The 138,037-nt window shown below is 46.5% G+C and overlaps 14 protein-coding genes and 1 long non-coding RNA gene across 22 annotated transcripts; 3 read left to right on the top strand and 12 right to left on the bottom strand.

Moving 5' to 3' along the window:
* Positions 1-11,215: 11,215 nt before the first annotated feature.
* Positions 11,216-12,583, bottom strand: LOC120677395. Its single transcript, XM_039958547.1, has 3 exons — positions 12,027-12,583; positions 11,811-11,918; positions 11,216-11,525 (listed from the first exon to the last, which is right to left on the bottom strand). The coding sequence occupies exons 1-3, from the start codon at positions 12,208-12,210 to the stop codon at positions 11,500-11,502; spliced, it is 318 nt and encodes a 105-aa protein (XP_039814481.1). The 5' UTR covers positions 12,211-12,583; the 3' UTR covers positions 11,216-11,499.
* Positions 12,584-32,819: 20,236 nt separating this feature from the next.
* Positions 32,820-34,996, bottom strand: LOC120679723 (probable auxin efflux carrier component 9). Its single transcript, XM_039961380.1, has 4 exons — positions 34,053-34,996; positions 33,866-33,951; positions 33,556-33,713; positions 32,820-32,948 (listed from the first exon to the last, which is right to left on the bottom strand). Exons 1-4 carry the CDS (start codon positions 34,994-34,996, stop codon positions 32,820-32,822), a joined length of 1,317 nt encoding a protein of 438 aa, XP_039817314.1.
* Positions 34,997-39,818: 4,822 nt separating this feature from the next.
* On the bottom strand, positions 39,819-41,906 carry LOC120679722 (probable methyltransferase At1g29790). The gene is made up of 3 exons (XM_039961379.1): positions 41,569-41,906; positions 40,236-41,515; positions 39,819-40,110 (listed from the first exon to the last, which is right to left on the bottom strand). Exons 1-2 carry the CDS (start codon positions 41,904-41,906, stop codon positions 40,447-40,449), a joined length of 1,407 nt encoding a protein of 468 aa, XP_039817313.1. The 3' UTR covers positions 39,819-40,110; positions 40,236-40,446.
* Positions 41,907-43,163: 1,257 nt separating this feature from the next.
* Positions 43,164-47,506, bottom strand: LOC120679327 (E3 ubiquitin-protein ligase CHIP-like). The gene is made up of 8 exons (XM_039960897.1): positions 47,239-47,506; positions 46,143-46,210; positions 45,975-46,038; positions 44,744-44,815; positions 44,011-44,144; positions 43,803-43,932; positions 43,620-43,730; positions 43,164-43,513 (listed from the first exon to the last, which is right to left on the bottom strand). Exons 1-8 carry the CDS (start codon positions 47,359-47,361, stop codon positions 43,388-43,390), a joined length of 828 nt encoding a protein of 275 aa, XP_039816831.1. The 5' UTR covers positions 47,362-47,506; the 3' UTR covers positions 43,164-43,387.
* Positions 47,507-48,296: 790 nt separating this feature from the next.
* Positions 48,297-57,640, top strand: LOC120680272 (squamous cell carcinoma antigen recognized by T-cells 3-like). Of its 3 annotated transcripts, none has more exons than XM_039961893.1 (16): positions 48,298-48,628; positions 48,972-49,105; positions 49,231-49,288; positions 49,385-49,873; positions 50,510-50,644; positions 50,735-50,860; positions 51,328-51,372; positions 51,534-51,623; positions 51,707-51,846; positions 51,930-52,053; positions 52,285-52,359; positions 52,883-53,284; positions 53,359-53,451; positions 54,190-54,346; positions 56,959-57,190; positions 57,310-57,616. In XM_039961893.1, the coding sequence occupies exons 1-15, from the start codon at positions 48,398-48,400 to the stop codon at positions 57,183-57,185; spliced, it is 2,526 nt and encodes an 841-aa protein (XP_039817827.1). In that variant the 5' UTR covers positions 48,298-48,397; the 3' UTR covers positions 57,186-57,190; positions 57,310-57,616. The 3 variants fall into 3 exon arrangements, with proteins under 3 accessions (XP_039817825.1, XP_039817827.1, XP_039817826.1); XM_039961892.1 differs by having other exon boundaries at positions 48,336-48,628; positions 57,322-57,640; XM_039961891.1 differs by having other exon boundaries at positions 48,297-48,628; positions 56,959-57,638.
* Positions 57,641-58,392: 752 nt separating this feature from the next.
* LOC120680273 (fructokinase-2) lies at positions 58,393-62,145 on the bottom strand. The gene is made up of 4 exons (XM_039961894.1): positions 61,749-62,145; positions 59,122-59,667; positions 58,867-58,983; positions 58,393-58,775 (listed from the first exon to the last, which is right to left on the bottom strand). Exons 1-4 carry the CDS (start codon positions 61,953-61,955, stop codon positions 58,644-58,646), a joined length of 1,002 nt encoding a protein of 333 aa, XP_039817828.1. The 5' UTR covers positions 61,956-62,145; the 3' UTR covers positions 58,393-58,643.
* Positions 62,146-69,503: 7,358 nt separating this feature from the next.
* LOC120679893 lies at positions 69,504-70,708 on the bottom strand. The gene is made up of 5 exons (XR_005677375.1): positions 70,608-70,708; positions 70,477-70,524; positions 70,291-70,377; positions 69,859-70,207; positions 69,504-69,755 (listed from the first exon to the last, which is right to left on the bottom strand). It is a non-coding gene; the product is annotated as an uncharacterized LOC120679893 (long non-coding RNA).
* A 4,466-nt stretch (positions 70,709-75,174) lies between these two features.
* Positions 75,175-80,138, bottom strand: LOC120679916 (protein FAR1-RELATED SEQUENCE 9-like). 5 transcript variants are annotated; one of them, XM_039961577.1, is made up of 11 exons: positions 79,515-80,138; positions 79,258-79,371; positions 79,065-79,127; positions 78,928-78,984; positions 78,622-78,837; positions 77,974-78,070; positions 77,316-77,813; positions 77,120-77,234; positions 76,550-77,007; positions 76,162-76,449; positions 75,175-76,036 (listed from the first exon to the last, which is right to left on the bottom strand). In XM_039961577.1, exons 1-11 carry the CDS (start codon positions 79,724-79,726, stop codon positions 75,719-75,721), a joined length of 2,436 nt encoding a protein of 811 aa, XP_039817511.1. In that variant the 5' UTR covers positions 79,727-80,138; the 3' UTR covers positions 75,175-75,718. The 5 variants fall into 5 exon arrangements, with proteins under 5 accessions (XP_039817511.1, XP_039817514.1, XP_039817510.1 ...); XM_039961580.1 differs by having other exon boundaries at positions 76,131-76,449; positions 77,120-77,813; XM_039961576.1 differs by having other exon boundaries at positions 77,120-77,813.
* A 14,357-nt stretch (positions 80,139-94,495) lies between these two features.
* Positions 94,496-95,854, bottom strand: LOC120679630 (peroxidase 47-like). Its single transcript, XM_039961267.1, has one exon. It carries the CDS (start codon positions 95,739-95,741, stop codon positions 94,776-94,778), a length of 966 nt encoding a protein of 321 aa, XP_039817201.1. The 5' UTR covers positions 95,742-95,854; the 3' UTR covers positions 94,496-94,775.
* A 3,214-nt stretch (positions 95,855-99,068) lies between these two features.
* On the bottom strand, positions 99,069-102,060 carry LOC120677439 (GDSL esterase/lipase At1g71691-like). The gene is made up of 5 exons (XM_039958593.1): positions 101,717-102,060; positions 100,148-100,272; positions 99,832-100,071; positions 99,489-99,738; positions 99,069-99,392 (listed from the first exon to the last, which is right to left on the bottom strand). The coding sequence occupies exons 1-5, from the start codon at positions 101,964-101,966 to the stop codon at positions 99,172-99,174; spliced, it is 1,086 nt and encodes a 361-aa protein (XP_039814527.1). The 5' UTR covers positions 101,967-102,060; the 3' UTR covers positions 99,069-99,171.
* A 6,234-nt stretch (positions 102,061-108,294) lies between these two features.
* LOC120678912 (succinate dehydrogenase subunit 6, mitochondrial-like) lies at positions 108,295-111,291 on the top strand. The gene is made up of 4 exons (XM_039960357.1): positions 108,295-108,646; positions 108,723-108,825; positions 108,963-109,106; positions 110,987-111,291. Exons 1-4 carry the CDS (start codon positions 108,335-108,337, stop codon positions 110,998-111,000), a joined length of 573 nt encoding a protein of 190 aa, XP_039816291.1. The 5' UTR covers positions 108,295-108,334; the 3' UTR covers positions 111,001-111,291.
* A 534-nt stretch (positions 111,292-111,825) lies between these two features.
* LOC120678910 (MADS-box transcription factor 26-like) lies at positions 111,826-114,331 on the bottom strand. The gene is made up of 7 exons (XM_039960356.1): positions 113,901-114,331; positions 113,699-113,783; positions 113,129-113,190; positions 112,572-112,674; positions 112,455-112,496; positions 112,331-112,372; positions 111,826-112,234 (listed from the first exon to the last, which is right to left on the bottom strand). Exons 1-7 carry the CDS (start codon positions 114,080-114,082, stop codon positions 112,076-112,078), a joined length of 675 nt encoding a protein of 224 aa, XP_039816290.1. The 5' UTR covers positions 114,083-114,331; the 3' UTR covers positions 111,826-112,075.
* Positions 114,332-118,541: 4,210 nt separating this feature from the next.
* On the bottom strand, positions 118,542-127,808 carry LOC120677493. Its single transcript, XM_039958645.1, has 3 exons — positions 127,444-127,808; positions 126,094-126,208; positions 118,542-118,908 (listed from the first exon to the last, which is right to left on the bottom strand). The coding sequence occupies exons 1-3, from the start codon at positions 127,684-127,686 to the stop codon at positions 118,835-118,837; spliced, it is 432 nt and encodes a 143-aa protein (XP_039814579.1). The 5' UTR covers positions 127,687-127,808; the 3' UTR covers positions 118,542-118,834.
* Positions 127,809-127,961: 153 nt separating this feature from the next.
* On the top strand, positions 127,962-131,723 carry LOC120677492 (ribosome-recycling factor, chloroplastic-like). Its single transcript, XM_039958644.1, has 12 exons — positions 127,962-128,125; positions 128,758-128,872; positions 128,966-129,032; positions 129,124-129,219; positions 129,466-129,563; positions 129,649-129,760; positions 130,421-130,462; positions 130,650-130,706; positions 130,798-130,848; positions 130,980-131,036; positions 131,306-131,346; positions 131,442-131,723. The coding sequence occupies exons 1-11, from the start codon at positions 128,047-128,049 to the stop codon at positions 131,321-131,323; spliced, it is 792 nt and encodes a 263-aa protein (XP_039814578.1). The 5' UTR covers positions 127,962-128,046; the 3' UTR covers positions 131,324-131,346; positions 131,442-131,723.
* Positions 131,724-133,595: 1,872 nt separating this feature from the next.
* On the bottom strand, positions 133,596-136,610 carry LOC120677516. Of its 2 annotated transcripts, XM_039958664.1 has the most exons (3): positions 135,796-136,581; positions 134,239-134,357; positions 133,596-134,155 (listed from the first exon to the last, which is right to left on the bottom strand). In XM_039958664.1, exons 1-3 carry the CDS (start codon positions 135,980-135,982, stop codon positions 133,835-133,837), a joined length of 627 nt encoding a protein of 208 aa, XP_039814598.1. In that variant the 5' UTR covers positions 135,983-136,581; the 3' UTR covers positions 133,596-133,834. The 2 variants fall into 2 exon arrangements, with proteins under 2 accessions (XP_039814598.1, XP_039814597.1); XM_039958663.1 differs by lacking the exons at positions 133,596-134,155; positions 134,239-134,357 and adding an exon at positions 134,367-135,695 and having other exon boundaries at positions 135,796-136,610.
* Positions 136,611-138,037: the final 1,427 nt, after the last annotated feature.

Here is a 138,037-nt window from a genome sequence, read left to right as displayed (position 1 = left end):
TCGGGCTGAACCGGCGGCGCGTGCGCGTGCGCATGCGCATGTGCTACTAACCGAGCCGCGGCTCGGGACCCAAAGGTCACCGGGGCACCACCAGCGGCGAGCAGTGCGGCGGCCAGGGGCAGGCAAACGCGGCCGAGCCGATTCGGCCAAGCCCAAGCCCAGGCAAGTTGCCGAGAAAGGGAAAGGGAAAGGGGAAATACCGCGGAGGAAGGAAGTGGGGAGCGGCTCAGGCTGCAGTGCAGGTAGGAGCAGCCTGTGGCGTTGAAGAGAGGGGAGGGGTGTGGGCGGCCATGGCGGGGCCCGACGGCGGGCGCTAGCTTGACCGGAAACAGAGAGGGGGAAAGAGGAAGGGAGAGAGGTGGCCGGTGAGCTGGACGGGGAGGAGCAGTGCGTGGATGGCTTCCGGCGCTGAGGCATCTCCCGGCCTTGAATGCGCTCATGTCCAGCGCACGTCCTTGCTCCAGGCGGCGCGGTTGGACGACGCGGCGCTAGCGGATTCCCGCCACGGCACAGGGGAAGGGGGAGGTCCGAGGCGGCGCACAGGGGCGGTGGAGGTGCTGTGCTGCGCTGTGCCCCGGGGTGACGAAGCTCAGGGGAGCAGCGCCGGTCACTGGCGCTCGCGGCTGTACGCGGGCGGCGCGGGGCGTAGCGACGGGTGGCGCGGGGAAGACGACGAGGTGGAGCCGTTGACGCGTGGGCCCGAGCATGCAGGTGCTGCGGGGGAGGAGAGGCCGTTGGGCCGTCGCGGCGAGTTGGGCCGGCCCAGCGAGGAGGGAAAAAAAAGGAAGGTCTGGAGGCCGAACGAGTTGAAAGATAAAGGAAGGAGGGTGGACTGGTTTGGGAGCTGAGAGAGAGTTCTTTTCCTTTTTATTTTTTTTCAAGGATTTATTCCATGAGATTTTTATGCACAAAAAACATGAGAAGATCCAAATAAAAACCAAATGATTTTCATTCATTTTATTTGGGTACTTTTTATTTGTATTTAGTACTTTTGGGCTGTTACAGGGACCGGAGAGGTAGCGTCATCACTGCATCTGGGCTCTGGCCCCGCTTTCCTTTTCGTTATTCAGAGTACCCTTAAAGTGTCTTATGTTATTATAAAAAAAAGTTGATGAAGAAGCATGAGCAATAAACTTATATATTTGACACTTCCGTCACACTTCCAACTGCCACGTCCATTTGTCTAGAAGTCTCTACACTGTACATAGTCAGCTCACTCCCTTTACCCAGCGTGTTCTTCTGCAGAGAAGTACTATAAACCTGTTCCTAGTCCAACTTAATTTCGTCCATTAGTTTACCCAAGGACGCAATCTAGATTTCGCACATCCACTAGATGAAATTAAGATTTCGTATATGCCGAGATATTTGGGATTTTCGTCTGCTGGGTAGAAGAAAATTGGTTTTCATCTACTGGGTGGATGATTGGGTCCTGTTTTTGTAATTTTATTAAATTAGAGCTTTAATCTGTAATTTAGTTACTTTTTAATAATAATAAAAAATCGATGATGTGATGGGTAGGCAGGTAGCAAGTGATGCGTGCGTGGTGCGGAGAACTGGGCCGCCGCCACCGCTGATGGCTCTGATTAAAAATTCTCAGCACTCAGCAGCAGAGGTGACGTGCATGCACCTGCTGACTGAGACCCTGTTTGGTTGGTCTGTGCTAAAGTTTCGCACAGCATTTGATTGCTAATTGGCAAGACAAATTTAATAAAAATTTTGACTGTATGATTATAAAACAATTACTGTAGTGTTATTATAGTCAATTATCAATTAATTATTATCATTAAATTTTTTACGAAAAATTATACTCACTCTTAAAAAAATTTACAAATAAATTTCATTTAATACTCTGTACATATCAATTTCCCTTCTAGCGCTGAGTCCCAGCGCAAACCAAACAGTCGCTCACCTACCTGCGCGCCGCCGCCCCCCTTCCCGCCCATGGGATTTGCTTGCAGCGGTTTTTGGCTGAATGGACCCCGACATGCCTAGTGGGCCATCGGAAGGGGACGCCGCCGCGGGCCCCAGACGGAATTGCATGAGGGCAGTCCCAACAGTGGCTGTGTTTGGTTGAGAGCACGAAATTTTTTTCAAAAAAAAAACCAAATGTATGTATGGATTACTAAACGAAGTTTATTTGCGAAATTTTTTCACAGATGGGTGTAATTTTTCGAGACGAATCTAATGATGGTAATTAATCTATGATTTGCTACAGTGATGCTATAGTAAACATCCTCTAATCATGCGGTCAAATATCTCATTAGATTGGTCTCGCGAATTTACCAGAAGTCCTGCAGGTGGTTTTGTAATTAGACTTTATTTAATACTCTAAATTAGTGGTCAAAGTGAAAAAAAGTTTCAACCCAAACCAAACACGAACAGTGTGTTAAGCGGTGTCTAGAGGAGAGATGGAGCATTTTAGACACCACCTTCCCGGTGTCTTTAGAACAAGGCTAAGAAGACGAGTCTCAACCCTCGTACTAAAATGCTGGGTTAGATAAACCGACCGGTCCGGTCAAATTCAAAATCGCATGTTCAACCGGTTCCGACAGGTTTACCGGCCGGTTTGACCGATTTACCGATTGGTTTAACTGGTAACCCGCCAAATTCAATTTTTTTTCTTTTTTGGTTTAAATTCAAATGCCCGCAAAGTATACTAAATGAATATTTGTATAACATATTTTAGCCTAAATGAACCCTCCAACTCTTTTTTACTACTTTTACATTGTATTTGTATACTTTTGTATGCACGTTTTTCTTGTTTAACTTCAAATCCCCGTAAACTATACTAAATGAACGAATTTTTGAGAAAATTTGACAACATTAGATTCGTCGCACCTTGAAGTATTTTTAGGATTTTTTTTTGAGAATTTTTCATTTTTTTGAATTCAAATTTAAATTTTGAATTTGGGCCAGTTTGATACCGGTCCAAACCGAAACCGGGTCGGACCGGTTTGGTTAACCATGCTAAAATGGTCTTCATAGCATTAATAAGAATGTTACATAAGTAATTTGATGATATAGCAAGTGAGTTAATGAGAAAAAAAAATAGACATAGTTTCTCATGCAAAACACCATATCTACCCAAGAATTAAGAAAGGAAGAAGAGTGCTTGGATGAGATAAGAAAATAGAGGATTGGATGAAATTTATTTTTTTTATTTATCATAAAAACTATGTATTGAGAAGGTAGTGTCTATGAGTAGTTTTTTATTTTATTTTTCTATAGACATTAGTATTGGGGACGGCCTAACCCAGCCTGCTGCCGGAGGTAAGAAGCGCCATGTCACCTAGCCGCGTGAGGAGTGGTGGGGGGCCCTGCAACTTTTAATGCAGTCTGAGCGAGCAAGCAGCGAATGGGAGTTCAGGAACCCGCGGGAAGCTATGCGCCCGCTTTTCGCCGGCGCATGGTGACTTGGTGAGTCGCCGGCTTCTCTTTTCTACTCTCTCTCTCCCCTGCTTCAGGCCGTCAGATTTCATCGGCTCTTCACCATCCATTATACTTGCTCTTAGATGGTGTTCTATGAACATGTCCCTCTGTTCGGCTTGGCTTCTTTCGATTTATTTCATTTCATAGAACACTATTGAACTAGCCGAAATCAGCCCAAATTCAGTCTGCCGAATACTACGGTACTGAGATTTTCCAAGGATTATATATGACAATGGAATTGTAGCCCCAGCAGCCCCACCTTTGTCCCCATCTCCTCCCTCCCTGCTCTCCCTCACTCCCCGACGCCGGCCACACGTCGGCGCCGTCGGCACTTCCTTGGCCGCGTGGGCGACCTCCATCGCCGTGCCTCCTTCCCTGTCCCTGCCGCACCTCGGCGCCACCGGCCCTTCCCTGGCCGCGCGGGCGACCTTCGCCGCCGCGGCGCCGGGACTAGGTGGTCCGCCTCGGCGGCGCTGGGGGCGGGTGGCCCGCCTCCGCCTCGCCAATGCGCCGGGCGAGCCGCCCGCCGCCGCGGCGGGGGAGCACTTGATCCAGCGACACCGCGAGTCGCAGCGTTATCCTACGCCTCGGATGGTGCATAGACCCGGTGTGCAAACAGCACACCGTGTGCATCGATGGACTCCCTAATCATCTTCCAAACCACAATTCTACCCTTATTGATTGCTTAATTGCTTAAGACACTACCCTAAGACATCCATTGCGAGTGCCCTGAGGCATGCTGCGTCCGCCCCCGCCCGTCTCCATCCGCCGCCGATGATTAGGAGTGTAAATGGATGATCCTTAGGTGCACCTTCAACTCTTTTTAGTTCAAAATTTTATACTAATTTTTCAAGTTGAGATATGTTTTGGAGATTTAGTACAAAATTTTGAACTAGAGATGGTTGGAGGAGCACCTAATGGATACCAATTGTCACCCCAAATGATGACCCGTGCGTGTTTGATGCCACGCTCCTGGGCCCTGAGACCCCGGATCAACAGCGTAGATCAACCCCAAGGATTCCGTCTTCTTTTTGGATCCAGCGATAATAGTGGACTGGTGGTCAATCTTCGGATGGAAATGATCCACAGCGGCGGCGCCGATTATCTGGAATGGAACTAATGCCACTTGGGATAACAAGCCAGCCTCTGGAATACTACTACACTACTTCCTTCTAGTACATGCATAAATTTCAGTTTCAGTAGTCCCCCCCCCCCCCCCCCTCTGTTTTGCAGTGTACTCGCTACCAAGAAACAGCACAAACGGCACAATCACCGTGTTCGGCTGGAGCCTCCAGTGCTACAGTGAATTTCTCTCCTATCTCTCCAGCTCCAGCCTCTAGCCACCAGCCAGTTAACAGTATTTTTCTCTCACACCACTCCAGCACCAGCCTGCCGAACACGGTAAATGTTTCGGCTGCCGTTGATCCAGACACTGTCCAGGTGTCCTTCACGTGTCACGGACTCACGGTCCATGTGGCCAACAGCCTATAAGAATCCATGTATGGTTTGCAGTTCTAGGCCATTACAGGAAAAGAATCTCATGTACTGCTAAATGAAGTTTATTTACAAAATCTATTCACGAATGAGTGTAATTTTTCGCAACGAATCTAATGACAGTAATTAATTGATAATTGGCTATAGTGATGCTACAGTAACCATCTTCTAATTCAGGGTCCCTAGCGCAGGGGTTCTGGAGTTAGTTTTATAAACTGACTTTATTTAATACCTCTAATTAGCGGTCAAAATATGTTATAGCTCATTTCAGAGAAGAACCAAACACGGCCAATATGTGGCGAACCCTGCCTGCCACTTCCACCCCCGCTGCCAGTGGGCCCCACCTTCAACCTAGCTGTGCTGCCCCGGCTCCAATGTATATATAAAACGAATGGAAACCAGAGGCAGCTAGCTCTCAACTCCCGACCAACAAACCGCTAACTGGCTCCCTCCAATTCAATCCGCCATTCCCCACAAGAACAGGACACCGCCGGCGACCACGAGGGAGCGCACTAGCTCTCTTGTTTCCTCGTGTCCCCACCAGAACAAGAACTACCAAGAGCAGGCTCAGAGAGATCCATCGATCCGGCCGTCGGCGAGGCCATTTTTAGTTGCTCCGGCTTAACTAATTAGATGCGAGCCGGCGCCCTTCTGATCCATCATCTCCGCCACGTCGCCATGGCCAGCCAAAGCCAGTACACCGGTCCCAAGCCCACAACAGCTTTCGGCGCCGCGAGGGGGCAGAACACGGCGTTCCCGGCTTCGGTGGCGATGAAGCGCCGCGGCCGCGGCGGCGGCATCGGGGGTAGCTACTTGGGCGCGGAGGCGGCGGCGCTGCTGGCCTGTTTCACGGCGACGCTGCTGGTGCTGCCGCTGCTGCTGCCCCCTCTGCCCCCGCCGCCGCCAATGTTCCTGTTCGTGCCCGTCGGCATCTTCGCCGTCCTGCTCCTGCTCGTGTTCGTCCCCTTCGACGCCAGGGGCGCCGTCACTGTCGGGCCCCCATCCTCCTGCTCCTCCCCTAGTCCCCCTACGGTCCTACTTGTAGTTGTACTAGCTTAATTAGTCGACTAGGTCAGGTGATCGACCTCGTCGTCGCCGGCATGTGATGTAATTAAACGCGCGCGGATGAGATGTGCTCGCTCCTCGTCTTCTCTTCTGGAGATTAATTACTTAGGGCAACGCAGGAATTTCACAGAATTATCATAGGAGTTTCAAAAAATTAGTTTAGTTTCGCAGAAATTTTACAGGATTCAGAAAAAAAAATCCTCCAATCCGATGGATGAGACGGTAATATGAAACGATCAGTGCTGATTTCGTTTCTATTTATTTGCTTGCATTTGCTTCTGCAACCCTGCATACTGGTTGCCAAATTGGGTTGGGAACTTGGTCCAATCCAACGTTCTTCTATCTCCAGCAATTTGACTGATTTTCTTAAAAAGAAAAAAGAAGCTAGTATTTGACTGAGATACAAGGACAGCTGGTGGCGATCTTTCGTCTCCCCGGCGGGGTGCAGAGAACTGAGCTTTCGCCGCTGATGGTTCTCAGCAGCACAGATGAGGTGCATGCAATTGCGAACGAGCCGTAGCTCGAGTGCCAAGTGCGCGAGCGCGCCCGCCCGTGTTCGATTCCGATCGGGAGCAACGCGGGTGTCGCACCGGGACCGAGCATATGGTGTGCGCGTGAGTTTACTCGGTAGGCGTGTTCCGAGATTGGTCGGGCAGTTGAGTCTGCGTTGAGTCCGGTCAGCGTGAACGTCCAACCTTTTATATGACTCCCCAGTGCTTCTGAATGTTTAATTAAAAAAAAACGTGCAATTTTTTTTTCTTTTTAGAGGGTACAACTTAGGACGCACATGACACACTGCACGTACACACACGTGCTTGCCCTATGCACCCACCACATGAGAAAATACGTATAACTCTCAGTGTGCGGAAAAATGTCCAGTACTACTGAACCCGTACGTACGTGTGCGTAGCCTAAGTCTAACCTAGTAAATCCTAGACGCTACAAGGGGAAAAAAACCCCAGGTGAGGCGCTGGTGCATGCACCTGGTGGTGGTACTAGCTCCAATCCGAAACCAGATTGATGGGCACGATCGGTCGCGTGCCTTGCGAAACCCGGCAGCGGTTTTGGCCTGAATGGACCCGACCCTGCCTGCTGGGCCACCGGAAGGGGATGCCGCCGCGGACCTGGAATTGCACGGACGGAGCATGCTCGGCCGCGCTCGGTTGTGGATCGCCATCGAAACAGGCTACTCCACCGGGTATGGAGGCATAAGCATCGAAGCACCAGATGCAACTGATTTGTGGCCCGTAGATAAGACAGAGTCTATATTCAGCTGCACCGCGTAGCGTAGAGAGATACGTGTCACTACCGGAGAGCCCGAGGCCTTAGAATGTGTTTGGTTGGTGGGATGAGAGTGGATGGAGCCGCTCCATCCCAATTTTCTATAGCGTTTGGTTCATGGACATCAAGAACGGAGCCATCCCCAAGTAGGAATATTCCTGATAGATGCTGCACCGCGCGCTTCCATTTTTTCGGTCGAACGCAGCCGCTCGCGGTGCGTCTCGCTCCTCCTTATCGCTTCGGTCACCGCTTGGTCCACTCATTCTCACCGCCCCACCTCTTGCACGCCATCCTGTCCTCCTCTCGCGCGGGAAAAGGGCGGTCCTCCTGCCGCCGTCGCCTGGTGCTGTCGGCAGCCAGCGCCGCGGCCGCCCGTCACTCCTCTTCGGCTCTTCCCCCGACCCGGCCAACACTGCAGCACCGTCCGTCACTCCTCTTCGCGAGATTCCATCAAGCACCGCCCGTCAGGCCGTCACTCCTGTTCCCGCGCAGGCAGCAGGGCGCCGCCACCTGACATTGCCACCCTCGCCCCTCCCAGCTCGTCCGCCAACCCAATCGACAGGTTCAGTTGAGAACAGGTCACGTTGCTTCCTCCTCCAATATCCCCTTTGCTCAATTGATAATGCTAATTTTTTTTTCTAGCTGATCGAGAGAACTGCAGCATCCCCGCTTCTCCATTGTCCAAGATCTGCAGCACGACAGGTAATCGATCTGGTCTGAAAATATATATGCATCTAGGGTTAGGGTACAGCTTATTGGTGAAGGGATTGGAGATGGTGCAGGTGTAAAATTGGGTGTTACTACTATAATGATTGCTTACAAATTGTTTATGTAATTTTTTTGCTTTGTTATTTAGATGGATAAAAGGAAGAAGCGATGCAATGGTGGTGTGTGTGTCTATATATATATAGGTTTATGTACTGGTGATAAACTCACCCGATGAGAGAATTGGGTGATCATAAACATGTCCCCATTCTTGTTCTCCAATCAAACAAGAGACAGAATGGCTCCGGTCCCTCCAACCAAACGCAAAATGGAATCGCTCCGTCCCTCCAACTAAACGCTACCTGGAGCCATTTCACTCTAAAAACAAAGGATGGAGCCAATCCATTCCATCCCGCTCCCCAACCAAACGCACCCTGAGAGCTGAGAGATTTTTTTGGTACTATTAAATATTCTCCATTTCCCATCTGCCGCCGATCGCGTGGTTGATGCCACGCTCCTGGGCCCTGTGATCCTGGATTAACGACATGGATCAACCCCTAAGATTCCGTCTTCTTTTCGGATCCAGCGATAGTGGTGGACTGGTGGTCAATCTTCGAATGGGAAATGATCCACGGCGGCGACGCCGATTATCTGGACTGGAAATAATGCCACTTGGGATAATAACAAGCAAGCCTCTGGAATACTACTGCACTACTTTTTATTTTCTATCTATTACATCGAGTCCGAGAGTGGTTTCGGATACAGATGAGTCTCCTCTACAGTAATTGCCGGTCACTGACGTGTGGACCCGACCCCACACGTCAGTGACCGAGTCCCTCTGCAGTTACTGCAGAGGAACCGGTTCCTTTCGTATACAACCCTATGTACTTTCTTGTCTTGTCCGCCAATTCCTTATGTATCTCCGAGTAAACTTCTATCTTCTAGAATCTTTCTTAGTGGATCCGTCCTAAGAGCAACTCCAACAAACTAGCAAAACCGATCTAAATCGGTAAACAAGCAAAAACGTCCGTGAAACAGGCATCCAACATCCTCTCCATCCTCCTCGCTAATCCATCTTGCTCGCCATCCCCTCCCGCTCGCTAGGCATCTTAGCTGAGCCGCGGGACTCGCCATCTCCCAAATCCCGCGCCGCTCCCGCCCTCCCGCGCGCCCTCCTCGTCCTGCTCGTCCTCCTCATTCCGCTCGTGGAGGCTGTCCTCATCACGGGCGGCCTTCCTCGCCGGCCATCCCCGACCGGGCGCACATCGTCGCCGCCCCCTTCCGTCCCCACTCGGTCCAGCGGCCGTCCCTGCCCGCCGCCGGTGGGCCTGCGCTCTCGTGGCCATCCGCCCACCCCTCCCCACCCACAGCGATGGAGGCGTGCGCGGCCACCCCCGCCACGGCGCCGCCAACCTGCGATCTGTCGGTGGCTGCCCAGGCAGCCATCCATGCCGCGACGCCACCCGTCCCTGGTGCAGCGCACGGCCGCCAGGTGCCGGAGGAGAGGGAGGGACTTGGAGCTCCTCGTGCCGCCGATGGACGCCGTCGCCGCTCCTCACCACAGGCATGAGGTCGCCGTCGCCGGGGGGCGGAGAGGAGAGAGAGAGGGAGAGCATGTGGGGCCGAGGCGGAAGGGAGCGGAGAGGAGAGCCAGAGAGGAGAGGGTGAGGTCGGGGTGGATAAAGACGGGAAAGGAAGGGGATGACACATGAGACCCACGCATCAGTGTGTATGGAGCGGGAGAGTTGAAGGAGCCGTTGGAATTTGGAGAGTGAAAAATGGAGAGTCTGTTGGAGTAAACTACTCAGTATGGAGAGGAATCTTTTTAGAGAGTCAAATTAAGAGTCAAATAGAGAGTCAAAAATAGCTGCTTTTTTGGAGATGCTCTGACATAGGGTGGTTATGGGCTACCTCTGACTGGGTAGCATGGGTGGCCCATCCCAGGGACTCGGATAAGGACTCAGCTAACGTACGGTAATGTACGGCCGCTTCTTTTTAGGAAAGTAGACAAACTTTGCAAACTTAGCTTTCCCTTTATGGCAAAACTCTGCACAGCGGTTAACGGGCACAGGAAGCAACACAAAATAAAATATGCAAATCTTGTTTCTGCTCTTCGTTATCCAAGTGGGCCCACATAGGCTTACTGCCCTCAGAAATATACAAATTTTCCCAGCTGCACAACGGTGACGACAACCCAGGTTCTCACTGATCAAATGGAGAAATCGATAGAAATGCAGAAAAGTTACTCATGGTACATATGTATCACAAATCCACTATTTTCTCTATAATCTGATGATCTAATTTACAATTTGAGTCAGGATTTCCCAAATAGATCCATTATTGCCTCATCTATAGCACACATTGGTTTCAGCAAAAATCACTCGGACGGATAGATGCAGGTCAATTGTTGTTCTTAAAAAACTGTATAAACAGATATCTAGCTGTTCGGGTTGCACACATCAGACTTACGCATGGGATTGGTTGTTGCGCTTTGCAAAAACTGCATGAACTAGGCAATATGTACGGCCGCGCAGACTGCACATAGCATTTCCTTCCCCCTTTTTAATGGGTTGAAGTGCCTAATATCTACTACCATATAACCTGATCTGGGTCCCCCTTCTCACTGCTAAATAATTTGGTTACCTGCAATGTAACAAGGAAAATGAAGATGATTAGAGAACCTATAGTACGAAAAAAGATGGAAAAATCACCTACTGAGTTACATTGTTTTGCTTCGATGTAACCATGTTATTGCCTGATGAAAAAGTAAACAAAATACCTACTAAATTGCATTTTTAGCATAGTTCTAAGTCAACCTGCTAATGGTCTGGGATCCGGACCATAACCAAATCAAACCCACGTGGCCTCCTGCCAAAACCCACTCCAGCCTGCTCTACTTTTTCTTCCATCAGAACCGAACCCCACCAAACCACACACATTATTAAATCCAAACCAGACCAAACCAGAACCTCAAACCATGGTTTGAAAAAGGTCCGGTAGCTTGGTTTGAGACCACGGCGCTGCTGGCCCTGCTGCCTGCGTGCTCTGCTTCTCCAGTCCGGTAGCTTTCTATGCAGCCTACTGTGTACACTGCAAGTTGCCTCGTTGGCTGCTGGAGTGCTGGCTGCCTGCTCTGCTGTTCACCTGTAGGCAACACAAGTATACATATTTCCATTTCAAAAATAACACCTGTAGGCAACACTAGTATGACAAGTATGAATACCTGTAGGCAACACAGAAATAACACCCATACCCATGGTCGAAACTACAATGAGGCTTTTTCATAGTTGTACTACAGATTATGCAAACATGCCATCAAGTCCAGTCTACACTTAGTTTCTAAGCTTGATCAGAAAAAAGGATCCCACATGATAATTCACAATCTGGTAATTTCTACAGAACTGCCATACATTTACAACCATATGGGCTGCCACAGGATGGTCACAATGCAATGATATTTGCTTCCAAGTCCAGGCTTGCGCTAGCATAACAAAAGAGAAAATAATATGACATTTGCTTCCAGCTTCAGGCTTGTGGTAGTTGTGACCAACCTGGTAAAACAAGAAGCAAACCCATTACTTTCACTGTGATACTTGCAGACCTATTTCACAACCAAAAGCAAGAGGAAAATATTGGCAAGTACCGAAAGAACAAGCTTGGCCACATAATCAAGAAACAGAATAGTTGAATCAAAGGAAGTATAAATATAATGATTTCTTTGGATCCAAACTGCAGTTACTAAAGAAAAATATATATCTTGCGTGGCTCATATGCCACATTGTTCAGATGTCATCGCCAAAAACAGTTGTTATTTAGACTATTGTGTCATGTCTTACTAGGAAGTGAGTCTTGGAGTGAGCCAGGGAGAGAATCTTCATGTAGCATGCTTAGAAAATGTGGCACATTCTGCCCTACACCAACCCCAACAACTTCACTTAAGATCCCTGCATCCAAAAAAGACAGGAACTTGCCTTAAGAACAACAACTTCTCATCTATGCAGATTTCAAATAAGAATTTGGTGACAATTGAAGGTAAAAGAAACAGTGGGTACCTTCATCGTCCTTATCCTTATCTTTATCTTGGACTATAGTGAGCCAATCTTTTGCACTAACTAAAGCCTCCAACATCTGTGGCGTTAGCGAGCCTCTTGTGTCCCCTAGAATCCTATTGCCACAACTAAAAGCCGATTCAGATGATACGGTGCTAAGTGGGATAGCAAGAAAGTCCCTAGCCATCTTTGATAAGATAGGAAACTGATCAGCACGAGCCTTCCACCAACCCAACACATCAAATCTTTTACTATCCTCGGCAGGATCCTCTTCCAAATATGTGTCAATCTCAGATTTTGGCCTACGAACAACTCGACGACGAGATTTGAAATCAGCAAATTCTTCTTCTAGTACCCTTTTCCCAAGCACAGGTGAACCAACAGTACAGGTGCTTCCACTTGAACTTGACACAAATGCTGAGCCATCACTCCTTGCAAGTCGTTCATACTCATTGAAGTACTACTTCAGCCAATCTTGTGCTGATTTCGTACATTTATCAGCTTGATCGAAACTGCTGCATACTTTCTCATAAAATAATTCCACATAATCAAACTTTCTTCTTGGATCTAAGATAGTGGCAATGACAATTACAATGTTAAAATCGTACTCTTTCCTTCTCCGGAGGCTAGACTCATTAGGCACTGGTTAGGCTCCCAATATTTCGCAAATTTAACCTTCATTGCAGCAGCCAAATCTACCAAAACTTCACTATTTTTCCAAGCTGGATCATTCAAAGCATATCGAATAGAAAGCACTAATGGTAAGAATTTGTGTGAAGTTGGTTTTCGGTCAGCCGATACAAGATTTGTGGCTTCTTCAAAAGCCTTGAGAAATACACATATCGCTTCGGCTTTTGACCATTCTTCTTCATTTGGTGCAACCTCAAGATATTGTTCAGCATAAGTACTAAGTACAGACTTGTAATCTAATGCTTCTCGTACCATTTTAAATGTAGAATTCCATCTGTTTGGTATATCCAGATAAATGCCACATTTTGCTTTAAGGCCCTTATTAGTTGCAATTGAGTTGAAATTCTAAATTCGTGACGGTGAAGATTCTATGCTCTTCAACAACTCACGAATCTTGTCTATTGCAGCATGAATAAGTTCCATTCCATCTTGAAATAGAATATTCAAAATATGTGCAGAACATCTAACATGCAGATGTGCTCCCTCACATAACAACTCATGCTTGTGATGCTGTACTATTAGTTCACATGCCTTGGTATTGTTGCCTGCATTATCTAAGGTTAAAGTAAGCATTTTCTCTCTTAAACCCCACTCAGTTAAGCTGCTTACAATAGCCTCTTTTGAAGCATAGCCGGTATGAGGATACTTGACTTCCTTCAAACTAATGATTTTCTTCTTAAGCTTGAAATCAGCATCCACATAATATGCAGTTATGACCATATATCCTAAGTTCTGAAGGGAAGTCCACATATCAGATGTGAAGCACACACGAGAGTCTAAGACTGAAAACTCATTGTGAAGATCTTGCTTCATCTTCTCATACATCTTGAGGCAATCATTACGAACGGTTTGGCGCCCTACACATTTCATTATTGGTTGTAGAGTTTCCATCCATGGCTCAAAGTAAGGGTCTTCAAATTTATTGAATTCGATTTCAGCATGTATGACAAACTGAACCATGCGCTCACGACTTAAGACGGGTCAAACACAAAGGTATCTGAAGATTTTTTCTTTATGGTGGCTAAAAAAATGTTTCTATCATCATCCCTAATAGCCGAGCAAGTTGTAGCAATATGACTTCTAAGACTACTAGTGCCCGATTGATCCCCAAGTCTCAGCCCACAATACTTGCAAACTGCCTTCCAAACGTCATCTACCATCACCAAATTCTGGTCAAAGTATTGCCATACCTTTGATCTCCTAACACGTGGTTGAGATGAATCATGCTCATCATCGGTTCCAGAGCTATCAGTTGTGTGGGGTGTGCTTGCAGACATTTTTGAGGTAGTAACAATGAATCTGCACAAGCAAGCAATGGCTAGATCAGTTAAAATTGTGTATAAAGAATATTGTTGTTACAGTACATATAAAGCAAAAAAAAAGTATGTATGAAGAAGATTTCCATTTTTGGGGAACAAAATAATTACAGTATGCAGTACAAATAATTGCTGCCAGCAGAAGTTTATTAAGATCAAAGAAAAATACCGACTAAGATTTCTCTATGGATAAAGACTGTTGCTGGAAAGGGCATCCTTATAATTATGTCTACACTCAGTGTCGCGCAGACGCGCAATCTAATGGATAAACCAAAATAATGGTAGTTCCAGTCAGAACATCAAAAGTGAACATATGTCATCGAGAAATCTTAGTTTTGAATGGGCAACAACACAACTGATGCTCCAACTATATTCTAGAATAAAAGATGTATAATGGCTCAAATGTGGAAAAGGGATGGGGAACCTAAAAAATGCTCAAGACAAGGCACACGAAAACAGTAGCCAGTAGGTAACGCATAAGCCAAGATTAATATTAAGCACTTGATAGAAATGTCCAGTGCACAACATGTGGTTGAGCATAGGAACCAGCCAAAGCAATCAACTAACCATACGGTAACCCTGACAAGAGCACTGGAACGACCTCGTAGAAATTTGTTTAGCGATCCGAACACATTTGTCAAGGGCCGGCCCCCTTTGTATTTTTGAGTGCATCTACCTTGATTGGTGGGCTTGCCAAGAACGAGAAGGCACAGTAAAACAGGTAATGGAGAATAATTAATTCAACCCGATCTGAAGCAGAAATTTAGAATTTTTTTGTTAAACTAAAATTGCTTAGCTGCGGCCAACCTCAGTCTTTGTCAACAAGTTGTACTGATAAGCTGCTTACAGGCTCAAGCAATTAAGCAATAAGTAGTAATAGCAAGCCGGACCAAAGTCTTGGCAAAGCAGAGTAAACAATCATGTAAGTTTCTGTTTAACAAGCACAAAGGCATGTCTTTCACAAACTTAGGCTAGGCAGTTTGCCGAGACAGAAATTCTGCCCTTCAGAAGAAATGTTTGAATGCTAACAAGTAAAGGTGAATTCTACAACACTGAGGTAATTTTGACAGTCCCTGTTGCAGCAGAAGACAACTAGAAATAATGCTTGCAAGCCACACTGCAAGCTTTAAATGACTATAATCTTTTTCTTCGAACGAACCTAAATGACTGTAATTTAGTCTTTGGAAAACATAACACTACTGTATTCAAACGGATGTACTAATGGTAACCTAATCCGACCCAAAACGATTGAAGTTAGCCACTGCCTGTTCACTGTTCAGAATGCACAGGGAAAGGAAAGCAGAGCAGTGATTCAACATTGCAAACACTGATTTGAAGCACAGATCGAGCAAGACTGCAAGAGCATGAGTCAGTCACCTGTCTGGCGGTGAGTTCCTCACTCTGTAGATGAGCGCCGACAGCACCTTGGCCTAATCTTGACCCAACAGAGAACCGGCGACCGCGAGGCATGACGGCGGTGGCGGGGACCAGCGATGCGTGGCGACGGCGGCTCCGCGTCCACGAGGGTGGTGGCGGCCAGCGGGTGCTGGGAGGCGTGGCGGTGGCGGCGGCCGATGAATGCGTGGCTGTGGCGGGCCGGCGAGGCGTGGCGGCAGCGGGCCGGCAAGGCTTGCCGACGGCGATGGTGGCCGGTGGAGGCGTGGCGCCGGCGAGGACCTGCGACCGCCTGGCGCCGAGGCGGCCGATGGGCCGAGGGTGGCAGATGGGTGCCGGGGTCCGGAGCAGGATAGGGTTTACCGTGGATGTGTATCCGTTTCCAATTCATGGGCTCGATCCATTTAGAACCAAATCATTGAGGCTCAATCCAAATCAGGCCGAACTATTCATTTCAGCTTCCAACTTAAACCAAACCAATTAATATGATGAACCCATTTACAACCAACCAAAACAAGCCCAGAGCAAATCCAATCCACTAAAACCACTTTGGCCCAAACCACATTTTTTTTACAACAACAACAACATAGCCTTTTGTTCCAAGCAAGTTGGGGTAGGCTTGATATGAAACCCAAAAGAAACAAAGATCACGGTTGTGACATCCCGACCCAGGGCTTAATAGGATTGATAGAATACTCATGTCAATAAGTTGCAACTTCTTTTCTGGAAGCCGATCTCGAAAGAACTCCAAAGTTAAGCGTGCTTGGCCTGGAGCAATTTCGTGATGTGTGACCGACCGGGAACTTCTTCTCGGGTGCGCATGAGTGAGGACAAAGTGCGCAGAAAAGACTTGTGTTGGTCTGTGAGGGTAGTCTATGTCCTAGAAAGCTGCCAGATGTAAGCGGGCCCGGTCCCGGAGAGGCGGGACGTTACAGAATGGTATCAGAGCTAACTCTCACGGTTTCACGGGTACGTACGGGCGTAAGTGCACGGGCATGTGGATGGGCGCGTGCGGGCGCAGATGCCACCGGTATGTGCACGGGCGCGTGGCGGGTCAGTGCGCGGGCATCTGGGATGTGCCGTTGGCATTGGATGCACGGACGTCGCACAGGGACCGTTGGCACTGGACGCAAGGACGTCGCACATGGGTCGTTGGCACTGGACGTACGGGACGTGGCCAAGAGAGGACGTTCCTGGCTTGGGATTGACCGACGAGAACGTCGGTCTCTTAAGGGGGTGAGTATGTGACATCCCGACCCAGGGCTTAATAGGATTGATAGAATACTCATGTCAACAAGTTGCAATTTCTTTTTCGAAATCCGATCTCGAAAGAACTCTAAAGTTAAGCGTGCTTGGCCTGGAGCAATTTCGTGATGGGTGACTGACCGGGAACTTCTTCCCGGGTGCGCATGAGTGAGGACAAAATGTGCAGAGAAGACTTGTGTTGGTCTCGGGGAGGCGGGACGTTACAACGGTTCAGGCACGTTGATAGCTAGTCTCCAAGCGCTCCTATCCAAAGCTATCTCTTTAGAGATATTCCACTCCTTAAGGTCTCTCTTAACCAACTCGTCCCAAGTTAGTTTAGGTCTACCTCTACCCCTCTTTACATTATCAACCCGCTTTAGAACCCCACTACGCATCGGCGCCTCAGGAGGTCTCCATTGGACATGTTCAAACCATCTCAACCGATGTTGGATAAGTTTCTCCTCAATTGGTGCCACCCCGACCCTATCCCGAATAACTTCGTTCCGGACTCTATCCCTTCTTGTGTGCCCGCAAAACCACTGCAACATCTGCATCTCTGCTATACTCAGTTGCTAGACATGTCGTCTTTTTCTGGCTAATATTCAGCACCGTATAACATCGCCGAACGAATTGCTGTTCTATAGAACTTACCTTTTAGCTTTTGTGTCACCCTCATCCGCATCTCTGCTATACTCAGTTGCTGGACATGTCGTCTTTTTCTGGCTAATATTCAGCACCGTATAACATCGCCGAACGAATCGCTGTTCTATAAAACTTACCTTTTAGCTTTTGTGTCACCCTCCTGTCACAGAGGACGCCAGAAGCTTGACATCATTTCAACTAGCCAGCTGAGATTCTATGCCTAACATCTTCATCAATGTCACCATCCTCTTGTAGCATCGATCCTAAATATCAAAAAGTATCCTTCTAGACCACCACTTTCCCATCGAGACTAACGTCTCCATCCTCATGCCTAGTCGCGCCGAAATCGCACATTATATACTCGGTCTTGGTCCTACTAAGTCTTAACCCTTTTCGACTCTAACGTGCGTCTCCACAGCTCTAACTTCCTATTAACCACTATCCTACTCTCGTCATCTAGCACCACATCATCAGCAAAGAGCATACATAAAGGGATATCACCTTGTATGTCCCTTGTGACCTCATCCATCACCAAAGCAAATAAATAAGGGCTCAATGTTCGTCGGTGTTTAACCGCCAAGCTCTCCGAGGTATACCCCGAGGAGATTGATTGTAGGCAGGGACTCGCCAAGATCAGAATACGATGGTGCAAGGAACACAAAGATTTAGACAGGTTCATGCCATCGGAGCGTAATACCCTACGTCTTGTGTGGTTGTTTGTATTGCCTTAGGTGTTGATCTGGGGATCGTTCCATATTTTTGGAGGGGTCCCTGCCCGCCCTTATATAGTCTGGGGGGACAGGGTTACATGGAAAGTCCTAACCGAGTACTACTAGAGTCCTACTCCAACTTAGTCGGGTAGTTTCCTTGTACATCAACTAGTTCTACTGCTATCCGAGTAGTTACAGTAGAGGTAAGGTACATCCATGCGCTATCCCTTACTCTAGAATATTCCATGCCTGTGAGCAGTCCCGCTGCCCCGGGTCTGACAAGCCCCCGAGCTCTTCATAGTTGAGTCCTGCAGGCGTCGAGTGCTTCTGAAGGCGTCTTCGAATGCTTCGACTGCTTCCGGAGTTCATCGGCTAGTTTTGAAGTCCGTCGAGTGCTTCGAGTAGTCTTCCGAGTACTTTGTTGGCTGCATCGAGGCTATGAGGTGCTCACGCCCCGAATCTTCTTTCATATATGGTGCGCGAAGTACTCGCGCTCCATATGGAGTAGCCCCCGAGCCTTAGGTTGAATCACAAAATCAGGATGAGGGTCAAATCAGTCTTCAAAACTCTTTTAAATCTTCATTTGAAATTCAAATTGCCTTTGAAAAATATGCCATTTATGACACATATCCAGTAGTCTCCGAGCCTTGAATCTAAATCCCATGATTTGGAATTAAGGGTCCAAAGTCGTGGCATACTTTTTATCTTTACATCGAAAGTACCTGATGTGATATTTCGAATAAAGTCACTTTTGAGATAAAGTGAATCTGTGTGAGAGTCACATGCTGCATACTATAGATGGAATCTGTACTGTTCCTCCCGTGAACGCTTTGTCTCATAGTGTCACGAGTTGAACTCGAGTGCTCTGGTTTCTCTATAAATCAATGGGTGAGGCTTCTTCCAGAGTCATTCCCCCTTAGCAAGCATGGCTCTTAGTTGGAGTTTCTCGCTGGAAAGCTTTCGACCTCCTGATAGGAGTAGTTTTTTTTGCTTAGAAACTGGTGCTAGAAGAGTACTTGCGAGCTACAAGAATACTTGCGTATTACTAGCCGTCGGTCTTGCTTCATTCATCTGAACCATCCTAGGCATCTTGTACCTGGGCGGTCAGAGGTAGATGGAGTTTCAGAGGTTGCGGCAGACTGGTGGTGTCATACTCGTGGGAATCCTCTGAATTGTTTCCCACTCAATGGCATATCCGGAGATGGCATTGTTTTTGTTGTAGGAACGTATCAGGGAGAAGGAGAAATTCCTTTTCAAGATGCAAGAAGAGGACTTGCGAGGTTTTCAAGATTGCATGTCTTTCTTGCTTCCAATTTCTTCTTCCTGAATGTTCTGAGTTTATTCCCTCTTGGGAATAACAAGATTTGAAGCTTTGTAACAGCCATGTATCTTGTGTAAGCTATCTCGAGTAGAATCAAGTAGTTTTAGTAATTTAGATCTATGTATTTGTTTGTTTCAGGATGTAATCCCAGAAAAAGTGCTAATACTTGTGGAAAAATTCTGATTTTCCGAGATAGATTGATTTCTGTTTCAAAATCCCTGAATTATCGCCTAAGATAACTCTTTAACTGGTGCGTGGCCCTTTGGCTTCCAGGTATTCACGAAATTACCCTTGCCTAGGTTATTTAACCTCCCGGTTAAACCTAGGTTAAGCACGCTTTCAAGTTCACTTAGTTCATTCTGTCGCCGCCGTCTTTCGTTCTTGCCTCCTTTTGCTATGAGAAACTAGCCACCTCTAGCCCCCGAGCGTGAAGCAAGAAGATTTTCTCCCCTCGTCCTCATGGCGCCCAAGAGGACTCAAGGAAAGGGGAAAGCGGGCGATGCAGTTGACCAGGTGGAGACCTAGGGGTGGAAAGCGAGTAAGTGCTCCGACTTCCATCTCTTAGGTCTTGTAGAGGCGAACCTTCTCCAGCCACGAGAAGTGGTTCACTGGCGAAAATTTGTCAGAGATTCAGTTCCGCATGAGGGACCGAATGAAACCGTGATTTTTCAATCTCATGTTCTTCGTGGACTCGGAATCCTCACTTCTGATTTCTTCCGAGGTCTTTTGCATCACTGGGGGATTCAAGCGCATCATTTGACCCCGAATTCTATCCTTCACATTTTGATTTTTGTCCATCTATGTGAAGCTTTTCTGGGGATCAAACCCCATTTTGACCTTTTCCAACACCTTTTCCATTTGAAACCCCACCCGAGCGAATCCGAAGTAGATGTAGTGGGGGGTGCGGGTTTGCAATTACGTCAGGGTGTAGGTCCAAAATACATCCCTTATAAGATGTCCGACAAGGTTATCGACTGCAAGGACCTTTGGTTCTATGTCGAGAACCAGTTGCCTTCCCTGCCCCGTAGATCCGCTAGTCTTCCATTTAAGAAGGCTAGTTGGAATTCCAGGGGAGGGAATATATATCAAGTTAACTTTCTTCTCGGGGAGATTGACCTGCTGAAGAAGAAGAATAAAATTAGCGGAGCTTCGGTGGTGGCGCATTGGTCGCTCGGAGGATTCAGCCGCTCCAACAGCGAGTGCATCTGGGATTCCAATTCACCGGTGAAGAGGACCCCACTTGCTATACTAGATTCAAGATCTCTCACGCTGATCTCAAGCATCAAGTGGATCAACTGCTGAAAGGTGTTACTGGAGAGGCCAGTATCAAAGGGACATTCAAAGCAGGAAGGCGTCCTCAGGAGGTACTTCTCGAGTGGTTGTCTTGTAGTGAGTAGTGAGTACTTTTGTTTTCCGTTAGTCGTGTTAATATGTAACTTTTCATGCAGATTAACCCCGAAAATTATCAGAGTAGGCCTCCTCTTCCTGAAGTTGTGCCTGGCGCACAAGCTGACTCAAGTGTGCATCTGAAAGCCTTGTTTTTTGTTTCCCTTTGATTCGAGTCCTTAAACCGAATCTGATCAATATGTTGTTGACGTATGGATAGGTCCTTCGGGTGGCGGTAACGATAACGGGAGCCGAACTCTATCTGCCCAACATGATGTGGCGGATAGTGAGCCCCAAGTCGAGTCACCGGGGACACGGAAGCGGAAGGTGCCGTCGACTGGCGGTGATGGAGATGACAAGTAAGTACATATTCCGGCTTCTAATACCAGAGAGTATTCTTTGATATCTGATCATACTATGCTTGACAGGTCCCGCTCTCCGTCGGAAAAGTGGATGCGCAGCTCGGCTTCCAGTCCTGCTGTCTCTGCCCAGTCCGGCCCTAGGGGTAGTGCGGCGACTGACTCTGTTCAGATGCCAAAAGAGCAGAGTCAGTCGGGGACGACCGTTGTCCCCAAGTTACTGAGGACGAGGAAGTTGACCGCCAAGAAATCCACTCAGTAAGTGATTCCGTGCATACTATGTCACCCCTAGTTGGATTCTTATCTGCTGATGCTTGTTATCTGTCTAGCAAACCCGCCAACTTTGGGGTTGTGGATTTGGGGGATCCCCAAACCACCAAACCAGTCGACAAGGTCTCCCCGGTTCTGTTGGACCCTCAGATTACTGTAGTCCAGTTGGAGTCAAAGACCAGGGATACTCCTGCTGGCCATTCAGAGGAGATTCCTGCGGGTGTACAGAAGGAAGTTGCGGCAGAGAAGACTTCTTCTGCTGATGCTGGTAAGAACTTGGAGTCAATGTCTTGTAGTGGTTGACTTGTTTTGAACATTGTGCTTTAACTCCTTTAGTCTTGCAGATGTGCAGTCGATGGATCTGCCAAAGTCTACTGAAGCTATCCCAGACGTCGACCAATCCAAGCTGCAAGAAGAAACAAACAGTCGATGGAAGGGGCAGATTTCTGTATAAAAGAAATCTCAGAAAGTCAAAAGTTCTTGGCTGTAAGTACTTAGATTATCGAGTACTTATCTTTTTATCTGATGACTAGTGGTCGTGACGAGTTCCTTGTGGCAGGAACTAGCCAAACAAACTGCTTCCTACGCCCAGAAGCTTCAAGAAGTTGAAGAAGGTCTGCGGCTCTCAATGGATCAGAAGTGTCAGATCCAAGAGGTCGCCGTTCTTCGCGAAGCATTTGAGAAGCTGAAGGCGGAGCACCAAAAGCAAGTAGATCTCCTGCAGTCTAGAGTGGATACTCTAGGGAAAGACAAAGGCGTCCTCGAGGAGAGGAGCAACAAACTGCAGGAAAAGAAACAGAAATCTAGTGAAAGAAAATAAAGGTAACTCTCTTGTATATTCCTTTCTTGTAGCCACGTAGTAGTCGATATCTCCTTGTATTCTGTGTATTGATACTTATAGTCATCTTGTATTCGCACAGAACTCCAAAAATTGTTAGTAACAAAAGAGGAACTGGTGACTGATCTGACGAATATTATGTACCGTCACATAGATGCTGTGGAGAAGCTAACCAAGATCAAGGCTGACTCGGACAAGCAACTTGTCGAGAGTATGCAGCAAATCAAAGACTTGGCGGCTGATTGGGATCTTAAGACTAAGCAACTAGCCGATCTTGAGGCAGCAGCTCAGGCCATTGTGGAGATGGTTGAAGAGGGTGAAGCAGGCGACAAGACTTTGGTGGAGCGTCTTCGTGAAGCTCCCCAGAAGATCACAAGCTTCCTATCTGACTCCTCGAAGCAATATCTGGCTCATGCCTTAGGATTAGTGAAATCATTTTGGCCTGCAGCGAACTTGGCACTTATTGGCGACGGGTTAGCTGAGGGATGTTCAGACGATAAATTTGCTGAATATGTCGAGGAGGTAAAACCTGTTGCTGATAAGATTATCAGCGGTTTAGATCAGCCCTCAGATGGAGAGGCGTGAACAATTGTGACGTAATATTACGTTTGTTGTCCAGAACATGTTTTTCCTGCATGTAATTTGAGAAATTTGGCAAGAACATGACATGTATAATATGAATGTAAGAAGTACTCGACTTATCTATGTAGTATGTTCCCTTGTAAGAAAAGGTCATAAATAGTCGAGTAGTCGCCCGGCTTGAGTTGGTACCATTATATGTTGACGCATGCCTTTCTTGGCTATCTGTCGAGTACCGAAGTAGTCGAATGGTACAAAATTGCCGATGTCAGACGAGTAGTATAAGGCTGCCTAACTTGATTTCACTAAGTCTTGAAAAGATCCAGCGCTCTGTTAGTGCAGTCGAGTAATATGCGATTGCCTACTTGATTTCACTAAGCCCCAAAGGGTTTAGTGCTCCCGTAGTACAATTAAGTAGTAGAAGATTGCCTGGCCTGATTTCACTAAGCCCTGAAGGGTTTAGCGCTCCCGTAGTACAATCGAGTCGCCGTAGAGATTGCCTACTTGATTTCACTAAGCCCCAAAGGGTTTAGCGCTCCCATAGTACAATCGAGTAGTATAAGATTGCCTGGCCTGATTTCACTAAGCCCTGAAGGGTTTAGCGCTCCGCCTCGTGCAATCGAGTAGTATAAGATTGCTTGGCCCAATTTCACTAAGCCCTGAAGGGTTTAGCACTCTGCCTCGTGCAATCGAGTAGTATAAGATTTCCTGGCCCGATTTCACTAAGCCCTGAAGGGTTTAGCGCTCTGCCTCGTGCAATCGAGTAGTATAAGATTGCCTGGCCCGATTTCACCAAGCCCTTAAGGGTTTAGCGCTCTGCCTCGTGCAATTGAGAAGTATAAGATTGCCTGGCCCGATTTCACTAAGCCCTGAAGGGTTTAGCGCTCTGCCTCATGCAATCAAGTAGTATAAGATTGCCTGGCCCGATTTCACAAAGCCCTGAAGGGTTTAGCGCTCTGCCTCGTGCAATCAAGTAGTATAAGATTGTCTGGCCCGATTTATTTAAGCCCTGAAAGGTTTAGCGCTCTGTCTCGTGCAATCGAGTAGTATAAGACTCAGTCCTCTTATGATTGTAACCTCCACTTTTTGAGTATAAAGCATTTGATGATCCTCCTAAAAACTTCTCATGATTCTGATAATAGTTCGGGGGTTAAACCTAACTCGGGTTGACCCATCCTAGTCTTTTCTTCGGAAAGACCAGGGGTTGGCCCTGAGTTGGTTTGACCCAACCGACTACTACTCATATACTTGGATAAAGTACTCGATCACATCTTGAAATAGATTCGATATAGGTGTTTCATAACCCAACCAATCAATTTATGGGTAGTGAAATACGTCCCTTGTATTCGATAAGGAATTTGTAGACACCTGACTCGATACAGGTGTTTCATAACCCAACCAATCAATTTGGGGGTAGTGAAATACGTCCCTTGTATACGATACAAGAAAAAAGCAACTAGTCGTTGATAAAAACTTATGATAACTTGGAACATGAGTTCCATCTTCACTGTGCGCTTGCGCCCTCGTCGGCAGGAGGCGGAGGTGCTCCTAGGGCTTTGCGCAAATTGATGCACTGGAATCTCGAGTGCTTTGCCTTGGGGTGTAGAAAGCACTTAGCATGGAGCCTGCGGTGAATAGCGTCAATCTTCAGTTGCTTTGGTGGTGGAGGAGGTATAGGACTGATCTGGCGGCGTTTGCGCGAGTTGCACTCGCAAGTGTCGAGTAGTCGAAAGTTGGAGGTTGGGCTGTATGCTTCTGCTTCTTCATGTTCTTTCCTTCTGTTGATGATGACTATACGAGCATCGCGCCCAATGTTGATGACGTTGCGGAGATCACTGTTAAAATAATCAAAGGAGTCGCCAAGTTGTTGATGACGCTCTGTTGCGAGGCGACGCCTCATGCATCTCTTCTGATTGCGGATCTTCTTCAATTCGTTCTGCTCATCATCCAAGTGCACGATAACTGTGACACCTGCAGGTGGTGGTGGAATCTCATGGTTTACGACTTCTGTCTCAGTAGCCTCTGCAACAGAGGCGAATTCATCGTAGTCGCTGGAATTGTAATCGACGAGGTCGACTCGTTCCATGGGGTCGCCGTTGTGTTCCTGGATCTCTCAGATTATTGCCATGAAAATCTCGTGATCCGGGAAGTGGGTCTTCTGGTCATCGTCTTCTTCTTGCAGCGGAACACCTTGTTGGAACGGTAGTTCCGCGTCTTCTGAAAGCTGACGATCTTGTATCCTCTTCTCCCTTTTTGGTCCGCGGAGGGATCCTTTTAAGGGGCTGTGGAGACTAGAGCTCTGACCGGACTCTGTTTTCTTCTCCGAATTGGATGCGGGAGTTTTGGAAATCCGAACCCCCTGATTTTTATCCGTATCAGGATAGAAATCGATGTTTGAGCCTAGATGGGGTGATAATCCGAGGGTGTGGCGAAGAAGGTCTTCATCATACAGGGGAGTGTGTGGAGGAAGCCATCCTCCCTCTACTCGGATGGAAAGGTCGTTCATGAAGCCGTTGTATTTTTTCAAGTTTTCGAGTTCTTCTGGAGAAAATAGTGTTGGTGATGGCGGGTCTTGGCTGTCACTCGTTGTTTGGTGAATAGCGTTGCACCATCGCCTCATGTACTCTTCGACTGGAACAGAGTCATCAATGGGATGTGTGGTTGCCAGATGTTTATCCAGTCGACTTGGCAATCTGGATTGAGACTCATCCCAAAGCTTCTTGGCCTTTGACTGTTCCCAGAGTTCTTCGAGTTTGTCGGGATTTGACAATCCTTCCATGAAAATATCTATATCGTCTGACCACTTGGCGAGCTCATAGTCGGAGATTGGGCCGTCAAGTTCATCGAGGTAGTCGATGAACGCTTGATCGCGATCAATGTCTGATAATTCTGGAAAGATGTCTTCACTGGAGAGTCCCTGCGAGTGGATAGTGTTAGGCTTAAAAGAAATAGTACCCGAACGAGCGGTTCGTGGGTTATATTCCTCTGTGGCCCATGGGTTGATGAACCCTGGTTCTTCCTGCTCGCTGAAACATCTTGAGTTGAACGTATTCTCCGCTAATTTGATGCAGTAGGCAATTTTGTCATCAATGCGATCAAGGCCTGAGAAGATGTCGCCCGTTTTTGGTGATTGGGGACTAGTTTCATTGTGCTTGATTCCTGATTTTCTTTTGCGGAGAGTTGACTCTGCTAGATTGATGCAATCTGAGAGGCTAGCGGAGACACGATCAATGCCATCGAGTAGTTCAGAGTTGTTTACTCGCGGGCGAGGGATTGCCATTAGATCCTTGAGGTAATTCTCGATCGTAATGGGCAAAACCGTGTTAGCTGGGAGCTCTATGCTGTCTTGGACAGGGTCATGTTGGGTTTCAGACATGGGGGCCTCTCGGTCAACGATGGCGTCCTGTCTGGTAATTTCCAAAAGGTTGTCCAAGTCCTCTTCCATCTCGGAAAGAGTTTTAGGTGTGGCTACATCGAAATCGGGTTGATTCTAGACTTACTTGATGTGAAATGGAGTGGAATCTCGTCGAGTTGGTCAACAAAGTTGTCGACTTCCTGACGTCGTGCGGCTTCTGATGTTTTCGGCGCGCTGGGGTCGATCAGGTGACTGTCAAAGCCACCCGAGCCATCAGTGACAAAAACCCAAGAGCCGATGTAAAAAGTGGTGCCTTTGGCAGGCACCGCGTTGTCGTCGAGAGGTGCCATCGAATTCTTTCGATGATCGTTGGCGAAGTCCCCTACCTAGTGTGCCAACTGTCGGTGTTTAACCGCCAAGCTCTCCGAGGTATACCTCGAGGAGATTGATTGTAGGCAGGGACTCGCCAAGAGTAGAATGCGATGGTGCAAGGAACACAAAGATTTAGACAGGTTCAGGCCGCCAGAGCGTAATACCCTACGTCCTGTGTGGTTGTTTGTATTGCCTTATGTGTTGATCTGGGGATCGTTCCATGTTTTTGGAGGGGTCCCTGCCTGCCCTTATATAGTCTGGGGGGACAGGGTTACATGGAAAGTCCTAGCCGTGTACTGCTAGAGTCCTACTCCAACGTAGTCGGGTAGTTTCCTTGTACATCAACTAGTTCTACTGCTATCCAAGTAGTTAGAGTAGAGGTAAGGTACATCCATGCGCTATCCCTTACTCTAGAATATTCCACACTTGTGAGCAGTCCCGCTGCCCCGGGTCTGACAATATTGACCCCTGATGTAGGCCTATGTTAATAGAAAAGTCAATGGTGTCGCCATCACATGTCCGGACAAACGTCATCGCACCCTTGTACATATCCTTGATGAGGGTAATATACTGAGTTGGGACTTTGTGCTTCTCCAAGGCCCACCACATGACATTTCTCCGTACTTTGTCATACGCCTTCTCGAGGTCAATAAAGACCATGTGCAAGTCCTTCTTCTGCTCTCTATATCTCTCCATCAATTGTCGTATTAAGAAAATCGCCTCCATGGTCGACCTTCCAGGCATGAAACCAAACTGGTTTTGGGTCACACTTGTCACTCTTCTTAGGCGATGCTCGATAACCCTATCCCAGAGCTTCATCGTATGGCTCATCAGCTTAATCCCATGGTAGTTAGTACAACTTTGAACATCTCCCTTGTTTTTGAAGATCTGTACTAATATACTTCTCCTCTATTCTTCAGGCATCTTTTTTGACCGAAAAATAAGGTTAAAAAGCTTAGTTAACCATACTATCGCTCTGGCACCTAGGCATCTCCACACCTCAATGGGGACACCATCAGGACCCATCGCTTTACCTCCCTTCATCCTCGTCAAAGCCTCCCCGATCTCTGCCTCCTAAATTCTCCTTACAAAGCGTCTGTTGGTATCGTCAAAAGAGTCATCTAACTCAAGGGTAGAGCCCTCATTCTTCCTATTAAATAACGTGTCGAACTACTCTCGCCATCTGTCCTTGATCTCCTCATCCTTCACCAGAAGTCGATCTGTCCCATCCTTGATGCATTTGATTTGGTTGATGTCCTTTGTCTTCTGCTCACAGATCCTAGTCATCCTATAAATGTCCTTCTCCCCTTCCTTTATGCCTAGCCGCTCATACAGGTCATCATATGTCTTACCCTTTGCTACACTCACAGCTCTCTTTGCAACTCTCTTCGCTAATTTATAGCCCTCGATGTTGGCTGCACTCTTGTCAAGGTGGAGGAGCTTGAAACACTCCTTTTTCTCCTTAATAGCCCTTTGCATCTCATCATTCCACCACCAGGTGTCTTTCCTTTCCTGTTTGCCTCCCCTACTCACGCCAAACACCTCTGAGGCCACCTTCCGAACACATCTTGCCATCTTTAGCCACATATCGTCTGCATCTCTTCTTCTTCCCAAGGCCCCTCACCTAGCATCCTCTCCTTAAACATTTGCGTCGCTTCCCCTCTAAGCTTCCACCACTTTGTTCTCGCAATATTAGCACGTTTGTCCTTGTGGACACGTACCCGAAAATGAAAGTTCGCCACCACAAGTTTGTGTTGAGGGACAATACACTCCCCAGGTATCACCTTACAATATAAGCAATCACGTCTATCCTCCCTCCTAGCAAGGATAAAGTCGATCTGGCTCGAGTGTTGTCCACTATGAAAGGTCACAAGATGGGATTCTCTCTTCCTAAAAAGGGTATTTGCTATCAACAAGTCGTAGACCAATGCGAAATTCAAAACATCCTCCCCGTCTTGACTCCTGCTACCATACCCGAAACCCCCGTGCACTCACTTGAACCCTACATTAGTCGCACCCACATGGCCGTTGAGATCTCCTCCTATGAAGAGTTTCTCGTTGATAGGCACGGTACTAACCATGCTATCCAGATCTTCCCAGAACTGCCTCTTGGTGCTCTCACTAAGGCCTACCTGAGGGGCATAGGCACTGATCACATTCAGGGCTGAATCTCCAACTACCATCCGGACCAGGATAATCCGGTCGCCTTGCCTCCTAACCTCTACGACTTCATCCTTAAGGCTCCTATCGATCAAGATACATACACCATTCCTACCCGGTGTTACCCCCGTGTACCAAAGCTTGAAGTCATCCTCAACCTCCTTCACCTTCTGGCTCTTCCATTTAGTCTCCTAAACACATAGAATATTTACACGCCTCCTAATTGCCGCATCAACTAGCTCTCGCAACTTACCCGATAAGGACCCTACATTCCAGTTTCCTATACGAATCCTAGTTGACTCGGCTAACTACCTTACCCTTCGGACCCGTCGAGGGAAGTGCGAAGACCCTTGCTCATTTTTCACTACACCCGGGCGTAGATGTAGCGCGACACTCAGGCTGCGACGACCCGACCCTTGCTCACTTTTCATCGTACCCAGGTCACGATACGACGTGCCATTGGGGGATGGCGACCCAGCCCTTGACCATTTAACACCACACCGGGTTCGGATGTAGCGCGTCGCTAAGATGGTTACACCCCAACGAGTTTCTTATGGGCTTCCTATCTATTAGAGTGGCTGATTTTTTAGGCTGGTTCGCCAAACCTAACACAACCCTTCTTTTTTATCCGGATGTGAGACCGGCTATGTTGAGACGACTCAAGAAAGTCTTCCGGTCTAACCACATTTTTCTACAGATGGAAAAATAAAAAAATGACGGTTGGATTGCGTTGTTTTGCTTGGTTCTAACCACATTTTTGCCTAATAAAAAATTCAAAACTGCTGATATAGAACGGATGTAGGACACACCTATATTATTGATAATTCAGAACCATATTATTGCCTACTAAAATATATTTGTTTGCCTAATTTAGTAGCATATCTTTAAAGACTGAAACCGCGTCGCGGTACAGAAAAATTATTGCACCACGTCATCATAGCTTTGACAGCCGTCGGATTGGGACTGCATATTACTAGAAACGTCGGATCAAGATCCCGTGACGTCAACTGCTGCTGACCTGGTCCGGACTCGTCTGGATTCTTCGTTAGCTAGCTCAACACCGGTACCGCACTCCAAGGAAGACTGCACGCCCGAGCACCTTGCCTATCTTCTCCGTTCCATCCCAACCGGCCAGATGAGTCCGACCGAGCAACTTGCGGCGCCACTGCTCGCCCTCCGTTCCATCCCAACCGGCCAGCCCTGCCACCGAGCTTCTTCGCCTGCCTTGTCATTGCTCGTACATCGGCGACTCCCGCACCCTCCAATCCGCCCTCGTCTTTCAGCTAACCGACCTGATTGACCAAGAAGCAAGAATGATAGTTTCTCAGACGCAAAGATGCTGTAAGATGAAATGCAGACATGTAATGTCGCTTGATTGCTTCAATATTACCCGGCCTCAATTCTTTTAATGGCTTACCTCTGCAGTTCACCAAAATCAAAACATCCGATTGCGTAGAGAACAGTACGAAAGTACCCTTCCTTGAATCTTTGTATTAAGAGGAACCCATCCTTGATTGTTAAACGTCGATCAGAAATTTTGGCCTTAAAGCGATCATAGCAACGTACTCATCCATTCTGACCAGTGATCCCTGCTGCTGTTTTGTCACAAAAATGATCTTGATATATAACTATTGTTCCTCAAATGAGCATGTAGTGCCCCAACCAAAACCGACTCCCTGTGAATGAGCACGTAGAGGCTTCAAAAGACAATAGTCAGTGAATATGCGGGACTTGAACAAGTGTGAAATACTTGAATGATTAGACACATCAAGATGAGTGGCGTCCACTCAGCAGTGCTGACACATCATCGTTTCGTTCATGCTGCACATCAGCGTGCGGATCCAGTGGTGGCCGTAGCTAATTCAAGCTTAGGTATACCACTGTCTATGTAGTACCGTCAGATTTGCCAAATATTTTATATATATATATTGCTCTATCTTACTATTACTAATTGGAGGCTCATTTTGAAGCATCCAGGTGAAGCTACCTAGGATCCTAGTTGGACAGTCTAAAAAAATAGAGAAATCCTACAAATTCTCACAAAAATCAGAAACATCCGGCCATCAATTCGGCAACTCTAATCATAATAGCCATCGGATCTGTTATTTTTTTAATAAACTACCCACCTTTGCCATTATAAAAATAGACTAAAGTAACCCCCTAAATATGTATCTAAATTACCCACCTCTGCCATTATAAAGAACTAATCTAAAGTAACCCTCTAATCTTCATATAAATTACCCACTTATCCCATTATAAAATAATATCAAATAACCCCCTAAATATCCAATAATAACATAATAAAAAGTTAAGATGAACCCCAAATCTGAATCAAAATTATGTTATTATAATAAAATATTAAAGCGCATCAATATAAATTCTAAATTGTTATTCCTATCATTATTAATATATTATTTCGATATGTTTGGACATCATTTGATTATTACCTAACAAGTTACCTTTTGTTTGTGGATCCACAACAGGCCTTATTTAACACATAACCAAATGAACTGCATCCAATATTTAGCAGGTTATTATTGCAATATAATTGTGGTACCAAGAAAAACGCCCAGTCGTTGGCCTTGCTTGTGTCTAAGAAAATATCTAAGGTTCCAGCATATTGGTCATATTTGTACTATTAACAGGTATATACTAGAACATTGCGCGGAAGTTGCCGCGCAGAAATATACCCTCAAGTTCAGGTTAATTTTAAAAAATTGAACTGCAAAAAGTCGGGGGGGGGGGATTTCGTAAAATTGGTCGAATGCGGGGATTATTTGGTAAATTTGGCGTCGACGGAGTACCGGTCGTTTACTGAAAAGTTCAAGGGCTTTTTCATAAAATTGATGGACTTCAGAATCAATTTTTACAAAGTCCATGGTTTTTCTTACAAAATTCACGGAGTACGACACGATTACTAAAAGTTCAGGGTTTTTTTGGTAAAGTAAGACTCCACAAAGTCCGAGGGGTTTTCCATTAAATTGATGGACTCCGTATTCATTTTAACAAAGCACGGGTTTTTTTTTGGAAAATTTATGTCCCTATCTATTACTGACAGTCGGATCACTGCGCAGAAATATGCCCTCAAATTCAGGTTTATTTTAAAAAATTGTACTACAAAAAGTTTGGGGGGATTTTCGTAAAATTGGTAGACTGCTGGGGTTATTTGGTAAATTGCTGCGCATAAATATGCCCTCAAGTTCAGGTTTATTTTAAAAAATTGAACTGCAAAAAGTCTGGTGGGATTTTCGTAAAATTGGTAGATTGCGGGGGTTATTTGGTAAATTTGGCGTCGACGGAGTACCAATCCATTACTGAAAAGTTCAAGGGGTTTCTCATAAAATTGATGGACTTCAGAATCATTTTAACAAAGTCCAGGGTTTTTTTTACAAAATTCATGGATTACGGCACGATTACTAAAAAGTTCAGGGTTTTTTTGTAAAGTAAGGTTCCACAAAGTCCGAGGGGTTTTTTAAAAAAATTGAACTACAAAAAGTCCGGGGGGATTTTCATAAAATTGGTAGACTGCGGGGGTTATTTAGTAAATTTGGCGTCGACGGAGTACCGGTCGATTACTGAAAAGTTCAAGGGGTTTCTCATAAAAATTTTTACTTCAGAATCAATTTTTACAAAGTCCAGGGTTTTTTTTACAAAATTCATGGAGTACGACACGATTACTAAAAGTTCAGGGTTTTTTTTTGGTAAAATAAGGCTCCACTAAGTCCGAGGGGTTTTCTATTAAATTGATGGACTCCGTATTCTATTAAATTGATGGACTCCGTATTCATTTTAACAAAGTATAGATTTTTTTTGCAAAATTTACGTCCCTACCTATTCCTGACCGTCGGATCGCGATCCGACGGCCAATATTTTGGGAGCTGACGTGGACGCGCTCCCTGGCCGCGAGCGCGACCAGCTTTCAGTTCAACTCAATATGGTCTATAACTAAGTAGTCAGGCTACTATCTATTTTTGCATGGCTATTTATAACTTCCAGTTTCACTGAAAATTTTGAGATTTCCTTATATGACATTGATGGTTCCTATGATATATGTTTGGACATCATTTGATTATTACCTAACAAGTTACCTTTTGTTTCTTTTTTTCATTCAGAGTTGGATTTCAGGAAAATAAGTGAAATTATTATAAGCTTCACGTGTTAAATTAGCCTACAAAGTTGACAGCAGTAAGTGGTAACAAGAGGCACGAACCCAGTGCTCATGATGTCGGCGTGGACCTTGTACTCCTCCGCGTACACGAACGAGGTCACGGCCAGGGGGAGCGCCGCCTGCAGCAGTAGCACAAAATTGTGAGCTCCGGTAATTAAACCATTCGTGTTTTCTTTTCCATGTACAGTTGCTATATTGGTCTTGTTTTGCTCTCCGTTTTCTTGTTTTTATTTATTATATTAACTTACTAGCACAAATAATTAGTACACAAATTTGATGGCAACCAGCTAGCCATCTTCTTCCGTCCCAAAATAGACTATACACGTCAAATCGTTCAGAAAATGGGGTTCAGGTCAACTGTGCACGCCCGTAATCAAATGAGGACACGACGCTACTTGGAGCTAACTTTGCCTGTGTGCCGCTCGATCAGCGTTACGTGCCAACACCTGATCGACTTAGAAGCGTGTGCCGCTCAGCGTCCTGTTCATTATGAACGAACGCCTTTTCTGTTATGCCACAACTGAAAGTTGCGGCTGGCTAGGCAAACGCCACCGTCTTACGTACTGTGAGGATGCGCGTTTTGGTTTCAAAGATTTATCTTAGTCCGGAGATGGCGTCGAATTTGCTTTCGTCCTTCTTTTTAATAAGTTTTAAGTTTGTGTAAAACAAATACTCTCATCAGTAAAGAAATTAATAAAGGGAGGGCCGTTCATGTGCTGGCCTTACCTGTACAACAGCAATGTGCAGAAGGGTGCCGTGCATCCCGATGGCGAGCGAGACGAGCAGCATGATCACCGGGCCGATCAGGAACTTGAGGACCATGGACAACGACGCGATGGTGTACCCGCACGGCACGAACCGTGACTGCCGCGCAATGAACGTACCTGGAAATGATTCGTACGTACATGTTTGCATCATTATCAGAAGAAATCAACAAGTGTAAGTTTAGCAAAGCGTTCTAAAAAAATGGTTTGATTATTAGCAAGTACAAAATAAAGCATTCTCGCAAATGCATTCAGGGTCGTCAGACTAAGACCTGAAGCGAACATGCTCAACCCAACGGCGGTTGTGTAGATGACGAACAGAGAGTCGTCAACAATTTTCGGCATCGAGAATCCAATCCTGCAGAGGAAACGAATTATTAGGGCAATCATTTTAGGAAACAAAAATTAACAAGGGCCAGCAAGTTGCTAATTAAAAAAAATGAAAGAAAAGGGACGCACTTGAATGCCATGAGAGACCAGATGAGGCCAAGGAAGCTCGCGTAGGTGTTGGGAATCTGGAGAAGCTTCTTCACCGCCATCCATACGACGTGCATAACCGGCGGTACCTGCTGGGCCGGCGCTGGCGGCGGGACAGCCGGCACCTCCTCGGCGGCCTTAGCATTATTAGCATCTGCATCCGCGGTCAGCTCCTTCGCGACCGCCGCCGCCGCCGCCGTCTCTTCGGCCGCGCGGCTGTCTGGTGCCGCGGGCGACGCAGCCGCCGCCGCCGCCGCCGCCACCTCGGTGATCTCAATGTTGACGACCACCTGGTGCCGACTACCCTCGGCATGAATGCTTCCGCCGTTCTCGCCGATGCGGTCGCGGTTCCCGGCCGCCGCCGCCGCCGCCACTGACACGGGGCTGATCTTGGCGCTGCTGTCCCGCGCCGCCATGAACTCGTAGAGGAAGATGACGACGTTGTACCAGATGCAGAACTGCATGACGACGATCTGCTTCATGAGGCCCCCGGACACGGACCCGTACATGCCGTCGAGCAGCGGCACGCCCATGATGATAGTGTTGGGCAGCGACGCGACGGAGAAGTTGGTGACCACCCACTTGATCGGCGACGGCGGCGCCGCCCCGTCGTCCTTGGCGCCGCCGCCGCGGCGGCCGCGGTAGTGGGACCAGAAGGCCCAGGCCGTGAGGGCGAGCAGCATGATGGCCTTCTGCAGCGTGTCGGCGGCGATGAGGCGCTCGTTCATGTGGTAGGGGTCGTTGGTGGAGACCATGTGGAAGATGAGGACCGGCACAGCGTAGAGCGCGACGAAGTGGTTGATCCCCGCGCACTGCTCGTCGGAGAAGGCCTTGAGCCACCGCACGGACGCGTAGCCCAGCACCGCCGCCGTGTACAGCGGCGCCATCGCCTCCACGACGTGGTACACGGCCGACCCCGGGATCATGGAGCCGGCTAGACCACCACCTGTAAACGATCTGACGACAGGCTGTGTAGCTAGCTAGACGACAATCGGGAACCTCGCTCGATCGTCGATCTAGCTAGAATCTAGATCTCGATCAGCAATCTGGTGCTAAAAATAAAGATGGAGGCAGTTCGTGCTTGTGCTTGCTCTCTCGATTGTCGATCTGTGAGCGATCGATAATGGAATGCAAGCTGCGAAGTGTTGTAGTGTGGGAGCTTAGGTTTTTGGGTTCGACGTGTATATATAGTGTCAGATTGGGGGGATGTGTCCGGGGTGTGTGGTGTGGCTCGTCGCCAGTTGAAAGCTATATATGTAATATTTTCCAATATTCTTGATTGGAAACTTCAAAAATTATCTCATGGATTTCAAGGTTGTTTGTCTGTCAGGCTAGTATATACTATTTCGGGCCAAGACCAAACCAGAAGCCAGCACCATCCCAAACTAAGCATGCAATCACAGATAATACTATTTGGCATTGAAATCTTGGCTATCCTGGAAATGTATTCTTGAAACCGTCAAATTGTATCCATACCAAAACACATTGTCGACTACAAATGTCCACTGGCAGAATAAGGACACGAAAGACCTGAAATATTTGCAGAATCAATCTTTAAACATGATGCATCCTGTAAAAAATTACATAAATCAGTATGATAGGTGCCAACTAACCCTTACCTGTCTGCAAACTCACTTACAAAGAACTGACTCACGGCACTTCGCACTTATTTTAAGAAATTCACGCCAACTAACCCTTGAACATTCTGCCAGCCGACTAAACACTCGACCTCGACGTGCTCGACAGTCGCCACTCAGCAGTCAGCACTGCGCCACTGCCGTCCACTCGAGCCGAAGCCAGACCCGCCGCAATGGCATCCCCCGCCGCGCGCACGGCCGTCCCCCCGGCGCTCCTCGCGCTCGCCGCGCTTGTGCTCGTTCTCGTCCCGGCCGCGGCGGCGGCGGCGTGCTCGGCGGCGGACCGCGACGCGCTGCTGTCGATCCGCGCGGCGCTGACGGAGGCGCGCCTGGGCGTGTTCTCGTCGTGGGCGGGCACCGACTGCTGCGCCGGCTGGTACGGCGTGGGCTGCGACCCCACCGACGGCCGCGTCGCGGACCTCTCCCTCCGCGGCGAGGCCGAGGACGCCGTGATGGCCCCCGCGGGGCGCCCGGCGTCGGGCGTCATGTCCGGGTAGTTGGCACCTATCATTGCAAACTCACTCACGGCACCTTTGATTCTTTTAAGGATGCCTAACCCATAATAAATTCCTGAAGTGTTAAATGACGATGAAGTTGAATACTGAAATGAAGATCAAATTTCTGCATTAGTAGGCAGCTATGCACAATGATGAAGCCTATCAAGAAAAGTGAGTAGAAATAGATTAGATTTCTTGATTTATACCAACTAATGAAAACAGAGTCAGATTAATCTGTTGTTGCACTGTCCTGGTCAAATCTGATTGTGCAACAAGCATGTTGTTGAGATTTCCTTAGTTATGTGTGCGGTTCTTCAATCATGTATTTACATTTACTGTGTCAAGGTTAACATCACAACAGACGATGCTCTTAGCATAGTATCACATGCTTTGCACAACTAATTTGCTAATATGCCATTATTGCCTGCCTATTTTGGGCCCATGATGACTCCTGCTTGGTTTGGCAGCCCCATTGTAACTTAATTATTGCCGTATTTCTTATCCTCATTTTGTCCATGAAAGATGACAAATTAACTGAAATTTGTCGTAGTTCTTATCCTGTCTATGAGAGATGACCAAGTAGCTGAAATGACTATCAAGTTGGATAGTAATAATGATAGAAGCTTCAGACATATCTTGAACCAGCACTTGTGAGTTGTGACCTTTTCTTGTTAGAGTGTATGCATAGTCACAGAAATCGGGGTCGAAGGTACCGTTCCTCGACCCGGAAACACCGATCTTGTCCTGGAAGGGTCATTTTCATCTCCGCCTTGTAAAAACCTCTCACAAGGACCGTATCCCGTTCCTCGACCCCATCATCGACCCCGAATCTTTGTGACTATGTGTATGATGACTAATATTAACCGTTAATTGAGCTGTGACTTATGTTAGGTAGTTTAGTGCAAATGACATCAAGCAGTCCTATGGGTCACCGCACATTTGATTCTCTTAGGGATTTCTAACCTGTAATAAGTTCCTGAAGTTTTAAATGATGTTGAAGATCAAATTTCTGTATCAGTAGGCAGCTATGCACAATGATGAAACCTATCAAGAAAAGCAAGGAGAAATAGATTACATTTCTTGGTGTAATGATACAGTGCACAAAAGAATCAATGCATAGGTGTCAATTTGGCTGAGAAAGGAGGTTTTCTCAATCCCCTCTGCATTTCTTCCAGCATTTTGGACCACTGCTGCTAAGACACCTTGTAATGGAGTAGGACATATCCTAGAAGCAAGCAGCAACTTCACATGACACATGTTCTTTTCACATGACACATGTTCTTGTGGGGGACTCTTGATCTGAACGATCACAGGGAATTTTCACCCAAAGAGGCACACTCTTTTGATTGAGGTGGGCACAGAATTAAAGCGCAGTGTACTGATCATGACACCCCTTTACAACCCACTGAGCTCCATCCCTCCCCATTGAGCCCTCCCGGAAAGATGCCATTAAACGCCAACGACGTGAGTTTTGGTAACATTAGCAAATGGCAAGTGAGCCCAGGACCATCTGGGATGAGTTTTTTTCAGTTTTAAGAACTGAAAGCTCCTTTGAACTTGTTGACAATGTTTTGTTGATGGCAGAAAGTGCAAGGCAATCTCTCAGGAGATACGATACTCCATCTTTGTGTAAATAAACAAATGCTTAGGCGTGAACCATTTATAAATGCAGATTACAGATTATCCTGTACAAGCTGGAGCTGGAACCATTGAAGAACTTCAAGGAAATCTGCATACACAGGTTTGCCCATCCTACTGCATAACCGGAAACTTTTTTGTGTGTCAGTAGCCTTTGAATTGAGTCTGAATGTAGTGAATAGTCATTTGAGAGGAACAAACAGTTGTCGAGTGGCACGACCACAAGACTCATAAATAGTTTCCCATTTCGTGCTTGGTCTGAAACGTCCTTGCTGTTGAGCTTCCGAGGAAATCTTGTGCTTTCTGGGAGGACAGCCTTGCGGATGACCCTAGCGCCCTCCCCCTCGCTTTAGGCAGTGCCAGTGGAGCTGAAACGCTGAATGGTATTGATTCGATGGCAGCCCCACCATGTGATCTCTTCATGTAGTAGGGGCCGCCGGTTAACTTGTTTAATCACGGCTGCATATTTTTTTTTCCCTCTCCTCCAGTGCAGGTTTAGTTTAGCGCCGAGGAATGATGGCCGTGCATGAACGCACGCTGCCGGTTGATAGCACTTGCCGGATTTAAGAACGGAAAAGTGATTGCATGCTTAGTTTGGGATGGTGCTGGCTTCTGGTTTGGTCTTGGCCCGAAATAGTATATACTAGCCTGACAGACAAACAACCTTGAAATCCATGAGATAATTTTTGAAGTTTCCAATCAAGAATATTGGAAAATATTACATATATAGCTTTCAACTGGCAGCAGCTTGCAATTAACTGAATGGTATCCTTTGCTTTCTAGTTTCTGCCCGTGGTATGTGCGTGCTAGTTGGATGGATGCCCGCCAGGGCGCCGTGTTGCGTGCTGCGGACGCGGCGGCGGCATGGTCAAGCCCAGCGGGTGGCGCACGGCGGGCGAGGCCGGAAGGGATGCGGCAACTCGGGGTGACATTTATTCTACGCGGGGAAGAGGCGAGGCGAACCGGCCCACTCTTCTTCGGCTGCACACGCGCTTTCCAACCGAACTAAACAATGCGCGGCGTTGCCGCGCAGAAATAGACCCGCAGCAAGCTAGTGAAAGTACACTCATATTTATTAGAGATAGGAGCATAAACAGAATATATTATATATGCGCATAAATTAAGTCGTGGAGATTTCAAGTATGTTCATGTAGCTACGTAGTGCCACTCTGTTACATAGTTCACAAAGTCTGTATATTGAAGAGCTTTTGATTTATTTTTTATTTCATTTTTTACATACCAATTAATCACATCAAGAAAAAAACGGAGAAGGGACAATGTTAGGATGTGAAGACAAAAAAAAAGGAATGGGCAGAGTCAAGAAAAACTACAGTATTTATATAAATAGTCTAAAGTTCAATTTTTATTGTGCGCGCCGAAAGAAGACATAGGTGACTCGGTGGTCATCGTGGTGACACACGTCTGGGCGCTGATCCCTTCCCCCGCCGCGAGTGATCAGGCCTCGTCCATCCGCCGCCTAGCTCTGTCTATCTGCAGACCGCGGCCACGACCGGCCTGCCCTTGGCTGGCAGTGGCCGCAGCCGCCTAATCCCCACCCGTATCTGGCCGTGGCCTAGCGCCGCCCTAGGCAGTCCCCAGCTGCGGTCAGTGAGGCGCCACCCTCGGTCTGTTGGTGTGTGCACGGCTTGGTAAAAGAGAGGGAGCGGAGTTGGATGCGGATCGCGTGTGGTAGCTGGAGGAGGAAGCTGCGGGAGAAGGGGGCCTGCTGAGCTCTGCTCAAGTAGAGTCCACAGGCAAAGCAGATGACCGGCGTGAGGAGAAATAGAGACGAGCTTCCAGGAGCTCGCGACGTCGAAGCTCGCGGTTGCTTTGGAGAAACTTTCAACCCGCGCTTGTTCTCTCCAGGGGAAGAAAAAGACCGAGAAGAAGAAACGAATTGCACCACGTCATCATAGCTTTGACAGCCGTCGGATTGGGACTGCATATTACTAGAAACGTCGGATCAAGATCCTGTGACGTCAACTGCTGCTGGCCTGGTCCGGACTCGTCTGGATTCTTCGTTAGCTAGCTCAACACCGGTACCGCACTCCAAGGAAGACTGCACGCCCGAGCACCTTGCCTATCTTCTCCGTTCCATCCCAACCGGCCAGATGAGTCCGACCGAGCAACTTGCGGCGCCACTGCTCGCCCTCCGTTCCATCCCAACCGGCCAGCCCTGCCACCGAGCTTCTTCGCCTGCCTTGTCATTGCTCGTACATCGGCGACTCCCGCACCCTCCAATCCGCCCTCGTCTTTCAGCTAACCGACCTGATTGACCAAGAAGCAAGAATGATAGTTTCTCAGACGCAAAGATGCTGTAAGATGAAATGCAGACATGTAATGTCGCTTGATTGCTTCAATATTACCCGGCCTCAATTCTTTTAATGGCTTACCTCTGCAGTTCACCAAAATCAAAACATCCGATTGCGTAGAGAACAGTACGAAAGTACCCTTCCTTGAATCTTTGTATTAAGAGGAACCCATCCTTGATTGTTAAACGTCGATCAGAAATTTTGGCCTTAAAGCGATCATAGCAACGTACTCATCCATTCTGACCAGTGATCCCTGCTGCTGTTTTGTCACAAAAATGATCTTGATATATAACTATTGTTCCTCAAATGAGCATGTAGTGCCCCAACCAAAACCGACTCCCTGTGAATGAGCACGTAGAGGCTTCAAAAGACAATAGTCAGTGAATATGCGGGACTTGAACAAGTGTGAAATACTTGAAGCTGCTTGGCACCAACAAGCGTTCCACCGGAGCTTCTCGAAGCCGATGCGCTCGAACATGGGCAGGTAGGTGGCGTCCAGCTGCGCCCCCAGGCAGAAGAAGTGGTCCAGCCAGAACACGCCGCCGGGCCGGAGCACTCGGTACACGTCGAACAGCGCCAGCTCCAGCACCGCGTCGGGGATCCAGCTGCTGAGCACGTGCATCGAGTGCACCAGGTCCAGCGTCCCGTCAAAGAACGGCAGCCGCGCCGCCACGCTGACGTGCATCGGCACCAGCCCCCGCGACGCCACGAAGCTGTTGAACGGCCCGTCGAAGTTCATCGTCGTCGTCACCACCGTCACGCCGCGCTCCCGCATCCGCGCCGCGAACGTGCCCGACCCGCCGCCGATGTCCAGCCCGATCCGTACGGTTCCCCTTGGCACGGCGGCGAGCACGCCGTCGATGGTGTAGTCGAGGGAGCCGCGGTCGTCGCCGTCGTCCTTGCCGCCGCGGCGCATCCACCGGTCCTTCTCCCGGCCGCCGAGGCCGAGGTCGAAGCAGTCCTTGCAGTCGTAGCTGCCCTTGGCCCTGCCGCGGCTCACGAGGCACGAGTAGTTCTTGCACGTGTACGCGTCCCACACGATGCTGGTGTCCGGCGGGATCGCCCACAGGCTCGCCGGCAGCGGTGTCGGCTCGACGTACCCTGCGGGGGTGCGCGGCCGGCACCGGCGCCGGGGCAGCGGCTCGCACCCCTTGAGCATCAGCCGCTGCGCGAACGCCTCGTCGGAGGGGCACTCCCCGCCCGCCGTGTAGTTCATGTACTGCTCCAGCTCGCCGCGGTGCCGGTGGCACGCCTGCCCCAGCGCCGGGAACATCTCGCTCTCGGCGCCGAGCCGCTGGGAGGGCCCCAGCGGGAGCCGGTGCGGGCCAGCCGCAGCTCGCCGCCGGGAGGGAGCTCCTGCCGCCACAGCCCGTTCGCCGCCGCCTCCCACTGCTCCTCCCGGGCGGCCTCCATGTCGCGCTTGGCGGCCGAGCCGCCCAGGATGGCCTCGAGCTGCTTGTTGGCCGCGCTCAGGCGGCTGGACAGGTCCACCACCTCCGCGTGGCTCGCCGCGAGCGCCAGCCCCGTCGCGTTCAGCTCGCGGAGCAGCTTGGACGAGCCCCACGCGTGGAGGGCCGGGTAGCGCCGGCCGACGTGCGCGTGGAGCGCGGCGCCGGCGCCGGAGAAGACGAGGATGGAGGCCAAGTTGGTGAGGACGAGGAGCAGCACCACAGCCCTGGACCTCCGCTGCTGCTGCTGCTGCTGATCTGATCTGGGCTTCTTGGCGTTGTCGTAGTCCATGCTCCTCCCCATTCTCATGATGCAACACCAAAGGTTGTGCTTCGACGCAGTGACATGCCATGAGGCTGGCGGTGTTTATAGGTGCGTAAGCCTAGGTGACGACCAGGGGAGGAACAATTGGGCGAGAGGTTTCCGGACTTGGATGCTTAGAGCCGATCGAGCTGTTGCTTGAGGAGTGATCAAAGCAGAGGGGGTGTATTCATTTGCAACATGGAGTGCCAGTCAACACCTCTGATGGAGTGAGTGTACACAGAATGCAACATACAACCATGAAGCCACTCTTGGTAGATCATACAGAACTCTTGGTAGTCAGGAATATACTATGATGCAACATGGAGTGATCATATTATAGTATATAATGAAGCAACTCTTGGTAGAGCTACATGAAGCCACGCTTAGTACAACAATGCACACAGGCCAGTAGATCATATATTATGATGCAACATGGAGTGATCATGTATACACAGTAAGCTAGTCAACTCTTGGTAGAGCTACTAGAAGCAATTGCAGGACCCTACGTTCCCACCGCAATTCGTCACTAGTCAGGAAGAAAGAAAAAAAGGTCTACCAGAACTGAAGATGCAGTCAGGAGCCCCAGAATCATGCATTTGAGCTCAAAATTGTGTACCAGGGAATCCTGACATGGCAAAGCTGCTCAGGCAGATTACAAGTCTAGGCTCATGCCTACCAGCTCACCATGAAACCTCTGATGAAGCCGACAAATAACAAAGACAAAACAATACAACAATGGAGTAGGTTTGTAATCAAACAACATTAGCAACAAGATCATTTTGATGTAAGACCGCAACAGTGGCCATGAGGTGGGTGAGTACACAAATTATGCCTGTAATCTGAGGTTGATGCCATCCCACTTCCCATCCGGCGACCTCATTGACCCTTCTAAACTAAGCTACAACAACTGCTGCGTGCCCCTGTTGCAGTGACCTGTGGTCTATGGACTAAACACACTTGCAGACCTATGCATATGGTTCACTATGATATTGACACAGGGAAACCAACTCGTGCATTCGCTTGCAATATGGATTGCTTGGCAACCCCGACTGCAAGAGCCACCTTTTAGCCACTGAGTCATAACCTTCACCTATCATGATTCCTAAGAAAGTAAGCCAGCTGTACTGCCTATAGATCAATATAGCTCGAATCACAATTTTTCCCTCCCTCTTGGCTCTTAGCGGGCAAGCCCTTCTAGATCTGGTAAATCCTAGAAGTCTGATGATTTCTAAAGAAACAGCAGTCAGGACTCAGGAATTCAGACATTCTGCTTCGCCACCATTGTGTACAGTTGAAAATTCATATCATAACAAGCATCTCATATGTACAGACAGATGGACTGGAGAAGAGGAATCTGTACACAGCCATCCCAGGTTAAAATTTCTCCCCCAACAGTAAAATTTTGTTTCCACCAATTGTCAAAGCCAAAATAGCAAAAATCTCTATTGCTAATATTACCTCCAACCCCATATGTAAAGCGATCATCTTATCTTGTAAGCCCAACCATGCTCGCTCAAAAATGCATGTACAGCTTCCTTGATGGCAAGATTTGGAACTAGTTGGTGTGGTTCAAGCGCCTCACGGGTCAAGGGGTCGAACTTCCCCACCTAAAATTTTGGAAACTTCATAATTTCAATACTTAAAAAGTTAAAACACTAGTGCACTGCAAACACACACACACACACACAAAATGCCAACGCTTGTGTCAGTTACCGTTTGAAGATGGTCAAGAAGTACAGCCCTCTCATAAGTAACTCCACTTGGGGTGATCACTGGATCTCTGAAGATATCAAGTGTGATTTTGCAACAGAGATGGTCAGGAACCTGAAAATAAATAAATTGAATGATTGGACCAGTCAAGGCAACCAAGCAAATTTGTATCAGGCAGTTTTGTACTTCAGCTGGAGTATCAGTCTTTGCAGCTTTCTTGAAAACTTCCTCAAGCTCATTTAGCTGTTCTTCAGGTGCATCAGCAGCGGGATTACTAAGGCTGTTGTAATTCCTAAGAGCTTCTTTACATACTACCCTGTAAAATGATGAACATTAGGGTACCAGAGTACACCCCTGCAAAACTAATTGTGCAACACAGAAAATCTTCACACACTTCAGCTTTTGCAATTGAGAGGTTCTCTCTCTTGATAAGCCTTCCCATTCGATGTACTTTGCTTTAGAAAGCTCTTGCCAGATCTCCTCAACCATGTAGCTTGCAGGATGTGCACCCCTTCCAAGCTCCAAGGACTAGTTTTGAATAAGTTTGGTTCATCAGTAAAAAGGATAAACAGACTTAAAATTCCAACTGAAATAACACAATCGTCTGCAATAAACAAGACCTTCATAATTAAGGTTTTCCTGTTTCTATTGGTGTTGCACCAATTCTTTATTCTGGCTGGATGTTATTATTTTGTTAAGTGGGGTGCGCTATGCTCTTTGCCAATCCTGTGTTTATACAGCTTATATTGTAGGCGACAGGATGGAGCAGGAATGGATGTTATATGTGGGACCCACGCTACTTTTTTACCCAGGAGTCGACCTCTCCTTTTTGCTTGCGTGGCTGTGCTTCTCTGCGATGCACATGCACCAACTCGCTACTGCGGATGCTCTTATGGTGAAGTTGGACCATGAGTCCATGACCCCACGACGAGAACATTTTTATTTATACAGTTAAGTAACTGAGGAATGTCAGCTTAATAAAGGAACAGAAGAGGTAAGCTTAATATTGATCATTGGTAAAAGTGAATTTAAAAAGGATTGTGGTAGCAAACGAGCAAAATAATACAAGAAAAAATGTGTGTACACACACAGACACACGCTAGGGCATGAGGGAGGGAGGGAGAGACCTTCTCCAGTGCTTTGATTCCTTCAGATAATCTTTGGCTGTTGACAAGTGCTAGGCCAAGCATGTAATGTCCCTACCAACAAAGTAAATAAGTTATCATCTAAAACAAATAGAATAAGAGATGAGGAGTGTAAAGATGATGTTTTACTTATCCATAAAAACAAAAGAACACTTATGCTGCACTGCAGTGCCACTACAATTTCAACAGTGAATCAAAGAGCAATGTCAAAATGGTAAAACCCAGTTATCCGCAGTTAGCAAACAAGTAACAAACAGAGTCTGTAGTATTTGAATTTAGTTCTGTTCCTTCCTCTTGACTCCAGAATAGTGCATACCAAGACTTAATTACAAACGTATCTTACAAGCTCTATTGAAGTCAGAGTGTACACATTTGAAGCATATCTTACACATGATCAGTTCATCAGTAAAGGTTGTCGTATGGACTCATATAGCAAATCTAGATCATTCTGCTAAAGTCAGAATTGTAGCCCCCATTTCGCAACTACTTTAACACAGAATCAATAACAAAGGACGAGACTTTTTACCCATTGCAAAATCAGAATTATGGGAAGTTCAATTCAAGCGGCATGAGGCAAACAAAAACAAGCTCAACAATTGAGTTGATCTAGCACATCCTGTTCTCAAGTGGATCCTCCATTTAAGCGACAGCAGGCGCCTTAGCTAGTTCATGTGAAATCAAAGGCCACGGGCCAGTTTCACATTGTGCTAAGCTGCATAATCCAGCTAGCAAATGGAATCTTCCCAGCTCCATTGACGTAGCTTTGTTTTGGCTCTAAAGTAGAGATGTCTACTTATCTCTAGGCATGGAGTGAGCCAAGAAGTGGATTTAAACAGGTCATAACAAGTGCAATACAAACGACAAATCCATGCATCATATTTCTCAATGTTATCACTTCTCTTTTGTGATTTTGAGCTGATTTATTATGTCCTTGCCTCCCTCTTTTTGAAAATTAGCCCATCTCCGCAAGACCAAATGAAACCTAACTCAACTAGCATGTCCTTGTGTGCAGCAGGTGCCATACTAACATGAGATATACTAAATCTGTTACATATTTGATTGAGAAAAATTTGTTATGGAAAATGCAATTTGTTTTCCCAATGAGAAAACCATGTCCCTATAATGCACAATACATCTCTCAATAAGCACGCATAGTCAGCTTTGAACAAAAATACACACAGAATAGTGAAGGCAGATCAAGGCATCCACTCACCTTAACAGATTGGCTGTCAAGCTGGATAGCCCTTCTACAATCTTCCTCAACCTTAGCCCACTCACTGATAAATTCAATAGGAACATAGTATGATACAAACTCTTGGATTGAGCACCAAAACTGATAAACAAAATGCACCAATCAAAAGGGACTAGCAATTTTACAGACCTCCGCTTCTTATAGCAAAGTGCTCGGTTGGTCCAATATACTGCAACATTTGGGCAGAGAGTGATGGCCTGTTAACAAGGATAGACACTGAAGTTAGCAAGGAATGTGCAAGCTATACAGGGCTTTACAACTGTCATCATAGTTGCTAATATACAGTTCATGTTCATCATTGATTCGTATAAGCTTTCACTACAACTACCATCATTTTACGAAAAGCCAGACAAATGGATCTATTAGGTACAGAGGTAAGCTTTAGTCTTAGTTGAAAGAAGGCTAAAACCAACTAATCGAATGCCATATTCCTTAATGTAAAATTAATATTTGATGATCCTGTGATCCACAAGCATAATGATTCTAGAGGCTTTTGATATTTGTACAGTATATGATTGGAACATTTCTCTGCCCAGTCTCCATCAATTCCTCCCCCTCCCAGCAACCCTCTCGCAACCACTTTTGCTGCCTAGTGCTAAATGTCTAGCAGATTACAAATACAACAACAGTGCATTAGCATTTACCACAATGTCTTAAAAGGTAAAATGCTCTTCAACTTGCATTGTTGTGCAGCGACTCTTAACTAGATAGCAGACAAATCTGTTTCTCTGTTTTAAACAAATGAACTGATCCAGATAGCCTTATAGCAAGGAGTAATATGCGTAATCAGTAAACAAACCACCCAACTGCGCAGTGCAAACAAGCTTACATCAATGGTGACTGTGACTTGAAACCAGAGCCGCAAGTTACCACGTTAACCATCCTGATGGGCAATGCCAACACCGCAAATTCAACTTACCTAGCCATGGTTACTAACTAGTAGTACGGGAAGCAAATTCAAAGAATTTAGTAAAAAAAATAATCACAGTTTTGCAAACATCCGGAGATTTTTATCAACTGTGACTTGCCAAACACGCTGCTGCTGTCTGCAGAATGCACTAGCCTCACTGATACCTCACAGTAAAGCGCATCGATTGAACAGGAGAGGGGAAAAAAACGACGCCTAACAAATGCAAACGGCAAGCGTAACTGGCGAATCAGGCGGCGAAATCCGGCGCGGGAGAGCTCGCCCCGGCGGTAGCGGGGAGCGGCGGGCTACGCTTACCCCTGTGTAGGCGTCGATGGCGGCGCTGAGGCGCTCCTTCCTGAACAAGGCGTTGCCCTCCTGCTTGAGCCGGTCCGCCTGCCGCTGCGACTCCGCCCCGCCGTCCGCCGGCGCCGGCGCCATCTCCGGCGGCCCCTCCTCGCCTGCTGCTCGCCCGGCGGTGGAAGGGGGGCGGGGAGGAGGCGCGATTTGCTCGCGTGGGATTGTGGCGTGCGCCTGGAGGCTTCGAGTTGGTGGGGAGCGGCGGAATGGAGGGGAAGAACAATTGGAAGGGACCCGAGGCCGAGGGAGGCCGAGGGCCGGGTTGGGATGGGTGTTTTTGCGCTGAGGCCCCCGGATTTGACTATATGGGGGCTTAATTGCAAAACGTAATAAGAGACCCTACGTATATGTGAGTTAATCAATTTGACTATCAAACATCACCTCCTAGAAATACACAAGTTCTACGTGGAATCCATACTTTTTAGATAGTGAACCAGCAAGAGATGCCACAAAAAGGTTTTTGATGTAGCGTGAAAGGCATGATATTTTGATGCGTATAATCTTATCGTTTAGTGATATCGTCAAGGATGTAACCTAACATTACTAAAATTGAATGACACCACCTGTTATTCGCTCTTTGAAATAGTCATCCCCTTGAGATATAACTTCAAAAAGTTGCCGTGTACCTTACCTCCTCTTCTCGCTACTTTGCCCCCTTTGCGGTTCTTGTTTTATTGCGTAAAAGGTTGTGGCTGCTTGTTATCTTTCATCATTGCTTAGATTGTTTTTTATCCAAACCAATTTATATGTCATATTTTATTTTCTCCTTGTCTCGGATTATTGCCAATATAGAAGTCACTACATTTCATATATTATTATTTAATTTTGCTAAAAATCCAAATATATAAATATCTTTTTCCAAAAGCATTGACCATCACTCTGTCATGTAATTCTTCTATAGCACCCTAAATCGCCTTTTCAATTAGCAATTCCAAATAAACTGGCGGTAACAAATTCCAAGAAGCACAAGGTGCTTTCGGGACAAAACACAATCTGAATTTTTTTTTCCCTGCGAATTTTCATTGCCTGCAATCAGCAGCGCAAGGGGCAAACCGGGAAACGAATCGACCTCTCTCCACCCGAGCTTGCACACCCAGCTGCCCACGCGGGGGGAGACATGGCGACGGAAGAGGAGATGCCGGAGGAGGCCACGGCGGCGGCGGCGCCCGCGCCAGCTGGTGGAGGCGGGGACGACGCGGAGATGCGCGACGCCGCCGCGCCCTCGGAATCCGACTCGGACTCGTCGGACTCCGACGACGAGGGGGCGGCCGGCGCCGACGAGCTCCGCATCCAGGCCCTAGAGCAGGCCCTCCAGGAGCAGCCACTCGACTACGAGACCCACGTGCAGGTATCCTTCGCGCTCCCCTTCCCCTCCGCTGCCATGGCGCGCTAGGGTTTTGAGTGGGTTTAGTCACTTGTTGGCTCGGGCATCTGATGGTAGCTACGCTACTAGGTTGGAATTTGTAAGTGCTCTTACGCATCCGATCCCATTTGTTAGGCTAGTTCTGCCATTAGGCTGTCAATTTAGGTGCGTGTCAGTTGCAATGCAGAAATGGACTGTGAATTCTTTTTCACTGCTTTTATTATTAGCTTAGTTGTGGAGTAAGTGGGGATGCTTCCTCGTGTAGCTGTTCTTACTTTACCTTAGTTGGGTGGGCTGCTTGTGAATGTTGTACATCTGTTGCTTGCAGTATATTCAGTGCTTGAGGAAGTCAGGCAACATCGAGAAGCTTCGTGCGGCGAGGGAAGAGATGAACAAGTACTATCCTCTTACCCCGAAGATGTGGCTGGAGTGGGCGAAGGATGAGATCTCATTGAGCACAAGGTTTGTGATGTTTTCTCCTGAATTATTCATGTCATGTGGGCATGTGGCAGTCTGCACTTCAGATTTGTCGGAAAATGAATTTCATTCTGTTGTTTTGTCTGTCTGTCTTGGTTGTTATGTCACAGTGAGGAATCTTTTCGGGATGTTGAAAAGCTCTACGAGCGTGGGGTGCAAGAATACCTGGTACTTTGTTATTCGTATCATTTTGTGTTTAAACTATCGAGCTTGAGCATGTGGGTTGTGGAGTGCTAACTTTTTGTGGTGATAATTCCACTGCAGTCCATTAAGTTATGGAGGGATTACCTTGACTATGTTGAAGAGCATGATCCATCAGTGTCCCAGTGTACACCCGCAGGCCTCTCCAAAATGAGAGATTTGTTTGAGCGTGCTATCACTGCTGGGGGGCTGCATGTTACTGAAGGCAGCAAACTGTGGGCCGCTTATAGAGAATATGAGATGGCGATCTTGATCACCATCAGTGATGGCAATGATGAGGAAAAGGCAAAGCAAGTTCAACGTATACGCACGCTATTCCACCGCCAGTTATCTGTTCCTTTAGCTGAGATGGAATCTACACTTGTTGAGTATAAGAGCTGGGAAGCAGAGCAAGCGAATGCAAATGACCCAGGGTCCACTTTTGATGGTGTCCCCTCAAATGTCACATCTGCATACAAAAAGGCCAATGATATGTACAATGAAAGGAAACAATACGAGGATCAACTAAGCAATGCAGGCGCATCTGAAGCTGATAAACTGCAGGAGTTTCTGGTATGCTAAACACAATTTATGATCTTACAGTTATTAACTTAATCTTGTTAAATTCATCCTGTAAGCTGCTACCATTTACTTGAGAATTGGGATGCCCTCCTATTATCATGTCACCTTTTAGGATATTTTTTCAGTTCAGGTTTGTCTGTGACTCTGAGTAGCACTCCTGTTTCAAGTTTGTGGTGAAAATTTACATATTTGTTGAACAAATCTCTTTATTTGAATTTCTCCTTTTTTACACAGTTTTTTGTGTGTGTGTGTGTGGGGGGGGGGGGGGGTTGCTTAACTACTGAAAGTTATAGAATTACAGTTCCATTTGATGACCTTGCTGGGAAAAAAAAACATTTTGTTCATCAATTCTGTCCTCTCAGCAGTTTTGTCCATGGCCCTGCTCAATTAGTATTTTTAAAGGAATATCGTATTTGGAAACCAAAATTTTCCCCTCATATTCTTTATGTCATAACGTGAGTTCATAGGTTGTTTGCCACCTTTCAGTCTTCCCAAGCTTATGTTTATGTGGTGCTTACTCTTTTTCTTTACTAACAAAAGGGTGCCATTTCACCATATTAATTACCTTTAACTAACAACATTCTTGTTCTTGGCAAACTCAATATAACTCAACTGTGGATGAAACAGAAATACCTCAAATTTGAAGAGTCTTCTGGTGACCCTGCTCGTGTTCAAGTTCTTTACGAGCGAGCTGTTTCAGAGCTTCCTGTGTCAAGTGATCTATGGATAGGATATACAAGCTACCTGGATAGAAGCTTGAAGGTTCTTATAGAAACTTCTTTGGCAATACATGTAGATTCAATCATGATGATATTCTATCTTTGTAATATCAAGAGATGCTTTTCTCTGCAGGTGCCTTCTGTACTCAGAAGTGTTTATTACAGAGCCACAAGAAACTGTACATGGGTTGCTGAGCTATGGGTCCATTATTTGCTATCTTTGGAGCGAATTCATTCTTCTGAAGAAGAGCTACGTCATGTAAGTTTCTTAGTTTTCTCTGTTGACACGTAGTTGGAGATTTTGCATATTAGATTCTTTAGATCTTATATGTGTGTGAAATAGATGACACAGTTAGTTCTGGCACCATTGTTCAAAAGCTAAACTGATTATAATTCTGTATAGTTTTTTAGGTAGCTGTAGATGTCTACTGCTGTTATGTAATGGTAGCCCCGTTATAAAGTTGCCAGATAGCATATAGTCATTGATACAATGATATGATTCTCTTATCATAAGATTATCTAATAGCTGCTAAATGTCCTAAAGCATCCTGGCAATCATCCAGCAGAGTACATTGTGACAAAACTGAATGTCTAATGTTTTCACTGCAGTTTATTTTTTCTGTTTTCCTTACTATTTTAGTAGTTTTGGAAGATTGTTATTCAGCTTCATCTATTTATTTTATGTATATTGTGAGCTAATGATATATATGTGCCTGTACATTTCAGGTGTTTGAACGGGCAGTACAGTGCTCTTTTCCAACCATACAAGAGGTGAGAATGAATCGTGTTGTTTTATTTTTGTTACTTTCAAGATAAAAACCAGAGCATTCATTTTTAAGAGTTTCTTCTGATCAGTGTCCGTTGCGTGTTAACTGTTCTGGTGGGATGTGGATTCTCATTTATTTTTTGATTGGATGGCTAAACCTCTGCAGTATCTCAATGTTTATCTTACTCGAGTTCATAGTCTAAGGCGGAGGATTTCAGATGGGTTGGATTTCCAGCTGATTAGGAAGACAATCATGGTACATTGCCTCTGTCACGTCGCCATTCACGTGCATTTTCTTAATTTAATTTTGCTATAATTAATAGTGGCATATAATATCAGGATGCTGCAGAATTTCTCTCACCTCAACTGGGAACCAAGGAATTACTGCACTTGAATGCGTATTGGGCCAAATTAGAGCGTAATCTTGGCAAAGATCTTGCTGCAGCTCGTGGAGTTTGGGAAAACACTATAAAAAAAAGGTATAATTTTTGCTCTGTGCAAATAAATAAATTGTTGTTTTCCTGGCTATCTGCCGTCCTTAAATCTGTAATTATTCTTCCAGCGGGTCTGTTTTGGAAGTATGGCAGCAGTACATTTCAATGGAGATGGAAATGGGAAATATACATGAGGCACGATCACTTTATAAGCGCTGTTATAGCAAAAGATTTGCTGGATCTGGATCAGAGGTAAGCTCTTCTCAAACAAGCATTAGAACATCTCTTTCTTCCTGCTTTCATGGCCTGAAAACTTGCTGATATACTCTTGTTGCTACGTATGAACCGCTCTTAAATAGTAGCTTAATTAGTTAGTTACCTCAGTTTTTTTTGTAAAATATCATCATTGTTGGTGCTTTGACATGACAAATCTCATGAATACTGATGATTTAATTTTCAACATTATGATCTGAAACTTATTAGGATATATGTCATGCATGGATAAGATTTGAAGAGGAGAATGGCACCTTGGATGATTATGACCTTGCTGTAAAAAAGGTATGCTGCTGTCTGAATGTTTTTATGTCTCATCTGTTCATTTGGCTTTCTGCTGAATGTGAATAAGGAATTACCTCTTTTTCCGATTGTGCATTATCGACCTGTTTATGTGAGTGAATGCTCCTTCAATTGTTCATATACTCATATCCAGATGAATAACTTCTTTTGGTGAACTCCATCGAAAAGAGAAAGTCATAATATATGCCATGCCAATTATACATTAATAACCATGAGAACACCATAAGTTTCTGGGCATTCCTTGTTTCTTTCTACATAAAATTGATAACTCATGAAAGCTTTTGACATCATATTTTCATGTGATGAAATCCTCTGTATAATCATCAGATGTTGACCCCCTTTCGTGTTATTAAATTTTTCAGGAGTTAAGGTATTAGAAATGATGCGTGATATCTATTCAACTGATTACAGTATTTCTATCTAAACTGTATGAGTTTGGTGATAGCATGGGTTACCAACTTATCATGTTAACTATTATTTTGAACTTATTCTCCTATTTAACCAGGTCACACCTCGGCTAAAGGAGTTTATGATGTTCAGGTCTCAAGAGGAGGCTAAAGACGAGGCTTACTCTGTGCTCAATGATAATCCTAATGCAGATGATTCCTATCAGAAAAGAAAAGCAAGTAAGATGACCAATAAGCAGCAGCCTCCTGCTAAGAAAAGGAAAGAGAATCCACCAAAAAGTGCCAAATCATCAGATGACCAAGGGTCAAAGACACAAAGTAGACATAGTGCTGCTATCACTGCTGTAGAAGTTGGAGATGTCACCAGGGAGAAGGTTGAGGCATCTACAGAAATGAATGTGGACACTGACAGCCGAACAGGGAATATAGGTTCAAATGAACCAAAGCCATCCTTCTACAATGACAAGTGCACAATATTTGTCTCAAATATAGACTTGAAGGTATGTCATGTTCCATTTTTTATCCACTTAGCTCCTGAAATTCAATAAAATAAATTGTTACCCTCTCTCTATAGGCAAATGAGGATGACCTGCGACGGTTCTTCTCTGACATCGGTGGCGTCACAGCAATAAGATTGCTGAGGGACAAATTCACCAAAAAATCAAGGGTATGTGTTGCTGTGGGAATCCTACAGTGTAATGTATTGTTTGTTTCTTGAATTCTATACAGATCATCTTTACAGTATAAAACAAGCCTAGATTATGCTTCCCCGGATTAGTTCACTAGGTGTTCTTGTAGTTTGTATTTCATAGGCTGAAACTACAATGTTAGTTTGAAGAGGCATGCATGACATCTCCAAGTGCATTTTTAATATTCTTCCACTCTGCCCGAAAACTGCTTCCATCCTTCTCCAGTTTCATAATTCTCCACTACTAAGTTGTCCAACCTGCCCAAGGACCAACCAGATCTTCTGACGAGCCACCCAGACCCAGGTAGAGCCCCTTTCCTGCCAATGATGGGTAAGGCATGGGGCTGTGGCTTACTAAGAAACACACTACGTGCTCTAGTAGTGCCTTGATATGATGTGCAGCATGAGTTTTGTGTGTATGTGTGTTCAATGAAACTAGTGACTCTAGTGGACCTTTATGTTTTCACCATTTTTGCACTTATTTCCCAATTGAGTGTTAGGAAGAAATGTCTTTTTTTTTTCCAAATAGTCCTCAGGCGCAGTGCTTGTGCAATCTAAAGTGCTGCATCAGTTCTATCATCCTATTGCTTTCAGTGTTATTCAAATTGGTATTATTTTTAAGTGTGGAGAATCTTAGTCTTTGTGTTTTATGATGGTTGCTAGAGAATTTGGATTACATTTTTCGTTGATTTGTTTTTCTTTATATTTTTTTTGCAGGGATTGGCCTATGTGGACTTTTCAGACAACAAGCATCTTGAGGCAGCCCTTAAGAAAAACAAGCAGAAGTTGCTGGGAAAGAAAGTGAGTATCGCTCGGTCAGATCCAAGCAAGGGTAAGAAGAGCCGTGAGGCAGGTCCTTCCTCCAAAGGCCATGGTACGTTCTTTGACCAGTTGAAGACATTTAGTTTTGACTTTTGTCCTATTTTAGAATTATGGATCAACCTAAAGAAAATAACTACTTTTACACACCAATAAGGGGCAAGAATTTCAGAGCTGCATATTGCACCTGGACAGTTGAGGCTTGCACCCGCTTGTTAATAAATGGAACACCTGATCTTTTGCCGCTTTGCACTAAAATATAGTTTGTAAGATGCTGGGTGGAAGAACCGTGGTGGAATCTTGGAGGCTACTCCATAAAATATATGCTGAAGTTTTGAAAAACTCGCACTTTGTGAAAAAATCACAAAGTTTCAAGATTAAACAACAACAACAACAACAACATAGTTTTTTTTCCCAAGCAAGTTGGGGTAGGCTAGAGATGAAACCCGAAAGAAATAAGTTCAAGGTTCAGGCACATTGATAGCTAGTCTCCAAGCGCTCCTATCCAAAGCTATCTCTTTAGAGATATTCCAATCCTTAAGGTCTCTCTTAACCAACTCATCCCACGTCAGTTTAGGTCTACCTCTACCCCTCTTTATATTATCGACCCGCTCAAGAACCCCAATACGCACCGGCGCCTCAGGGGGCCTTCGTTGGACATGTCCAAACCATCTCAGCCGATGTTGAGTAAGTTTCTCCTCAATTGGTGCCACCCCGACCCTATCCCGAATAACTTCGTTCCGGACTCTATCCCTCCTTGTGTGCCCGCAAAACCACCGCAACATCCGCATCTTTGCTACCCTCAGTTGCTGCACATGTCGCCTTTTTGTAGGCCAACATTCAGCACCGTATAACATCGCCAGACGAATTGCTGTCCTATAGAATTTGCCTTTTAGCTTTTGTGGCACCCTCTTGTCACAAAGGATGCCAGAAGCTTGCCGCCATTTCAACCAGCCAGCTGAAATTCTATGCCTAACATCTTCATCAATGTCGCCATCCTTTTGTAGCACCGATCCTAAATACCGAAAAGTATCCTTCTACACCACCACTTGCCCATCTAGACTAACGTCTCACCCCTCATGCCTAGTCGCGCTGAAATCGCACATCATGTACTCGGTCTTGGTCCTACTAAGTCTGAACCCTTTCGACTCTAACGTGCGTCTCCACAGCTCTAACTTCCTATTAACCCCTGCCCTACTCTCGTCAACTAGCACCACATCATCAGCAAAGAGCATATACCAAGGGATCTCACCTTGTATATCCCTTGTGACCTCATCCATCACTAAAGCAAATAAATAAGGGCTCAATGCTGACCCCTGGTGTAGGTCTATGTTAATAGGAAAGTCAGTGGTGTTGCCATCACATGTCCGGACAAACGTCGTCGCATCCTTGTACATATCCTTAATGAGGGTAATGTACTTAGTTGGGACTTTGTGCTTCTCCAAAGCCCACCGCATGACATGTCTCGGTACTTTGTCATATGCCTTCTCAATGTCAATGAAGACCATGTGCAAGTCCTTCTTCTGCTTCCTATATCTCTCCATCAATTGTCGTATTAAGAAAATCGCCTCCATGGTTGACCTTCCAGGCATGAACCCAAATTGGTTTTGGGTCACACTTGTCACTCTTCTTAGGCGATGCTCGATAACTCTCTCCCAAAGCTTCATCGTATGGCTCATCAGCTTAATCTCACGGTAGTTAGTACAACTTTGAACATCGCCCTTGTTTTTGAAGATAGGTACTAATATACTTCTCCTCCATTCTTCCGGCATCTTGTTTGACTGAAAAATGAGATTAAAAAGCTTAGTTAACCATACTATTGCTCTATCTCCTAGGCATCTCCACACCTCAATGGGAATACCATCAGGGCCCATCGCTTTACCTCTCTTCACTCTTCAAAGCCTCCCCGATCTCTACCTCCTGAATTCTCCTCACAAAACGTCTGTTTGTATCGTCAAAAGAGTCATCTAAGTCAAGGGTAGGGCTCTCACTCTCCTCATTAAACAACTTGTCAAAGTACTCTCTCCATCTATCCATAATCTCCTCATCCTTCACTAGCAGTCGATCTGTCCCATCCTTAATGCATTTGATTTGGTTGATGTCCCTTGTCTTCCGCTCGCGGATCCTAGCCATCCTATAAATGTCCTTCTCCCCTTCTTTCGTGCCTAGCCGCTGATACAGGTCATCATATGCCTTACCCTTTGCTACACTCACAGCTCGCTTTGCAACCCTCTTCGCTAATTTATAGCCCTCGATGTTGGCTGCACTCTTGTCAAGGTAGAGGCGCTTGAAACACTCCTTCTTCTCCTTAATAGCCCTTTGCACCTCGTCGTTCCACCACCAGGTGTCTTTCCCCTCCTGTTTGCCTCCCCTACTCACGCCAAACACCTCTGAGGCCACCTTCCGAACACATGTTGCCATCTTTAGCCACATGTCATCTGCGTCTTCTCCTTCTTCCCAAGGCCCCAGAGTTTCAAGATTAAACAATATACATATTTTTTTAGTAGAGTGGTGAATCTTATGTGCATTGTATAAGACTGAAATTGGAGCTAGAGAGCATCACTTTTGTGTATTAATCATGAGTCATGGCACTGATGTTATGAGGTACATCTATGTAGCTTCAGATTGTGACCTATCTGAATTTTGAAAATATTTTCTTTTCTTCAGATAACTTGCCTCAGAGTGGTGATGATGGTGCAAAAGCACCCGGATCCAATAGACCAGACAAGGAAGTACCCAAAGGTGATGTGAAAATCACAGGGAAGAACACCCATTTTGCACCTCGGTCTGTGGTTAAACCTCTTGGGTGGACTAGCAAGGATGAGAAGCCAGATGTTGGCCCAGGAGAGTTGAAATCAAACGAGGAGTTCAGAAATCTGTTGCTTAAGAAGTGATCTTGGTAGGCAGATTAGTTCCTTAGCATCTTTACAGAACATGTTCACCTGAATGCTACAGCTACCTTGTAATATCCACCACTGTGTGTTGCTGATTTTCTTTTGGATCTGAGTCAACTCATAGCTATGTGTGCAGGTGCTTGGACCTCCGTGTCCCATCCAGCTTGTTCTGTTTATACTCCAGTGGACTCATGCTCTTTTTAGATGGACCTCTACCACTTTCAGCTAGGGATCCACAATTTTTCTTGAACCAAATGAAGGATAATAGCATCTTGAATTCAGAATCATTGGCCAGGAGCAATGGATAATTCTGTTAACCGAGGGAGGTTATACGCCATGTAGAAACTAGTCGTTTGCAGGGAATGATGTATGTGACGTTGCGGAGCAGAAAAGCCCTGGCCATGTAAAGCAAAAACAATGATCTTATGATATTACTGTTTTGTTCTTACTGTTTCTGTACAATGTTTTGACTACTGTTTACTTACTGCTAGGAAATCTTTTGGCAGAACGTGCAAACTTAAATTATTTAGAGCATCTTCAAGAGCTTTTCTAAAATCTAGCAAGAAGACGCATTCAAGTCGATCTATGTACTCTTTAGATCATCATTTAGAGTTATTTGAGTAAAAAAAATGTTTGTAATATTATTGTACTCTCAAATAGTTTTTTTTTCATATCATTCCGTAGTCTAAAGAACCATTCTCGCTCTCCTTTGGCTAGCGAGATTCGCAATAGAGAAGGTCTATACTAAGATATCCAATTTATACTAAGATATCCAATTTAAGAGGCTGTTGGAGAGTAAATTTTAACCAAAATCTCTATTACTTATTGTTAAGCATATTCTTTTCAGCTCTCGCCTGCTTATTAGTAATGATTGAGCCGAAACAGGTTGCTAGACAAAGGGCAACCCAATGATTGAAGAAGAGAACGGGAAATTAACGTGGTAAAAATAAAATAGTTGAAGGACGTCAATTGAATTTTCGAAAATAGATTTAAAAAAGTTTAGGGTAGGCTATGAAATGAAACAATGCACGTTTTAAGATGCTGCTGACTTCTGGTGAATCGTGAATAAAGATGCTACTAATAATATGAAAATAATTTTGGAATGGAACCACACAGAAACAAATTTCCACCGGAAAATCGTTGATTTGAAATTCAGACAAAAGTAAATTTCAACGATGGCTGAATTACAGCGGCCTTCCCAATCACATGACACCAATTCAGATCAATTGCTAAAAAAATCCACCACGCATGCCAACTTTTATTAATGCCCCGGGCGAAAACCATGTTCATCTCTCACACCGCACACCACACTGAGCTAAATTAACCCGCACGAGAACACACCACCAGCCATCTAATAATTAAGAAGAGCAGCTAACAACCTCCTAATAATACGAATTCAAAGGATGACGACGTCGAGGGGCGACCAAGGCGGCGCGGTGGTGGCCGCAGCGGCGGCGTCTAGTTGCCCTTGGCGATGAGCTCCTGCGCGGCGGCGACGGTGGGCAGCGCCGGGATGGCGCCCTTCTGGGTGGTGCAGATGGCGCCGCAGGCGTTGGAGAACTTGAGCGCCTCGCGGAGCTTCTCCTCGTTCTGAACAATGGGCACCAACGGCACTTAGTTATACAGAGATAGATGCTATTATAAAAAATTTGCTGCTTGGATTAATGAGAGATCATCATACGTGGAAGATGGAGTCGTCCTTGGCGACGTTGACGAGCAGGGAGCCGACGAAGGCGTCACCGGCGCCGGTGGTGTCGATGGTGTTCACCTTGTAGCCGGGCACGCTGCCCTTGAAATCCTGCACGTGATCGAGCAACTTGTCAGTTAGCAGCCGATCACCAGCCGTCGGTTCATCCAGGAATCGCCTCGCCTCGCAAATAATAATAAGTAATAAATAATACGAGAAGTAGTAAGTAAATAAACGAGGGCGGCGGACCTTGGTGAAGTATCTGCACCCCTTGTCGCCGTCGGTGACGATGAGGAGCTTGAGCCCGTCGAACCAGAGCGAGAGCACGTTCTTCTCGTCGGTGGCGTCGCCCTGGGTGAGGAAGGCGACCTCGTCGTCGCTGACCTTGATGAAGTCGGCCTCCTTCCAGATGCTGAGGATGCCGGCCCTGGCGGCCTCCTCCGAGGGCCAGAGCGGGAGGCGCACGTTGGGGTCGTAGGAGCAGAGGATGCCGGCGGCCTTGGCGGCGCGCATGGCGGCGAGGTGGGCGCCGCGGCAGGGCTCGGAGATGAGCGAGATGGAGCCGTAGTGGAAGATCTTGGCGCGGCGGATGAGGTCGAGGTTGAGCTCGGCCTCGGTGAGCAGCATGTCGGCGCTGGGGTTGCGGTAGAACATGAACTCGCGCTCGCCGTTCTTCTTGAGGGTGACGAAGGCCAGGGCGGTGCGCGCGTGCTGGTCGAAGAGGCAGCCCTCCGCGTTGACGCCGTTCTGCTTCAGGATGTTCACCAGCATGTGCCCGAACTCGTCGTCGCCGAACTGCAAGGGGCAGTAGGATCGATCAGCGAATGCATGCATGCAGCTCGAGACAGAGCACAAATCAACAAATGTCAGATGAGTAGTCAACATTTCAGCAGCAGCACGACACATTTTTACCGCATTACTATCCTGTGCAACAAGTTCATCAAGTTGCTGGCGGTGTTAATCAAATGTTTATTTTTTTCATTGACCAATTAGGAGGAGCTTCTTAGTCTTAATTGCAGAGGACTTGTCCATATCTGGCAGATGTACGCACACAGGTAGTAACGCACTAACGCTTGAGCTTGAAACATTAATTAATAAATGATGAAACGAAGGAGAACATGGTATTTGCTGTGCTTAAACAATTGCAACTTTGGGTTCTTGGAGGATCCGATCGATCCGGTCCGATCCATCGATGGCAAGGCAAGGCGACCCCAACTGGCAGTAACGGACGAGCCGGTGTCAGATCCGAGTCAGCCGGGTCCCACTGGCACAGAATGACTTAACCGGGCGGGACCCACAATGACACCTCCTAAACCCAGAGGTCAATAACGAAAATGCATGTGCAACAGTGCCCCCGTGCGTGTACAGTAGTGAGCAGGCACGAGTGGGCAGGCCGGGCCGGCAGCAGCGCGCGCAGAGTGTGTGTACGTACGGCCCACGCGTGACCCCAAAGGGCGCCAAACACAGCTATAGCTCCGTGAGGCAAAACCACTTTCCGCGCCGCACGTATAGGTGGTCAAACGGGCGGCCCGGCCCGGCACGGGCCCGATTAGGCATGGCCCGTTTAGTCACGGCCCGATTAGACACGAAATTATTAATGGGCCGTACCGTGTCTGTTCATGGGCTGAATTGCCGGCCCAGGCACGGCCTGAAAATGATTTAATCGGGCCGGGCCAGCCCGTTTGGCCCGGTAGTCCGGCGGTCCGAAAATGTCTAAATAGGGTTTGATAATGGGAGACATAGTATTTAAACGGGCTGATCATGCTACCCATCGGGCCGTGTCTGAACGCGTCCACGGGCCGGCAGTGAGGCCCAGGCACGGCCCGAGTATCGGGCCCGTGCCACCCGGAGCCCAATAATAATTAGGCCCGGGTCGGGCTAAATTGGGCTGGGTCACGAGCCCCATGGGCATCGGGCCAAATGGCCAACTATAACCGCACGGCTACCACGTGCTGGACCCCACCTGCGGCCGCCTAAAATCCTACCGCTAGATTACCTTTTGGCTTTTGCAATTTGTTAGCATAAATATGAATATAAACAAACAAGCAATACTACGCCTAGTAAATAAAACAAATTAGCATCAAATTGGTAGGCCGTAGGCGTCTAATATTTTTCTCTAAGAGGACCAAACGCATGCTATGCATCTAATACTGCGCCAGGAATTCGAATAAGATACAGCAGCAGCTATGCATCATCAGTAAAGTTTTTTTTTCTTTTTTTGAAAGAAGGCATCATCAGTAAAGTAAAGTAGAGCTCGGCGGCGGAAATAGCAAGATGCGCGGGGTCAGGTGAGGTCACGCGGCGACAAGAACAAACACCTCGTTTGTCCTCCAACAGTAGCCTCCGTCCGTCGAATGATGCGAGGACACGCACGCAAAGATTTTCCTACCCAAAAATAGCGTCGCCCAGAAATAAAAAAAATCGCGCGCTTCAAAGTGGCATCCCATCATCCATCATCATGTCATCCGCGGGAGTAGCGCAATGCAACAACAGTCGCAGCGCGCCGGGTCAACGCCCGGCGATCGCCGCCAGATCTCGCCGGATCCGGCGGCGCGATGCCCGGCGGGGGCTCGAGCAGATCCGCACCCCCCGGCGACCCCGCCGCGCGGATCGCGAGATCGCCCACCCACCAGATCCGCCGCCAGATCACCCAAGCTGCCCACCAACCGTCCCCCCGGTGGCGCCGGATCTAGGCGCGGGCCGGCACGAGGCCGGCCGGCCCGCCGGCGGGATTCATACGGAACCGTGCAACGACTAGTAACTGCCCCTAGCTAGAAGCAGAGCAATCACGATCCGGCAGAATGCGCGCGAGGCGAGACAATTCCAGCAAGCGGGCGCGAGCTGATGAAGTGTGATGGATGGATATGGCGCGTTACCTTGCCGAGGAAGGCGGAGGAGCCGCCGAGCTTGGAGATGGCGCAGGCGACGTTGGCGGGCGCGCCGCCGGGGGCCTTGACGAAGCCGCCCGACTCGGCGAGCGAGAGGCCCGCCACGTCGGGCACGAAGTCGATGAGCATCTCGCCGAACGACACCACCAGGTTGGGCGACGCGCCGGAAGCTGATCCGTCTCCGAGGGGCGCCATTGATTGGTTCTTCTCCTGAGGCGAGCGGACGGAAGCGAACGCGACGGTGGATTGATTCTTCTTCGGCTACACGGAAAGCAATCAATCAAGCAAGCAAGCAAGGCCGTCTGCCTCTGCCTCTGCCTGGGTTTTATAGAGGGGAGAGGAGCCTGGCCTTGGCCCTTGGCTTGCGAGAGGGATTAGGATTAGGATTATTAACCGTGCGTGATTATCCGATCCGATTAACCCCCGTAAACCCCGCGCGCGGTGGATCAGGTTTACCTTACCCGCCTGGGTCTCAGCCTCCGCGTCGGATAACAATGGAGGTGCACGGCGCGGTGGCTGACGCGTGGGGCGTGTCCGGCCGTGGACCCGCTCGGCAGTGGGCTGGGATCCGCTCGTTGGATGATTGGATTGGATTCGTTGTGGCAGAGGCTGGAGCTGAACGGATAATTTCCCGGCGATGTGGGGCCACCTGTCGGTGGTGGTGGATCTTGATCGGCCTCCGCGAGGAGTTGCGATCCTACCCTATCCCGGACCAGTAATTATTCGCTGGATCCGAGTAATGTAATAATTACCGGAGTGGAAGAGGATTTTATCCCTTGTTTTTAATCCATCCAGATTTTTTACACGGCCGGCTGTTCTTGCGGCTTAAGACTAGCTAGAGGCGCGCGTGCACCGTGCACAGCTAGAAACATGACGTGTGCTGCTGCTGCTGCTTCAGCTGAGTTGGGTTTCTAGCGTAGATTCATCTGCAGAACAGAAGCAATGCGCAACTGAAAACCACGCACGCGTTTCGCAGCCATCGTCCATTTTCCTTTCCAAGGCAGCTGGAGCGAATAAACCATTTTGTACCGCACCACTGCGGTCCGTTCTATAGTGGACGCTGATTGTGTACCGAGATTTGTGAAACTTTGTCTTTTGTGGATGTATTCACATGTATTGATTTTTTTTTCACTCCGTATATCTGCTCTTTGCCTGGCGCGGGTACAGATGGATTGACATAAAGTTCTCGTGGGCCAACACCGCGCCCCACTTATGACTTCTTATTTTATAGGTTCTCAGGTTGGTGGGGTGGTAATGTGTGGTCGTGGCTTCGCCGGGAGCATGTGGCCATCGTTTTTTCCTTTTTTCATTTTTTATTAGTCTCGATAATTCAATTGGAAGGTGGTGAGACGGTAGTTACCACCGGGTACAAGATGTCGGTTAAGTAGTACTTTCTTGTACCGGATGGAATATTTTCATCGGATGTGGTGGCGCCATTGGAAAACAGTATATTGCCGTACACTGGTACTGTTTAGTACATGACTTCGGCTTTTTCACGTTTTTTCTTTTTGGTAAGCTGGTGGCTGTTATGTTCATTTCCTCAGTGTTCTTTGGCCTGTTCGTTGTGTCCGCTCAAGTTGGAGGATGGTGATCGTGAGGGATGAGAAGTGGGTTCCTTAGTTCCCATCCAACCCTAGGCGCATCGTTGGACCCTCATCTTCGGCTCCAGCGGGAAGGGCTCGCGGGGGTGGTTCCGTCACTCCGTCGTCCTCCTATTCCAGTGGTGATGAAGCTTCGTTTGCATCTAACATCACCAGCTGGTGCTCCCCAAAGTCAGTTTTCTCAGTTGTCTCTAAGTTTAGTGAATTCAAAAAGCAAATTATCCGGGACTCTGGATTTGGGGGGATTCTGGAAATTCCTTGCATTAGCAAGTTGAATCTCAAGCTTTCTGCGTGGCTGCTTAGTAAACTGGACAGTGAGGAGAGTTGTTTGGTTTTTTGCCCATCTAGGCGGATTTATATCCACGAGGATGATGTTGGTATTGTTCTCGGGATCCCTAATGGTGAAATTGATGTGTCATCAACGTCAGTTACTGATGAACAACTAGATTTGCTGCGTTCTAGCATCGGTTTAGCTGGCTCAGAGCCACGGAGTATAAAGAGAATTGAGTATGTTCTAGAAAAGCCTCTTGATGACAAGTCTTCAAGCCAAGAGATAGATGGCTTCAAAGTAGCTTTTGTTGTATTTGTTATCTGCCATCTTTTAGCACCATGTGTGAAGCACGATCAGGTGAATCTTGATTTTTGGGGTGCTCCGAAGAACCCCGGGTCGCTTGACAGATATAATTGGTGCTGCTACATATATGGACACGTGCTTGAAGCCGCGCAGAAAGTCCGAGCTGAAATTATTAGTAAGGGTCGAGCCACATCACTACTGTGTTCCAAGATGCCAGATGGTGAGTGTTGTTTGCGCGTTTCATTTAGGTTTACTTATGGTACCAACAATTGAGTCACCAAACTTGAAGTCTTAGGTGTACCTTTTCTATGTTTTCTGCAGATAATAGTACATGTACTTGTTGACAATGTGTGGTGTTCCTATATGTTTAACATGCATGGGGCTGAGCTTTATGTTCTGGACCCTTTGTACGATGTCAATCGGTTAGAGGCACATAAGTTGATTCACAAGCTTCTGCATGATGCGTTCCTGTAAGGATCACTGGAGTGTCCGACCCTAGAGGGGGAGGGGGTGAATAGGGTCGCTAATCGCTTTCTATCCTAGGGCTCAATCTATTTGCATGAGATAAACCTAACACGTCCTACACATGCTAGTTATGACTAAGGTTTATCTATGCTACTCTCTACTTACCCCTAAAAGACTTGCAACCTATAGCCAATCCTAATCAAACTAACTAGGAAAGTAAAGGCACGCAAGATAGAGTAAATGCGGAAACGTAATATGGTAAGTAAAGAGGTAAGGGAGAGAATATGCAAACTCCCGTGAAGACACCAAGACACACGATTTAACGTGGTTCGGTTAGGACACCAAGTCCCTCCCTACGTCCACGGCCACTTGTCCAACAAGAAGAAGTGTGATGCCGAGTCTCTTCGCTTGATCACCGTCTTGCGTTCGCCACCAAGGCTTCCGGCAAGCAAAGACTAAGTGGCACCAATTCACCAAGACAAGGCCACCGCCACCGTCTCTCTCGAAGTGTCACCAACGGCACCGTCTTCACTATCGGAGCTTCTCACCAAGAGGGGTCTCCTTCCCCGCACAAAGTGTCGTTGCCGCTCCACACCAAGTCGGAGGGTCACATGACGAGTACACGGTTGCTTGCCGCAGCAAGACTTTGCTCAAGGGAGCTCTCGCAAGAACTAATCCCTATACAAGTGCACAAAGCACACTCTCAAAGCTTCTCACAAGCTAGATATGACACTAAGCTTTGCTACGATGGTTGGAGATGTTAGTTTGCTTGGGCAACACTTCCTTCAACTTTTCTGCCGTCCAACCTTATGCAGCAACCGGCCTTGGGGGTATATATAGCCCACACACCCCAAAAGAACCGTTGGAAAAGTGGCTGACAAAAAGCGCTATCACCGGTTAAACCGATGATCCACTTTGTGTCATCACCGGTTTAATCGGTGAGCACCTTTTTCCAACTAGCTGTTATACTTCAATGGCTACCTTAATCAACCGACGTAATCAACCGGTGAATGTATCTTCATCGCCGGTTTAACCGGTGCTTGTTACTGTCCCAGAGTTCCCGAAAACCAACTCTCTGGACAACTACACCGACGTTCACTTTGCCTTGATCGCCGGTTTAACCGGTGCCTGTAAAACTCCTGCTGCTTCTTCGGCCTCCAAGTCCATTACACTGGTGAGTGTAAAACATCCAACGCCGGTTAATCCGGTGCCAAACCCTAGCTCGCAACTTCTGTGTTCATTGCACCGATGAGTGCAATTTGCTCATCATCGGTTTAACCGGTGATAGCAAATTGTCTGCGTTTTGATCTTTTCGACTTGGATTTCTTCACGGTCTCTTCAAGCGGAACCACCGTAGGTGCGGCCCTTCGGGCCTAGTTACGCTATCTTCTCTTTGTCATCACTTGAACCTAAAAGCCTGAGAATGATCATCTTAACAATCATATTAATCCAAGTGTTGTGTTGTTTATATCAATCACCAAAACATTATATTGAAATATGGTATGAGAGGCCATTTTCGCTACAATTCCGCAGTTGCTTGGAATATTTTTTTGAAGGATGGTATTGGAAGCCAATCGATAAATGAAAATTGCAGTACCCCCTACTAGGTTCTTTTGATGACGCGCGGTGTGTGCAACCATTTTATCCCATGTTTTACTGATGGTTTTTCCTTATGTGAAGACCTTTTATGTGCAGCCATCATTATATTCAATCTCTAATGCTGTTTTGCCCTTGACATTTTTTTCCTTTAGAGATCAATCTGCCTTTGTTATGTTACATTATGCTCGCTATTTTAATGGAGTTCAATTTTTAGGAACCACTCAATAAGGTACGTTTCAATCCAGTGGACAAAACCCAGGCGCAAGTTCTTTTTTGCATTAATATGGTCCATTTTTGCATTACCACCACGTTTTTGGGCCTTTTATTTTCCCCTTGGTTGCCATGCAGGAAAAGATTCCAAGTCTCTGGCACTCTCTATTATTTGACATGCTTGGTATGGAAGGCAATGTTGCAGCCCCCCCTCCTCCCGAGTCAGTGATGCATTGCCTGGTTAAGTGAATGAATCCTTTTTCTAGAGTAAAAGTACTTGGTGATGCTCATTTTGGTTTTTGATTCTCTCAGTTGCAAAACACAAGTCAGGCTGGAACTGATCAGTGTTTGTACATATGATGTACATTGTTCGGGTTTGCAACTATTTAGTTGTCCCAAATGTGTTGGATATCTCTGTTGCGGCAATGTAATTTGCAACTTATTTGTGTTATGTATTTTATGACTGTATTTGTATGAAAAGTTTGATTTTTAATCACTGTCTGCAATCTTGGAGCAATACTGTGATACAAATACTCTATTCCGCACCGGCATTTGGAACTTGGCTTGCTTAGTACTAATATTTGATTATTTTTCAACAGCCTGTGCGCCATTTTTTTTTTCATCTACCTTGATATGCTTCCACATAGCTCTGAAAGTCACAAAGCAGTTGGTCTGCCCGCTTGGTTTACCTTTTTTTTGTTCATATGTATTTGCCTTATAACTACATGGTCAAGTTATTTGTGTTTGAAATGGCTCTCTGTGATCTCGGTTGCGTCGTTTGGTTATTTTACTATGCTAATATGGCGGAGGTATGAAGGCGAACTGGTACATCCAACTCTTGGGAAAAAAATAATAGAAATTTTTCCGCAGACAAATTAAGCTGAAGCTGCTCATGATAGAAACCATAAGGTTTTGCATGAATCAACTGGTTTACATTACCATCTGGCACTAGAAGGTACCAGTACAAAGGCTGCTGATACTACTAACTCTAACACTTGCATCATACTTGCTAACATCTTTTCTAATATTGTTACTACCTTCCAGTCTTACATAGCTGGCAGGAAATACCACCGAACACTAACACAAACCAAGGTGGTCTACAACTACATGCTACTCTGCTTATATTACTCCCTACATTCTTCAAACGCAAGTCGTCTTCAGCAAAAGCAACCGAGCACAACATCTCTGCTAGTTCAAGATGTACCCAATCAGAGCCATAATAATGGCCACTAAAATGATCACCACGGGAAGCATATCAGTCCCTGCCGCTGCTGGGCCGTGCTCCCATTCAAGTCTGTACCCGGCTCCCGGAGCGTGTACTGGACCAAGGTAGGGTGTTGCTTCAAGTGCTGCTTGTACATCACGGACCGGTGCTGCCGCTGCTATGATCTGTGGGGGCTGTTGATTTGGCGCCGCAGTCATTTCTCCAGTTGCGAAAAAGGAAATGTAGTCCGCCACTGCCTCCTCCCGCGGCTGATATCCACGGAACAAGCAGTTGCTGAAGCCGCAGACCTGCTGGTTGCAAGTCTGCCAGTCCCTGTAAACTCCAGGCTTCCTCCCGCGGAAAACGACGTACCACGTCATGTTCCTATTTCACAGATTAATTTATATAAGAAAATACACGATTAGCAAGACTGGTGCACTTGAATTTTCAGATCCAAAGATGATGAACAAGTATTAAAGAAACCAACAAACGAATTATTCATGGATCTTAACAGTTGTTTTGTAAATCCTTACGGGTTCAAAGTAACAGCCAAAATATGAGATTTAAAGGCAGAGAGCCAAATCCGTGCTCAGGATAAATAGTATTCTTGAGTAACGGCGAGACAGAGCAGGGATTGATTGGTACAGTTCTTACCTTCTTTGGAACTGTTTCTTTGTTCTACTAATTGTGTTCTTCTTGGAAACAGGAGAGGGAGTGCTCCAGGAGGTGAGAGGGGGCTTCGACCTCTGTCCTGCTCTGCTACGTGTGTGCTGCTAGTAGGGGTGGGGGGGGGGGGGTGGGGTGCGATAGGGGCGGGTGGGGTTGGTAGTGGGGGTAGTGTCGGTGCTGACATGTATATTTATTGCCATTTTTTGTAGAGGACTCCTAGCCGCGCATTCTTGGACGTGGTGACGCGTGAGTGACATTGTACTATTTTTGCAAGGGGAGCAGGGGGAATTGATTCATGAAGCATAAGCATCTTAATGGTTTGGTTCTTTGTACTCATGTTCTGTTGCTGTTCGAGCCACATCGTTTCTCCAGATGGAGTTGATAATGATATTTTTAAAATTTCCAAATAAATAGTAAGTCAGGCATAAAGTGCATACCAACAGAGTTTAATAAATTTGTTAAAGATAAATGCCACTACAAGGCGACGCAGAGTACCTCCCACAAATACCAGTTATCCTGTACTCGGTACATTTGTTGTTTTCATTAGGTACAGCAAAGAACCAAATGTTTACATCAAGAATCCTGCACCATACTACTCCACATCTGGTCCATCTGCCAGGTACCACGGCACCCACCCTTTGTTGCTGACCATCCTCATGAGGTTGTAGAATGTAAACATCCTTGTGTTCTTAGCTTTGAGCTGTTAGTCGAATCATTATATTAATGAATGATTTTTTGTTTAGAATTGGCACAAGCTCTATAGGGTTTTCACATACCTCATCAATTGCAAAGGTGAGCCGCTCCCCATCAAATCACTTGATGTAGTGCGTAACATAAAAAGCAGAATCCACTCTGTGAATTAAAGTCTGTATTATTAGTAACCAATTATGCTCAATAGTCAGTACCAAAGGAGTTGAAACACAGAACAAGTTTTTCTTACTGTAATGCTGCAGGATGTGCAAGATTGTAGAATACAATCTTGTACCGCTGTCTGTCGTCATCCCAACCTGAGAAGTGCTCAACTATGCAGTAAAAAATTTTATCATGCAAAGCAGCAATTATGTGCATGTGCACTGCACTCTGATCTGCACACTTCTTTTGTGCCAGCACTGGATCGAGCACGTGTACTCTTTTCTTCTCCATATCCCAGGCGTACAAGCACCAGTGTCCAGTCAGACATGACGGTAGCATTATCTGTTAGTATTTTTTTAAGAAGTTACAATAGTTATTATTTACAATACATTTTGCTGTGTCCGTATATTGAACTAGAAAGACACTTACCAAGCGACAATGCTTGGCATTACTTCCCAGGTTTGGTCCAAGGAACAACTCTTTAAGGCGATCAGCATAAATTGAAATGTCAATTGCCATCACAAAATCCTGCTCAAGCTCAGAATTGCACAAGTTAATTTCTCTAGAGATATTGCCTGGTACATTAATGATGTTGTAATTGTTGTGCGGGTACACACACAGAGAAACTTGGAGGCAACAGGTGCCGCCATTGTTGTTGATCACACCCGCGGAGCTTATACATGGTTGTGTCTTCTTCTTGAAGTAGTCTAATAATTGCATCAAATATATTTGTGCTTATATTCCCAGGTTTTACAAATGCACTCTTTAGCTCCACCCCTGTGAGTCTGACTGCCCAAGGATCTTCATGGTGAAACCAAGTTCTACAAAGTACCATCATTTCAACAATCCATTGCAACCGTTAGTCGAATATACTGCGTAAACATAACCATTAAAACAGTTTGTACTCTAGCGCTAAATTCTTACCTGCTTAGGTCCTCAGAAACATCTTCCTGAAAGTACTCGTATCTTTTTTCAATCAGAGAAATGCTAATGGTCCTTTGTGTCAAGTTAAGATCAAAAGGAGAAGGAGGGATTTGCCGTTGGTAAACGTTCCTTTTGATTGGCGTCACTGCCTCAGTATGTAGAGGGATAATAGACTGCAAGTTCTCCTCGACTGAATCACAGTGTTTAGAGTTCTCACTTGAGTCAATGCGTATCTTATGTACTATTTTCTTGGATATTACTCTCCTCTTGCTCCCAGTAATAGAATCTGAGATATTTTTCCTCTTGTTCATACTTGTTTTGCTTGCACCTTTCTTAAGTCTTGTTCCTTCTATTATTATTGTTTCAATATATGAGCTCACATTGTGCGCGGACTAAATAAATTCTAATGAATACAGAAATACAGTTACTTACTTGTCAATGTTCCTCCAAGTTGGACGGCATCCCTTACTCCAGGAATTACATCTGGACAGCATGTTGCTGGCGTCCGTCGGGAAGAGCCTAAACCATATTCCGTCAGACATCATTTTATTTTTTACATAAACTCATCTGTGAAGATTTATGATTTATTCCACACCAGAAACAATCCGTTTTACATACCACTTGTGCCTGGTGTTGCATCATAAACTGGGATTTGGTCTGCCACACCTGGGCCAAATGTAGTATCATTATAAATGTATACGCGTTAGCTTATTGGAACTTTATCAGATATCCTATTTTTTGGCAACTACCTTTCTCTTCAACACTTCCAACAGTCAGATTCCCACTATGCAGTTTACATGCATCAACCCCGCTAGAGCTTGGTGCAGTCCCCGCAGAACGGGCGCCTGATACACAAGAATAGAATTTTTATTTATTCTACTAAGCACATAAAATTGCTTTATTAACGCGACAAAACTTTACTTCCTGGTTGTACTGGTGTAGTATCAAAAGCTGGTGCATGCTCTACACATTTGGCTTTCTCTTCAATATTTTCTTCATCTTGTAATGGGTTGTCAATAATGTTATCATCTAATATTGATTGGCCACCTAGGTATTTATCAGACAATTAAGAACACAAACTCAGATACACAAGGATACAGCAGTGTACTGCAATTGATACTTCATACTTGCGCAACCTTCCACACCATGCCACCTTTTCTCATGTTCTGGAACTTCAGTATGAATATGCTTGGGTGTATCTTGTACATCATCCTCCCTTTTGGGCTGCTCATCCTTGTTGACATTTCCCTTTTCTACATTCCCGCTGTCTGCTCCTTTCGACAGGTTTGCTGCAATGAATTGGCAAACATTGTGGATTACAGATCGTACAACTATGTACATAGAAGTACGGTGATGGACCTCATACCTTTTTGGTTCCAGCTTGTACCTTCCTTAGCATCAGCAACTGCTGTGTACCCCCTTATACATTAAACCAGTGTTTCACTAAGATTTGTCACAACTATCTCCATATCTCCAAACAGATTGTTGATCCTTTGCTTATGTTCCTCGAAGTTCCTTTTGTTCTCATCGTGGGCTGCCTGGCCAACAGTCTTCAGCTGCTGTTTAACTTTTTCAAGACCTATTTGGACTTTATCAGCAATTTCTTGTGTAAAAAAATCAGAATGCTGATTAGTTTTTTGAACAAACGCAATGTGATATAGTCCTGTTACTTGTATTTTAGCACCATCTAACATGGGTACACTGACTAACCTCAAGGGTACTAAGCGGCTGTAAGTTTTGTGTTGCTCTACTTGGGTCTCCCTCCGGGGCCCCCTGGGATTGCTACCTGCCACTATTTCCACTGCTCTGAGGACTTTCATGTGTCCAATGGCGTGAGGTCTCCCCCATCGCATCATGCTCACATGTAGCGCGCCTCTAGACAGTAAAACAGTAGCACAAAAAAAGAGTAGAAAATACAAAGTTAGTTATATTACTGGTTTTTCAATTTATAGAATTGTTATGGTTTGCCTAGTTTACCAAATAAAACAATGAAATTACCTTCCTATTGAGGAAGGCTTCCTTCTCCTTCATGCCTTTGCATTTCTCATAAAGATTGGTGAAGTCCAGAAGCATGCGTGGCTCATACCAGCGAATCCTTGGTATCCATCCCAAAGGAATGTTGCTCTCACCAAGGTCAATGCTGTCCATGTATAGTATCTGTGAATCGTTTGCCACAAAGCAAAGGGAACTGTAATTAATTAAATATCAGACATATATTCCATACACCAGAAGAACACTTCCCCAGCTCAAGAACATACCTCCAAATATAACCAGCAACCACCTAGCTTTATAGAGGTTGGGTTACTCCTGATATTCATCTGCACTGTCCGTGCACAAGCCTGCAAAACACTTAACACATAGCCACCCCAATTGCACGGCAATAGATTCTTAGGATTTGCAATGAATTCCCAGATGTCTCGGGGCACTGCTGCGGTATGGCTAGGTGGTCCAAACATGTATGCAGAGCACAAACCAACTAAAGCTATCATAAACGTCTCTTCCTCATATTCGGACATTCCAGATACATAATGGCGACATAAAACATTTCTCAAATCCGCCAAGTCCAGGAATTCCTTGCTTTCACAAGTTCCAAATCTTTCACGCAGTCTTTGTTTCACATACTCTATCCCTTTTGTGCTATTACAGTTTATGTTCCTACCAGTACAACGAATTCCTAGTATTCTCTCAACAGAGTTAAGGGTCATGTCCACTCTCAAACCATCTGCAAGTTTTGCCTGCATTCTTTGCACATCCAATCTCTTGAGCAACCAAAAAACCAGGTGGCGGCTGTTATGCAAACCACGTTTAAGGTGTTGCAATCCACTGAGTCCTACTTTACCCAGAATCTCTAATTTCTTTGCGTCAAAACTAGATATTATATCTTGAACCGCATCAGATGAAAAACATCCATGGAATTTTAGTGGGCAGAAATCAGCTAGCCCATCTTTGTCAGAATCAGTGTATAAACAAGACTTACTCGCGCTGTTATGCTGATGTTCTGTCGGCTTCTTGCTTTTCAATCGATCCAATAATCTAGCTCTTGCACTTTTCTTCTCCTCATTTGCTTCTTTCACTGATTCCCCCTCCGACGCCTGGGCGTTACCTCGCGTGACGCTTCTGGTCACAGTGCGATGCTGGACGCCGCGCGGACTTGCTTGCTTCGATCGTATACTTGAATCACGGTTTTTTCCTTCCATCTTCTGAAGAATGCCTACACATTCATCTGTTCATTTCATAATGCAGACAAAAATGGACACTAGGATGCCATGGATTCAGCCCCTAATCGATGAAATGTGAAACAAGCGAAGACGGGTGGGGTGGGGGGGGATGCGATTCTTACCTTCCCGCACGCATCGATCTGTTTCTAGGGTTGATGGATCGGAAGGGAAATTGCCTCGACGTTCCGCGTGGCACTTCTTGTAACGACAGAGCCGGAGCTTTTACTCCAGCTAACACAACCCCGTGGTTTCCATAGGGCCGCCCCCAACTAAGCAGTCAACAGCTTCTGACTAAGATATGCAATATTATCCAATTTATGTGGTAATCACTGTTAATTGCCAGTCGCATCAGGTACTCAGTTCTACGGCTACAATAAAATATAATGGCAAATAATTTATTTATTTATACTACATTGAACATCATTACACCGCTGTGACAGCTCATACTACAATTACAATTAGCTCTACTAGCCCCTCCCTGAAGCTGATACATACACCACCAAAATAAAGTCTTCTATCTACAGGCACCCGATTCTGACAGTGAAACCACTACAGTAATCAATGTACTAGCTGTGATTAGTACTGACTACAGTAATCAATGGGCGACTACCAAAGTGTGCACCCAGATCAGAATCACAAAAGCAGCCACAAAATAAGAACTGTCTAAATCGAATACCAAAATCTAAGCAGTCCTAGCCTTTTTTGTTGCAACGCTACAAGCGTCATCCTCCTCCTCGTCGTCAGTACCATCTTGTGATCTGTACCTAATGGTGCGAGATGCAGCTCCGGACTCCTCGCAGCCTAGGGTCTCACTTGAACTCACGCCCACGCCTGACTCGCCCTGCCCTTCCTGTAACGTCCCGCCTCCCCGAGGCCGGGCCCGCTTACATCTGACAGCTTTCTAGGACATAGACTGCCCTCACAGACCAACACATGTCTTTTCTACACACTTTGTCCTCACTCGTGCGCACCCGAGAATAACTTCCCGGTCGGTTACCCATCCCCAAATTGCTCCGGGCCAAGCACGCTTAACCTCGGAGTTTTTTAGAGACCGGCTTCGAGAAAAAAAAGTTGCAACTTATTTGTATGAGTATCCTATTAATCCTATTAAGCCCTGGGTCGGGGTGTCACACTTCCTTCCCATCGCCTACTCCAATCTTGTCCCCCTAAAAAATCGAACTGATAGTAATGATCAGCTTCAGTAAGTCGATGAGAACAATCAAAATATTGACGCACCTCCAAGAACTGAGCCCCACTTCCCTTCCCACAGCATCCTGATGTTCCTAATTGTGCATGCACCGACCCCTTAGTCATAAAAGCAGGAACAAGCAAAATTAAATTTTGAGTTCTTCACATAACACATAACAGAAGAAAAGAACACGGCTAAATACTCACCGGATCAGAAGCTGATACAACACCTGAGCTGCTGTTTTCCGTGGATTTGGTCGCCATTACATGGATCTGCACTGGTCCAGCTGTACTCTGTACACCAATCTGGATATCGGATCCCTTTCCCCAAGAGTACAGATTAGCATACTAGCTATATCGGTTGAGATCGTAAAAAATTCTCGACTCCTGCTTATACTTACCACGGAAGAGATGCTACCAGAGTGACTATGCGCCATAGCTAATTGTTCTTCCTTGCCTGAGAGCGAGACCGGTTTAAACAAACGCTCCCTAACCACAGTAAGAGGACCCCTTCCTATTATATAGTGTGCTGCGTGCGCGGTTTACATCATCTTATTCAAATTTTGAATCATCGAGTGGCAACCAATGGTTGCACCAGTCCCAAAAAATGGAGGCACACGATCATGCATCGAGGGGCGGGGCAACTTGATTAGGTACAAGCCGGGATCTTAAATGGCTCTGCCAGGTACATAGGTGTTCATGACTGTACATTTTTTTCTTATAGTCAGCTGCTGCTAAATTTTCCATTTCATACTTAACATACTATGTCATGTATCATTTTTTAACCCTAGTGTTCCTAAATTATTTGCATTTATATGGAGCCTCCCTAACTTTCTCCCCATTTTAGTATGGCTTAGTAACGGAAAAAATTATATATACCTCCATATCAAAATTTATCAGTACATCATGATAGCTGCCTAATATTAGAAAGCTGCATCACAAGAGGCGGTGGATATCAAATTGCCATGGTACATCAAGAACACAATAGAGGGATCAAACAAAATAGTTGAACCACAATGGCACTGTGGTTCATAGAGGTACATCAACACTCCTAATCTAGAGAACAAGTTCGTGCTACATCATTCAGCACATTAGTCAACATAGAGCCATGATCTCTGATTCCACAACTACACTAAAATACTAAAAGGTAGGTTATAAGAACATATAGCCAGATGCTACTTGCTGGTCCGGATAACCAATACATCGATCTACCGTATGGCCCGTGAGTCGGCAGCCACTGCATGTAGGCGGTCTTCTCGCCTTCTTTGTTGCTGGATCACGACTGGGGCAGCTCTGCAAAGTGTGTTTGTCACTACGACATTGGCTACAGAATCGTGGTCGTTTCGAAAGCTTTTCATGTCCTGCTTTCTGTCGCTTGTTTGTTGGCCGCCCATGCTCATTTTTTTTTCTTCGGTGCACGCTGAGGAAATTGATCAAATTGGTCTTCAGGGGAATCAGGTATATTGATTTTTTGTTTGAGTGTGTCCTAGGCCCATTCCGTCCTTTTGTTTGGAAATCTCAGTCAAAGACTCTATTCCATCATCTAGCACTTTCATGGCGACTGTGTGGCTCTCTGCATTGCTGTCCCCCATTTCAATGAACTGAAGAGCTTTGAGCAGAAGTGAGGAGTGCCTGTATGTCTGAGCTAAAAGTGCCAGGTTGTCCTTTTTGTATTGTGATAGTTCTTCAGGCAGTACATGACGCGCTTTCTTGGTCCAGCGCTGCACTACCATACACTCTGGTAGTTGCTGCGCACCACAACTGATCATTACCTGCAACATTTAGCAAAAAATTAGATTTTCCAAGATCAGTACTGCTAAGGTAATTAGTCACAATATTAATGGTAAGTGGTAAGGTAGTAATCACATTATTCTTGGTGAACACTGATTTTGCTCACCCTTAACACGTGGCTGCATGGCAGGCCGAAATGCTCAAACAAGCCACACTCACAGCTGTACTTCCTCCCATTGTCTACAATGTCAATTGTATACCTCCCTTTGCACCAATGCTGAACTCGATCTAGATTGTAGTGCTCCACCAAATACTGTTGCCCTTGTATAAGTTCCACTGTCCGGTATAATTCTGAATCTTCTTTCAGCTCACAGAATAGTGCAAAAACTTTAAGTGTGTAAATCTTATGGGCATGTACTACCAGAGGGCCTCCAGTAGTTACTCTTTTTGAATTCTGTGCCAACAAACAAACCTCTTACATTAATGGTTTTGCATGCGTATCACAACAAGGATACATGAGAAAAATGGTCGGATGGAATTTGTACAAAACTCACCAGCTTGTTTCGTCTTTCCTCATAGTTTTCATCCTCATCCCTAATGTATTGCAGCTTCATATACTGATCTATAAACTTGTGTAGTGTGCGTCCAGGTGAAAGTATATTTTTCAACATATGATTTGCACTCTCACTTCTTTGGGTGCTAGTCATTCCTGCATAGAAGACCCCCTTGAAATAACTTTTCACCCATTTCTCCCTTGTTTCATAAATTTGCTTCAAAAAATCATTATCTTGCAAACCATATTGCTTCCACAACGTGGCCCAACTGTTCTCAAACTCCTCTATTGTTAGCATCTCATTTAGCATGAAATGGAACTTATCTCGAAACTCCTTAATGCTGGTATATTTTGTTCTGACACATTCTTTGACTCTTTTTAGAACAGGCCACTTGCACCATTGGTGAATTGTGTTCTTCCATTCTTCAGCGATTGCAACTTCCATGGCTCGGCATTGATCTACATCATGATTGTATTTAGGCATGATTAGATAAAAATCAAGATTCAAGAATAGCACGATGTAATAGAATGTATTTAAAAGCAGATTGCAACAATAGACTGGGGATTGTACCAGTTAATATGGTCTTCGGTTCTTTGCCACCCATCATTGAAGCAAACTCCTTGAATACCCACCTGAAGCTTTCAATCTTCTCATCAGTCATTAACACACCTCCAAGCAATACAGTCTGGAAATGATTATTTACCCCAACGAATAAACCAAATGGCATATCATAAAGATCCGTTTGGAATGTGGTATCAAAACTAACCACATCTCCAAAATGATCATACTGCATTCTGCTATGGCTATTGGTCCACATGAAAGTTTTAATTCTGCCATCATCGTCTGTGTCAACACTAAACATAAAACCAGGATCAGATTTACAGAGTTCTCGTACCAGGGCTAAGGTTTTCTTGATGTCATCTTCAGCTTGTTCTCTGTTAATTTTCTGACAAAACAATTTCAAACATATTTTTGTAGCTGGCACATTTTGCATTGACCCCAAGAAATCACCGAGAATGGTATAAAGCTTTGTAATACCTATGTTGTTGTTCCGTAACAGGCGGATCAAGTCCTTTGTGTACTTATCTAGATGATGGTGTGAAGGCCAATGTTTTTTCTCACGATAAGTTTCAGACAATGGATGATTATGCTCAGAAATATGCTCCACCACCACCCACGCATCATCGCTTGTTCGATGCAGATGCAACATTGCTTTGCAATTGGTCTTTGATGAGCTTGTCTTCACATTAGCTCCTGGATTGTCTTGCATTCAAATAAAACATACATCACATACTCTTAATTCGGTCAACCCAAAAAATTAGATTCCATGTTTATTTTATGACATACAGCACAATGCAGCAAGAAAAAAATGACTGTAAATTCATTGCTTTTTCTAGCGGCAGTGTTTGTGATCAAACACTTATACGGCAGCTGCAGTAGAAATCTTGTCCAAGCTGGTATCGATCAGTATCTGCTCCATTTTTCTTCCTCTTCTTCAGAGAGCACCTTTTCGTTCCCCACCTTATACCAAAACCACACTCCCAAGAATAAAGGTTGTAATATTGATAAGCTTCATCACAACTGTAAAATTATGTTCCTATAGTTGGATTCAAAATGTGCCCATTTATGTTGTCCGCAAACTTCATGAATGCTAGCTGTAACGCACTGGCTTTCCCCGGAATAGCAAGCCTAGAGTCTGCGCCTTCGCTTCTTGTGTTTCTGACCCAACAAAATGTTAGACAGTGCATGCGAGTATTCTGGTAAGACTAACAGTTTATATGGACAATGCATGCTTCACATACCGTTTCTTCCATGCTGTCTGGTTCACTGGTACATGACCTTCAGTTGTGGTTGCAAGAGCATTTGCACCAATCATAGATGAGTTTTGGACAGAACAGTCAAGTAACAAATTATCAGACGGAACGATATTCAAATCAATATTTCCACAGTCAGACATCCTGCAAAAAACAAAATGCCAGCACAACCTAACATCACAACACCCCTTTTTGATCTCAAACATCTGGATTGCCTACTATGTACTGATCATTGTACAAGATTTCAGTATTATTTACCTGCACACTGCCGCTGGTTGCAGACCAATATCTTCCATCGTCGCCTCACCAAGTTTAATACTGAATGATTCAATTCCAGAATAATTATCGTTTAAGGTACCAGCTTCACTTGCAGCGCAGTTGAAGACAAAATTATCATCATCATCACCATTATTGAAATCTAGTTTCTTAATTACTTGTGCAATATCAGTTGGTATGGAATGCCCATCTCCCAACCTAATTACAGTGTCCAATACAACATAATCAGTACCTATCGAGTGTACTACACTGAATATCACAGAACAAAATAACATCCAACGTTGCTACCTGATACTATTCTTCGTAGTCGAATAGAATTCCCTAGATAACTCAAATGAATCATCTCTGTTCAATAAAGCATAGTCATATTTCAGTTAAGCTAAGCACAACACATGGCATTGACTAGCTCCATGCTGATTAAGTACCTGCTAGTAGTTCTTCCTGGGGTCGATGTATTATACAACCCTACTTCCGTATCAGGACATGTGCTTTTTTGGGAAAGGAACAAATAATTTTGGTAGATGCCAGAAAACGAATTGTGAGAATTGTCTAGCTTAAAAAAGGCACTTCTTCCTTATTTAACACTCCATACCAGGCAAAAAGTCTGAGAATTCATACCTAGAGTAGGAGATATTCAAATCTGGGAGCCCCACAATACTAGGCATGCAATTGTTTCGATCAGCTGACGCAAACATGCCATCAATCCACGCATTTGTGTCATCTAACCGTCCACTGCAACAAACGAACAAAAAACCTGGAACTTGGAGTCGCTTAAAAAATTATCTGAACTAACGCTAATATCGGCGGTACCAATTTCCCCCCCATACTGCACAGCTTATCGAAGCGACCACAGATTTCAGAGATAGGAACCTAACCTCTGAAGGAATGAAGCGATCTGATCGCTTCCTCGTACCGACGACGGAAGCAAGCAAGTCCCTCCTTGATCAACCCCCAAGACAGGCGGAGCTGCAAGTTCAGAACCAATGCTTCCATCCCACAGGGAGAAACTCGCCTCGGCACCTCCGTGTACCGCTGCCGTCCCAAATCCTCCTTCCAGACTCAGAGGCTCCCTTCCTGTACGGGACATCGCCGGCGCCCTCCCCCCACCCAGGAGCTTCCGAGACTGCGGACTGGAGCAACACGAATGGGGACAGGTTTGGCCTCTGGTTAATGTAATATATCTGTACGACCATTGATTTCGAATTTTGAATGCACAAGCCGCGTGCTATTAAACTAATACATCTTATGTGGGGGCCGTGATGTACACAATCCGTGTTCTGATTGGCCTCACGTCACACCGTATAAAAATACATATCCGTTCTCGGCCAGACGCTCGTGCAGACGAAGGACAGAAAAAGCTGGTTAGCCCTTGATGGTGGCACAAATATCAAAGGTTCCTTCAACGGTACAGATAACCCCTACCCTGTACTGCGGTTCTAGAAATCTTCATTCCAGCTGGAGCCGTTATGTTAACCCCTTTTGGCCTCTCTACTATACTCTGCCCCAGCAACAACACCTACTTTTTATTCACGTTTTAGACCCTTTTAGCGTCTGCTAGTGGTAGGTATACCCGTATACGTACGTACGTGCGTGTGTGCCTGATGAATGAAGCCAAGCCACCAGAGGTTGTTTTCATCAGTATGTTGCTTTCATCACGTATGGTATGGTATGGTACATTGCAGCAGCTACCTATTCGTGTGTGTGTGTGTTGGTGGTGCATCGAGATCTGGGATGATGGGCGCGTCTGAGCTGGCGCTGGCGGGGCGTCTCTGTTTGTTTGAGTCCGCAGCAAGCAAAGTGGACGCACGCTAGCAGCTGATGCTGCTGCGTTGATTATTATTATTATTATTAGTGGTTTGGACCAAACCACCAATCAATACCGTCGGCTCCTGCTGTTTGTTGCAGGCAGGCACTATTTGTTTATTCATTCCGAGACCAAAAAAAAAAAGATCAGATATCTCACCTCATCTGGCAAAAACGAGCGATTCGATACGACGGGGCAACCTGCGACCTGCAGCAGAGGGCGATCGAACCGCGCACATGCTTATCCTGTACATAGGGTGTGATTATTACTCCATCCGTTCCAAATTATAAGTCATTATAAAAATTTTGGAGAGTCAAACCATTTCAACCTTTGACCAAAATTATAGAGAAAAACAAAAAAATTTATGACATCAAATAGATATAATATGAAAATATAGCTAACAAATAATCTAATGATATTTAATTGGTATCATAAATATTATTATCTTGTTATATATATTTCGTCAAACTTTAAAATTTTTGACTCTCCAAAATTCTTGGAATGACTTATAATTGGAACGGAGGGAGTAGTTACTTACTCTATTTCTAATAATCTAGCCAGAAGTTATGCAGGTCAGTCTAAAACTAGTCTTAGTGAGAAATGTTATCGCATAATTATTAAAACTATGAATTAAGTAACCGAGGATGAGGAATACTATAGTGATGACACCCCTCGCATCCTATAAAAACCCCTATCATTTATTTCCAAAATACTATCATATCATCAAATTTAATACTCATGATACTTATATGAAATTCTCATCTTACTAAGATTGGTTTAAGCTGGACTTACTTACGTAGTACTTGCTGAATGCTCGTGCATTGCTTCACGTAATAAAATATTTTCATAGCGATCCCAGTCTCCATCGGCACCTGCCAATGTAAAATTAACTGATTAGTCCCTTTTTTGAGTGCGCAAATAAATAGTTAAACAAGCGAGGTTTGCGTGGGTATAATTATTCGATCTCCACAAGGACCATGAGCTAGCGCTCCTATATATTCCGGAATGGGGTTCGGCTCCACACAGAATATCAGCAAGTGCTGCTGTACGAGAACATTTTCTAATCTATACTATAAAAATTGAAATAATTAAAAACATTTCTCACCAAGATTAGACCCACCGTACCCCCACGGAGGCCCCATTTGTCATGCCAAAATGGTTGACGAAAGGGAGGGGGAGATTGGTTTCGTCCATATTTTCCACCAAAATCCTATTACTTTTTACACCAGCAATTTTCTATATTCACATCTTGTACCCACGTATTACTTTCCTTTAGCATACACATACTTTCCTTTGCACATATATTGGCCACATAATTCACATCATTTTTTTTTGGAAGGACAATAATTGACATCATTATTTATGAAAGGAAAAGAAAGACGTGTATTATTTAAAAGAAAAATAAATGACATTGTTGCTTGATGATTTTGGAATGATATTAATTGACATCATCGTTTTATAGAAGGAAAAGAAAGATGTGTATCATTTTTGAAAAGAAAATAAATAACATCATTGTTTGATGGAAGAAAAATTAAATACATGTATGTGGCGGTATATCTTTCCTATTTTTTTTTTTAAAAAAAGTTGGTGCACGTCAATTCCGTCACGAGGCATGATGTGTGTGCGCCTTTTCATCATCATCCATCCATAGCACCCGGCCATCCACAACACCCGGAGTCTAAGCTCTCCGTCTCTTTGGAAGGCGGAAAAACAATAAGGAAACTTCTCCAGTTCATCCCTTTTAGAGGCCGTTTAGTTCTCAAAAATTTTCACGCGCTACAATAACTTACAACATTTGACCACTAATTTGAAGTATTAAATGTGGATAACTGACAAAACCCATTCCATAACCCCCGGGTGAAATCGCGAGACGAATCTAATGAATCAAATTATACAATAATTAGACAATGTTGTGCTACAGTAACCGACCTCTAATGACAGATTCATTAGCCTTAGTAGATTCGCCTCGCGATTTCCCGTCCATCCGTGTAATTAGTTTTATAATTAATCTATATTTAATACTCCTTACTAATGGTCAAACGGCCCCAAAACTTTTTACCCCAAATTTTTTTTGGAACTAAACGGCCCCTTATTTTCGTTTCTTTGTGTTCTCGAGTTTTTTTTCTTGAGAGAGAGGGCGTCCGTCATGATTTTAGTACTTTGTCTTTTCCATAATTTCGCGGCCACTGAGCAGTGGCTCCACCCACCAAGCCCAACCCAATTTGGAACCTAATTAGACCTGCCCTTGGGCCCGTATTTTTTTGCAATTTGGCCCTTTTTTGAAAGATTTTCACATTTAGGCCCTTTTAGAAACGATTTGCGTTTCTGGACCCTGAACCTCGGCGCCACAGATCGTGGCGCCGACGTAACACAGCTCGGCGCCACAGGTCGTGGTGCCGAGGTGCCGGCACCGCTCCAGCGTGGAAACCAGCTGGCACCCACGTGGCGGGGGCTCAGCGCCACGGATCTCGGCGCCGAGCTCGGCGCCGAGCGTGCTTCTTTTACCCTGCGCCCTCTTCCCTTTTCCGAGCGTGCCTGCATTGTTGTTCCTTCCTTGTCGGGTTTTCTCTCCCCCTCAAGTCGCCCAACCCTTGGATTCGTCGTATTTGACCGTGAAAACTTTAATTTCATCCGTTGATCGTCAAGAGCAAGGTATTCTCTCTCACCTCCTAAATTTGTGCGTTTTCATTTGGTGTATTGTACGCGTATTTTCGAAATTTAGAAACTTAGGGTTTAGGTTGTAATTGTTGTAACGTGTATTATGCAACTAGGATGCCTAGGCGGGGGAAATCAAAGAAATCCCCGGTTCGGACTGGTGATGCTTATGTCCGGTTCCTACTGCCAAGTGGAGTTCCTGTACCGATATGCTTCTGCGGTGATACTTGCAAGGTAGATGTGTCCGTTGAAGAGGAACAGAGATATTGGATGTGTGCCAACTATGCCTTCGATCCAACACCTCGTCAGATCCGCATTGGGTTGCTAGTTAGTATTTATGTTTTGTCTACATTAACTTTGATATTATTTGAAATCGTGTGTGAATATTGTGTAACAATAGATTGTTTTGTAGACCCCTCCCCCGCTCTGTGACTTTGAGCAGTGGATTGATACTGAGATCAAGGAGGAGGACAAGAGGTATATGGAGATGTGCAAGAAGTGGGAAGCAGAGCGGCTGGAGAGGGTGGAGAAGAGACGCCAGGAGGAGGCATCAGAAAAGGAGCGGCATGAAGAACAGCAGAGGAGGCTGGCAGCTGAGCGTAGGGAGGAGAGGGAGTGGAAGCTTGAGCGTGCTCGTCGTGCCAAAGCCGCAATGGAGGAGAATCCAGATGCTTTGAGGAAGGGGAAGTGGCCTCGTTGCATGCAGTAGAATGCGTGTTTTCATTGGGCAAGTCTTGCTAGTAATGAACTATTCTGGTCGACTGATGTTGTGCTATCATGTAATGAACTATTAGGTGTGTGCTATCTTTTATTTATGTCTGTTCTTGTGTTGTCATGTACTGAACTTTTCGGTGAGCTATCATGTACTCTAGTTTTAATATGTTGTCATCATTCCATGTTTCAGTAAACTTTTGGAACTTAATATGATCATAGTATGCGTGTTAATTAGTCAACATAATCTTATAGAATTAAAGACATTGAACAGGGGACATTACATAATTAAACAGAGACAACACAGGAAGTGACATGTCTGGTGGTGTAGAATACTAGAATGATAAGGTTCTGGACATAACCTGACATGCCTTATTGCACTAAACGGGAGAAGTAACATTGCATGTAGCATCGGAATGTTACTAGGGTACTCTAGTAGTGCGGCCACCTAGCATATTGTGTTGCACCTTCTCCATAGTATGCTTCCGTTGCATGTGGTGCTGGTGGCGGTGACGGCGACGATGTAGGACCCTAGTTCTTGTGACAGGGGTAGCTGCAATTAGGAATAGTGCACATTTGCTGTGGGGAGACGCCATCATCTTCCTCTTGGGCAGCAGCGCTCACTTCAGCTTCTAACTCGAAGATACGATTCTGTAAGTGTTTGATGTACTCCTGATGTGGATCAATTGGCGCGGGATCAACCCACCTAGTGAACCCACAGTTCTCGGGAGCATCTGAAGACTACAACATAAATCTTATGTATGTTACAATGGCAGTTCAAAGAAAATGTAAATATATTTCATGCTAATAGTTACCCAAGCGCGCGGACATTTGAAGAAACGGCGACCTCCATCCATCCCATCGGTGCACATCTGCACTAACCAGTCCTCACCATGCCTGCATTTTGGCCAGTCCTCTTTGCGGTTATCATACCGTCTGAGAGGTGTTTCTCCGGTGAACTCTCTTTTACTCTGAGCTGGGAACTCAAATATCGGTTCCAGAAACAAGTCTGGACCAAGAGGCCCATCCCACACTACCGGAGGTCCCTTTCTTCCCCCTTTTCCTTTCCCACTAGACGACCCTCCAGATATTGCTACTCCAGTGAATGTGAAACCAATGAAATGAAGGGGTATATATAGCCGGGGAAAGGTTCATCCTGTTGTGTGGATGTGTAAATGTACATCGAAAGTCGGATTGAATTGAGTTATCATTGGATTCTGAAAAGGCTGTGTACTATAACTGAAAAGGCTATATGACAGATCAATGAAAATGCTAGTTGTGATAGCACTGAAAAGGCTAGATTTGAAAACTCTGAAAAGGCTAGCTCTGAATAGTCTGAAAAGGCTAGGTTCGATAGCTCTGAAAAGGCTAGGAAAACTAGTCTTGAATCATCTGAAAAGGCTAGGTTAAATAGCTCTGAAAAGCCTAGTTGCGATAGCGCTGAAAAGGCTACGAAAAATAGCACTGCATAGTCAGAAAAGGCTAGGAAAAATAGCACTGCAATAAATACATTAATACATAACATAAAGTAAAATATAGTATATCACAGTAGTTAATAATGCAATGGCTTTTCAGGAAGGCTCACATGACGTTAATAATTCCAACACGGAAATTGACAACTATTGATAATATTATTTCAATTAAATTGTCTCTACACCACGAAAAAAATTTGCAATAACTTATCTTCTTTTTGGACGCAGGGACAATTATAACAACATATCACAATTATAAATTCACATAACAGACAATAGGACACTAAAAATGACCATGATATGAACACATGTATCGAAGACCACACATTAAGTTCATACAGTCCAAATCCATACATAGTTCGTCACACACAAGCACAGTCCATACATAAAATCTATATTACATATCATACACAAAACCATAGTCCATGAAGTCCATCTACTCCATGACGTCACCCTCACTGCTTTCTAGCCTTACCCTTGCCCTTGGCACCAAGAGCGTCGGTGCCTGGAGTGTACTGATCAGGAGCACGGCATCGCCTACGTGCTCGAGGCTGTGACGTCTGCGTGGAAGGAGCGTCCGGCATCTGGGACAGTCCAATCTCCTCGGCTTGGTCCCCTGCATCATCACTACCGCTCGCCGAGAAAGTAGACCGTGTAGACAACGACGATGTGTGTGCACCCGACTGTGCACCCTGGCGCGAAGAAGAACCGTGGACAGCACTGGTGTCGTATCGCCGTGTCGATGGCCCCTATACGTCTGTCCCAGTCATAGACCTGCAGCCACAACGAGCGGCAGCACGACGTAGCCTACGTGCTAGTCGCTGTAGGTCAATGTTAGATTGGTGGATCATTTCGAGTTACCAGATGTGTAATGTAACTGATCAGTAAGAACTTACGCCAAGGAAGTTGCTGAGTGTCGGCTCATCCACTCCTGTTCTCGGGAATCGCTTGATGTCAAGCACCGACTGCTTCAGCGCAATGCCCTACACACAACAAAAGTAAGGAATCATTGCACTGGTCATATGCTACTATATGACATAAGTTTCCTAGGTAGGTCCAACTTAACTACTATATGAGATAAGTAAATGCTGCAATGACAACTCGAATTGATACTTACCACTCTATCCAAGATCGGGGCAGCCTCCACAAGCGTGCCGCTCCTGGTCGCAAGGTCGTACGACGTGTCCTCGTCGTCCGAAGACTGAATGTCCCCGTAGTCCGCCTCAGTCCACTGGCCCTTGAGCTTAGCCCGTGTAGCACCCAAGTACCAAGACAGGTACGCTCTGAAGTTGTAGTTCGTATGCGGCTTGTCGGTGAGAATAATGTTCTCTGTGCCAAGTTCCCATTCGGCTATGTACTGGTGGTGAAAGGTCTCGAAGTCGGTTGTCTTCTTCTGCTTCTGACGATCAATCCTGTGCCACAAATGATTCAAATTGTCAACCCATATTCTTATTCACGATTAAATGACATGTAAAAAAACTTACTTGTGCAATTCCACGGACGTAGAGAACGGAGGCACAGGCCAGTCTTGCCTCAATCCAAACTGCCGTGCAACTCTGTGCGCCAGGTGGTATTCCACAGCATAGAAGCAAATCAGCGGGCACATCATCGTGTACATGTCCTCGTCTGCGAAGCACTCGTTGCTAAGTGCGAGCTGCTGGGCTTGAACCTCCTCATACGGCTCCCAAACAACCTGCAATGGATATGTTTTCATAAGGCTACATTCGATTATACCATATGTGAAAACTTGCAAGAAACAACAAATAACTAACCATCGAGGACGTGAGCGTGTCGAGCTCGTTGCCGTACTCGTAAGCCCTCGAAGCCCTAGCGAAGGTTACTGTGACATGATCCCAGTGGTATGCAAAGGTGGGTCCATATCGCGGGTCGACCACCTGGAACCAAGGACGAGGATCAAGAACCTTGGGCCGTCCAACCGGAATACGGGACCACATCCAAATCTGCAGAAGGAAGACACAACCGCCTAGGCTCCCATGTCGTGAAGTGCATCTGCAAGCCTCGCACAACTGACGGTACAAGAAAGAGAGCACCACCGACCCCCAGCTATATCCCCCCGCCATGTCCCAATCAGTCAAGCAAGGTAGGTACACCCAAGATGTAACATCTCCTGCAGAATTGTGCAAAAAGTGGTGTTAGTAGGAAGTAAAACGGATGCTACAACATTATACAAATGTGTTAATACGAACTAAAATGGTAAAACAAAATGTCACATGTGCTGTCTGGGAATAGGACATAACCAAATATGTGAAGTATCCAAGCCCAACAATATTGGCTAACTGTCTATTCATCTGCATTGTTCGAACAGTGTCCGAATTCTTGTCGAAGCCAACTAATAGGCACACCTGAGGTGCGGTTACCTAGTCCCGCTGGTGGAAGCTCTCTACCAAGGAACGCTTCCACTCTACCCCTCCAACCATCTGACCGGCAATGCCCTGACACTGGGCAGCCTCTAATACTGAGGCCAAGGATCTTCTGGACATCCTGGAGGGTGACTGTCATCTCACCACACGGAAGGTGGAAAGTATGAGTTTCCGGCCTCCACCTACATCAAACACATCAAAGTGTAGTGATTAATTATGAACGAACGTCCAAGAACAACAAGATAGAAAGTATACCTGTCAACCAAAGCAGTGATCTCCGCGGGGTTGAAGTGAGGCAACCCACGGCGAACCGAGTACGATACGACGTCGAGGCCAGCCCTCCGTAGTAGAGGAGTATACCTCTCGTCGTACCACATGTCCTCCAACCCGTCATGGGTTCGAAGACGCAGGGGGGCGAGTTCCTACAAAGAATTTGTGGTTTCAATACTTTTGAATCGATAGAGTGAATCAAAAGGGCTTAAACTAGGAAACAATTACCTCCCCCTCTGCTGTGCATCGCCCTCGGTGGTTCTGCTCGTAGTAAGGATCTAGAAGGTGGGGTGGCTCCAGCCTGCAAAAAGAAAATGTCAGTTTATGAAATCATGACATACATGTACAACAAATAAATGTGACAAATGAATTCAATAAATTCAATAAAGACAACCTAATTGAAATGGTAAGAATCAATTTTGTCAATAAGTGCAAAAAAATATCTACTTCAAATGTACTACAACAAATTAAGTTAACCCCTAATAGTAGTACCTGGCTAAGCGGCCAACTGCATCTCCGCGAATTGTGTCCTAGTCTGCCACATCTCCCACAGTTGTTTTCCTCTGATTCACTAACAAAGGGTCTTGCTCTACCACGCCTGGTACGTCCAGATATCTGGTCCATTGCCATGTTGTACCTCGATCTCTTTCAAGATCCACGCTTGTTCCATCGGCAACCTGGGTTTGCAATGTATTTCGGACCCGTGTATGGTGGCCACTTTCCTTCATCGAGGTATGGCTCAAAGCGGGGGGACCACGTTCGCACTAGGGCATCCACACTTAGCTCCAACGGTAACCTACTCTCGAAATCATAGCCGCGGTGTCGAGCAGCCGCAATGTAATGTGAACATGGAGAGTGATACTGCTTTTATTTTCCCACACGTGCATGAGAAATCAACAAGTACAACAACGTAACACCTTGAGGGCCGCGAGGCACCATCATCAGTTGTGCCTCCCCGAAGGGTGACCTCATATTTTCCTGTGTCGTGATCGAAACATTCCACATCATGGTTGCGAGCCTTCTCCTTTGCCTTGTCAAGATGTTCAACAGGTTTAGGTGCCCACACATGGTTGCTCCTTTGTAATACTAACCCCTCTACGTGTCTACTGTTGTACCATTCCACCAACCTTGAAAATGTGAATGCAACAATACCAGTCACAGGCATGCCCCGGATTCCCTTGAGAACACTGTTAAAAGACTCTGCCATGCTGCTAGTTTGGAACTCCCACCTCCGGCCACCATCATCATGTGCTCTGCACCATTTCTCAGGTTCTCTCAACAATCCTCTAAGCCATTGCCTACCTTGATCATTCGTTGCCGTTTTCAGTTCCTCCAGCTTCTCCTCAAAAATCTGGACATGACTCTGCCGGCAAAGCTCTTTGAAAAGAGGGAAGTTGTCCTTGATATTGTCTTTCCTAAACAAATTCTCTGCAAGATGCCGAGTGCACCAGCGATGATGCAAAGGTGCATACCCCGGGAGCTGTTCCTGTACTGCACTGAGTATACCCTGGTGCCTATCAGAAATGACACAAACCTCCCTGCCAGGCCCTACAACATGTATCCGTACAAGACGCAAGAACCACCCCCAGCTGTCTTTGTTCTCCTTCTCAACCAAGGCAAATGTTAGAGGAACCAATGCATTGTCCGCGTCACAAGAAATGGCTACCAAGAGTGTGTCCATGTACTTTCCCAACAAGAAAGTGCCATCAATAGAGAACACAGGCCGACAATGCCTGAATGACTCAACAGACTGAGGGAAGCACCAGAAAGCCCGGAAGAATATCTGCCTCCCACCATGCATTCGGTTTTGGAATGTACTCATAGTGCATACCGGGATTAGCGGCTTTCATTGCAGCTAATAGTGAAGGCAACTTCTCATACGCCTCCTCCCAGCTACCATATATCATCTTCCAAGCCCTTTGCTTTGCCCGCCATGCTTTGCCATATTTGATCTTGTAGTTGAATATCTGCTCAGCGATGTTTATAATTGACTTAATCTTCAAATTGGGCTGACTCTTTAGTATTGCTATCAGCCTGCTAGCTATAAGGGTAGAGGTCAACTGTCGATGCCTCGTATGCAATTCTTTCTCTGAACATGTGTGTTCCCCTACAACTTTGGTGATCTTGAACTTTCCGGTGGCCTTTTGCTTCCGAGCACATACCCTCCAATTGCAATCATTCTTCTCACAAACAACTGTGTACCGCCGCTCAACATATGAATGAGTAACCTTGAACGGCCTCTTACGTTTCACAGCATACTCTTGCAACCACCTTTTTAATGTAGTCAAGTCCTTGAAAACAAGACCCTTACGAACTTGCATGCTGTCCCCGACATAAGGAGCATCCAAAAGCTCATCATCTCTACCTTCAGCATAAGCACTAGCACAATCCCTGAGATCACTAAATTCAGGAACTAGTGGATCAATATTCGGACAGAAACATCTCATTAGCTCAATATCTTCTGCACTCAATGGTGGTACAGGCCTGTCATCATCTGAATCAATTGCTCTTGCCATCTCGTACGGCTCCTCATCATCCTCAATCTGAACATTGACACAATTTGATGCACGACCGGTATTGGAGGAGGGAGGCACATGACAAACACCACCATTGTCGTCATTGTCTTCTGCAGTTGAACCACAATTAACAATGGCATTGCAAAAGTGTATTGGAATCAACAATGGGGAAAATAATGAAACATGCTACTATGACACTTACTTGGATGATTCTGGCTCAAAGGAATCTCCATAGGTGCCGTAACAACATCTTGAGGACCCTTGTCAATCCCATTAGGGGCGGATTCTGCATCCGAGACCACAACCATATCTTGCATATGCGTTGCATGGTCTACGATTGGTGGAGGGTCATTAGGTGCGGGAATGTCTTGTGCTGGGAAAATCTCACGACACGGTGAACTCCAATTGTGAGGGCAAGAGCATACATGAGGATGTGGATCGGTTCTCATCTTCCGGACAACCACATCCAATCCTGGAATTTCATTGTTTTTAACCGCCTTGACAAACTTCTCCCATTGAACCTCGGACGCAATTTTTAGCAGCCGCCTATAGTAAACTTGACCCATTTTACCATACTGAAGAACCCCTTCAATTGGGACTGCTTCCTCATATGAATTCCATTCAAGCTCATCTCTAACCCTTGCAGTCAGCTCACTAAACGTCGGCCGCGAATCAAATATCAAAGGGATCATTTCCATTCCAATAAAATCGGCATTGCTAAACCGATCTAGCTTCACACTTCCTCCATGGTACAAGGTGAGTACATTCTCCATCTAGGTTGTATACACACAACGCAAAAGTTATTACCGGTACGTAATCCAAAAAAATATAGTGCTAACTACATTCTATAACTTCATAGCTAAATTGCTAACTTCCTAATTATAGTGCTACCTAAATATTCTATAATGCTACATATAATGTACTAACAAAAATTTCTATAATCCTAACTATATTGCACTAACTAAAGTTTCAATATTGTACGTACTAAATTTTCTATATTGCTAACCTTAATTTTCTAACTAACATTGTCTACAAAATCATAAATAATCGAAATTCGAAATTAAGTAAAACATTTTTACATTGCCATTGAGGGTCGCCGGGAGGGTGGACGACGGGAGCCTGACCGGGCAGGGCGCCGCGGACGCCGCCAGATCGCGACCGACCCGCCCCTAGCGCCGCGCCCGCCCCACGAGGCGGCCGCAGAACGCCACAGTCCCACTCCGCGATGGCGGCCGGGCCGACTGCCGCACCGGACGTGCCCCCGACCAGGTGACGGGGTCGGCGGCGGAGGACGGGCGGTGTCGGCGACGGCGGACGGGCGGGATGGCGGCAACGGCACCCGACGGCGGTGGCGTAGCGGGCGCGAAGGCAGCGACGGCAACCGACGGCGGCGGTGCAGAGGGCGGGATGGCGGCGCAGCGGGCGGATGACGGCGCAGCGGGCGGGCGAGGGGGCCAGAGAGCGGGCTAGGGGGCGTATATACTAGGTCGGCGCCAAGATCCGTGGCGCCGAGCTCGGCGCCAAGATCTGTGGCGCCGAGCCCCCGCCACGTGGGTGCCACGCTGGTTTCCACGCTGGGGCGGTGCCGGCAGCTCGGCGCCACGACCTGTGGTGCCGAGCTGTGTTACCTCGGCGCCACGTCCAGGGTCCAGAAACACAAATCATTTCAAAAAAAAGACCTAAATGTGAAAATCTTTCGAAAAAAAGCTAAATTGCAAAAAGTAGGGCCGGGCTCCATTTCTATGGCCGACAGCAAAAAAATTCCTGGGCCCGCGTCACCTTTGCTGCTGCGTCAACTAACCACCCAAATGATTCCCTAAAAAAAAAGTTTCGCTCAAACTCCTTGAATCTCGCTCTTAATAAACGGAAAAAAGGAGAGAAAAGTTTGCATTATTTAAGTGCAGCGCGGTAACATTATGTACATCCGGTGACTATCTTTTGGCCTAGAAAATAAACTTTTGTGATGTGGTGGTGAACTAGTGAACTAAACCACCTTACTTGGGTCTTGAAGGCCTACTAGAGGTTGATGTGCTTTTCATTGGTAATGGGCAAATGACGACTTTTTGGTCAGAACTGTGGTTTGGAGAGTCTTTTACCTCTATACCATTACAAAAGATGGCAGTTACTTGTGTACCACTAAAAAGTTTCCTCGCACCTGTATGCCATCGCGCGAACTTTCTTTTATCTACATACGTCCACTTTCATTCTAACGGTGTTAAACTATCATGTGGGACCAAGATGTAAGTGGCACACCCTGCTCCTCTTGCTCTGCACACGGGCCGCTTGGTTGTGCGACCACCTTGCGGCCATGGTAGCCGCCGGAGATGTACTGATGTACATCACGATGGGGATTATCACTTAGAACTGGATCAGGGACTTCATGAACGTGAACACCACCTCTGCGCCCATCGGCCCATCCCGTACCAGTTGTACGTGGCCTCGGGGTCATCCCTGGAGGCATGGACGAGAAGTCCCTCTTGCGGAAGAACAGGATCGCAGGTTCGCAGCGAGGTCGTCACCATGGTCACCGAGCCAGATGCCCCCAGGAGGGCCACGACGGAGCAGAGGACGAACAGGACGACGGCGAGCACGACGGTCTCGCGGTTCATGAGCGTCTCCAAGCAGCTCCGCTTGGACGGCGCGCCGAGCATCACCTTGGTGTCCCGATCGGCGTACACGGCGACGCCGATGACCCACGCGGCCGTCGAGCTCGCCCGCACCGCTGCCTGTACGGGTGGCCGCGCCGCTGGCTAGCTAGGCCCGCGCGCCCCGATGCTAGGGTGGAGAGGGGCTGGAACGAGGACCTCGCCATGGGGTGCTCGCGGCGGCGACAGAGGCGACAGGGGCGAGTCGGCGGGAGCGTGCTCCGGTGGTCCGCAGGCCAGGGCAACGGGTTGATGAGCTGCGGGAGGTCACGTGGGTGCTCCCTGTGCCGGGAATTTTAGACCCAACGGGTGCGGGTGCAGGTCCGATATTCCACCCGTGGATGGACCCGCATCCGCACGGTTTGAGATTCCACCCGCGGGTGGACCCGCACTCATCCGAAAACAAAAAAAACCACAACCGAACCTTCTTAAATAAGGTCCATCCCAACTATTTTAACTATAAAATGAGCACATAAACTTATGAATTTATTGCTAGTTTGTCCTTATTATTTTGAACTTATGAATTTGTTATTAGTTTGCCATTATTACTTATAGAAATGTGTTGTTTGACTGTTTAAATTGATGAATTTGTGTATTTTTATTATATCTGTTGCCAGACCCGCAGGTGCCAACTACAATCCCAACTTGTGTTTTATGAAATATTTGGAAATGCAGAAATGCCAAAGTTTTTGGCCATGTGGATGAAACAAACTTAATGATCTCTAGAAGATGTAGTGAGAATCTTTTCCTCTGGTCCCATAGGTGTTCCTCCCCCCTCAAATAGGTCGAAACTAGTTGCTTGGAGTAATTTTTTTCCTATGTAAAGTAGCTTCAGTCTCCTCTGCCCTCTAGGCCTCTTTTGTCCTTTGTAATTCATCAAGTATTTGTCTCTATACTTCAATAAAGGTTCAAGCAACCCAGCGTAGTTTTCATCAAAAAGAACTAGAGATTGATCCTTAATCACTAGGCTTTGTAGCAGAAGGTGCACATAAAAGTAGAAAGAATATTACCAAGAATTTTTACAAATTCCAACTTAACCAGATTTATAGTGAAAATTTGGAGCACTCAAATTTCTTATATTGTCTAACAGACTTTAGCCACCCATGGGTTTTATTCGAAGATATTTTTGGGCTCTGCCACACATAGTTACAGTGGTATACCAGTTGGATAATATGTTCATCGACAGTGAGGTACTTGGATACTTTATAGGTCAAAGTATATGCGGTGTTATCCTAAACGGTAAATGGCAAACAGCCGGTCATCTGCCGTTGAGCCAATTTTTGAGCAGAACGAATGTTGAAATGGGCATAATGATTGTTTAAACGGTCAAAATAACTGATTGAACGGAAATAATGTACCACTGTGAAGCGTTTAAATGGTGAGTATATGCGTGCAAGGGGTATTGTTGCGAATCCTTGATTATCCAGTCATATCATATTATAATTTGCCACAGTACATAATAAGTATTATTACACCATCCCATTATTTGCTTTCAGCGTCTTACATACCTTGATGCATGCTGGGCACATGGATCGTTCACCAGTGCCATGCATGCTTGTTTTACTTTTGCACAAGCCATGCATGCATATACCACACCTATGTAGAAGCACATGGTTTCACACACTTGCTGACAAAGAGACCGACGTACGGGCAGTGCATTGCTGCTTGTGTGGATCGATGGATTAGGAGTTGATGACCCTGCAGGTCCTCCTGATCTCGCCCTCGTCGCCCACCTTGAGGTTGATCTGCCCCATCTTGTACATCCCCTGCTGGAACGCGTAGAAGAAGTAGGACGGGTTCATGGCGAACATGCTGACCATCTCCCTGGTCTCCGGCGACTCGAACAGCGCCTGGTCGGAGCTCAGGAGCCCCCGCCGCGAGGTCAGCTCCCGGTAGTAGACGGCGTCGAAGCGGGTGCTCGTCCGGTCGAACGGCGCCGTGGCCGAGTCGCCGCCCTGGCAGACGGAGCCCAGCGACGTGGCCAGCGACGAGTCCAGCGTCTCCGTCTCCGCCTGCAGCCGGGCCTTGAAGTTGGCGCAGTGCGCGATGCCCAGCGTGTGGCCGCCGGAGAGCGCCACCATGTCGTGGACGTCGAGGCTGACGTTGGCGAAGATCTGGATGAGGAGCGTCACGTTGTTGATCGGAGGCGGGAGCGCCAGGAAGGTGTCGGAGGCGACGGAGCGGGTGCCGTCGCGGCGGCCGAGGGGCACGCCGTAGTAGGGCCCGCGCGCCATGAACACGGCGTCGCGGGCGGCCAGCGCCAGGACGTCGGCGCAGGAGACGACGCCGGGGCACTGCGCCTCCACGGCCTCCTTGATGCTGTCGATCACCTCGAAGCCGCGCAGGCTCTGGTTCGCCGGCGCGTCCTTCTCCGCCGTGTTGCCGTCCGCCGAGTCCAGCAGGACCGACGCGTCGCAGCCCTGCACGAAGCAGTCGTGGAAGTGCAGCCGGAGGAGGCTGCCGGCGAGGGTGGGGTCTTTCATCAGGGCCTCGCCGACGACGTTGCGGACGATGTACTCCGCGAACGGGCAGGTCATGCCGTAGTAGCCCATGCTGAGCTCGCCGGCGACGGGACCGGCCAGGGCGGCGGCCACCTGCACCAGGATCAGGAGCCTGACAAAGCCCCTCTTCATCTGGCCGGCACTCATCTTCAGCTAGATAATAGAGGTGTTCCTTCCTCCACCTCGGTATCGAGCGACCAGAGGAAGAAGAAGAAGAAGATGAGCGAGTGAGCACTTGCTGCTTGGAGAGTGCAGGCTGGGCAGCTATTTATAATGCGCCAATGCAGCAGGATTGCCTGAATTATTGCTGTATTTTTTATCCTATATACGCAACGTGGTTTATACGTTGTACACACACATGTACTATAATCTAACATGTACTGGGGTGTCTCGATCTATAGTGCTGTAGTGCAGTACATGGATGAATCCAAAAGAAAGGCCGAAAACATGGCCACTAGGAGATCCATGATCTTGCCAAGAATGGCCTACTTCTCCATGGAGATGGAGTCAAAAAGAACTGCAGATCACTCACCACCAGTCGCCACTCGCCACCCCCGGCCCACAGTGCCCTATACCGTCATGATGCAACTGAAACATCGATCAGTTTTTTTTTCCTTTCTGTGCGTGGCAGAAAGATCATCGGTGTCAGGCAGTCAGGACACGAGCGATGAACAATTGCATGCCGTAGCAGAGGTTAACGGTGGTGATGCCTAATTAACCTTGTCCCTGCTGGGACAGTACAAAACTATTGTGACGAGGAAACTGAACTTTTTGCTGGTACATGGTGCATTGGGACTTGGGACGCACGATTGTGTTGTTGCCTGCTCCGTTTTGACGAGATGGATCGTTGCGGGCGGCTGGCTGATCGACCTCCATGACCAATGCTCTCCGATTCGATCCTCCAGCCGTCGCCATCGGCAGCCTGAGTGGGTCACTCGATCTCCGTTCCTCTTTCGCCCCGGCTTTCTGAATGAAAGCCTGCACGCCGCCATGACAGTTCAGTAGCAGCCCGTTCATGCATGTGAGACAGTAGCGAGAGTGAAATTCTCTTTCAGATAAATCTACACCTGCAGTGCCTGGCGACTATCGCGTATGTCGTCGTCTAGTGCTGGTGCCATGAACTGAATGGAAGAAGGTGTAGCATGCAACAAGCCGCCCCGCCAATGGCGGCACCACCATGCCGGGCCTACTTGGAGTTGACATGGCCTCGCTGTTCACCGCACGCGCGTGCGTGCTCTCCAGTTCCTGAACCTGCGCCTGCGTCACGCAGCATTGCTCGATTTGTAAATACGTTTCTACAAGACTGCACCTGAGAGCTGCAGTGGAGCAATGCAAGAATTCAAGATAAGCTGAAGGGACAAGCTCTCTTCGCATGGTGGTTTGGTCACTAGCGAGAAGGATGGAAGATCATCAGCACTAGCTAGTGAGGCGGCAGTGATGCGTACTGACAATAAAAATCTGCAACTTGTGAGTTATCCTGCGTTGTTGATTGATTGGCTTGACTGTAAAAGTACACTAAATGTAGCTTCAGATATATACTATCTTAACGCACTAGTCGTGCAGAATGGATGGATGTATATTTAGCATAATTCATCTTGCAATCATGGTGGTTCGTTGACTTTTGTAAAGCTTGGTTTGGTTCAGAACTTATTAAGAATAAGAATACTCTCTGTATATAATAGTTGGGGAAGAATTGAGCTGCAGAGTAGTTCAGATATGTACTGTATAGACCAAAATGTATTCTAACCTCAAGCATCTTTTTGATAAACCAAACAGTACAGTACAAATGAACACAAGAATCTGATATAGTACTATGCATAGATTGGGGTAACACAGTAACCTGTAGATGCTCTGTGTCTGCAGCAGAAAAGCTGTATTATTCACCTAACAAATATGGCTTCTCTCTTGGTCGGCTCTTGTTCTTGGCTCTAGTGATGGCTCATGCATGATTTAAGATCTAGAACGCACTCATGATTCGGATCAGCACATACAACAATTGGACAGGCAATTAAGCTGCTAGTTTAGTGTCCGTATTCGCATCATGTTCCTTTGAAATGATTGCTTCCTACACATTTTTACATGAGAAGATGGCCACTGATGAGATGAATAGCAGTACCGCAACAAAACTAATTAAAGGTGTAACAAGTAAAGTAAAACACTACTCTAATGACGTGGAAATCTTTTCACGAAACCATGAAGATGTGGACATCAACATATCAGTGTCAATGCAGCTTCCTTGTTGGAGTACATGGTCACCATTTGACTGTTGTGTACCCCTTATCAGAATGCTAGGCCTAAGGCTATCCGTACTCGTCGTACTCTAAATTCATCATCTAAAAAGAATATTCCGTCCTAATCATCGATATTCTCTCCTCTATATCCAGTTCTCCCGCACCCATCCATCCTCTACATCTCTACTCTATACCAACTATCCTATATTTTATTCAACCATCTCCAATTATCATCTTTTTTCTTCTTTTTTTCTGCTTCCTTCCTCTTCTCCTTTTTCCCCCCCCCCTCTTCTTTCCCATTTACGGATAGCGTGGAGCTGGCTCATTCACTTGAAATAGCGGAGCAGCGGCGCTACACAAGTGTAGCGTACCGCTTCCAGGGCCCCAGTGCGGAGGAATGGTTTGTGCAGTATCATTTAACGTATGGGTTACAGGAGCCACTGCGGGCAGCCTAAAGGATATTGAGAGAGTACAACAAGAGCTTGCACCACATCAATAACAACATAGATAAGCCTTATAGAAAACCTTAATTAAACAGTGAAGTTGAAGCAACAATGACAAGAGATTTGACAAAGACAACCATAAATTTTAATAAAGCACAAGTCCACAAGAGTAAAATTAAGTGATTGTCGCTCCCTCACAGCTATACTTTTACCCTCAAGTGCTATATGATTCTTGCCTTATAGGAGTACATAAACTTGCCAACCTGGTGTAATTGAATTACCTACCCTAATCTCCTTGATCCCTCCTAATTTCCCGCACAACCCTTTTTTGAACCTAAAATAGCGAGGGAGGCCCCCAATGTTAAAATTTAATTAAAAAAAAGGATATTTACAAAACTAAGGAAAAAAAACCTTATTAAGTTGTTTCCTCTTGGCCTTGATTGGTCCCTATGGCGTCCCCTCCCTTGTTTAATTACATAGTCAATCCTTATTAAGTTCTCCTTAAGTTGTGTCACTTTTAAGATTTTCTGTCACTCGGTATATATCATATACTAACCTAACCGCGGATGGAGGCCTGTTTAGCACATATTAAAGGTTTTCATCTTGTTCATATGTTCCATGCAACTAGTATATAGTAAGAGCATATTTTTGTACCACCAGATACTTTAGTTTAGGTACTTCGTACCTTGAGTATTGTATGATTTTATAAGATGGACGACTCATTTTTTTAGTCATTGTCAAAATTCTCATATAGTTGATGTATTCGACACTGACAATAGGTATGGATCACTTGACGCACATTGAGGCGGTCTCCGGATTTTATTGGTTTATTACTCACTGGTAGTACAAACAAGGAGCACGTACGGAATCATGCATCAAGTTGTCATGCATCATCTTGATCTATCAGAGCCTGGCAAGCTGCCCAACGTTGATGGGCGCCACCACGTCGGCGCCGCCGTGGAACGCCTCCCTGGCGATGATGACGTTCACCGCCGCCGTCGGGTGGTACGCGTCCCAGAACACGTAGCGCTCCCGTTCGGCGCACGGCGGCATGAAGGGCAGGCACGTGATCTGCCCGCCGTTCCTCCCGATGCCGCAGCAGCCCCTGTCCACCACGCTCAACCCTGTCCACCGCCATGACCGCCGCCGCCGGTCATCATCATCGCCAGCTAGCAAGAGGATTGATCTATCTGATATATGCAAGCTAGAAGACGACGAACCGAAGGCTGCCGGGTTGGCGAGGATGGCTTTGAAGATCCGGAAGTTGTCGAGGTACGTGAACCGGGCGCCGGGGAGGTTGGCGTTGAGGCCGGCGAGCATCGCCCTCACGTTGGCGTTGAACGGCAGCACGAGGGCGTCCACCTCCGGCGAGCACCGGCCCGCGGCGCTCTGCGCCAGCACGGTCGGGATGCACCCCATCGACCCCACGCCGGCCACCACCAACTTCCTGGCTCCGGCCTTGTACAGCCTCTGCACATCAATTTTGCGAGATCAGGTTGCAACAATGGCAATGGCGATCGCCGGCGACGGGCGACGGGCGACGGGTTGTACTAGCTAGCTTACGGTGAGCTGGGAGGCGAATTGGCCGACGAGGAGGTCGGCGAACTGCCGCGGGTCGTAGCGCCGCCGGGTGTCGTAGTTGGGCGCCAGGTAGTTGTTGAGGTAGTCGTTGCTCCCCATCCCCACGAAGACGATGGACCTCGCGAGCCTCTCCGCCGCCGCCGGCGCGCCGGCCGCGGCGGCGATCTGGGCCACCGTCGTCTCGAAGTTCTGGATCTGCTGGTTGAACGGGATCCGCCCGGCCTGCATCGCATCAGTTCGCAGATAAATTAAAGCTCGACCCATTCTTCGATCTGGTTGAAAGGGAACACATGCTCACGAAGTTGCCGCCGCTGTCGTCGAGGATCCCGGCGGCGGCGGAGGCGTAGTTGGCGCCCTGCAGGACTTGCTGCACGGACGATGCTTGCGAGTAGGGTGGCACCAGGGGCAGCCCAAGCAGCTCAGCTGCAAATCAACACACAACAACGCTAGCTTCTTCAGTTGATCCGACACTGCAGTGACCGTACAGTATACATGTTCAGATCGTTAAAGTAGAAGTCACTCCATCTGTCAGATTGATTGAACTCAGCGTCTGTTCAGAATGGAGTTCAGTGCCATTTCTACCCCCATGTGCATAGAGTTCAGTACGCAAGCTGATAGTCACGCACTCACACATTCAACTACTACAGAACAAAAAGATTGGCCAAGTCCCGAGTAGAAGATGCATTTGATGGGCCCCGTCTGGTTTTTTACTAGAAAATTCTAGAGAACACTTTGACTGCTAATTAAGAATATTAAATAAAGAAAGTTTACAAAATCAACTCCAAAATCTTGCGCTAGAAATCCTAAAGAATCTAATGAGATCTTTGATTATGTGATTAGAGAATGGTTACTATAGCATCGCTGTAGCCAATCATCAATTATTATCGTTATTAGATTCGTCGCAAAAAGTTACATCCATCCGTGAAAATTTTTTGCAAATAAACTTCATTTACATGCATCCATGCATACAAGATTCCTTTCTCACCGTGCGTGTTCCGGAGAACCCAAACACCAGAGCAGAGGTTCAGTGCTCTGTCAAGACAGTTATTGAAGTGTTCCATAAATGAAAGTGGCCTGAGTTCTAGTTTATATGCTCCCTGTCAAAGATAGTTATTCAGACTTGTGATATCTGTGAATTCAGTGATCTGTGCGGTAGTATGGGACAAGTACTCCAGCAACATTTTCTATTATCTTTGTTGGACAAAAAGCAACACAGTTTTTGTTTGTCTGAGCTGGAGCAACATTTGTCACCAAGCTGCTCAAGACTGCATTCTATTTTTTTCCCGATGATATGGAAGGGAGTTGCATATTAAAACTGTCTGTTTAGAGTCGATTTAGGTGACATGCATGATGTTTATGTGGCCTGTAACCATCAGCCAAAATTGGATTTGGATTTTAAAATTTTAGAATTAGAGAAAATGTTTCGCGACATGTGTGCCAACGTCTGTACTATGTTTCGCAAAAAAAGAAGAATAATGTGACATGCATGATGTGTGGCTAGCTTTGTGGGCATCAGCTAAAATTGGATTTAAATTCCAAAATTTAGAATTAGCTAAAATGTTAAAAAACACGTACTGAGGAATATTTACGAGCATAATAATTATTTTATGCGTGAAAGAGAGTATCAAAACTAAACTATCAAACATCAATAATCGTATATCTAATTGATTTTTAGGTTCTAGATAATCCTACGTGCAACTAAATTTTTCTAGAATTGTTTTAAATTCATATACTAATTCTGGAGATGATGCTCTTGGTGATTTACTACCCGTTGCATATATATAGAATTCAGAAACGGCTGCTCGCGTAGGAAGCCTGAAGAAAGCGCGCGCACTCAAATTAAAGATTGGAGAAGACACGTACGTACCGAGCTCGTCGACGATGGTGTATCCGTTGCAGAAGCGGCCGGTGGGCCCGGCGGCGAAGTCGATGCCGTAGGGGAAGTAGTTGGCCTTGGCGAGCGAGGCGAGGTTGTTGTTGTTGCCGCTGTCGATGAGCGAGTCCCCGAACACGAACAGCGCCGGCGCCCTCTCCGCCTCTCCTCCGCCGCCCGCCGCAGCCGCGAGCACGGCGAGGACGAGCAGCAGCAGCCGCAGGCAGTGGCGGCCGCCGGCCATGGTCGCGCTGAAGCCGCCTGATGCTGCTGCAGTGCGAGCAAGCACTTGGCGCAGGAGAGGCTACTGACCAATTTAGCTAGCTAGCGGCTACTGGCTCGAGCGGCCGGTGCAGTCTTATTGCAGAAGCTGAGGAAGGTAATAATGGAGGCGATGCAGTGAGGAGTAAATGGTGTTGCCACCTGCCATGCGCCGGCCATGCCACGGCGGCGTGCGAGCGGCACGGCGGGCCGGGCCGGCCGGAAGGGAAATCACATTCAGGCCCTGTTTATTCGCGAAAAAATTTGAGTTTTTGTTACTGTAACAAATTTCGTTGTTACTTAATAAATAATGTCTAATCATAAATTAATTAAATTTAAAAAATTCATATCATACTAATCAGTTAGACTGTGTAATTAGTTATTTTTTTAACTACATTTAATGTCTCATACATATTTTCGAATATTCGATGTGACGAATACTGTAAAAAATTTTGGGAACTAAACAGGGCCTCATGGCCGTGCAGTAACTTGCACAGTGCGGCATGGTGAACCTTTGCGATCGAGGTTTATGTCAGTCACAGGCCTGCTCGAAAGGAAATGTACTGGCATGCCACGCTAGCTTCTACGCCAATTGCTTGTCCTCACGGGCCAGCAGCAGCCAGGCTTGGCAGCAGCCCGTCTCGATCTGGGGCGCAGAGCGAGCATGGCGGCAGCGCCGGCGACGGCGAGCATGGGTGTCTGATCAATCTGCTGCTCGGTTCCGGCGGGCGTGCAGGCACAGGCAGCGCCAGGGCTGCCGCAGGGCTACGTACGGCTGATGCAAGTGGAGCACGCAATGCTACGGCTGCAGCGGTGGTGATGGTCTCTACCTCTTCCTCCCTGTGTACTCTATGTTCTAGATCTAGGATCCCTTTGTACTCATGAAAAGGAAAGTCAATGGAAACCCGGCTTGATTCGTGCACTGTGTGATCCAAAGTGTCTAATAGTTGATACTCTGGCGCATCTGGAAGGCTCGAAACGACTTGATCTTTGAGCACCAGAACCACTCCCCCTCTGAGATTCTCCGTAGCGTGGTCAAAGACATGGATGCTTGGGCATGCCGTTACAGAAGATTAAGCTCTGAACTAAACGCTTGGCGAGACTGGATTGTAAATGCTTAACCCCCTTTGTTCTCCTTCTCCTTCCTCTCACCCCCTTCTACTTCTACACCTCAGTATGCTGAGGGATACTTGTACTAACGCTTTGCAAGTTCAATGAATGGTAGGTGGGGATCTTCCCCCCATACGATTCAAAAAAAAAAAAACTAACTGCACCGCGGACTGTATATCCAAATGGGATCTTGTTTTTGTTGGGTCACGTGTCCAATTCATTATTACTTATATGATACCTTGATTTCTTGTCACATATGCGACTCCTAGCAGTCTCCGGTTAACCACCCGCACGCTCTCGACGAGTATACCGCGAACACTAGGCCCATGCAAAAAAATAGCAGACCGGCTCTACAGAGCCAGCAGGTTGCTCCACCACCGCCTGATGTGAGGGCCAGTAGCTGCAGAGGATATTCTTTAAAAAAAAATGCAGCTGTAGAGGCGCTCACTGTGTTCACGCTCTCCCCGTCCCTGGCTGGTGCGTTCCATTGGACGCGGGAAATGCAGAGAGGAGACCAAACAGGGTATCTTCTACATTATCTTTTCCAATAAATCCAGTGACAATAATTTATATGATAAATTCAATTGAGTATTTTTAATCAAAATCAGTTACAGGAACTAGAGAGTTCATTTTTTTATAAGTTAATGGTAAACAAAAACACAATTTACATTTAGAAGCGAGGTCTAGTCTGTCCATCAGCCATACAGCTTGTCGATGTTAGCTGCAAGTAAAAAGAAACACATGCGGTGGATTCCAAGGTATATAAACATTGATTGTCCACTAATATGAGAAAAACAAAGAATGGTCCATTCTAAATAAAACTAAGCTAAGGTGGTTATACATCGCGGCTTCATAGCAAGACAAAAATTCTCTAAAATTATATATTTTGCATAGTTAGATGAGGATGAGAAAAATTAGAGTTACATATTTTGTAAGAGAAAGTGTGGAAGTTGCCATATGGCAACACCTCAACACCCGTGAGAATCTATAAATAGGTGTTCCCCTCCCTCTTGCCATGATAGCCATGTAGTGTAGGGTACTCACACATAAAGAGTATAAGAGTCTTATGTTGTATAATTTTAGTAAATAAAGAGTTGAGTTCTCTTGTGTATAGAGTTGACCTCCCGTGTTGGTGTGTAGATTTAAGTTCTCGGTATAGTGTGTATAGGGTCTGCAGAAGAAGTGGTACCATACTATTTGGTACTGCTTCTCGGAAGTCAGTATCAAGGTTAAGAGCATCAATTTCTCAACATAACTATATTGAAAAGATATTCTTAACATTAGAGAACCATGCTAGTGTGTTCTTCCATTTGATCACAAAACGGAATAACCAAAATAAAATATGCATCTTTGCTACAGAAAATGTCATTTACCAGTTTACTATCCCAAATTCCTATAACTGGACTGATATGTTAGAAGTCTTTGCTTAACCTTTATTTCAGATAGCAACTCTTGGGATTTTATTACTTTGCGCAATAAAATTACATAGTGAGAGAGAAAGAGAGAGACGTGACGTACGTTTGCTGCCGCATGAGGAAGCACAGTTCGGGCTCCACCTCACCGGTGTCCGCTGCCGCTGCGGCAGCGGCGCGTGTTGACCGATAGATACGCGTCTCGGCGAGAGGAAAAGGCATTGGGCTCTCCCGCCTTACGGTGGCTTCGGATCGGAGAAAGCATGAATCATCCCAGTTTTTTTAACTCACTACTAGAGAAAGCTACATTGGTAACAGCACATTAGTGCCGGTCAACAAGCAGCCGGCACTAACATGCCTGAACGGTACCCGACGGGCACGTTAGTGCCGGCTAGACATCCCAGCCGGCACTAACATGCCATCCCCCAACGGTCAACACAGCAGCCACAACGGTCAGAAGACATGTTAGTGCCGGCCGGGGAGCCCAGCCGGCACTAACTTGGCACGGGCAAATTAGTGACGGCTGGTATTTCTAGCCGGCACTAAACGTCAACACTTAGTGCCGGCTAAAACTACCAGCCGGCACTAACTTGCACCGTATATACCAAACACTCCTTCTTCCCCAGCCCGACCAATTCACTTGGCCGAGCTCCTCCTCTCTCTCATGGCGTGTTAGAGGGGAGGTGCTGCCCATTTTCCTCCAAATTTGTGAGGATTTCACACATCCAAGTGCACCAAAAGTTAGTAGCTTATTCCACTCTTCTTTTACGGTGTTTATTCTTTGTTTCATGCTTTCTAGATAAAGAAAATAGTGATTTTAAGATTGAGGAAAAATGAGCATAATTTTCCGATTTGTTCATTAATTTGAGCAAAATAGAATCGATTTTTACTTTTTAAAGAAGGTTTTCTGGATAGTTTGACTATGACACATTTAGAGTGATTTTTTTGAATTATTTCACGGGGACATGTGTATATGTTATTATGCAAAATTTTAAGGATTTTAAGGATGAGGGAAAATGAGCATGATTTATTAATTTGTTTATTAATTTGAGTAAGGTAGAATTGATTTGTTGTTTTTTAGAGAAGGATTACTATATAGTTTGACTATCACACATTTAGAATTATTTTTTTGAATTATTTCATGGTGACATGTGTATATGTTATTGTGCCAATTTATTTTGCTATTTAGTTTAAATTTATTAGATTGGTGGCCTATGACACATTTATATTTTTTTTGAATTACTTCATAATAACCTGTTTTTAGGGATAATGAGCATGATTTTTTTAAATTTGTACATAAGTTCCACAAGAAATAAGTTTCACCGATAGTTTTTATATTCTAGTTTCTTTGGATAATTTGTGTTGGATGTTGAGACATTTATTTGTGTATGTTCTTTTAGTGACAATTATGCCAATTTGAGATATGTAGAATTGATTTTTGTTTTTATACGGTAATTAATTACAGATGGACCGGCAATGGATGCACGGAAGCCGGAGCACCTCGGCGTGGATTCAGGGTTTAGATTATTTTCTCAAGGCGGCAATGGCAAATAGGTCGCCAAAGGGTTTAATGTGTTGTCCATGCAGTGTTTGAGAAAATAAAAAAGAATTTCGGAAAAGAGATACTCTATGGAATCACCTAGCCTTGAATGGTTTCATGAGTAACTATAGCTTTTGGACCAAGCACGACGAAGTTGGAGTTATGATGGAAGATAATGAAGAAGATGACGATGGTGATAACAATCTTCTAGATTGGACATGGGTTCATAAAGCAGGTGGTTTTCAAGATGAACCAATGGACGAGGGTAAAGCAAATGTTGCACAAGAGGAGCCACTTGACGAGCTAGGTCAGGCGTTGCTTGATGCACAGAAAGACAGTGAGACTGTGAAGGAGGCATTAAAGTTCGAGAAGATGTTGGAGGATCACAAAAGGCCGTTGTTCCCTAGTTGCAAACCGGAGCAGAAGAAGTTGGGTACCACGCTGGAGATGCTGAAATGGAAGGCAACTAATGGTGTCACCGATAAGGGATTTGGTGAGCTATTAAAGATGGTAAAGAACGTGCTTCCTGAGGGTAATGAACTGTCGTCAACAACATACGAAGCTAAAAAGATAGTTTGCCCTCTTGGATTGGACGTGAAAAAGATTCACGCATGTCCTAACGACTGCATTCTATATCGCGGCGAATACGAGAACTTGGAAGCTTGTCCTGTTTGCAGCGCATTGCGGTATAAGATCAGGCGAGATGATCCAGGTGATGTTGATGGGCAGCCGGCAAAGAAGAGAGTTCCCGCAAAGTTAGTGTGGTACTTCCCTATAATACCACGTCTGAAGCGCTTTTTCAAAAACAAGGATAACGCTAAGTTGATGCGGTGGCACAAAGAAGACCGTAAGGAGGATCACATGATCAGACACCCAGCAGATGGGTCCCAAACCTGAACCGAGAGTATCCTCAATTTGACAATGACCCAAGGAATATAAGATTTGCTCTAAGTGCGGATGGAATGAATCCGTACGGTGAGTTTGGCAGCGCTCATAGTATATGGCCTGTGACCCTATGTATGTTCAATCTTCCTCCTTGGTTGTGCCTGAAGCGTAAGTTCATCATGATGCCGGTGCTTATAGAAGGGCCAAAAGAACCTGACAACGATATTGATGTGTTCCTGCAACCCTTGCTGGATGATCTCTTACTGCTCTGGAAAGAAGAAGGTGTACGTGTGTGGGATGAGTATAAACAGGAGTCCTTCAATCACCGAGCTTTGGTTTTTGTATGCATCAATGATTGGCCTGCACTTGCAAAACTTTCGGGACAGTCGAACATGGGATACATGGCCTGCACCCACTGTTATGATGAAACCGATAGCATTTATTTGAAACACTGTAAGGAGTACGTATACATGGGCCATCGCCGATTCCTTCCTACCAACCACCCCCTAAGAACCGAAGGGAAGCATTTCAAAGGAGAGCCCGAAACTCGTCCTAAGCCTCTGTTCCGTAATGGAAAGCGTGTGTTCTCGATGATCAAGGATGTGAAGGTAGTATTTGGAAAGTGTTCCGATAGCCAACTTGTTCCCGGTAGCCTCCGCCGCGTCACCGGGGAACCGTGGAGAGAGAGAGGAGGACGGCACCGGCACAGAGCAGGGGAGCGCGGGGAGGGAGGAGGCGGGCGTGTAGGTCGTGCAGGCCGGCAGGGGTCAGATCCGCCCCGGCCGCCGGCTCCAGGGGCGGCGGGCGGCGAGTGCGGTCCTGCTCCTCCGATTCGCCGCCGGCGGGAGGGAGAGGGCGCGGAGGGAGGGCGGGCCGCCGGAGCTCGTGCTGGAGCGCCGCAACGCGGAGGGTGGGGGGGGGGGAGCTCCGGAGCACGCGCTGGCGCCGGAGCGCATAGGGATGGGGCACAAGAAGCAGGGGAGGGGGGCACCGGCCATGGAGCTCGATCCGCGCGGCCCCTGCCCCTCCGCAGCCGCAAGGCCCCGCACCACGCGGCTCGCCGGCCGGAGACGCGCGCGGGGGCGGCAGACGACGGGGAGCTCTGAGCTCGACGCCATGGATGCCCGCCGAACCTCCTCCACGGCCGCCGCCGCTGGAGGGAGCAGGGAGTGGGAGAGAGACAATGGGGGAGGGGAGAGAGAATGGGGAAGGGAGGGCTGACTTGTGGGGCCACCACTACATCAGCGCCACGTCAGCGAAACCACCGTGAAAACCATCCAGGGAGTTATTTGCCCAGTTTTGAAAGTTCGGGGACCATCCATTTTTTGGTTTTTAAGTTGAGGGTGATTTTTCAGACTCGCTCGTAACTTCAGCGGGTCAAACGGACTTTTCTCTTTTGAGGGCATGCAGGCCCATTTGTCATCGTCGTCTCCTCTCTCTCCCTGGATCCCATTGTGGAATCCACACCAACCGGCAACCGCGGAGAGAGAGAGCCGCCACACCACCTCCCCGCCGTCGAAAGGAATCCAGGGGATCAGCGGGCCGGCGGCGATGGGGATCGGGGAGCACTTCGAGGGCGTCAAGCAGCACTGGGCGCGCAACTTCGCCTTCCTCGACTACTTCAAGAAGGTCTACGGCCGCGCCGAGCCCCTCCCCAAGTGGTCCGACGCCGACGTCGAGGAGTTCATCGCCTCCGACCCGGTCTACGGGCCCCAGGTCGGTGATCCGATCCGCTCGCTCCCCCCCCCTCTCGCCTCTCCCTCTGACTAAAGATTCGATGCGGTTCCTGCAGCTCAAGGCCCTGCGGGAGTCGAGGAAGTTCGCGCTCGCCGGGGCCCTCGCCGGCGCCGCCCACCTCGGCGGCGTTGCGTTCAAGTACTCCAAGGCGCCGCACGGTACGATGAGGGTAGATGCTTTCGCCGCGGTGGCTGCGGGGGTTTCCAGAATCCAGATCGATCGAGACCTCTGTTTCGTTGCTGCTGCTGATCGACGTTTTTTTTTTTTTTTGGTCTCTGATTGTGGTTGCCTGCAGGCGTCGTGCTGGCCACCGGGTTCGGGGCGATCACCGGCGCCGTGCTGGGATCCGAGGTGGCGGAGCACTGGTACCAACTCTACAAGATGGACAAGCAGGGGGCCAACCTCAGGTTCATCTACTGGTGGGAGGACAAGGTTTCAGGTCTGTTCCTTGTGCCGTCTTGTCCCCCTTGCTTCATATGATGATACAGTTCCTGTTCATCACGTGCATATACTTGTGTTGAGTCCTAATCTGCGGTCGCGGTATGTATATTGCCCACCCGAGCTACTTACAGTGATGATGTACCGGCTTTGGTCGTCTTAGTTTCAGCTTGAGCAGATGGTTGAGTGTACTTGACTAATGGTATTGTTTATTAACTCAGTTCTGCAATTGTGGCATGCATACTGCCCTATTGAGTTATGATGTTGAAATAGTGGATGCGGTTGTACCAGTCTCTGCGTGGGTAATGCGTGTCTATTTGTACTTGACCAACCTTGATATCTATGTATTAAGCTACTTTGGAATTTTTCATTGTCTTCTGTAGGACATTGCAGATTATAAATGGTAGTTCTTGTTTTTTCTATGTAAAAGTTGCATTTGTGAATTAGCACTGCTAAGTTTATTGAATTAGGTCGTGTTCACCCCCCCCCCCCACTTTGTCCCAACCAAATACAATGATTACTTTCGGGAAAAACTTATTGCTCATTTTAGAGAAATTTCTTAATTCTTTTTCTGAGGCCTACAAAATTTTAGATTAGTATAATATTAATAGAACTGCTTTATGTTCATGTCATAAACTCATAATGTATGCATCTAAAATCACTCTTTAGTCTTTACACCTCAGATCCACCATCACTACTGTAAACGGTTGGGAGGGAACCCACTTTTCTATGCATCTGAGATGGAAAGCAACACCTAACTCACAAGTGCCTCTGGAGATATCTGATTAATCATAGAGGGGTTTTCAAGTTAGCTCATGAAACCAAAACAGTTCAGCCATAGGTTCATCTACATCTTATTAACCTAGCTAAATACACACTTTCCATCTCCAATTCAGCTGCTTTATGTTTATGTCAAGGTGTATTTTAGACTAGTTAACAATGTTTTTGCGAGTTAAACAATGCTGGCTCCATGTATTCATCACTTACCTCTAGTTTTCTCATGAGTACCAGAGCCAGTCTTCTGGTCAAGAGAAACATTTGCAGAGGAAGATGGATATGTAAATTCAGTGAGGCACTAAGAAAGGATGACATTCAAATACCAAAGAACGCTTTGCGCAGTGCAAATTGTTGGATAGATATCCTCAGGATCAGTGACGGAGCTAGGAATAGGATAGGATTAGGTGGGCCAGATAAGTTAGTTCATATACCGAATTACTCAATTTCTTCTCATTCTAAAGGCTCTCAATAGAAACAAATGGATCATGAGTGGGGCCATGGGCCCATGGCCCCTGCCAGTCCCATCCCTGCTCAGTATCTAGTTCCAAGTAACAAGTATTATGTGTATAGTACATGCAGGATGTTGTGAGAAGGGTGTGGGAGGCTGGGCCCCATCTTAAACTGGATGTACATTGTGTGCCTGGTTGTTCACTGCTACCCCTGTACTTTGGACCCACCTTACTCTCCATACAGGATATATACATTGCGGCTGCTGTAATATGGTTATGATACATTTTCATGTGAATTTAGAATATTAAAGTATATGCAGTTGTAAGTTTCAGCTTGAGATTAACAACTGATCGAAGTCAATAAACTGCACGATTTTATTACTTGAGTTTTGCAGGTTTCTAATAGCTTTTGTAGAACATTTTACCTAGTGATTCTGGTTTTGGCCTTACAAGACAAGATTGTCAATTACAACTGTTAAAAGTCTTGAAAGTGTAGGACGGAGCTGGTTTAGTTTCAACATGATTGTACTTATAAATGCAGTTTGGTTGCATTAGGCGTCTGCTTGCACTTTTTCCTTTTGGTTTTCTTCTACAGTATTCGAGAGTCCTTATTTGTTCTATTCTAACCCTCCATTTTTTTTCCTTCTGTGAACAGGTCAGAAGAGCTGAACCGCATTAATGATGCATATGTGATCCTCTGTTGAATCTGTAGTTTTTGCTTCCTAGTTTTTTCCAATAAGGTGCGTATTGGTTGTGGAAATCAACTGGAGAATGTACTCTATCATGGGTGATGTTTATCCTTAGCACTCTACTATCCTTATGCTTGCTCTGGTGACGGTGACTGGTGTAAACATTAACCCGATCTTTTTTAAGACATATTTCCTTGAATGATTAGTTTGCAGCCAGTAGTTACAATTGATTGCGGATAAATAAAAAAGTTGCACGCTGCATTCAAAACCATTTAGCCTTCCTGTATGTAGACAAGGTGGCCCTTGGCCTTGGGGATGGAAGTTATGATGTCCATTTCTGAAATTGCAGTTTCTTCTAGCCCAGTGGATGATTATGATTCATATCATTATTCAAATGCTTGGAAAACTAGAATGCCATGTTCTTGCCTGATGATAGAATTGCCCGTGTATGCTGCAAGCATTGGTGTATTTGGTTATCCATTGTCAGCATTTCTTCGGCAGATGATCCATCTTTACCTACTGGATTTTGGCCCATTTACTGACCCTGTGTTTAGTATGTTCATTGTACTTTTGCAGTTCTGCTAAAATTATGGCTGCTGTACCAAATTAGAAGCAATAGGGGATGATACCCAGCATAGTACCGATAGTGTTAGTGACTTCCTGGCATGGTTTCTAATGCCTGTGGTTTTTCTTTATATATGTCACTTTTGCGCACCATAGTGTGTGAATTGAGATCATGTGTACATTTGTCCAATTGTGCACATCACATGCTCTGGCAGTGTTGCTAGATGCGAAGATGAGAATGAAACACAAACATAGATTCTCAATTAAGTGAAGTAACATAGCATCAGAGCTCCTCAAGAGTTCTTTAGGGGAAGTAAAGAACCACAATGTATGATGATACAATACAATACCAGGGCACTCCCGAGGGACAATGGCCTATATAGCTTAAGTTGCACCAAAGTCTCAGAACAATCCATTACACAAGCATTATTAATTGTATTATTACACACTAGTATAATCAACAGAACGAGACCCTCAGGGTGTTATTACCGTTAGAAGGAATAGCCCATCTCTGAGCCCCTACAATTAGAATAGCCACTCAGTATAGTCAGTGGGTTAGTGATCTCTTCTATCAGTGGGACTGTAAAATGCCCATTCTGCTGAGCTGCTACCATCATGCCTACGTCGAGCAAACCACTCTGTTCTACTATCTGCATGCAACATCACATTCATACCATCAGCTTCAACCATGTATGGCACAAGACCTGAAGGAAGTTTGTGGGTCAGACTCGATTAACAATTTGTACCTTTTCCTGGAGAACTTCGTTAGCAGCTTTCAACATTCCTTCCTGCATTAACAGAGATACTTTTTAGTGAGTCAGAATGTTGCATCAGGTGTTTATAGAGTCATGTAAAGAGTTTTGGACGTGCCTTGCTTTTCAGTGCTTGGATCTCTTGAATCATTATCTGCATCTGTTTGCCAAGAAGGTTTCATCAATGTCTGAAACTATATTTCTTGAAGAAATTCTGTGAGTTTTCGCGAGTTACCTTTGCGGAGCGGATGTTGTACATCCATATCTCCAAGTACCTCTCTAGGGCATTCAGTTCTTCAACATTCATATGTTCATTTGCCCTGTTTCCGTAGATGTACCTGCCAAAGTGTTTCTTTTTTGTCAGAATAAATGGCAGAGTTCAAAGTGTGAGGATGTAAGCAACCTCTGTCGTTTCCTCTTTTCTTTTCAAAAGGAATCCTATTTTGAGATGGCAGATCAGGTTTTCAAGTGAAGAGCTTGGTGTCAAGTGTAAGGGCAAAAGTCTCATGGTTTTGTCTTTTGAAGAAGCTCCTGTCTCTTACAGAAATGTTTTGGGTTGCTTGGTTGGTTTGGTACATGAGTGATGCTACATATGGACAAAAGCATGGGCCGTAACCCTTGCCACAGCTCTAACTTGTTAGCAAATCTAGATGTATATTCGAGTTTCTTTCGCGTTTGTGCTGGAAACTGGAGAGGTGTGTTCTGAAGCAAACTGACCTGTAGGTTTTCTACAAATTGTTTTTGAATAAAGGTTTTCTACAAACTGCAAGGCAAAGATGTGAGAGTGATTACCTCAGGCCCTTCTGGAGCAGATTGATTTCCTGTTGCAGCACCACAGTTTCCTGTTTTGGGTCCTGGGTCACATACATGGCCAAGCTTTTAGGCAACAGAGAGGGCGCATAGGAAATGTGCAGCCTGAAGTACGGTTGCAACAGAGGCAAAGAGGATGCCTGCTGCCCAGCATCCAGCAGTTGAGTGGCAGACAGCAGGAAGACGGTTTGCGTTTGCGAGCAGTTTAAACTTGTGTTAAAATCTTACAGATGTGGTGATGGCAACAAACGTTTCGTCTCTCTACTTCGTATAACAGTTCATCTTCTGTCATGATGCATGAGAAATTAATTCAGCCACCGGCAATCTAATAATGATATCCTAGCTAGCAGCTCATGGTATGTAGGGGGGGAAAACTAGCACTAGTGGGCTGCTACAGTGAAAAATGTTGCGTATATTCAAGCGATGAGGAATACAGGAATGAGCATAGAACATGATGCTAAAGTTATTTTCTCTAGCTGATCGAGAGCAAAATATTGGGGAAAAGAACCAGAACGAGAACATGATGCCGGCAAGTTGGGAGTGAGAGATAACCATTCTGTGTCCGCCGCCGCCGTCACTCTGCAGGGCCGCTTCCCCACTGGCAGTCTTGTACCTCTCGATCAGTTCTTCCATGGTTCTGTGTCGAGCCAGTTCATCAGCACACTGATCATGGCAGCTGCGGAGAGAGAGAGAGAGAGAGAGAGAGAGAGAGAGAGAGAGAGAGAGAGAGAGATGGATGGATGGGCCGCCATACCCGGTGGTCGCGAGGTCGTAGAGCTTGCCGTGCGCGGAGAAGATTATGATGCCGATGTGGGCGTCGCAGAGGACGGAGAGCTCCCGGGCCTTCTTGAGCAGCCCGGCGCGGCGCTTGCAGAAGGTCACCTGCCGGTGCACCGGGTTCTCGATGCGCCGCAGCTGCACCTTGCCCCTCGCCATGGACGACCCGGCCGATTGATTCGTAGGATCGTCGACACCGGGTAGCTTCAGCAGCAGCAGCAGATGCTTCTTTGTCTTCGTCTTCCTCCCACAACCTCCCACTAGTTTGAACTAGCTTCGAGGTTGCTCACCACATGCCTGCCCACCGCTGCATCTTATATACTGCTGTCCAGGCCTTGCAAACCTGCAGCCTTCTCTCTCTCTCTCTCTCTCTCTCTCTCTCTCTCTCTCTCTCTCTCTCTCTCTCTCTCTCTCATGGAATGATGGAGGAATAAGTTTCATTTGGATTGGTCGGGACGATGCACATACGCATCTCTTGCTTTACACCTGTTGCCATTTAACGTTTGGTTTTTCTTTGGCTCGTGCACTCACGTCCCATGTCTTTTGCGTTGCACGGGCGCCATGCTCCTTCTGCGGCTGTTTCTAGGACACCTGTGGCACGCGTGGACTCATAGCAGAATTGTTCTAGTCAAGGCAGATGGAGAATAGTTGAAGTCAAGATGTATGGCAACTCTGCAAGTACTGGTCCCCTGCTAGAATTTCAGTTTGGAATAGATTTGCAACTTTGTATGGCCTGATCGATGTTGATCTGGTTCTTGATGATGACAAAACCAGTTGATCATGGCATCAACTCCGATTCCTTGTTGTATGGTAGTCAAAACACAGTGATGCATTACTCTTTGAACAAGATCGCTAGAATGGTCAGCTCCCGTCAAAAAAAAAAAGATTGCTAGATTGGCCAGCTGCTCTGTCTGGTCGAGTTCCAGCTCCAAGAAATCTGTTTCACAGTTTTATTTTGATCTAGCTCTACAGAACCGGCTCTTTCTGAATTCCGCTGGCCTTTTTGCGCCACTAGGGTTTTGGTGGCTAATGGCGCTACGAATTCCCTCCTCATCTTGCTTTACGACTATATGTCGTGTTAGAAAGATGGCTAGCTTTGCTAGGGTTCATCGAAAACCGGATGCCCAGCAATTTGGTGTCACGTCAACAACCCTTCCTTTCACTCTCTTTTGTTGGACGGGGCATCTCTACCCAACAATTTGCAGTGCCCAAAAGGATTCCCTGGCCATTTTCATTTTAAAATCCCAGCCTTCTCAGTGCTCTCTCCTTGGAAGAATTTGCATCTCCATCGCCTCTGCAAAATTTTCTGGCCCACAGAAAATTGGCTTTACTAGAGAGAGTGGGCTCAAGAATACATCGAGCGGAAGCCAGCCCATTTTTTTCTCTCGAGAACTTGAAGCCTGCATTATGTGAAAAGAGAGTGCCTTGTTCATGAAAACGATGTTTCCTCGCATAAAATACATCCTGACATGAACATAAAGCAGATATATAGGTTATACTAACATACAATTTGCGCGAAAGATAAATGACAAATGTTTCCTTAAAGTCATCTTTGCTAGTATTTAGGTATCCAAGGAGATGTGGATAAATCTGGGTTTCAACTTTCATTTGTTTCGATTTTCATGATCCAACTTGAGAAGCACAGTCTTTAAGATGAATCAGATATCACAAAAAATGCTTCTGAATTTCGTGCAGCTTTCAGTTTCAGGTACACAGAAGACTGGTTTCTCTTCCTCTTCCATTTATAACAGTAGCTAATTGATCTGATGTGCAGATACTAAATAATGAGTTCAAAAACATACATTGTAACGTGAACGTAAAGTAGTTCTAAATGCTATACCAATCTACAATCTGTACTTCTCACTGAAAAAATATATAATTGACTCTAAAATTGATGACAAGGGTTTAGCTGGGATGAGGAAATGTTGATGAGTCATCAGGAATCACAAAAAAGGTATCAATGAATAAGGTGCAGCTTTCAGTTTCTTCAGATACGCAGAAGACTAGGTTTTCTCCTTTACAACAGCGATTAATTGATCTGATGTGTAGAGACCAGAGAGTCCCTGAAATTCACCAGAACTTATGGAAGCACACAAAAATCACAAGAAACCTGCATAAATCTAGATGTCAGTCCACATTCATCACTAAAATATGCTGCAGTCTGGAGAGTGTGCCACCTGGTGCCATTGCAGAAGTGGAGACATCTCCTTGTGGGATGCTTCGTAGTAATAGATGCTATCTAGCTAGTGCTTTAGGGCATAAAGCATGAACTGATTCCAGTTGGCTTTTGGCCTAATGGAAGCAAAGCAACCCAAAGGGGAGTGAGTGAGTGCTCATTGGACATTCTTTTTTTTTTCACTAGGAGAGGTAACAGAGGGCCTCCCCGGTGCCAACGCGGGGGATCGAACCCCGGTCGCCGGCCTGGGGGCTGGCTCCAGGAGCCACTCGGGCTCACCAGCCCCACTCATTGGACATTCTTAAAAGAAACATTGTTGTCATCTCCATGCATATTTGGCCTGTGACACTTGAGACCTTTTAGATGCTCGCTGTTTTTCAATGCTCTCTATCCATCAGCATAGCATGTTCATGCTGCAGCGAAAGATCTTCGATCGTCCTAGCTAGCCAAGGATATGTTATTGTTCTAGCTTGTTCTTCTCCATTGTTCCTTGGCATTATTCAGTGGTTGTTGCAAGGTAAACTTAATAACTTGTTTATGTTAAAATACATAATATCAAACAAGCTTATCTAATATGGCTCCAAATGCATATATAACTGGAGTCACCAAGAACAAGATTGTTTGGAGGAATATATTTGGATTATATTGAACTTGAAGTAAAGTGCATTTTGTCAAAAACACGCGAGGTGGCTGAGATTGTAAAGTTGTAAAGCTACCTCCTGAAATAAAAGATTTTGCCTTTATATTTAATAAAGGATTCTCTCTTCCTTTTTGTTTCAACAAATTAGTCAGTCATGGAATATAGCACTGGCTGTCTACAAGGATAGTCCTCTTCACACTGCTAGGTATTAAAATCAGTCTTACTATACATGAAACTGCAAAAGAGAATCAAGAGTAAACTCCAGCCAATCATATTATGTAACATCATCAGATTAAAGCAGGCTGCAAATCTATTACATATATCCTAAAAGCAGAGTTCACGGCTTCATGGCTACAGAATGCTGTTATATCTATTCTACATTCGGTGGGAAAGCTAGTTGTATCATATATTATATATCTGTGTTAATCATAACAACCACATTAGTGCTCCTTTCATAACTGAGATGCCTAGCTGCATGAATTAATCCATTTAACAAATTCCTCCAAGATTCTTATAGTTTGGAGGCTTCTAATATAAAGGGCATCTCATGAAGCAATATCACCAAAAAAAATGGAAACTTTACTCCCCTTTTTATTCTCACATTTGTGACTATCACTCTTTGCGCTCAACAACCATTGGAGCTAGCTCCTACTCGAAAATCTCTTTGCTCTCAAGAAGTCGTTGTTCGGTAATAAATCCATATCCATTTATAAACACAACCTATGACCTCTTCCTCTTGTTTTTTCTTGAACTTCAATAGATATGACTTACCGAAACATACTGAAAATGTAACTATGGTGATCCTCTATACTACTCCAACTAAATTTTTGTATTACAGGCTCTCCCTTGACCTTGTCAACTCTATATGTTTTCTGAACAAAGGCAAAGAATGGACGGATGAGCCGCAAGTACAGTAGATCGAAAGCACACTAAAAATGTAAGCTTATCATAGCCTATGCATCTTGCCTAGCCTAATCTCACTCGACAAATAGAGAACTTGCCATCATATATTAGCGGCAGAATGCTGAGCAATGTGACCGAGCACTTGCTCATGTCTGCCATGGTACACTGAACTTTGATTCTCTGTGTTATGAAGTACAAGAAGTGACAACGAGTACCCCTGCAAGAAGAGAATTGCTGCCGCTGGAAAGAAATAAAGACGGTAGGGCTTACACGGCAGGGCTTTACAGGATGCAAAGGCAGCGAGCAGCAAGGCGTCCAGGACCACTCCCTTTGGCTCTGAATCTTGGAACACCAAAAGCAGCCAATGCAGAGCCTGTTAAGTTGCAGGGTCTGTTAGTACAATGCAATACAACTGGGCAAATCAAATAAAATCCCATCGTGTATATGCAGCATGAACAAACGGAGATGATTGGTAGATATGATCCCTAGCTAGAGCTATATGCGTGTAGTTTATTTGTTCCGAATAGGGGAGTCTTCCTGGTCCAACAAATGTGCACAACTTGATTTGTTCCTCTTCTCTTTTTTTGAAGAAAAAGAAAGGAAAAAAAAAAGATATGCTCTTTTGTTTTTGACTAGTATAAAGAGAAATGTTGAACTGGATATAGTTTATGAGCATGAACAGGTATTGCATTCCATTGGCTTTAGAATTTCATGTGTCCGTTCTCTACTTTGGGTGAGTAATGAAGCTCTAGAATTATTAGTCTAACAAATGCTCAGAAGCAAGCATGGTAAAACTCCCGTTTTTTACTTTTTACCATTCTCGTGCTCGACATGTTAAATTGTTCATGACTGCATGCATCAGACATTGTACCACAATGGCCATTGACATGAATTGGTAGCTGTGATGAGGCATTGGTAGATTTGATTCAAGATGTGGAACTGACCCACATTTCACTCAATCTTGTTCTGAGATCAAATAGAAACGTTAGTACAAGATGTTGAATCTGAACATATGGTACAACCAGTTTTACTAGCAGAAAATACATCAAAGAAACACTAAAATAAACAAAATTATAATCCAAACTTAAGAAGCGCCACAGCTGTCTTTTGAAGCATATATAACAGATCTCCAGGGTCTAGGACAAAGAGTTCTGACTTCTGAGCTCAGTACAGAAACTTTGTTTGACTACAATTAGCGCATTCGGCGGGAACCATCATCATTCCCCAGTCCAAGGGACTTCTGTGCGTTGGCAATTCCTTCTTCGTCTGCAAGATATCCAGCAAAGGGTTTAGTCATAACAGGGAAAAAAAACGATGGTGTCTAATTTGAGCTCAGACACAAGTTGAAGGAACATCACATAAGTTAGCTAGTTTCATTGACCTAAGAACAATGATCCAGTGAAATTAACAAACATTGATGCTATTTAGCAGGCCTTTTTCCCTAAGGTTCAGATAAGGACATCAATAAAATTTATCACAAGAAGTACTGGCTTGAATTTAGTTCAACTCTATTGCTATTCTAAGGTTCAGATAAGGACATCAATAAAATTTATCACATGAATACTGGCTTGAATTTAGTTCAACTCTATTGCTATTGTTCAATATCAAAATTGCTTGTGCGTTGCAGTGGCACAACAAATCATAAAATACACGTGGGTGCACAGTCATGTGCAAAAGGTGTCATAGAGGCAAGACAAATGAAAAAAATTACTAAACATTTAGATAATTACGGCAATGTGAAGATGAAATAAGATAGTGAGTAATTTCCTCATAACCAGACTTAGGGGCTTAGGTGAGTAAATAATAGGGGCAGAGTGGTGGTGATGGCAGGCACACCATCATACCACCAACTCCAATGTTTTAGGTAATAGATGTTGGCACTCCCTCACACACACACAACACTCTCTTGCTTGCAGGTGGAGGAAGAAGATGAGAGGAAGAAGAAGGACTCAGGAAGAGCACACGAAGTGGAGCTGCTTAAGACTCTGAGCTGCAGCTGCTCTCCTCTTTAAAGACACACCGGTCAAAGTGAGAATTTACAAGGCATGGCTCTACAGTACAATGCAGCCATGATTATTACATGTACAGCCATCTACTGCTACCATGCTGCAACTTGCAGCGGCTACTATGCACAACAGTCTTTTGCCGCCCAAAAGTAAATGGCAGGCTTGACTGAGTACAAGCTAGTGCTGTTACTACTACTAGGCATGAAAAAGCAAGTATGAGCATGGGTAATTATCTATCAATTCTTCCCCTAATTGCACTGCTCTTGCTTGATCTCCTCAACTCCAATCTTGGTCCTCAACTCTGTGAGTTGAATGCGCCCAAGTGGTTTGGTGAGGATGTCCCCGAGCTGTCGAGCTGTCTCGACATACTCGAGCCTGATCTGTCCACCATCGACGCAATCACGGATGAAGTGATACTTGGTGTCGATGTGCTTGCTCCGGTCGTGGTGGACGGGGTTCTTTGCTAAGGCGAAGGCGATGCCGTCGCCGCCGCAATGTACTCTGCCTCGCAAGTGCTCAGCGCAACGACCTTCTGTTTCATCGATTGCCAGGAGATCGGGCACGCTCCAAGGAAGAAGAGCACACCAGTCGTGCTCTTTCGTCCATCAACGTCGCCCGCCATGTCGCTGTTGCTGAACCCAATCAGCTCCAGCTCTCCTCTGCTCCTCCTTGGGTAGACGAGCCCGTAGTCGCGCGTCCCTGCCACATAGCGGAGCAGATGCTTGACCGCGGCGAGGTGATCCTCCCGCGGCTCCGCCATGAACCGGCTCACGTACCCAAAGTTCAGCTAGGCGCTAGGCGGAATCTAGGCGCTGACCCACTGCCTAGCGCCTAGTCGGGAGTACTCGGCCCTAGGCGGTGCTAGGCGTTTTTCTAGGCGTTTTGTATATATACTAATATTCACATATTATCCAAAGATAAAAATAAACAGCTAAATAGTGAGCCTAAATAGATAGAAAGACTGGTCTAGATAGATAGAAAGGCCCAAGAAGCAAGGGCCCAGCCCATCTCCCACTCGGACTCCTTATCCATCCACTCTGCTTCCAGCCGCACCCTCACGCCCGTCCTCAGCGCGCCCGCCGTCGCCCGCACTCTTCCTCCTCTGCGCGCCCGCCGTCGCCGGCGCTCTCCCTCCTCTGCGCGCCCGCCGTCGCCGGCGCTCTCCCTCCTCTGCGTGCCCGCCGGCGCCGGCGCTCTTCCTCCTCTGCGTGCCCGCCGTCGCCGGCGCTCTTCCTCCTCTGCGCGCCCGCCGTCGCCGGCGCTCTCCCTCCTCTGCGCGCCCGCCGTCGCCGGCGCTCTCCCTCTCCGGCATCTCTCCCTCCTCTGCGCGCCCGCCGTCGCCCACGCTCGCGCATCCGAAGCGCCTCCGCCACCTCCGCCGGACGCTCCTCTGCCTAGGAGCTCGCCTAGCCCCAAATCGACGCGGTGCCCCTCCGATTAGCGCCTAATCGCGCCTAATCGCCGCCTAGGCGCCGCCTAGCGGAACTATGCACGTACCCCACGGCGAACCCAATGTCCGGCCGCGTGTGCGTGAGGTAACGTAGTGCGCCGACGATGCTCCGGTAGCTCGTGGCGTCCACCAAGGGGGCAGTGCTGTCCTTTGACAGCTTCACCTTCTCCTCCATGGGCGTCTGGCACGCCCTGCACTCGCCCAATCCGCTCCGCTCCAGCAGCTTCCTCGCGTATGCGCTCTGGCGGAGCGTGATGGCATTCCCGGTCTGCTCCACCTCAATGCCGAGGTAGTAGGTGAGCAGACCGAGGTCTGACATGCGGAACATCGACTTCATCTTCTCCTTGAACGTGTCGATGTCCCGCTGCTCAGTTCCGGTGACGATGAGGTCGTCGCGTACACGCCGACGATCACCAGGCCTCCCTTCGACCGCCGTGTGTAGAGGGCGTGCTCGGTGGCGCACTTGGTGAAGCCGAGCGACGCGAGGCTGGCGTTGAGCTTGATGTTCCACGCGCGCGGTGCCTGACGCAGCCCATACAGGGCCTTGCGCAGGCGGAGCACCCTGTGCTCCTCGCCGGCGATGACAAATCCCGGCGGCTCCTGCACGTACACCTCCTCGGTGAGCTCTCCGTTGAGGAATGTCGATTTCACGTCCAGGTGATGGACCTTCCAGCACCTCACCGCCGCCAGCGCCAACAGCAAGCGCACGGACTCCATGTGCGCCACCGGCGCAAAGACTTCCTCGAAGTCGATGCCCTCGCGCTGCACGAATCCCTTGGCAACGAGCCGTGCCTTGTGCCGCACCACCTCGCCGCGCTCGTTCCGCTTCACCTTGAACACCCACTTGAGCCCAATTGGCCGGCAACCGGCCGGCAGATCCACCAGCTCCCACGTGCGGTTCTCCTCCACCGCCGCCATCTCCTCCAGCATCGCCGCCCGCCAGCGTGCCTCCTGTTCTGCTGCGGCGAAGTTTGGTGGCTCCTCTGCGCTGCCCAGATGCAGCTCGAGGTCGTCCAGCACATGGGCCGCCTGCCCGGGCGGACTCCCCATGCCAACGATGTCATCCACCAGAAGGAATCGGAGTGGCTCGCCGGAGTAATCGGCGTCGATGTTCGGGGAGGCGCTCGACGGAGGCGTGACGAAGCGAATCGACGAAACGGTGCTCGTTGCGGCGGAGATCGGAGTCACCTGCCCCGCTCTCGAGGGTGTCACCTGCGCCTCGCTCGAGGGTGTCACCTGTGCCGCTCTCGAGGGTGCCCCCTGCGCCTCGCTCGAGGGTGCCCCCTGTGTCGCACTCGAGTGTGTCCCCTGCGACTCGCTCGAGGGTGCCCCATGTGCCGCTCTCGAGGGTGTCCCCTGCGAATCGCTCGAGGGTGCCCCCTATGTCGCACTCGAGGGTGTCCCCTGCGACTCGCTCGAGGGTGTTGCTTCCCCTTCGTCGTGAGCCAGCCCCCCGCACCGGAGTACACCATGTACTCGCCGGTGAAAGAGCTGCTCAGGCCGCCTGGCGTCGCTTCCCCATCGCCGGACTCCCAGCCCCAGCACGCCGCCTCGTCGAAGACGACGTCGCGGGACACGACCACCTTACTGCTGGCCGGGTCGTAGAGCCGATAAGCCTTGCTCCCGCGCTCGTACCCTAGGAACACCATGGGAGTGCTCCTGTCTTCCAGCTTGGCGAGGTTGGGCTTCGTCTTCTTCACGTGCCCGACGCAGCCGAATGTCCTGAGGAAGGACACGTCCGGCTTCCTCCCGTGCCAAGCCTCGAATGGCCTCGTGCCCTTCAGGCTCTTGGTGGGCGCGCGGTTCAGGATGAACACCGCCATGTTCACCGCCTCGCCCCAGAACGCCGCCGGCATCTTCTTGGCCTTCAGCATGCTCCTAGCCATGCCGACCACCGTCTGATTCCTCCTCTCCATGACGCCGTTCTGCTGCGGCGAGTATGGCGCCGTGAGGTGGCGTTCAACGCCCTGTCCCGCGTAGTAGAGGCCGAACTCGACCGAGGTGAACTCGCCGCCGCGATCCGTCCGCAGCACGCGTAGCTTCTTCCCCGTCTCCGTCTCCACCTGCGCCTGGAACTCCTTGATCACCGCTGGCGCCTTGTCCTTGCTCGACAGCAGGTGCAGCCACATGTAGCGGCTGCAGTCGTCCACCAGGAGCAGGAAATAGCGTCGTCCGCCGTGCGTTGCCGGCATGATTGGCCCGCAGAGGTCGCCGTGGACGAGCTCGAGGGTGTCGCCAGCGCGGTAGCTCGCCTTCTTGGGGAACGGCAGCCTCCTCTGCTTCCCGGCAAGGCAGCTGTCGCACAGCTTGCCGGCATGCTCGATCAGTGGCAGCCCTCGCACCATGCCTTGCCGCGCCATCCTGGCTAGAGCATCGAAGCTCAAATGGCCGAAGCGCGCGTACCATCGCCACGCCGCATCGTCGCACCTTGCCGCCAAGCACACCGGGCGAGCAATGCGCAGCGCCAAGGTGTAGAGGTGATTCCTGCCGCGCTCGACCTTGGCGAGCAGCTTCCGCTCGCGGTCCCTGATCCGGAGCACGCCGCCGTTGATCAGCACCTGGCAGCCTCGCTCGTCGAGCTAGCCAATGCTGACGATGTTGCTCCGGAGCTTGGGGATGTAGTACACATCCGTCAGCGCATTGTGCTCGCCATTCTTGCACTGGAACACGATCGTGCCGCGCCCCTGGATGTCGACGCCGGAGTTGTCCCCGAACTTCACGGTGCCGACGACTCCGGTGTCGAGCTCGGAGAAGGCCGCGCAGTTCCCGGTCATGTGGTTGCTCGCGCCGGTGTCGAGGTACCACAGCTCCTCTGCCTCCTCCTCTGCTCGCCCGAGGTTGACCCGCGCGCGCGGCTCGTCGAGCTCGACGCGCCCGCCGCGGTCCTCTGCCTCGGTGTTGATGGCGCAAACCTGCGCCATGAGCAGTGCAGGCTCTTCCTCGTCATCCTGGGCGAGGTGCGCCCGCTCCTGGCGCCGCGGCTCCTTGCAGTCGCGGGCCCAGTGCCCGATCTTACCGCAATTGCGGCAACGATCCTTGTCGGCGGCACGATCTCCGCCTTCCTTGCCGGCGCCTTCCGCCGTGGCTTGCCGCGCCGCCTAACGCGCGCGCCGCCTCCGCCGCCGCTGCACGAAACAGAGGAGCCCTCCCCCTGCTTCCTCTCGCGCAGGCGCGCTGCCCACTGCTCCTCCGTGAGCAGTAGCTGGCCGCCGGCAATCGTGCGGGCGGGGGCCTCCGCGCGGTCCTCGACCGCCTTGAGCCGCCCGGTGACGTCCTCGATCGAGAGCGTGCTCATGTCGAGCAGCGTCTCGATTGAGAGCGCAATCTGCGCGAACCGGGGCGGCACGACCCGCAGGTACTTGGCCACCGCTTCCTCCTCTCCGATGTCGACGCCAACCTGCGCTAGCTGGCTTACTAATGAGGTGAGCCGCAGCGCGAAGTCCTCGATGGCCTCTCCATCACGGAACGCAATCGCCTCGTACTCCCGCTTGAGCTGCTGCGCCTTCGCCTTGCGCACGCAGTCGCCGCCCAGCCGCATCGTCTCCAGGCTTTCCCACGCCTCCTTGGCGGAGTCCTTGGCACCGAGCGGGACGACGTACTCTGCCGGCACGGACTTGAGGATGGCCTCCATGGCCCACTGGTCGTCTTCTTCGTCAGCGGTGCCCACGGTCACCGCCGCCCACAGGCGCCTCGCCTTGAGCATCACCTTCATCAGCACCACCCACTCGACGTAGTTCGTGCGAGTGAGCATGGGGTACTGCGCGCCGCCGACGTCACGCACCGTCTTCTTCACGACGTACGTCGTCTGGCGCCCACGGCCATGCTCCTGAGAATGCCCGCGCCCATGCTCACGATCCAGGGAAGCCATGGCCACCAAGCTCGAACACTCAAGCTCTGATACCACTTGTTGGCACTCCCTCACACACACACAACACCCTCTTGCTTGCAGGTGGAGGAAGAAGATGAGAGGAAGAAGAAAGATTCAGGAAGAGCACATGAAGTGGAGCTGCTTAAGACTCTGAGCTACAGCTATTCTCCTCTTTATAGACACACCGGTCAAAGTGAGAATTTACAAGGCATAGCTCTACAGTACAATGCAGCCATGACTATTACATGTACAGCCATCTACTGCTACCATGCTGCAACTTGCAGCGGCTACTATGCACAACAGTCATTTGCCAACAACAACAACAACATAGCCTTTTTTCCCAAGCAAGTTGGGGTAGGCTAGAGATGAAACCCGAAAGAAATAAGTTCAAGGTTCAGGCATATTGATAGCTAGTCTCCAAGCGCTCCTATTCAAAGCTATCTCTTTAGAGATATTCTAATCCTTAAGGTATCTCTTAACCGACTCATCCCACGTCAGTTTAGGTCTACCTCTACCCCTCTTTACATTATCGACCCGCTCAAGAACCTCATTACGCACCGGCGCCTCAGGAGGCCTTCGCTGGACATGTCCAAACCATCTCAGCCAATGCTGGGTAAGTTTCTCCTCAATTGGTGCCACCCCGACCCTATCCCGAATAACTTCGTTCCGGACTCTATCCCTCCTTGTGTGCCCGCAAAACCACCGCAACATCCGCATCTCTGCTACACTCAGTTGTTGGACAACAGTCCTTTGCCGCCCAAGAGTAAATGACAGGCTTGACTGAGTACAAGCTAGTGCTACTACTACTAGGCATGAAAAAGCAAACATGAGCATGGGTAATTATCTATCAATAGAGACTAGGAAAAAGAACCAGCATTTGGGCACTATGAAGTGGATTACTCTTCACAGTGCAGATATTACAAGATGCACTCAGCTCCGTGTATACGAGGGCTATTGTTCGTACGCAGAGCAAGGTATCAACCCCTTACTCTTAATTACAAACATTAATGCAAGCAAAAGGGAACTAAGTTATTACAATGACACAAATAGAAAAACAGGCTGAATAAAGATCAGAAGAGCGAAACTATTGCCAACACACAATATGATCTTCTATCAACATAGCTTACCCCAGAACTGTGTGAAGATCCTGAAGAAAAAGTTTACATTACGAGATACACTGTATGCCATTACAGGAGGAAGAGGCTTGACAAGTGTATCCACACTAAAAACTCTCTTCAAAAACTGCAAAACATCCAGTTTGATGTCAAAATATTAAGCAACAACAAATAAATATTCAATGCATGGAATACCAATCAAGAATCAAATTTTCTATAGAATAATAATCCAGTAAATAGAAGTAAAAGGCTTCAAAACAGGGGTATTGTCCACTTTTTTTTGCTTATCTATTTGTCCTGGTTTGATGTCCATATCCAAATAAAACAAAGCAGGGCAGTGGACTACGATCATGCTGTTCACACAGTTGAGTAAAAAAAAATGGGAGAGAACATCATAGATTTTGAAAAGCTGAAAGTAGTGGCACGATGTACTGGACAAAGCGGTGCCATTGAGCTATCAACCGAGTACAGATTTTAGGTTATAAAACCTAGACATCACACACAGTGTCAGATGCCTAAGCTGTGTCATTACTTTCAGGTCCTGATAGTGCTCACAGTGTTTGCTCCATTCACGCACGAGCGTGTAAAAGTAGACATGACCAGGAAGAAACAATATGCCTTATTTCAGGTTCTGATGGTGGGATGGTGCAGGTAGCAAGGTGGTTGGATGTTACTGTGATGAACAAAATCAGCACAAGTGCCTGATTTAACTGCAAACAATACCACACCAGTGGAGCATGACAAGCACAACCTTTTCATTCGGAGAATTGTCTCCATTGCTGGCAGTGAGTATAGTAGTAAAGTTAAAGCGCCTGCTATAACTATGACAGTAAATTCAGCGCAGCACTAACTTGACAAAAACAATATTCATGTACTTGTATAGAGGTGGAACTGTGGCACGGCATCAAACCCTATGAGGTATGCAAGCACATATGATTTCTTACACAGCTGCAATTTACAAGCTTGCGATGCTATTCTTGATAATGATAATCCAGTGCATCTTTTCTTTTCCATTCTTATGGTTAGCAGCGTGAGGGTCACGACTAAGCACAATCCTGTTTCTTTTTGAGACCATACAGTTCAATCCAATAAAATTTTCGAAAACACAAAGAAGACTTGTGCGTAACACACCTTAAGGATTCTGAACTTGGCAATTGTTCCTGGGCTGGGTGACGATAGTAATTCCACTACAAATGCAACCTAAAGCAAGCTAACAATCCATCGAATACCTAGAGCACACATAGTTGCATACACATATGGAGGAGGAATGGGGGGGAATTGGAAAAGAAAAGGAAGAAGAAGATTGGAAGCGATGGGCGGGTGGGGAGAGGAGAGGAGGGGAGGGGAGGGTAACAAATATACCCTGCTGTTCCGCTGGAAGGAGTAGCGCAGCTCGGGGTCGATCTCCTCCTCGTCGAAGTCGTCAACAGTGAGGTCGAGGTCCTGGCGCCTGCTGCGGGGGACGTTCATGGTGGCCGTCTCGCCGGGGTTGTTGGTGACGCTGACCTTCCCCTCGCGGCTGAGCCTGGCCGCCTCCTCGTCCTCGGCGGCCTCCCCCGTCCGCCACGGCGCCGACGACAGCAGCTCCTTCCGCTTCCGCCCCATCCCTCCTCGCCTCCTCTCCCTCTCCTCTCGCGGTGGCTTCGCTTCGCCTTCGCGATTGGTTTCGCCCTCGGCTTTCGGCTCTGCCTGCGAGGAGGAAGGAAGGAGACGGTGGTGGTGATGGGATGGATGAGACGATGCGGTTGCAGGCGGCGGGTTGGTGGGCCGCCGGGCCGTGGGCTTTAATGGGCCGAGCCCTGAGACGGGCTGGGCTGGATTCAAATCCAGCCCACCAGAGGGGATATGGCCATGATCTTATCCACACGCCGTCCTCTTCTTCCCTTGGCGGCGGCTTCGGCTTGGCTTGGCTTGGCCACTACTGCTCCCTCCCACTCCACTCCCTCACCGTCACCGGCTGCGCGCATGGCGCTCCACGCCGTCTCCCCCGCGGCGGCCTCCTCCCCGCTGCGCGCCCTCTCGCGCCGCCTCGCCGAGCGCCCAGGTCCGCTCCTCCTCCCCAACCGCCTCCCGCTCTACCGGAAATTCGAGCGCCTAGTCACAATTCAGCTGTAGCGAGCAGAAAAATTTGTGTCAAATGGTATCCGTTTCAAGCGCGGAACGGGACAGTGTTCAAGTCACGCGGGATCGGAATATCACGCGCGAGCGTTTGATTCATAAGCACAGAGAGTGACGCTATGATATGCTTTGCTTTTACAGTATTTTCAGCGACGAACCAGTCACTAGGCGGCCCAGACACTAGGCCTAGGTTATTTGCTTGCCTGCCGTTCTCCAATGCACGATCAGAATTTCTATTTCTACTCTCGCTTTTAGGATATGCTCGTCCGGCTGCTACGGGGATAATGCTGCCGACCAATTGATACTTGCTACGCTAAGCCGGTTTCCGGATAATGCTGCCATTTATTGCCACCCACAAAGCTTTTCCACCCAGTAATGAAACAAGTGCTGATCGAATTTGTTCTTGATGGGATTGGGAGTTCCCCTAAATGTTCTGAGGTTTGGTGTGCAGAGGATGCTACTGCACTCAACTCTCATGTACTCAAAATATTTAGTTTACAGTGTGACATGAAACCAACAGTCTGGCGAACTCTTGACAACAAATGTCATATTTCACAGGCTGTGGTTGTCTCCCAAAGCAATTGGTTTACTCCTCCAAGAACTTTGCAAGACTTCAGGCTGGACAAGTGGACTTTGTTGGCAGGCCTCTCGTTCTTCAGCACTCCGACAAGAGGCGAGTGGTTACAGAAATAAATATTTACCCCATATTATGGACCTTCAGATAATCGGATCAATCTTCATTAGCTTGTGATTCTCATGTTATCAGAGCAGTTTTGACGCATGCCACTATCGAAGAAATTGAAGCAGAAAAATCTGTCATTGAAGAGCAAGCTGTGAGTAATTGTAGACTCTATTTGAAAGGCCCTTTTGTATGGTCAGGTTTTGTTCCTCTAGTTATAACTAGCTGCTCGTATGTATTTTCAGAAAGAAAAGATGGAGAAAGCAATCGAAACGGTCCAAACTAACTTCAACACTGTGAGGACAGGGCGTGCAAACCCGGCAATGCTGGACCGGATTGAGGTTTGATGATTCGCCCTTGTTCCTTTTTCCTCATATGGAGTACCAACTGTTGCATGATCAAATATGCTCCTCTGTATTGAGCACACCTTCATGACTTTTCCACTTTTGCATGCATTAAACTATTTTGTTTGATTTCCTGCTTAGCTGCAACAATGTACAAGATGGTGGTTTTCGTAGCTCAGTAACTGTAACATAAAATCCTGAGCCGATTTTAGCAAGAGATGATTGAATGGGAGTTTCTTACAGGTTGAGTACTATGGAACTCCAGTGAACTTGAAGAGCATTGCACAGATAAGCACTCCAGATGCAACTTCTCTTCTTATTCAGCCATATGACAAGTCAAGGTAAGCTATTTAACCAATTAAGCTTTCCAGTGCAGAGAAAATGTTGAGTTTTCAGCTTAGGTTTTCACATCCATGTGCTGTGTAGCCTCAAACTTATTGAGAAAACAATAGTTGCTGCAAATCTTGGTGTAACACCAAGCAATGATGGAGAAGTGATACGAGTAACTGTCCCACCACTGACATCAGATCGCAGAAAGGTTTGTGTTTGGAAATTCATCTATGCATTGCATTTTTCACTTGCTATGTTGTCTGGAAATCTTTTCTGCAAATTTTAGAATGATAACTCGGTGCATACCAAAACAAAATGTAGCTGACCATGCAAACTACAGGTTCATTAAAACACTTGCAAGTGCTGCCATATATTCCATATGTCTCAAGACTATATGGTGTGTTGAAAATAACTGCAAACACTATCAGTTAAATATGTAAAGCTGGTTAACAAAGAAATATATTTTGCATTTGATAATTGAAATAAAGTCCTGCTCATTGTAATGAGTTGTTTAGTAACTTCTATCTATACCGCTTGTCTGCAAAATATACAGCTAAGATCTCTTTTATACACTTTGAATTATCTATGAATCTTGTGGGATCACACCCCATTACTTTTGCTGATAAAATTTTCCAGTCCTATGTGAATTTAGTCTGGCCTGCCTATGCTTGGAAAATGGAAAAAAATCTCAGGGACCAACTAGGCCTGGCCCAGAAATGTGTAGCCTGCAGAAACGGCCTACAAGTCCATAGTCTGTCATGGTTTTTGGCATATGTTCATGTTAGGATAGTAAAAATTGTACGTCTTCCACTGATTCTAAAGTTCTTAGCACTATGGTACCCTTCTGAAATTCTTAATTTTTCTGCAGGAATTAGCAAAAACTGTAGCTAAGTTAGCTGAAGATGGCAAGGTATTATCCATGTTTTGTCTGTTCACCTTTTATCGTCGTGTTTTCACCTCAAATATTGCCTTTTTATCTTCTTCCTTGGGCATTTTTTACTTCAATATTTCTACCCATAAAAGATCATGTGTTTTGTTATCCTGTATGGATTATTATAAGTAGCTAATGTGATATCTATGACTGTTCTTTTTTGCAGGTTGCTATAAGGAACATAAGAAGAGATGCAATCAAAGCTTATGATAAACTACAGAAGGTATGCTGTTTTCAGTTGGCACTAGTTTATATGGGCTATCCGGCTATCATAGCTTTGTGATGAAACTCATATACTACATTTACTTATGTAGGAAAAAAAGCTTTCTGAAGATAACGTGAAAGATTTGTCAGCTGATCTACAAGTGAGGATACTTTTTCAAATATTTCTTCCTGTAGCTGTACTGAGATTCCCAATGATGTGTCGACATACCTTGGAAAGCTTATTCGTTAGATTGAGTCAGTGGGGACTAACTTTCTTGTGCAAATTCTGCAGAAAGTCACAGATGGGTACATGAAAAAGATAGAATCCATCCAAAAGCAGAAGGAAGAGGTACTCTTTTTATCTATTCATTGACCTTTTGTCAACCAAGACTTCCTGTTTGCTGGTTCTATGTTTCCTGCTGAATCAATATGATTGGCTGTGGCTGATTGGTGATTGCTACATTTGGCTAAAAGCTAATATATTGAATTGATCTTCTGAATGAAATGAGCACACTTGATGCTGGAATAAGATGTTGCAGACTTGCAGTATTCTTGAGTTGTCTGTTAATTGCAGTGCACCTCAGAAAGTGATTCAGAATTGTCTGATTTTTTTTTCAGGAACTGATGAAAATTTAGATCTCAAGCTGACAGTATAACTGGTGAGTTGTTGTTGCCTTGAAGTATGATGCGAAACCAGCATTGTCAATATCTGCGGGCAATGTTTTCTGAAGCATTGCTGTCTTGTGGTTGGCAGCTTGGCGCTGCGGCGGGAATGCATGTTCTGGGTCGGTGCTTTGCTGGAACGTTTTGGATGCAAGTTCAGACAATGTTGCTGTTGCTGTTGCTGTGCTTCTCTTTTTGTAATGCTCGTAAATAGGCAGGCTCTCATCACATCACAGTGGTGGTCAGACCACTACATTGTCAATATTTCTCACCATCTGAATCTCAAATGACTGAATTGTTTGGTTCTACTCTCAAGTCTTTGTTGTGAACATTCTGAGGCTCAAAACAATTTTGCGCAGCATAGTTCCATGTCTGTGTAAGTGCATATGAATTTGTACCTAACTATATATGATGGTGGGCTGTATTGTGCGCGTGGGCAGGTAGGGAATTGTGGCTGGATCGTCCGGGATGAGGTTGGGCCCGATTGAATTTCGACCCAGGATGGCCCTGGGGCTAATTTGCATAGTGTTCGTGGGTGTTGGCAAAACGAAATAGTTTGGATTTGTTTTTTAAATAAAAGCTAAATTCCATTACATTACAAGAACCGAAATATCTGACACCTTTGTTGATTTTGGACTGATTCTAGAATTTCTCAGAGCAATCCTGTTTGAGAACAACTGGATGTACCTTGATTACCTACCCATTTAGCTTCAGAGCAATGATCAAGCATGAGTAGCGCCCTGTTCGGATGGCAATAACCGGCTGGGCTGGAGCGGGAAGCGGGGATGAGAGAGGGGGGCTGAAACGAACCGGATTTCCGAAAGGAGAACCCGACTCTCTGTATCGTCATGATAGTCCCTGAATCAGTAGCTATCACATACAGAATTCATTTCAATTAGATATCACAGACATATCTCACATTAAATCATTACACGGATTTATTTATTACATAATCCAAAGGATTGTAATACGAATCTCAAAGTACAAGCCCGGCAATATATATATATATATATATATATATATATATATATATATATATATATATATATATATATATATATGTCATCCAAAACTTCTTCAAACGCGGGCAGCTCCGGCAACCCGGTCTCCCGGTCTCCTATCTTCCTCTACGAGTATCCCAACCCTGGTTCGGTGCGGAAACTCCCTCTCCCCGCACCTCAGCTGTTATCCAAGCAGGAAACTAGACTAGAGGGAGGTAGAATAATATATGTGGATCTACCTACGATATGGGGCCAGATTTAGAGTTGTACATGACCGAGTACGCGGCTATACGTATAGTTTTCACCCTGCAGGGGTTGTACACCTATACCCACTCGCTCCGACGCTAGCTGGGGATCAGCCGACTAACTCCGAGGCACCAGTCTAACGAAACTAACTGCTACGGCACCAATATGCTCCCGGTCTGGGATGCGTCCTCCCGCGAGAGGTCGCCCGGGACTGTAAAGCAATCTAGAATGGGATTTCCATGAATCCTGCTGATCGAAGGCCATAGGTCAGCCCTCTCCCTCTAACACCGATACCCTATCCTCCTACAGACTTGGTGCCGAGCATAGCTAGCCCGGACTGGGTCCACCCTCATAATGAATAAGTGGCGTGCACGTTTGACATAGTTCCGTCTCTAGGGCAACAAAGTTAAGTCCTTAATCAAGCCGAGGTGAGCATCTTCATCCAAAGGAGCGTTCCGTCAACACGGTTCGCGATTGGCACCCATTATAGGTATCGCCCTCCAAACACCCCTTAGTCCCCAAAGGAACAGTCTCACACCCGCCACAGGTGCTCGTCACCCATCACAGGTGCTTAGTAGGATTGTGCCCAAAGTTTTGCTAGGCGCTAGGTGAAATCTAGGCGATGACCCTTAGCCTAGCGACTAGGCTAGCCTAGGCGATGCTAGGCGTTTTTCTAGTCGTTTTGCCAATTTAATATAATATATACATATATAGCAAAAATCATGAATAATTTAGATAGACATACCTTTGGTCCTTAGTCCATAGTTGAAGTTTGATACAAAAGTGATGTTCCTACTCATGCAGCAATGCTCCAACTGCAATAGAGAAGTGTACAACACTTTTAGATACAATTGGGCATCAATACAAGTGATACAAAAATAGAAAATAGCAAGTTAGGTACTTATCTGAGCCTTCTCCCCTCCATTATCAGCATTTCAGCAGCCAATATGATAGCCTTTTGTAAACACAAACATGAAGGGACAACAGGCAGCAACACAGAACAAAAAATGGATAGCAGACTAGTGCATTATAGCACATGATTCTCAGTTTTAAGTTCTCACAACGCAAAACACAAGCAGACTAGTTAAAGATACATGGATGCATAATAAAAGCTAAAGCATGACATGAAGCTGCCTCACACTTTTTCGGTAGGGTTCATCTAATCATCCATCACATAGTCATCCTCATCTTCATCAAACTCTTCTTCTTCGGACTCAAACTCTTCTTCATTGAGCTCTCACACCCTTGCACTTCTACGCAGCTCTAGTTGTTCTTCTGCTCCCACTGCATCTCCAAGCATAGACCAAGGTATCCCTGTACCTTCCATGAGTTCCATCTCTTCCTCATCTTCCTCATCTCTAAACTGCACTAATGCACAATCATCTCCATTCTCTTGGAGGAAACCTTGAGCTTCAGTTGGATCACTAGACAAGAGAACATCAGTAATTTTTTTGGACTTGATCTTTGCTCTCTTATTAATCAGCCTGTTGTTGAATTGAATGAAGACCAACTTGTTGAGGCGGTCTGTAGTAAGCGTATTTCTCTTCTTAGTGTGTACCTATAAATTAAAAATAAGAGCACTTTTAGATCTGCAATTTAATTGTATTGCTGCTGAAATTTTGATAACATATAAGTACTAACCCCATCAAACCCACTCCAATTTCTTTCACAACCGGAAGAACTTGATGTCAAAGTTAGGATCCTTGTGGCCATCTTCTGTAGAGCTGGTGTTTCAGTTCCATACAACCGCCACCATGATGCTGAAATAAAAAAACTTCCTATTAGTTGGTAGGAAGTTCAAAGTTTTCAAAGTTAGTAGGAAGTTCAAAGTTCCACACAACAAACATGTAAAATCAGCAAACAACTTGTACCTGGATTATATTCAAAGTTTTCAAAAGTACTTGCAAGCTTCTTGCTAAATGGTCCTTCTCTATTCTGAAATTTTTAGAGTTCAAAGTTGGCAGCTTGTTCTTGCATTTCCTCATCATGATAATAAAAAGTCTCCGCACAACTGATAAATTCTTCTGTTATTTTGGGAGCATCAAAGACTAATGGGTCAGCATAACTATAGTGTGGATTCAGCAAATAAGCAGTCAAATGCAATGGCGAATCAAGTCTTCCAGCCATCTTCTTGTCAACAACAGCAATAACATCCTTGAAACGGGACTCAACATTGCCAAGGGCCTCTTTGATCTGTCTCTTTGCCTTCAATAGTTCTCCATGTACAAAACCCATGGATGGCTTCACATCTCCATCAACCAAATAGAGAACTTTGAACAATGGTTCAAAAACAGCCAATGTCAACTTCACATCCTTCCAAAAGTTTAGATTCAATACAGTTGCTGTGGCATTTTTTCCCTTCTTTGATTTCACATCCTTCAATGAGTCCCACCTACTATGAACCACCATTTTTCTTAGCTGGTCCTTCTTCTCTTGTATGTTGTTCAAAGTCAGATAGTTTGAAGCAAACCTAGTCACTCCTGGCCTTACTATCTCTTTCCCCTCAGTGAAGTATCTCATGCACTCTAGTGTTCTTGTGTGCCCATAGACAAATATATTGAATGCCTTTGTTTATTCAATCACCTTCTTGTACCGAGGCATGTTCCCAATTCCTTGGAGCATCAAGTTGATTCTGTGAGTTGCACAAGAGGTCCAAAAGATATGTGGTCTCTTCTCATGTAGTAGCTTCTTTGCTCCCATGTTGTTAGAAGCATTATCAGTCACAACTTGCACTACATCATCCGGACCAATATCTTCGATTGCTTTGTCCACTAGTTCAAAGATGACTTCACTTGTGTGTGACACATCTGACATCTCTTTTGATGAAATAAAACTGGTTCCATCAGCACAGTTAGTGCACACATTCATTATGCTTCTCCTCTTCTTATCTGACCAAGCATTGGTCATAATAGAGCACCCATTCTTCATCTTCTCGGCTTCACATTCTTGCAGCAAACTCTTGGTCCTTGCATATTCTTCTTCCAGCAATTTCCCTCGCAGGTCAAACATAGTTGGAGGTTCAATTCCGGGCCCAAATTGTCCAATTGCTTCACACATTTGCTTGAACTCATCGTTGTCACATGCGTTGAATGGTATTGCTGCCAATGTTACAAAAAAAAAAGAAATTAGTGTTCAGCACTACAGCAAGAAAATATGATGAAATTGAAATCTAAAATAAAAATACAGCAAGGAAATTACCATGGTTAAAGGCCCATCTTGCAATATATTTATGCACCTCAGGTAATCTTTCTTTCCAAAGTTCCTTGTTCAGCTTCTGTTGAGACAAAGATTCAGATTTGGTTGCTGTAGGATCAATAGCTTTTGTCCATTTGTCCATGGGGCCTAATTTGTGAGGCTGCGAACTTCCAACACTTGTCACTTCCATTTCCTCTGACCCTCCACCCTAGACACATGAACATCCTCTCTAAGTTCCAGCTCACAAATAGTCCTCTCCTCCCTCTTCCTTTTTGCACAATCTAGTGCTTTCTTACACTTTTCTTGAACCTCCTGTAACTTCTCTGGGGTGGTCTTCTTGCCCGGGCATTTCTTCGCATTCTTTCGTTCCCCAGCAACATGCTGCTTCAACCGATAAACTCCTCCAAATATCACCTTGTCACAAAGTATGCACTTCACCTTGTCCTTGTTGTTCGGGTCAACAAGAACCCCATACTCCCATCCCACATCATCTGAATTCCTTTTCAAGACATTTCCTCCCTCTGTTCCAGTTCCAGTTGCAGCATCACTCTTTGTTCCCGCCATCTTAGTTCAAGCAATCAGTCAACAAATCACAATTGAGTATATCCATCCCACATCAAAGCAAAATCAGTCAAAAATTTCACAGATTTCAGAGCGAGTATATACATGTAGATGCAGTCAACAATTTGCTTTGTTTTCAGAAAATCAGTTCAATTTCAGAGCAAGTATATACATGGATTCAGAAAGGAAAATCAGTTCCAGATGCAGTCACCTTGTCCAATTTTAGAGTAAGTATAAACATGGATTCAGAAAGGAAAACAGAGGAGATTTCAGAAAGGAAACAGAGGAGATGAGAGAAGCAGGGGAGGACATACTGACCTTGGGGCTTCGGCTGAGGGAGGAGAACGGCATCGGGGACGACGGGGAGGAGCAGCAGCCACGTCACCAGCGGGGAGGCGCAGCTACCGTGTCACCGGCGGGGAGGCGCGCGAGCGGCGTCGCCGGCGGGGAGGTGCGCGGGCCGCGTCACCGACGGGGAGGCGTGCGAGCCGCGTTGCCCTGTCGAGGCGAGTACAAGCAGGCACGGCTTATTTCTCTCCCCCTTTCCCCCTGTCCTTCTCCAGCGCGCAGCTTTTTCCCGCGTGTGCACGTGCGCTCTGGCCCGTGGTGCCAAATCTCCCGTGCGGCGCCTTATTTTCGCGCGCGCTAGACCTCGACGGCTCGCCTAGCTCGCCTCCGCTCCGCCTAGGTGCTCCGATCAACTTGAGGCCCGCCTACCCCCCCTAGTCCAGTCGCCAGGCCGTAGACTAGCGACTAGGCGTGACTAGGCGCGTCCTAATCGTCGATTTTCAAAACTTTGATTGTGCCGAACACACACATCCCCAGCTCCCAATCCGATCGGGGAAAGGTTCTGCTCGCCCCTGCTAAAACCCTAGTCACCAACTCTTATATGTGGTGGCAAACTCCATGCAAGCCAGGACTATCATATCATGAATTCCCATGCAAGTATCCCACTCATAGTAGCCAAATCATTCAGTAATTCAGGGTAAATATAGGAAAGCAAGGAATACGATAAATAAAGTGGCCATGCAAGCTCATCATGTCTCACACAATGTAGTAGGGTAGCGTATCTAGCAAGCAATGTCTAATAGGTACTCAAATCACGAATGGGCGTGAACCTGATAGGTCTTTGTAGTCTTCCTGGTCCTCCAAAGGCTTCTAGTCCCCGGGTACGTCCTTCTGGATCCTCTGGTCGTCCGGGTCGTCGGTCAACTCTTTCTCGTAGGGACCTAGTCGTAATTACGCATAAACATAGGGACCAAAGTGCAAGAACACACAAAACAGGCTCAAAATAAGATCCAAAACACAACAAAACCTAGTCTAATGTGCAGATCATGATTTTAGAAGAATTATGAAACTAGTTTCATATTTTTCGGAGATCCGGTTAATTTACTATGAATTTTCTAAGGTTAAAGTATTTTCTAAAATTAATAAATGATTACTGAAAAAGGAAAAAAACACAGGGGTGACACATGGCAGCACCCGAGCGCGCCACGTGGCATGATGATGTCAACACGACGTCATCATGACGTCACCAGGTGGTCAGTCCTGCTGACGTCAGCAGTGGGCCCTGCTGTCGTCAGCGTTGACCGGGTCAATGTTGACCGTTGACTGGTCAACGGGTCAGTGGGGTACACGTGTTAGTGGGGCCCACTGGTCAGTCTCACGGCAGAGGCTGACAGCT

The sequence above is a fragment of the Panicum virgatum genome, chromosome 6N (genome assembly GCF_016808335.1).
Source record: "Panicum virgatum strain AP13 chromosome 6N, P.virgatum_v5, whole genome shotgun sequence".
NCBI classification, from domain to species: Eukaryota; Viridiplantae; Streptophyta; class Magnoliopsida; order Poales; family Poaceae; genus Panicum; species Panicum virgatum.
This window is presented reverse-complemented; position numbering and strand designations above follow the sequence as displayed.

Bases quoted from the DNA above. Each gene is read 5' to 3' on its own strand.
- LOC120677395 (XM_039958547.1), bottom strand. From the start codon at position 12,210: ATGGCTAGGGACTTTCTTGCTATCCCACTTAGCACCGTATCATCTGAA. The intron at 11,919-12,026 runs GTACCCACTGTT...TTTTGGATGCAG, and splicing joins TAAGGATAAGGACGATGAAG to GGATCTTAAGTGAAGTTGTT. The intron at 11,526-11,810 runs GTAAGACATGAC...TTGTTTTACCAG, and splicing joins ACTCCAAGACTCACTTCCTA to GTTGGTCACAACTACCACAA.
- LOC120679723 (XM_039961380.1), bottom strand. From the start codon at position 34,996: ATGATCCCGGGGTCGGCCGTGTACCACGTCGTGGAGGCGATGGCGCCG. The intron at 33,952-34,052 runs GTGCGTCCCTTT...TTTCCTCTGCAG, and splicing joins TGGTCTCTCATGGCATTCAA to GATTGGATTCTCGATGCCGA. The intron at 33,714-33,865 runs GTCTTAGTCTGA...AATCATTTCCAG, and splicing joins GTTGAGCATGTTCGCTTCAG to GTACGTTCATTGCGCGGCAG.
- LOC120679722 (XM_039961379.1), bottom strand. From the start codon at position 41,906: ATGGGGAGGAGCATGGACTACGACAACGCCAAGAAGCCCAGATCAGAT. The intron at 41,516-41,568 runs CATGGAGGCCGC...ACGGGCTGTGGC, and splicing joins GGCTCGGCCGCCAAGCGCGA to GGCAGGAGCTCCCTCCCGGC.
- LOC120679327 (XM_039960897.1), bottom strand. From the start codon at position 47,361: ATGGCGCCGGCGCCGGCGGACGGCGGGGCGGAGTCGCAGCGGCAGGCG. The intron at 44,816-45,974 runs GTGAGTGGATGC...CTTTGTTGGTAG, and splicing joins TTGACAGCCAATCTGTTAAG to GGACATTACATGCTTGGCCT. The intron at 43,514-43,619 runs GTAACTGACACA...CCAAAATTTTAG, and splicing joins TTCTTGACCATCTTCAAACG to GTGGGGAAGTTCGACCCCTT.
- LOC120680272 (XM_039961892.1), top strand. From the start codon at position 48,398: ATGGCGACGGAAGAGGAGATGCCGGAGGAGGCCACGGCGGCGGCGGCG. The intron at 48,629-48,971 runs GTATCCTTCGCG...TGTTGCTTGCAG, and splicing joins ACTACGAGACCCACGTGCAG to TATATTCAGTGCTTGAGGAA. The intron at 49,106-49,230 runs GTTTGTGATGTT...GTTATGTCACAG, and splicing joins GAGATCTCATTGAGCACAAG to TGAGGAATCTTTTCGGGATG.
- LOC120680273 (XM_039961894.1), bottom strand. From the start codon at position 61,955: ATGGCGCCCCTCGGAGACGGATCAGCTTCCGGCGCGTCGCCCAACCTG. The intron at 59,668-61,748 runs GTAACGCGCCAT...TGCCCCTTGCAG, and splicing joins CCTCCGCCTTCCTCGGCAAG to TTCGGCGACGACGAGTTCGG. The intron at 58,984-59,121 runs GTCCGCCGCCCT...GATCACGTGCAG, and splicing joins GGTGCAGATACTTCACCAAG to GATTTCAAGGGCAGCGTGCC.
- LOC120679916 (XM_039961576.1), bottom strand. From the start codon at position 79,726: ATGTCCCGTACAGGAAGGGAGCCTCTGAGTCTGGAAGGAGGATTTGGG. The intron at 79,128-79,257 runs GTATGAATTCTC...TTCCCAAAAAAG, and splicing joins TTGAATATCTCCTACTCTAG to CACATGTCCTGATACGGAAG. The intron at 77,814-77,973 runs ATAAGTGTTTGA...ATTTGAATGCAA, and splicing joins ATTTCTACTGCAGCTGCCGT to GACAATCCAGGAGCTAATGT.
- LOC120679630 (XM_039961267.1), bottom strand. From the start codon at position 95,741: ATGAGTGCCGGCCAGATGAAGAGGGGCTTTGTCAGGCTCCTGATCCTG.
- LOC120677439 (XM_039958593.1), bottom strand. From the start codon at position 101,966: ATGGCCGGCGGCCGCCACTGCCTGCGGCTGCTGCTGCTCGTCCTCGCC. The intron at 99,739-99,831 runs GTAAGCTAGCTA...ATTGATGTGCAG, and splicing joins AATTCGCCTCCCAGCTCACC to AGGCTGTACAAGGCCGGAGC. The intron at 99,393-99,488 runs GTTCGTCGTCTT...GGCGGTGGACAG, and splicing joins CGCCAACCCGGCAGCCTTCG to GGTTGAGCGTGGTGGACAGG.
- LOC120678912 (XM_039960357.1), top strand. From the start codon at position 108,335: ATGCAGGCCCATTTGTCATCGTCGTCTCCTCTCTCTCCCTGGATCCCA. The intron at 108,647-108,722 runs GTCGGTGATCCG...CGGTTCCTGCAG, and splicing joins ACCCGGTCTACGGGCCCCAG to CTCAAGGCCCTGCGGGAGTC. The intron at 108,826-108,962 runs GTACGATGAGGG...GGTTGCCTGCAG, and splicing joins GTACTCCAAGGCGCCGCACG to GCGTCGTGCTGGCCACCGGG.
- LOC120678910 (XM_039960356.1), bottom strand. From the start codon at position 114,082: ATGGCGAGGGGCAAGGTGCAGCTGCGGCGCATCGAGAACCCGGTGCAC. The intron at 113,191-113,698 runs GTTATCTCTCAC...TATGTGACCCAG, and splicing joins GCGGCGGCGGACACAGAATG to GACCCAAAACAGGAAACTGT. The intron at 112,373-112,454 runs GCACGTCCAAAA...CTGTTAATGCAG, and splicing joins TCCAAGCACTGAAAAGCAAG to GAAGGAATGTTGAAAGCTGC.
- LOC120677493 (XM_039958645.1), bottom strand. From the start codon at position 127,686: ATGGGGCGGAAGCGGAAGGAGCTGCTGTCGTCGGCGCCGTGGCGGACG. The intron at 126,209-127,443 runs GTATATTTGTTA...GATGTTTTGCAG, and splicing joins CCTTCCAGCGGAACAGCAGG to TTTTTGAAGAGAGTTTTTAG. The intron at 118,909-126,093 runs GTAAGCTATGTT...GATATCTTGCAG, and splicing joins GATCTTCACACAGTTCTGGG to ACGAAGAAGGAATTGCCAAC.
- LOC120677492 (XM_039958644.1), top strand. From the start codon at position 128,047: ATGGCGCTCCACGCCGTCTCCCCCGCGGCGGCCTCCTCCCCGCTGCGC. The intron at 128,126-128,757 runs GTCCGCTCCTCC...CATATTTCACAG, and splicing joins CCGCCTCGCCGAGCGCCCAG to GCTGTGGTTGTCTCCCAAAG. The intron at 130,849-130,979 runs GTGAGGATACTT...CAAATTCTGCAG, and splicing joins ATTTGTCAGCTGATCTACAA to AAAGTCACAGATGGGTACAT.
- LOC120677516 (XM_039958663.1), bottom strand. From the start codon at position 135,982: ATGGAAGTGACAAGTGTTGGAAGTTCGCAGCCTCACAAATTAGGCCCC. The intron at 135,696-135,795 runs GTAATTTCCTTG...TAACATTGGCAG, and splicing joins AAGATGGGCCTTTAACCATG to CAATACCATTCAACGCATGT.